This window comes from Hemiscyllium ocellatum, chromosome 43, assembly GCF_020745735.1.
Source record: "Hemiscyllium ocellatum isolate sHemOce1 chromosome 43, sHemOce1.pat.X.cur, whole genome shotgun sequence".
Lineage (NCBI taxonomy): Eukaryota > Metazoa > Chordata > Chondrichthyes > Orectolobiformes > Hemiscylliidae > Hemiscyllium > Hemiscyllium ocellatum.
The window spans coordinates 19,317,545-19,442,398 of NC_083443.1; the positions used below are offsets into that span (position 1 = coordinate 19,317,545).

General features: G+C 40.5%; 2 protein-coding genes across 2 annotated transcripts; both read left to right on the forward strand.

The window, feature by feature from the left end:
• Positions 1-707: 707 nt before the first annotated feature.
• On the forward strand, positions 708-43,827 carry adam8a (ADAM metallopeptidase domain 8a). Its single transcript, XM_060854026.1, has 24 exons — positions 708-789; positions 1,314-1,423; positions 5,797-5,873; positions 8,627-8,705; positions 8,795-8,871; positions 10,292-10,475; positions 10,616-10,681; positions 11,484-11,552; positions 12,183-12,352; positions 13,551-13,632; positions 14,691-14,845; positions 16,149-16,326; positions 18,650-18,739; positions 19,369-19,564; positions 21,397-21,499; positions 25,503-25,683; positions 26,243-26,320; positions 26,824-26,908; positions 27,900-28,017; positions 29,342-29,507; positions 32,072-32,131; positions 32,875-32,946; positions 37,592-37,669; positions 41,580-43,827. The coding sequence occupies exons 1-24, from the start codon at positions 738-740 to the stop codon at positions 41,628-41,630; spliced, it is 2,577 nt and encodes an 858-aa protein (XP_060710009.1). The 5' UTR covers positions 708-737; the 3' UTR covers positions 41,631-43,827.
• Positions 43,828-50,162: 6,335 nt separating this feature from the next.
• On the forward strand, positions 50,163-86,369 carry LOC132835046 (sperm flagellar protein 1-like). Its single transcript, XM_060854306.1, has 7 exons — positions 50,163-50,333; positions 55,555-55,666; positions 61,896-62,031; positions 66,361-66,403; positions 67,934-68,015; positions 75,087-75,183; positions 86,052-86,369. The coding sequence occupies exons 1-7, from the start codon at positions 50,225-50,227 to the stop codon at positions 86,163-86,165; spliced, it is 693 nt and encodes a 230-aa protein (XP_060710289.1). The 5' UTR covers positions 50,163-50,224; the 3' UTR covers positions 86,166-86,369.
• Positions 86,370-124,854: the final 38,485 nt, after the last annotated feature.

Genomic DNA, 124,854 nt, shown 5'->3' on the forward strand with positions numbered 1-124,854 from the left:
AGTCGCACCAGACAAATTCTCTGCATCTGAGGGAAAGCTGCTGTCCTCACTGTAATATGGGGCGTGATGTGTTATAAGGGTCCGCTGGCTTTCCTATTCTCAGCATCAGGAACGTTTTGTAACAACTTATGCTAAACGCTCTCACCAAGGGCTAAGTGCTGTTTACAAGTTGAAAAGCACTGAGGAGCGGAGTCCTTTGAAAATAAAACTCAATTGATCTGTAGCCTCTTCCTGAGTGTTTGATCAGCATTATGCTCAAAATATTTCTTAACTATTTTCAAACTGGAGCTGGAATGGGTGTGGATCTGGATCCCATTCTGTCTGTTTTATTTCTGACTTTTTTTTGTTTTATTTCTGACTTACCCTAACCTCAAAACTTCTTTCTTTAAAGAACCGTTCCCTCCCCTGGTGTCCACTCTCCACCTCCAAGCCCCTCTTTCCTCACAGTCAGAGCCACCCTTTCACACACCTTTTAGAACTACCGCCTCGCTAAAGAAAACGGTCAAGAAACAAATCTTACCCTTAAAAAAAGCGGTGAAACCTAAGTTTCACTCTAACCTCCACCCACTCATGACTAATTTGGGTCCTGTCGATTGATTGGATTAATGTTGAACATTCCTACAGCCAGGCGGGGCTTGTGTCAGTGAGTCAGTCTTAGTGTAACAGTGAGTGATCTACATTTAGGGATAGTTAACGGTGTACCCAGAAGGAGACAGAGAGCTGTGTTTTACAGCAGAATGCAGTGGGTTCTTCTTATTCACGTCTCATTGATCGTATGCTCAACATATGGTGAGTTTAAATTATTGTATTATTTGTGGATGTGCCATATTCAACAGAAGTAGAGTTTCGTTTAAAAAAAACTCGTTTAGTTGTTGTATTGAAATTTACTCTTGACTCCATCCCTCTAACCCGTTTGCTGATCCTATTATTAAAGCCAACTGTTAAAACTTTAAACAGTGAATACGTTCTTCGCAAACTATTTTGGAAACCATCTCCTAAGTAGATCTGCAATTGGCATATCTGCTTTTTCGTCAATGAAATGTGTTTAATATCACCAGATTTATTAGGGGAGATAAACCTACTTGATGTTTAGGACTTTACACTAGTGTTGTATTTTATAGGGTGTATATATCCGCAATCATCCGCACAAATCTTAAATGTTAAAGAAACACTGATGGTTGACAGATTTGCCATTAAATTATAATTTGTTTGTTATGCATTTCAATGAAACTTTTACTGCAGTGTTATTAATTAGTTACAGATACACAATGTGGTTGTCCCTAACCCGCTGAATTGCTATTTTCTTTCTGCAGCTGCTTGTTCTCCCGGGTCTGACCCGCTTCCGGGAGTGATGAAGTATGAAGTAGTGAAACCTCGTTTAGTGAACAGCATCCTGACGAAAAGGAACCTGTCCCCCTCAGAGGTGAGGATATAATACACCACACTTAAGGGCATGATTACAGTAAATGTGTGGAACTTCTGTAAGTGACTGGGGGAGTCAGGTTAGAGCAGTCAGAAACAGGACAATGTAAGTGAGACAGATGTAAAGCAAGAAGGAAGTATGGGGAAGCTAGTTAAGGTAATGAGCAGCCAAGGTATTCTGGCCAGGAAGGCCTCAACTTTGGTATATGATGTTGACTTAACTTAATATCTGTGGTCCAAAGAAACCTGAGCTTAGAACAGAGCAGTGAGTTAGTCAGAGTCTCCTTGCTCGATGATAAACTAGACATGGCAACTTTTTGGACCATTCAGTCTTGTACCATTCAATTCTGAGGGCCATCTAAAAGCAATTATAACAGTGTGTTTAAACAGAAGGTTTCCTACATGAAACTCAGCAAAGAATTCCTAGTGGTACGCAGCTGACCTTTGATTCCCTGATGGTAGAAAGAGAACTAGATCTTGTAGTCACGTGTACTCAAGTCCAGGAGTACAGTGAAAAGTGTACAAAGTTGCCATCTTAGAATATAAAACCAGAATTTTGTTAAAAAAAGAGAAGAAATAAAATAAATCAAACAAAAAGAAAAATGTCCAGTTCTGAAAATCCTTATCCAAAATAGAAGGAGAAAGTCCAGGTTTTAAAATCTGATCTCCCTGGGCCTAGCCTGGAGTTCTGGTCTGGCTCCTCGAGCATGCTCCACCAAATGCCAGGAGCAGCCAACTCATTTGTTACCACTGCTGCACGTGCTCAGGAGGCTGGGTCCACTATCACCTTGTCAAAGAAGCCAAAAAAAACTTTCTTTAAAGAAGAAAAAAAAAGAAAAAGAGCAAAAGTAAAAGAAAACAAATAGAAGCGGCGGGCGCCAGGCCAAGATCCACATACACCACTGCCGCTCCAGTGAAAGATAACGGGAGGGAAATTAGAATGTTGAGGTTTAGGTGGCAATCTTTCAAATAATGTTTGATATTGAAGTTTTGCCAGATGCTTGGAAAGTGACCTGTAGCATGGTCCTATAAACAAAGGGGTCCAATATGTAACTGTGGACGAGTGAGACAAACATCCACAATGGATCTGCTTCTGGAAGCAAGGCCAAGTGTATAGCTACCTGGAAAACCTAGTTAACTTAGGACAGCCAATGCAGATTTATAAAACTGGAGAAAGTGAGGACTGCAGATGGTGGAGAGTCAGCATTGAAAATGTGGTGCTGGAAAATCACGGCAGGTCAGGCAGCATCCGAGGAGCAGGAGGATCAATGTTTCGGGCATAATCAATTCATCAGGATGGACGTTGATCCTCTGGCTCCTCAGATGCTGCTTGACCTGTGCCTTTCCAGCACCACACTTCTTGACACAGATTGATAAAAGGCAAGGTGGTATTATGATAATGTCACTGGACTAGTAATCCAGAAACTCAGGCTAATGTTTTGGGAATGTGTGTTTGATTCTTCCCATCATGGGGGAGAATGAAATTTTAATGCTGACCTGAAAGTGACTGTGTACCAACTGTTGATGGTTCTCGAAGGTTCACTAAGGTCCCTTTAGGGAAGGAAATCTACTGTTCTTCCATGGTCTGGCCTACATGTGACTCCAAACCCACAGCAATGTGGTTGACTTTAACTGTCCTTTGGGCAATTAGGGATGGGTAATAAATACTGGTCTAGCCAGTGACACCTACATGCTATTAACAAATATAAAATAAAATCGGACACATTTTATAAAAAAAAGTAATTCAATACAGTACTGTTTGAGGTTTGCTAATTAAACAAAAGCAGGGTTATTAAAAGCACATTGGACCATTTATTACTGTATTAATAAAAGAGATACCTGAACTAATGATCTGGAGACTTATATTTGAATCTCACCATGGTAACTTGGGAAATTCAGTTAATTTTTTTTGTTAAAAATTTGGAATAGAAAGCCATTGTGACCATATAAAATGTTTCAGATTTACTAATAATGAAGGAAACCTCAGATCTTTATCCAGTCTGTCCTATGTGTGATTCCAGACCCTCAGCACAGTGGTTGACTTGTTACCACCCTCTGCAACCACCTCAGAAGCCATATTGTTGTATTAAACCACAACGAGAAAGTATCTTCATCACAAGGATTGCTCATCACTTTTTCCCATGGGCTATCAGGAGGGGGTAAAAACATTGTAGCTTTGCCAGCAATGTCCACAACTTGATTGGCTTTAAAAATATAAAGAATGCTGCTAGAAGGGACAAAACAACAGAATCGTGACTAATGGAAGTACTTTGTCTGAATGGCTGTAAGTAATGGTGTCTTACATCGGTGAATGCTGGAACCTTCAGTATCAATATATGAAACCTATCTGGATATGGATATCAAGAAGACAAGAAACTGCAAATGGCACTAAAACCAGGAGTGTGCTTTTCCTGTAAAGGGGGCTGTGAATCCTCAGAATGCAGACAAATTAAGAGACTAAGCCGATAAGTGTGAGATGAAATCTAAATATGAGAAAAATGGATTAGAATCTCATTACCTCCCTGCCCCAGTGTGTCTGATGAAGGATTATAGGTGCTAGGTTGGTGCCATTTGAGGACTGTGCCCCCACCCTCATCTTGCCATCTCCACTATGATTTAGCCCATTATGGGAAAGACTGTGGAAAGCCCACTTAAGGATCTGAATATAAATCCTGAGCACATGGGAGACTGGCCATGTAAGGAACATGAAAATTAAACCAGGGGAGGAGGGGGAAGCTTGCAGAGTTGGAAATCTTTGGGATGAGGTAGGTATATGTTTCTTATTTAAAAGTACTTGATGCTTAATTGAATGACACAGCGTTAGAAAGCAGCTGGGTGGAGGGACCCCACTGGGATTCAATCCTTCTTTCCTTCATCACACACCCATGGTCTTTGATCCAGCAACAAGCTATCTTAGTCTCTTACTGATTAGTGCCTCCTGTTGGTACTGCCATTTTATTGAGCTGCCAGTCTGCCCTAAGGGGCCCCGACTCCGGGGAAAGATCCCACTACTGTCCTCTCAAGTCCTTGGTGTTATGTAATGAGGAAGGAAAGGCCCACCCAAAGAGAAGCAACACCAAGCTCTCCCCAGACCAAGCTGGAGTTCCACGCTTCCATCACCTTCTCAAGAATCCAGCCGAGTGTGTTATTTTTTCATTAGAAATAGAAAGCTGTAACACAAGGATTAAACGTTCTAAAACTTGTAGTGGTGGAGAGGTGTAAGGGCTATATACACACTTTTTAAAAGCAGGAAGACAATTCAGTTGTTTTTTGTTCTAGAACAAGCAAATCAAATGTTCAGTTTTATAAATTAGGACAGGGAGGCAGGAAAGCAGAAACCAATACGGATGAGCAGTTGGCTTCAGGCTCCTCATAATTGGAGAAAAATGGGATTGGTTTTGTTGGAATACTGAAGGTTAGGAAGAACTTGATGAAATAACCAGGAATTGCTTGTTTCCAAGATTGGCGAGTTGGTAGGTAACAGTCATGGGGTAGATATTCCTCTTCAACCTTTAAGTGATAACTTGCTTTTTTTTATTAGCACCTGTGAGACAATTTGTACACAGCAAGACCACATAGGCATCAATGTGCTGAATGAATCTATTCTGGTGCTGGTTGAGTAATAAATATTGGCCAAGACACTGGGATAAATAGAAAAAGCAAGTAATGAAATTGCCCAGGAGCTCAAGGACCATCTGGAGTAATTCAGAGATGGCGCCTGCAATCCACAGAAAGCAAATAATTGCATATTGTATAGCACCTTTCACAATCCAAAGACATTCAAAAATGCTGTACAGCTAATTAAGTTCTATTGAAGTGTCAACACTTGCATTATGGGCAGAACAATATATGTACTCAAGGCTGAGTTACCCAGGTCTTTCTGATCTAAAAGGGTATTGGGGATTATGGAGAGGCAGCTCTTTAGAGTTCAAGGTGCAATCAGATCAGCCATGATCTTACTGGATGGTGGAGCAGGCCTACTCCTGCTATTTGTTATGGTCTTATGAAACATGACAGCCAATCTGCACAGAGAAAAACCTGATACATGACCAGCAGGATTAGGCCATTCCTCCTACTACAGAAAGATTTGTGGTACATAGTGTACCATTTATGGTACACTAAACAAAAGGACCAAAGAACTGTGGATGCTGGAAATCAGAAACAAATAGAATTAATGTTTCAAGACCAGTGAGTGAAGAACAGTTAACTTCGCTTTCTCTCCACAGATACTGCCAGGAGTTGAACAGAAGTAGCATATCATCAAGTTGCTGCTCCAGAGATTGTGATTGTTACCCGACTGTGCAACATTGCACAGCGAGAAATTATCTTGATTTTGAGAATGATGATGTTTCATTTCTTCCTCCATTTATTCAGATTATCCACCCTGAAAAAGTGACTTATTCTGTAAATCTGGAAGGAAAAGAAGTCTATGTTCATCTTGAGAAGAATGGGTAAGATTGACCTCTCCCTTTAACAATGTCCCATTATGGGCTGCTTTCTTTTAATCTATTTTCAGAGAGTAGGACTATTTTGAGATACTTGCATTGCTGTGTGAAAGTCTGTGCCATTGCTTTGTAAGCCTTGGATACTTATTTGTATTTGAGGTCACACTAGTTAATTCATCATTGTGACCTTTTCAGGCAAAATTGAGATGAGTGCACAGTGGTGTACGTCCACACGTTGGTGGTACTCAATTGCTTTATTTTGAGCAATCTAGATACAAGTTGATTCTAACGTTGCAAATAGTTGATATTTTGTTTTCAATGAAAGCAAAATGCTCGAAATCACTGGGTCAGAGAGCATTCGTGGGGAGAGAGCAACCTAACGTTTCGAGTCTAGATGGCTCTTAATAATTTTTTAATTTGTATTTTCTGTTAACTCTTGTCAACCAGCACAAATGAATTGCGCAGCCATTTAGTCACCAAAATGACGTGGCTCTGAGCAAGTTTGGGATGAAAATCAATTTAAAAATAAACTAGTCCCATTCTCATTCTAATAGTTTGAAGTAAGTTCTGCGTTGGAAACAAATATTGGTCAGGTGTAAACCACTGTTCTAACTCAAGGATATGTTGCATGAATGGAATAAACTTTATCTGGGTTATGTACAGATTAAAATAAAGTTCATTCTAAAGCATCAGGTGAACAGCTTATGCTTTCCCTGGGGGGGGGGGGGGGGGGGCAGAAAGGTGCAAAAGGAAAGAACAATGCTGATCATTCTAACTTGTGTGCCATATTAGTAATTCTGTGACCTTCTCCAATATGAGCATTTCTTGAAGTTTGTCAAAATATACACACTTTATAAGTGAGTGAAGGATGCAACAAGTTGGCTAACAGTTTGTCTGCATTGTCTTTCAGAGATAGCAGTATTGAAAAGGAAGGCTGTTTAAAATAAAACAGGAAATGTGGTCACAAACTTAATCTGGATGACAGAATGAAGTAGAGACTAGTGTACTGAAGCATTGACACAGTCACTTTAAACATGTAGACAGAGGAACTTAAGATAACTATAATAACTGTTTATATCTCGTGGGAAGGAATAAAATTCAGAGGAGTTGAAAATTATGGAGAACCATGACAGTAGAAGTTTGGGAAAATAGTACTGAGACAGAAGTGTAAAGAGACCTAACTGATATCAACAGAGTGGAGTGATTTGAATGGGCCATTTAAGCATAGTGGATGGGGTGTCACTGGAGGCTCACTGGGAGCATGGGAAGAAAAGATGACTGCCAGCACACCCTGCCCCTCTACACACTTTCTGTTCTGAGACTCAGCCATGGAGCGCCCGGAACTTTCTCCTGAATGCTGGGAAGACGAAACCTTTGGTTAGCATAAGTAGTACGGAAATTCCACACCATTGCTTCACACTTCCTCTCCCTAATTTAACCAGACTGTGTTCATAACCTCAGTGTCATATGTAATTCTGAGTTGAGGTTCCAATCCTGTAGCTGTCCATTACTAAGACCACCAAATTCCACCTTGGCCATATTTCTCACCTCTATCCATCCCATCAACCCATTTTGCAAAAATTTGTTAATTTCACAACCATTCAGAGCAGCTCCTAATCCTCAGCTCATGTAAAATTGTCCATCTCAACACTACCTCAGTTATTACCCTAGTCCTAATTCCTGATTGGCATTAACTTCTGATCCTCCAACTTCCAAATTTATAATACATTCAATGGCACTATTATTTGCTGATCCCGTTTCCACATCCAGTGTCACTGTCTGAACAGTGACAGTCTCTCTGAGTCTGGCCTCTCTCAAATCTCACACTCCTTCACCTCACCCCTGGTGAAGTGGTGCCAGGATGTGATCCATGATCTGGGCCATGCTTTCAGCTGCTGAGGCTCCACAATCTGGAAATCCCCACATCTCTCCACTTCCCTTTCATCCTTTTTAAGACATCATCAAAAACCCACTTCTTCACCCAAGCTTTTGTTCACGTCTCTTCTAGTTCAGTTTATTTTTTATGCCTCTGTGAAGCCACTTTGATCATTTCATTCCTAATGTTAAAGGTATTCTGTAGATTCAAGGGAAATACATATCTAGTTGTCAATAAATGTGTAAATGGAAGAGTGTTGGCCAAACATAACAAATATTCTTAAAAGTCGTATCTCAAAGTGTAAATATGATCTGTTCTGTGGACAGTTACTGATGTCAGTGATTGCTTAAGGCTACACTGCAACTTCTATGGCCCTCCTAATGAATTAGTAACCATTGCTTCTGCTAAACTGTTGGTGTTGAGTTACTATTTATTATAGTTCTTTGACCAGATCAGAGGCCAGCAGCTTTTATATTTAGAGGACAGTCCTAAGCACATTTCTATTCATATTCTGATGAACAATGAATGAAACCTTCAAAATTAGAATCAAAGACCTTTCATGCTTTTGGTATTGTCCACTTGTCTGTTAGGTTGATGGGCTTTCTTCATTTTAATATAACTAAATGAAGGGGCCAGCACTCATGTTGCAGTATACCACTAAGCTTGAAGCTGTTGTGGGAGTCAAAGGAGTAGATGAAGAGCTGATGATTAGGCAAAGCCAAGCAGGAAGGAAGTGGAATTTTACAGAATGACTACTAATCTAAATCAATCTAATGATGTTGATTTCAAAATGGTGAGGATGCTTGAATGTAGAGAGCTCCCGCAACACTCACTCTTATTGAAATTCCTTAAACTCCAACTTATTTATTTTGTGCTTTAACAGGGGTCTTCTGGTCGATCATTATTCTGAAACACATTACTTGGAAAATGGAACTGAAGTGGTAGCCACGCCACAATCTCTGGTATTCCTCTGCCATTTATTTAATTGCAGTGATCATTTGACATTAAAGTATGTAATATTTTATAATGCTGTTAATATTTTAATTTGCAGGATCATTGTAATTATCATGGTGTTATTGAAGGCATCAATGATTCCTCTGTCAGTATCAGCACCTGTACTGGACTCAGGTATAATGTAATGCTCTTACTACATAAAACTGCCTTTTTCATTGGTAATTATCCTACTGCTATTTCCTCTAAGAACCCAGAATATTTGTTCAGCACATCAACGGCTATCCTTATTGCTTTAAATGGAAAGCTCAGGTTTGGGCCCAAATGGTGTTCTCCCTTTCCAGATGAAAAAGTCCAAACACTCCGAAGCTCCACCTGTAAGCAGACCAAGTCCAATGAGATGCATCTCCAACAGTTGAAGCTGAATTTAATTAATAACTTTGTCTCCCAATTAAATTATAATCAGTGTAGCTCTACTGACACTTGCACATGATAGGGAAGCCTTGAGTTAAAGAATAAAGTGGCTTGCCTTTTTTAAAACTTTGGAAAATGCTGTAGTTTTGACAGCCTCTGAGTTACAGTAGTGACATGATGGGTGACTAGAAGGGAGTAATGGATCAGTCTGTACAAGGTACAGTACATTGGCACAAGGAAATGACTGCCAATTTATGGAGCTTTGCCAACATGGTTTCACAGTGAACAATAGAAATTGTCTTAAAAGAAGCATTCACAAAGCTGCAGATTGAACAATAAAACTGCTCAAGAAAGACTGAAATAATAATTCATTCATACCCACCAAAAATAAGAACTATAATTCATTTGGATTTAAGCTATGCTGAGGAGGATTTGCAAATGATCTTACATTAGCTAGCACAAGAGTTATTACTGTTCATTATAACTAGATGAGGGGAACCAGAAAATGGTTTTAAATAATTAATGTCTGTACAAAATGTTTTTGATTTTTTAAGTGTAATACACCAAATATAATTTTCATCAGAAAATTGTTCTCAAAACTAATGCAAATTTTAACATTTCAAGCTCAAACAGCAACAGAAGTCTTATTGAAGAAGCATTTATTGTGTCTCTGTTATGAAGAGAAATGGTATATTTCAAAGAATCGTGTTAAAGGAGGACATTCAGCTCATCATTGCAGGTCATCGTAAATTGTTGCATTAAGAATAATTCTCCTCGTCTCCCCTTGATTCTTTTGCCAGTCACCTTGAATCCTCTGGTTAACAACTGAGACCCAACTGAACTATGCAGTCATCTAATAATAAATTTCATGGTAATTGTAGGGCTTGGTCAAACCGAGCGAGAATAATCTTTTGGGGCAATTTTAAAGTTGTTTTCCTTGCTCCTTGCAGGGTGTAATTTCAGAATTGACATTCCCAATATGCCTTTTAGGTTGGCAAAATGAAGTACCTCAAATCCAGGAAAAAAATTCTAATTACAAAAAGGAGAGTGTTTTGAATAAAATGTGTTCCTTCTGGACCTTCTCTCCTCTGTCTAACTTTTGAAACCTTTAAATATTCTTTAATAAACTGAAGTAAGCGTTCATGGAGTTGGGATCAATATGCTTATTAATATTGCTTTCCAGGGGTGCGCTCATGGCTGGGAGTAATGTCTACCTCATTGAACCTTTGGAAGGAACTCAAACTGGGCAACATGCTTTGTACAGACAGGAGCATCTGAGAGTGAAACGGGGATCGTGCAGTACACGCAACTTGACACTTTATGACCATGGACCTAAAATGGCAGCACTTTATCAACCTCTTGGCAGGGTATATCATTCCTGTGAACTATATGCATGTTTGTGATACTTTTATGATGAGCAAAACATTTGGATATGTGAGAAATGGTGATTTTTTTTCATGTTATAAACTGCATTCAGATTGCCTAATTTTCCACTTTTTTTGTTTAGGGATCTGCAAAGGCTTCACAAAGCACCCTTTATGTGGAACTTTACTTAGTTATTGACAATGCTGAGGTAAATCTTAATCAAGATACTCTTTCACAAGTTGCCTTGAGTTTTATTAACTCGCAAAATCTTTCAGTATCGATTTCAAAGGATAGCTATGTTTCCAAATGATCATTCTGACATTATTTTTTGAAGTTTTACACATTGTATTATATTTCTCCAGGACCCATGTGATTCACATTCTTCAAAACTCCCCACGAGCTTGAAAGTTAGTGTAGTTATAAAATCTTTCAAGCTTTTTTGAAAACTATTAATAATTTTGTGATTTTACAAATCTCTGAAAAACATCATTTGAGTCGTAAGGTTGATTGTTTCCTACGGTCCTGTATTTGTGTGAAAAATCCTTGTCACTAATTATTGAGATATTTTCTGATCAACTTTTTCAGCAATGTTGTTACACACCCCTGGAGCAGGTAAGATTTGAATCCAGGCCTCCTGCCTCAGAGGCAAGGGCATTACTACTGCAGCACAAGAGCCCTGCTAGATTGTCGAAGAGTATAATTGTAATAAGTTAAACCTGTTCCTTTTAAGATGGGTTCGCTTTGTACTGTTTCCCCATCAGTGTAGAACTTGGTGTTGGCAGATATCATCCAAGTTTGAAGCCGCAGACACATCCATCATGTCAGTAAATGTTTGAATTAAATAGTGAGAGGAAACAATAATCATGTTGAGACAGTACAGTGCTTGCTAAATAAATGTAGTGATTTTTGTATCAAGGGAACGTGGCGAGATTTTTTTTTTCTTTTTAAGTAGGTTTCTGGAAAACATTTTGGTTGATGGTCTGTTGAGGTCACTTTTTACTTTATTTCAGTATAAAAAATTCAGAGACCTCGTCATGATTCGACAGCGTATGATGGAAGTAGTGAATCATGTAGACAAGGTAATAATCATTTTATTTTACGGGGTGTGGCAAGTTACATTCGCTTCAATTTTTCCTGCTGTTGCACAGATCTCTCATGTCCTTGTCCTACTTCAGCCTCTAGAACGAGAGGTCAATACATCCATGTGCTGATTGGCATACGTGGACGCTCCAAGTGACTGCACAGCTTGAAGAAAATGTTGATGGAAAGACAAATAAAAGATGCAGTTGATTTGTCTATCTGTCTATGTCTATGTGTTTCTCTGACTGTGTCTTTTAAAAAATAAGGAAATCATTACTATAAGTGGGACTTTTCACTGGAACTAACAAAACCATTTTAAATGTGACAAGAATATAGATTAATATCAAAAGGTCAAATATGCTAACAAATTTCACAAAGACAAACTATTCTTACAAATAGCAAAAGAAAAACTAGACAAATGTAATGTGGAGCATTTGATTTGACAAGGATTGAAAATGACCAATGAAATTATTTTCTTTTAGCTGCAAGAGTTTATATAATTAGATATCCTTTTCAACCCAGTAAAATGATTGCCACTCTAAATAATAGTAGAATATTTTTAATAAATATTTAATTCTTTGTATTGCAGTTTGTTATTCTGTTTTTTTTCTCACTTTGTTTTCCATTAGTTGTACAGATCATTGAATATCCGTGTAGCACTGGTCGGAATGGAAGTGTGGACCTATTCTGACAAAATTGCTGTCAGCTCAAATCCTGATATCACTCTTGACAACTTTCTCAAATGGCGTCGCAAGGAGCTCCTGTTAAAGAAGAGGCATGATAACGCACAGTTTGTCACGTATGTAGTTTTAAAAATAAACACCAAAATCAAAAAGCCATGGTTGTTAGTGTACTATGAACAGTCAATTGTGCATAAGAGCAATTTTACTATGTTTGGTCTAAAGATTAGATTAGTTTTTACAGAAGGGGCTATACTGAGATCCTTTCAGAAATTTATTGCATTTTTGATTATTTCCATGTGATTTAATAAGAGCCCACATTATAACTCTTTAAGCAATAGATGCTTTATCATGTCATACCTAAATAATATTATACAGGACTTGGGAAGTGTCTTCTGTCTAACTTTTGTTGATTGTTCATCAATGAATCCAACCCTCCTCCTGCCCCTGTCATGATGCCAGGAGCCCGTTCACTGATGAAAATTTCAAATATAATGGGATACCTCATGACTCTTCAAAGCCTACCACAGTCTAGAAGTTGACGTCAATGGAATAGGGAACACTTATTTGGATAAATGCAACTTCTCAACCATCAAAAATTTTGATGCATTCCAGGATAAGGCTGTTCTTTTCATTGACACCTCTGTCATCGGGTTCATTTTTATACACTCCTTCCATTACGTTTGATCTATGGGATTCAAGACAATAACTTAAATTAATTTCAACAGCACCTTCTTCACTGTTGAGAAGGAAAAGAACATCAATGTCATGGGAATATTATCACTACCATCTCCTCACCAAGACACACAGCACCCTGATTTGGACATACTTCTCCAACCCTTTTTCATTATTCTATAATTCCCTTACTAATATCATTGTAGGAACAGCATTACCACAAGCATTGCAACAGGAGAAAGGACAACAAGGGATGGGTAATGAGTGCAGTTTTGTCCACCTCCCAAAGACGTCATAATACAGTTATGGCCCTATATTGATTTAGCATGAACAATCTCTGGTTTCTAATTGTGTGTGTGTGTAGTGAGGGGCTCTGCAGCTTTAGTTATGTCAGTGCTGATTTAGCAGTTAGTCATGCAGCACGGAAATAGGCCCTTTGGCCCAACCTCACCATGCTGAAGAGATTTCCTAAACTAAAATATGCCTGCTTTTGGCCCCTATCCCTCCAAATCTTTTCTCTCCATGTTTCCAGGAATGTGTCTGAAGTTTCTTTTGTATGATCAAAATGACTGCCATTATCATAATGCCATTAATATTTGCAAGGGAAATTTGAAAGCTACCATTAAATATCTATCCTTTCAGTGGAAAAGGTTTTGAAGGAACAACTGTTGGACTGGCAACAAAATCTGCAATGTGCACCCTTCAGTCTGGTGGAGTGAATGAGGTAAGTTACCTTCATGGCACTTTCTACAATTACAAAAAATGAAAGCTCCCCCATTTTCAAAAATCATAATTTAAAAGCATAATTTATAGAATTACAAAATATTTGAATTTAATAAAAATCCTTCTAAAAATAAAAGCCTACAGCTTTCATTTTTAGTGGTAGTGTTATTGGTGCAAGCAACCAACAGGAAGATCATTCAAATCTCTTAAAATTGCAGATGCCAGTTTTTCACTTTCATCCTGTGGATCTCCTTATTTTCATTATTTTCCATTTAATTGTCCAACTGAAGAAATTAAACTCCAAGTGAATTTATATGACTGCCTGAGCAATAGAATTATGATTAAGGGTTAGTTAGCTCAGTTGGCTAGATTGTTGGTTTGTGATCTAGAGTAACACCAACAATGTAAGTTCAATTCTCATACTGGCTGAGGTCACCACGAAGGATTCTTCTCTCCACCTCCCTCCTAGTCTAAGGCGTGTGGTGACCCTTAGCTGAACCCACCACTGTCTCTCGCTCTCGCTGCAGCCTTATGATGCAATAGAACTAGGGCAACTTGTTTTTAAATCTTTTGTGTTTATCTTTACTGTGATAAAATGTCACAAGTTAGCTGATGGAATTACAGTGTCGGTTTTGTGGGAGACATAAATATATGATAGTCACAAATAAATTTGAAGAGCTTTTTGCAGTGAATGGTTGAAGTGTAGAATTTGCTACTACTTGGAGTGGTTACAGTGATTATCAAAGAAACATTGAAGAGCAAGTTTGGTAAGAAGGAGAGCAGAATAGAAGCCTCTGTTGATAATGGTAGAAGCAAGTTTGTACACAATACAAATATAAATAAACCTGTTGGGCCCAATTGCCTGTCTCTGTCCTATTCTTTCTTTTGGAGTTAAACAGTTTCAACTATGCCATCATTTTCAGTCATTGCTTTGTGTCCATGTATTTTCATAACAGAAGTTATTCAATGCCATAATGCTTCTAAGCCTAATCAAGAATCGTGGCTTGGACTTGTAGTTGTGATGATAAGAGTTGTAACAATTCTATTCATTATATGCAGGACCACAGTTCAAACCCATTAGGCTTGGCGTCCACAATTGCACATGAGATGGGTCACAATTTCGGCATGTCTCATGATGAAGACCACACATCATATTGTCGTTGCTCTGGCTCAAGGGAAAGCAGTGGTGGCTGTATTATGGCAGAGAAAACCGGGTATGACCAGAACTGTCTGCAACAAGCCCGAACAAGAACATTTGCTCCTGGCGTAATGTTATTTGATTAAATATTTAAAAGAAACTAAGTTTGATTTCAAGTTTTTAATTTTTCTGTGTGGTGAAAATGTTGGTAGAGTTTTGTGTTCTTCAATAGGATAATCCTTAAGTCCTTAAGCTGTAAGATCTGAAGTTGGCCATTTGGCACTTCAAATCTGCTCCACCATTCAATGCCCTATCCATGTTAATATTACTGCCTCCAACACCATCTACTCTTATTAATGTGTGGTGCCTTATTGAATGCCTTTTGGAAATCTAAGTATATTACAGCCACTGGTTTGCCTTTATGTATCCTGTGCTACCTCTTTAAAGAGCTGTAATAAACTTAACTAATTATTTCTATCACTATCATCAACCATGGGAGTGTTCCATTGTAATGATGATGTTTGACATATTTTCAAATTCTATGTAAACTATTTTTATTAGCTAAATTTAAATTGGATTTTGTTTTTGAACTGCAACCTTAACAAGGAGAGAGCCCCAATTATATTGGCATAATAGCACATTAATTAACAGCAACAGTATACTTTGGAGCAGGAGTCTGTGTTGTAGGCTGTGAGCATAGCATTACAGGAAACTTTTCCATTCATTGGCACCAATGTTTTAGAGACCTAGACATTTGAAGGGTAAGAATTGGCTATTTGTCCTTTTCAGCCTGCTGTGCCTTTCAGTAATGTTCTGGTTGACCCTTAACTCAAATTTTCCATCTGCATAGGCCTTGATCATCTTGTCTATCAAAAATCTACCTGACCCAGCCATGATTAAATTCAATGGCCTATCTTCCACTGCTTCCTGGGGAAGATAATTCAACAGATTAGAAACTCTCTGGTAGAAAACATTTCTCTCCATTTCAGTCTTCAAAGCAAAACCTCTTATTCTCAAACTCCTTGTTCTGATCCCTTCAACAAGAACAGACAAACATAATCTCGGAATCCACCCTGTCCAGTTGCGACATGATCTGACATCTTTCAATAAGATCACCACTTCTCCTTCTAAACTGAAATGGGTAAAACTGCTCTCTTTCAGTTAACTAAGTCTTTCATCCCATGGCAACCTTCTCTGAACCATTTCGAATGCAATTATATCCTTGGAAGCAAAAATCTCAACTGTTTTCACATGCCCAGTCTGAAAGCTCCAATTTTGTGACAATCCAAATTTTATCTAATGCCATTTTACATGTTTGCATGTAATGTGAATCTAGACTTGATCTCATTTGCCTGTTCTCATCTTTTATTTGTTTTCAGGCCAGTGTTGCCTGAAAGCTTCAGCAGTTGCAGCCGTCAGGAGCTGCAGCACTTCTTGGAGACTAGGATGACAGACTGCCTTTTGAACAGTCCCAGACCAGATGAATTGTATGGAAATCCAGCATGCGGGAACCAGTTCCTTGAGCATGGAGAGGAATGTGACTGTGGTACTGTTGAGGTAATAGGCAAATTCAGTACTTGTCTGGAAGATTTATGTAGTATAGTAAAATGACATTTAAACTATCCACTCTCTGTTTTATACAACGGTAGGTTAATGTTTCTGTGAACCAGGCTCCTGCAACCTAAAAGAGACAATGGCCCATCATTGGCAAGCCAACATAACACAATGGCATGTGAGGGGCAGTTTTGTTCATACAGTGCCTACCAGAAGTTTGGCACTCTGAGGGAACTCAAATTGGACAATGAGTCAAATTATGTTGCCAGTTTCAGAGCAGCATTGCTATAGAAGTAGGAGCAGGATATGAAACCATGCTCTCAATGAAGTGTCTCATATTATATAGATAAGAAATACAATTTTAAAGTGTGGTGAATGGTATTATGCTTTTATCAGAAGGGGAGAGCAGGTTTCTGCAACCAGTCTGTAGTGTGCTTAAGGACAGGAAGGACCATGTCAAGAATATACATGAGGCAAGAAGTTAAAAATTCACCCTGACCATCTGGACTACTGTGAGCGGTTCTGGTCACCCTGTTGTAGGAAGGGTATTATCAAGCTGGAGAGGATTCAGAAGATTTAACAGGATGTTCTCAGATACAGAAGATTTGATTTATAAAGAGAGATTGGGACTCTTTTTTTCACGAGAGCATAGAAAGTTAGGAGGTGACCATTGAGGTTTATAAAATCACAAAGGGTATAGCTAGGGTTAGTGGTAGGTGTCTTTTTCCAAGGATGGGGGACTTCAAGGCAAGGAGGCACATTTTTAAGGTGAGAGGAGAGAGATTTTAAAAAGACACAAGGGGCAAATTGTTTTACACAGCATGTAGCATAAGTAAGTCTCTGAGGAAGTGGTGGATGCACACACAGTTACAGCATTTTAAAATACACTTTGATAAGTATGTGAATAGGAAAGGTTTGGTGTGATATGGACCAAGTGCAGGCAGGTGGGATTAGTTTAGTTTGGGATTATGTTCAGCATGGACTGTTTGGACCAAAGGGTCTGTTTCCATGCCGTATGACTATGACTCTAGATAATGTCAAGTTACTGCTTCGTTTAATCGGAGAAGAGCTTTTGGTGTTCTTAATTAAGCTAAACTGAACAACTCCCAGAATAGAATATTAGCCCAACTACAGAGATCTGCAACTGCAGTTTCCTACAAGTTCCTACCAGTTACTTGGTAGTATGTAAGAATTGATAGAAAAACTGTGTAAAGGAGTATTTACTGCTGCTGTCAGGTTCCTGTTCAGTTTGAAATAATGGCATGTATGAACACATGTCCAATCCAAGTGCAAAATATACAGTCCCCTTAATGAATTTGCGGTTATCCTGAGCTAATTTTCTCTCACTGCCACCCACTTCCCCTGCTTAATGATTCATCATTTTCAAATTATTATTCTTGTCCGAGTGTCCCATATATCAACTACTGTACTATAGATTGAGAAATCTATTGAATATTGAGGGAATAAAGGGCTCATTTTCAGAGTGCATGCATCTGATCGGAAAACTGCTGTCAAGGAGTGCTGCTGAGGAAATCACGGGCTCTTATTCCCTACTTTCCATCCACTAATATTAAGAAACAAAGAAACCTGAGTTGAGTATTGGTAGACTTTCAATAGGTTGTTTGCTCCTGGTTGTTGAGATTCTGCAGTGGGAATATCCATCCAGAAGATTAGCCTTTATAAATCATATAATTATGTGTTTCAATGATACTTTGTATTTCTTTACTTTTTCAGTGAAAATAGATAGATAAATGTTGTAAGTACTGTGAAAGTGAATGCCAGCTGTATGAAGCTGTTACATTAGGAAATTAGCAGCCTGGTGTGTGTTTTGACTTGGAAACTATGTTAAAACTGTTGCAATATCAAAGTGAGATCAGGAAAACCATGTCGCCAAAATGAGTTTGACTTCTTTGTTACAAGGGCTTTGGTGGAAAGATAATCAGGCGCAGTAAAAGTAAGCTGTTGATTCATGACTAGCCTGTTTCCTGCTTTTTGTAAGATTGAAAGAATTAATCCCCTTGACAGAATGGCATGTGGCTCACAGAAATTTCAGATGGTATATTTTGATGCCTAAGTCTTTGAGTAATTGAGCCCCATATCGATGCCATTATGGTGATCATTTTACAATCCATTTGGAAGTACGGCTGAATTATTTCTTATTTACTCTTAAATTTTGCTCTACCTGTTGTTTTCCAATGATTTCTGATTTGAAGTGTCACATAGTAATAGTGTTCATTTTTGAAAGTACAGTAATAGTTTGAGGACTTGTTGAAATTTGTTAAAATTAATAATTGAAATTAATACTGATTGATGTTCGACCTTGTAGGAATGCACCAATCCTTGTTGTAATGCTACAACCTGCAAATTCAAGGAGGGAGCGGAGTGTGCTGCTGGAGCTTGCTGCCACAATTGCAAGGTACAAATGCCAGTGGCCACTATTTATGTTTTGTAAATCACAGTCCATGCATTTGGTGTTGTAATCCAGACTGGCTCTGCCACATTGAGAGAGTTGGGGAATCCTTGATCCTGATGAGCAGTTAACTCATGATTCCTTTTGCTTGGTCAGGTGGCTGTTAAAGATTGCATGGCACAATTGTATATCGTCTGTGTAGTTTAGATTTGACTCTTCAACCAATGTCGCTAAGAGTTTGCAATGGTATTCAGGGCACAAATGATGCAATTGTTAACAACTTTTTTTTAATGCTCATGTTTTTATTTATTTGTATATTGGCAAATGTAAAATATTTCATGAAACAGAAAAATCAGGCAATAAGGAATAAAAATGCGTTAAAGTTATTCTTTGATGTATGTAGAAGTGGTAACCTGGTGCAGTTTTGTTGTTATGAATGAAGATGCACTTTTGGTACAAAATAAACCACTTTACTCTCTTATCTGCTGGACCATGTTTATGTGAATCATTTGCAAGTCAGAGCTTTCAGGTTTTGTGATCTGTATTCTGTGCTGACCACACCTCATTTATCATCTTCAATTATTTTACTCATTTTGAGAATTGTTACTTCAGGTCATATGTTTTTTTTAATTCAGATTAAATCAGCAGGACAATTATGTAGGGCCGCACAAAATGACTGCGATCTACCTGACTACTGCAATGGTGAGAGTGCTGAATGTTCAGAGGATGCCTTCAAAATGAATGGTTCTCCCTGCAGCAATGGAAAAGGTTACTGCTACAATGGACAGTGCCCTACTCATGAGCAGCATTGCATTACTCTATGGGGAACAGGTACTTACTACAAAGAATTCACTCACTTAATCACCAAAATGTGAACTGTCTCATGTCTAGCATCTTCCAGTCCAATTGAAATTAACTCGTCTCTATTCCTATTATCATTTTCATGCTTTAGCTTTTGAAATAGATACATATTAAGTCATTTTTCAGACAGCTTCAGTTTGTGGAATGCCCTGTTCTGGATCTCAATAGCAGAGTCTTCAACTTGGCTGTTATAAACTTGAGGTGCATCAAGTCATGTGGTTGCACGTGTTCTTATTTTAAATCATCAAATTACAGATTCCAATAAGGAAATGATCAAGCCTTTAATATTTTTAAAGAGTATTTTTCATCATTTAGTATGGTTTTCTTATTTTATAATAACTTCTTCAGCTAAACACAGAATTAAATGCTGTGTGAGAAACCAATGCTTAATGAAGTTGGTACAATACAGTTCAACCCACTGCTTTTTAACATAATGGTGTAATTTATAATTCACTTGAGAATGCAATCTGCTTGTTTAAGGACAAGTTGAGGACTAAAATTAATGTGCGAAGGTTTTTTTTCCATTGTGAAGCTCCACAACCATGCTTTTCCTCTTGGCAGGTTTGCCATATTGCACCATATTATTGAGTACATCCCATTTGATATTAACATTTGTAATTTCCAAAGCAAATTATCAATGCTATATGATTGAATCATCATGTTAATAATTGTGAGAAGTGGGAAGATGACTACCTTCTGAAAACTGCAAAGACCAGTTCAAAAAGAAAGATGAATGCTCACAATTAATAAAACTGAAGGGCTTTGAATGTTGCTGAATAGAATTAAAAGGGATTACAAGGCATATACTGCAAAGGAACAAGCTATGTGATACACACCATTCCGTGTTTATTCTGGATTCAAACATCCTCCCATCTTCCCTCATTTAATTCATCCGTTGTAATAATCAATTCTCCCCCATTCCTCTCTGACATTTGTTTAATTACATTAATCTGTTTGCTTCAACCACTCCCCATTAGCAGATTCCAAATTCTTGCCACCTTCAGGTGATGTGGTTTCTTGTGAAATTCTGCTGGATTTCCTGGTGACTATCTTTATCTTTATTGATAAATTTTGTTTATGCTCTTCCCACAAAAGGAACCATTCTACCCCCTCTCTATCAAAACCTTTATTCATTTGACGGAGAATGTTCAGGGCATTCTCCTGACCATCTTTTTTGGACCAAATCAGTCCTTTCCTGATGAGTGCCCACTGATCACTGGAACTATTCTTTTTTCCTCATCTACATATCTGGGTGTCTCTGTTGTGACTGAATACAGTAAAACCTCTTAAGAGAATTCAAATGATGTCGTAGGAAAGTTGAAGTGATGAATTTGTTATATTGCTAAGTCACACTCTGCAGAAATATAGAACATCCTTCAATTTGCACCAGCTTTGTAGCTTCACTGGAAATGCTGAGGAAGCCCCATGCTTTCCCTACACTTTCCCTACAGCATTGGAATCCATTGGCTGTAGCCCTCACACATAATTAGTCTGCATCTGGACAAAGTATGGCATTGACATAAAATGGTGAGAAACCGATGCATCCCAATGTGAGCAGGATGCGTCCACCTCAGCAGCAACCTCAATTGAGGACACCATACAACCTTATGTCAATACTCTTAAAATGGAGATAATTCCCAAATTATATAATAGAATGTTACCTTTTATGCCTATCATTTTAATGTTCACGTATTTTCTGTTTTACACACACATCAGTAGGTACTATCTGTTATATTTATTTTCAGAGAGGCATTAATTAAAATCAGGAGAAAGTAATAGGTTATCTGATATTCTCTGTACAGGTGCTACGGTGGCACATGATGACTGCTTTCAACAGAATATGAGAGGAGACAAATACGTTCATTGCAAAGCATTTAGAAATGGTTATGATGCTTGCCGGAGCAAGTAAGTAAAAACAACTTTGTTTTTGGAGCCATTGATAGGTATGTTCTAGTTGCCTCCCCTCTGATATTTTAAATTGGTCACAGCAGATAGCCCTTTGACCAAGCTCTTGGCTACTTTACCTAAATGCTTTAAGGGATTCTGTTGAATTTTAACTGATAACACTACTCTGAAGTCCCTCAGGGCATTTTATTACACTATAGTCAACAATGCTGAGGGGCCTCAAACTGATTTAGACCTGAATTTTCTTAAAGACAATAGCTTTTCCATCCTTGCAGGAATGGCCTTGGTGGTGTACCTCAAACCCCCCCACTCCCTCCACAACCCTAGAACACAGCACCTGTTGTGGTGGTGTGAGAGAATGGGCGTCATTTCCAACAATAAGGTCTGGTGTCTATTTGTGGGATGTCCACAACATAATTTATGCACTAATGATTTACTAGAAACGTCTAAAGCTGCTAACTTCTTTTGGAGAGGTTAGGCACCCCTTTTGAGAAACAAAATACCATTTTGGAAGTCGACCACACATTTGGGATAGGTAAGGTGCCCTTTGGAATTATTTTAAAAATAGGTACAAATGTCTTTAAAAATCACATACTCATGGTGAACATAAAGCTCATTGGGTCTGTCAGAAAAAGAATGTCAACATATTTTAAACTTGTTTTATTTTAAGTGTTTTTGACAAAACCTTTTAATAAATATCAGTGCTTGCTGTTTCACTCTGTTAACATAAGTTTGAGAGTTATCATTTACAGAATTAATACTCCATGACTGATTTTACAACTTTTCATTCTCATCATGGGGCATATTTCATTTCATAGTCCCATTGATGGCTTCAAGTAGAACTTTGTTTAATCACAGCCAGAGTCCTGAGACCTGAATATGATGTATACTGAGCATTGTAGGTATCAGGGAAAAGGTAGCCTGTAGGTGCCATGAGTTGACATTAAGTTGACTTTGAAGCTATAAAAGCCATGAGGGTGGGCAGAGGGGTCACCCTCTGTTATGTCAAATTGTGAGAACACTAGTGTTCCTTTACTGTTTTCTTAGAAAATTTCTGTTATCTTCCCTTTATCAGTCCCCAAGGTTTGATTGCATTGTGACTACTAACAGCTTTTAGGCCAGCAGACTTTATAAGGTACCTCAAATTCTTGTTGAACTTTAATTATTTCAGGCTTCTTTTGAGATTCAACTTTGAGCTTTGTCAAGGTATTCTCCCTGTCTAAGAGCTCTATAGTTCACTCTGCTTTCTCTTTGCTGAAAGAAGCCTTAAGTATGACTATAATGAAACTCAATCTCAGCCGTTGGTTTGATTTTTCTGTTGATTAACAATTTCTGAACATTTAATAATGGGGATGATTCATTTTGGATCAAAATGGATCATTTTCTCTGGGATAGCATTTTATCTTTGTTAAAAAAAAATCTCCCAATAAGAATGCCTCTTGGTCCTCAGTGGCGGCTACTTCTTGGACAGTTGCAGTGTGTTTGGTCTCATTCCTGGCTGTGGATTGAAATCTCCTATTGTTGCTATGCCATTTTGAGGTAGCATGCCAATTTTCTGAATATGTGGCATTCAGCTGTGCTTGGAGTCAGACAAGAAGCAATGGCAAGAGCAGAGACCTCTCCTCTTGTGGTATTTGTCTTCCTTCGGGCATTAGTGCACTGGTTAACCGAGGCAGAGTCAGTGCACTGATGCAGGGAAACTCTGTCCCATCTGACAAGGAGTTTAGCCTATCTGGTGACCTGCACTGCCTGGGCTAAGGTCATCTTTAAGACTCTGTTTTTCCAAAAACAAAATCTACAAGGGCTTCACCCTATACCCTATAATGATGCAGGTCTGTATGAATTCTTCTTTCAAGTTTCATTTAAACATCAGGTATACATCATTTATAAAACATTTTAAAAAATGGTTTCCATTGACTCCTGGTTAAGCCAATTAATCTTTGCCTGGTCTGTAATGGTCTATATTTCTTCATAAACTGAAATAGGAGTCAAATATTTGTAATTAAAACATTGTTGTGGTTCCTTCTGATGACAGTAGCATCAATACTACCTTTGATCGAATACAACAATACATTGACCTGTTCTTTATCTGTTTGTCGATGCGTTAAGAATTACAATATCTGCTAAACTACTGATGCCAGTTTATCCAATGTATGGTCTGCTTAGGACCCAGTTGGTAAAGGCAAGGCTTTTTCTTGTACATTCTGTATGCTGCTTTAATATTAATATACTTGGGGAAGCAATGATATTGTATAGTAATTCAGAGAGCCAGTCTAATGCTCTAAGGACATGGGTTCAAATCTCATCAGGACAGAGGATGGAATTTGAATTCAATTAAATAAATCTAGATTTTTATTTTAAAACTGACTTTGAAACCATTGTCAATTGTCATAAAAATCCATTGGTTCACATGTGCCTTTTAGGGAAGGAAAATTTGCCATCCTTACCTGTATGGCCAAAATCTGGAATTAAAAGCCTAAAGGTGATCATGAAACCACCTTCATAAAAATGCATCTGGTTTGTTAATGCCCTTTGGGGAAGGAAATCTGATGGCCTTACCCAACCTGGCTACATGTGACTCCAGGTGCACCGAGTAATGTGGCTAACTTTTAACTGTCCCCTGAAAAGGCCAAGCAACTCAGAGAGGGGCAACAAAACGTGGAATTTGTGAACAATGTTCATACCCTATGAAAGAATAAAGAGTTCCTTAGCACTGTGCAGGTTTTCTCCCTCATGCCATCATCTCTCTCAGTAAAGACTTCTTACCTACAGGAATGTTTTTACTCACTGTGGCAGACTGATTTTTTTTCCTCTCTGCTTGGTGTATTCTTTGCTGTGGACTTGCTTTTTCAGCTTTGGTGTGGGCGTTCCCTCTGTAATATGCCGAGGAAAACCTTGAAGACCATCACCAGCTGCTTCCTGTCATCTGTCAGATATCACTCCCATTTCTGGGCTTGGATTGCTAGGCCAGCCTCATCCTCCTTCAGTAGCACTGTGCTGCTTCTGGCCTTCAGTGTAGTCCCTCATTGTGGCTTGCCTCTGTTTCTGTAGAGAGTGTGGTGCTGGAAAAGCACAGCAGGTTAGGCAGCATCCGAGGAGCAGGAAAATCCATGTTTCAGGCAAAAGCCCTTCATCTGTTTCTGTAGGTCACGTCACCATTGATCATGTAGTAAGGTAAGGTCTACACATTTGTAAGTGAACATTAATATGTTTTCTTTAAATTTGACCTATGAATTAGGGATGGTAAAAAAAAAAGACACCCTTCAGGAATCTTACAGACTCAGCCTCCGGTTCGTTATACCAGTGTATTTCAAATATTGTGACAAAGTGAGAAGTGTGCGTGAAATTTTTAGGAAGCAGCGACGCTTTATCTGAGCATCAAGATTGCATTCCTGCTTTGGATTTCCTCTGGACCCTCGGGACCTGTTATTGAAGGCAATATCTGTTGACCTCAAGCACCCCTTTGTACATATTCAAGTCCCCAGAGCGGCATGTGCATAGCCTCGCGCTACCGCATATATGGGTATTCAGCACCATTTGTGTATGAACATTGACATTAATTCAGCTGAATAAAAGTGGGTGTGCTGTTTCTTTTTGTGTCAGTGAAGGTGCCTTAATGCTGAAAAGGTTGGGAAGCACTTCAATATAATCTGATGTCGGTATGTCCTTACACACACACGTTCTGTAACTAATCTTAAATTAAGGATATAATTAACCCTCTACTTCACACTACTGAGACAGTCTTGTATCTATTGTAACCCAAAGAATTGAAGTATTTCAGTTACAGTCAGCAGATTGTACTACAAATCTGTTTAGGAATGTTTAGTTTCCAATGAAACATTGAGAAAATCATGATAAAGTTCTGTAAATTTTAAGAAATTACTCAAATTCTTGGAAACCACGTGGCTTCTGGGTATTGATCACTTGATCAGTTGGAGCTTGGTTTGGAGAATATCATCCTTTTCAATTCTCCATGATGGATTTATTGGGTTTTTTTTCGCAGAGATGTTAAATGTGGTAAAATACACTGCGTTGGAGGAAACAAATTTCCAATCACTCAAGCAACGTATGAAGTAAAACTACCCCGGAACAAATTGTGCAGGATTGCAACATTAAATGAAAAGAGTGATTCAAAGACTGATCCTGGGCTGGTGCCTTTAGGAACAAAATGTGGAGATGGGATGGTAAGAACTACCGTGGAAAATAGCGGGAACTACCGTGGAAAATCATTGAGTATTTTTTTTGGTAGAGATGGTATAGGACCAGTCTGCTGGTGAAAACTGACAGCAGGGCACAATCCTTGCACCTGAACAGACAGGGTCTATTGGAATTGGATTCCAACATTCTCATGAATTAGACTGACAAGCTAAGGATGGTCATTGCATTCCAACTTACTATCTTTCTGATAGTTTTTTTTAAACCAAGATCATCTCTGTCTGATTATGGACAATTTGAAGAAGAACAGAGTGCCTTAATCAAAATTCCTCTTTCATTCCAGCATTAGTGGAAGTAGTTTAACTAATTGACTGTTTATGAATTAGTTGGTTGCTGTTTTATGCCTTCGCAACAAGTGTAATTACAATTCAAGAGCAGTCCTTTGGAGAGTCCTGAGGAGATCATAAGTTTTACATAAGTGCAGATTCTTTATTTGTGATCCCTCTTGCAGAACGCATGTTTCAATAATCATTAGCCAAAATTTTGATGCACCCAATGATACATTTTATTTAACTTATATTTTTCCAGGTTTGCTACCATGGTATTTGCCAGAGTGTTGTACTTTATGGATCAAGAAACTGTTCTGGAAAATGTAATAATCATGGGGTATGGCTCATGCAAATTCTTTTTCTTTTCTTGATGCAAACTATTCAATGGCATTAATTGCATATGAGAGATTTAATGGAGATCTTAAAATTATGAAGGGTTTTGATATTTTAAGTAAGGGGAAGCCTGTTTCCAAGGCAGCGCTATTGGCAAACAGAAGGCACTAGTGCCAACACTTCAAGATAATTGTCAAAATATCCAAAAGGGAGACAGCAGACTATGGCAAAGGGCTGGGGACTGGGAATGGCTGCTCAGCACAGACATGACTGGGCTGAATTGCCACCTGTTGGTAATCACTCTGTGACAAGTTTCATTTTACATGAATTTTGAAGTAGAACTCAATGAGTGGAAGCAAATTTAATAATAATATTCAATCATACATTTGAAGGAGATGATCTGTAGAACATTTTAGGTAAAGGGCATTGAGAAGCTATATTTAACACTATGTAAATTTATTCCATTTTCTGGTGAGATTGTTGCTAATGTTCTGAATTTTTTTTTAGGTTTGTAATCACAAGAGAGAATGTCACTGTGATCCAGGTTGGGCACCACCGTATTGTCTTACACGAAATAGTAGCTTATCTACAGGTAAGAATCCAAGCAACCGCACAGAAATGAGATGATTCGTCATGTACATAAACCTTAATGTAGATCTTCTAGAAAGAATTTCCCATATCTACAAATGAGATATCCTTTTGGGATTTTTATTTTCTGCATTTACTGTCCCTTTCTGAAGTAAACAATAATTTTTGATTTTAAAAAGTTAAATCATAAAATGAGAGATTATTTGATTTCATTGGATTAGCAAACTCAGGATTGTATATAAATACTTTTGGTTACTTCAGAGTGCCAGAATGGATATGATGGGCTGAATTGTCCTCTTCTGTGATTCTATGATAATGATTTCACAATACACAATACGTTTCAGGCTGGAAAATTTCATTTTTCAAAAATGTTCATTTTCATCCAACTGAAAAAGCTTTATTTATTTAACCCGAAAAGATTGAGAAACTACATTTAGTTCCAAGTATGGGTTTCTTGGAATTTTGATGATTCACCATAATTATGTTCTGCTACTGACACAGATTTCTGCATAGCTAGCATTAATGCTATATTATAACAAGCCTGATAGGAACAGCCTCATTTCCGCTTGATGCCTTGTTCAGTACCCATAGCTGAGGCTCATGACTTTGATTCTGTGACAACTTCTATACATGAAGGCGTGACTGATCTTTGGGTGGGATCCAAGCTTCCTTGAACTAGTGGGCTATGAAGATAGTATGCTATTCTCCCTCTTGCCATGCCATATCCTCCCTGCTGCGTTCCCTTCCATATTTGTGAATGTGCTTGTCCCCCCCCTCATTTTGAGTATGATCAGAAGCACATTGTGAGAGTAAACTGGTGTTGTCGCAACTGATATGCGAAGAATTGGGCTAATGAATTCCAGTGATTTCAAGTATTTCCAGGTTTTGTGAGAAAGCTATTTTAAAGCTTTAGCTCTGCCTTCTATTTGTACAGCCCAAAGGGCAGAGTTATGTAGTTGCAGAAATGTGTTAATTTACACTATTCTTTTCAATAGGAAATGCTGCCACAATCATCATTCTCTCTGTGCTGCTCCCCTTCATCATTTTACTTATCCTAATAAGTGGTGCACTTCTATATTATAAAAAATGTTTGATGAACCATACAAGCAAAATGTAAGTATAGAATGAGAACCTATGTTTTAGTCACTGTTCCTAATATTGCACTTTAAAAAATGTGACAATATTGGTATGAACCAAAAGTTTTGTTTCAATAAAAAACGATGCTGGAGAAAGTCAGGAGGTCTGGCATTTCAGACTTAACACTAACTCTGTTTCTTTTTCTACAGATGTTGCTAGTCCAGTTGAATTTCTCCAGTATCTGCAGTGTTTTGCTTTTACTTGTAATTGTTACAAGTGCACATCTCTATATAGCTCTCAGTTTTAAGCTCAAGAGTTAGCTGAATGTGGAAATTTATACTACTTTCCCCTACATTTACCCCTTTACTTAACACTACGGGCAATTTAGCATGGCCAGTTCACCTGACCTGCACATCTTTGGACTGTGGGAGGAAACCGGAGCACCCAGAGGAAACCCACGCAGACACGGGGAGAACGTGCAAACTCCACACAATCAGCCGCCTGAGTCGGGAATTGAACCCGGGTCTCTGGCGCTGTGAGGTAGCAGTGCTAACAACTGTGCCGCCCAAATTACAAATGTGAATGAGTATTGAAAATGCTTGCCCAACAGTGTTTTCTATACTTCATTTTTTATCTACAAATTCTAAATACAGTCATATCTCATATAATCCGTACAGATTTGATGGCCCACAGAGTCTGTACTGACCCTCTAAAACAGCATCCTACCCAGCCCCACATTTACTGTGGCTAACTGACCCAGCTTGCACATTCCTGTGACACAACAGGACAATATAGCACGGCCAATCCACCAACCTGTACATCTTTGTGAATGTAGAAGGAAACTCTCTCAGGTGTGGGGAGAAAGTTCAAATTGCACACAGACACTCATCTAATCCTGGAAATGAATCCAGGTTCCTGGCACAGAGGCAGCAGTGCTAACCACTGAACTACTGTGCCACCCTAATTACTAATCACTTCTCAATTAACTGCCTGTTCAACATATTAAACAATATTGAATAGCAATATTATTCAAGTTGCAAAGATGTAATGGGGAGTTATTGAATCTGTAGTGTGTGATGTTAGCATGAAAGTAATTGGAATGGCCACTATTATTGCTTAAGACATTAAGTTCTATACATTGTATAAATAACACCTTTGCTAGAGATGAGCAGCCATTGGAATTGCATACCACATGCTGTTTGGCCCTATGAGAGTTGCAATGAAACTGTGAATATCTTTATACTGTCTATAAAGGTAAACAGTATCTTTATAGAGAAAGCCAAAATTAAAATTGGTGATTAATTTGGGTTCAAAGATTGTTCATTAATGTTCATCTCTTTCATATGCAAACAAAATCTAGCTCATGTGGTTTGTCAAATCCAACATTTGAACGAAAAGATCGAACCAAATCGAAAGCCACATATCCTAGCAACAGAAGTCCACGTGTAAAACATTCATTACTTGTTGCCTCAAGCAATGATCAGCGACCGCAGATTACGGTGATACCCAAACGTCCACCACCTCAGGTAAATCTGTCACCATGATAAATTCAACTGTTTCCTGTTAATTCTAGTAACACTTGTTTGTTTTATGTATCTAACTGTAGCCTGCTTCCATGACACTAGTGCAACATGTATTTAACACAATTGGGCAGTCTTCTATGTCTGCAACATTTTCAGCTGTCCTTTCAAAAAGTTCAATACTGCTAAATCTAATAATGTTTCTTAACAAAGAAAAGTAAACTTGTTTATTGCTGAGCAATATTTTTCTCACTTTGAAGGTAAATTCTCTCTAACATTTTCTAATTGTGGTAGCAATCATAGGAGGTAGTGACTAATGCACACCTCTGCAATGACTAGAGGTGCTTTGATTGCCTGTTACTCAGCTTGTTGAGTGAACAAGCAAGGGATGGTGTGTTTCTCACCTTATCACAGGCCTTGGCATTGGCAACCCAGGTCACGGTTCAGAGGCTGGCAGCTTTTAGATCCTCAAGTGTGCCAGTTAAGGCCTGCACTTTGGGGGATCCAAAAGCAAGAAGTCCTTTTTTCTTCTTCTTGCTAGGTGGGGATAGGTCAGCCCTAGGGGTGAGTGGGTAGGGTGCTAGTGACGATGGATGGAGGAAAGGGAGGAGTGCCTTTCAGGTGCCACACCCTTGTCACTGCAGTTCCGCCACAATTTTGGGGAACAGGAATTGAAGCTTTCCCCTTTCACAACACAGCAGACAGGTCACTCTGGTTTCCCTGTTGGAGACTAGCCATCTTTCTCTTGCTGGAGAGGCAGGATTGGGGAGGTTATGAGTTGAGGCCTCAAAGTTTCCATCAATTGATCATTTAAAGGCTTTTATTACTGTTAAGTTGGGAGACTCCCTGATGGACTTTTTCACCCAGCAGTCAGTTGTTGAGGTGGTGAGAAGGGGGTCAACTGATCCCATTATTTCCCCTTCTCACAGGGAGGGGAAACTGCACACTGTCTCTGTTCTCCATGCCTTCATTGTCTAGTCGTGTTTTATCAATTCAACCTTAGAATGCTTTTGTGAACTTCCTTCTCTTGTTCTTCAAGTTTCAAATTTGCTACTCTCATTTTCCCTCTATTGTAGAAATCAGTCTAATGTACTCAACAACTCGAACAACAACTTATAAACAGTAACTTTTAACATGGAACTAGCCAAGGCAATTTAAAGGAATGTTATCAGACAAAACTCTATTGAACCACAAGGGTGAGGAAGGAGTTGGGTTTTTAGAAGTGTTTAAGGAGGTGGTGAGGCCTGGGAGGAATTTCCAAAGTTTGAGGCCCAAATTATTTGGGCAAATATTGCAACTGAGACCTGAAAAAATTGCAAATGCAAAGGAGTCCAGAATTGGAGAACAGCAGAATCTAGGAAGGATTGGAGGATGTTGGGGATAAGGAAACATCAATGAATAGAGATTTCAATACAAGGATGCTGAGTTTAAATTCAGGTGTTGCTAAACTAGCAACTGATGTAAGTTGGTAAGCATATTTGAATTAATTAGATTTAGTACAAGTGAGGATGTAGATAGCCCAACTCTTGATAAGCTGAGCTTTATGAAGAGTGAAAAGTGAGAGTTCAGCCATGAGGGTTTGCACATGTTAAGAACTGACCAGAAAAGCATGCATGAAGTTTTCAGTGGTTGGATGAAGGATGAGTGGTGAGGGGGAGGTGACTGGAGTTTTGTGATAGTACAGAAATGATACGAGGCAGATTTGGTTTTGGATAGGAAGCAGGTTGAAAGCTCAGCAAACTACTTTTGTTCAGTCTTCCTCTTAAACTACAACTTTACAAGTTTTAAGCAAACTAAGCATAATCTGATTTCCCTCTTCAAACTTGCGGTCTTGAACTTTAAAGGCCATACATAGTGCTGTAATTGCAATTTTATAATAAGAAATAGAGTCTATGGAATGTTCAAATGTGATGGACTCCTACTTATTGATTTATTTTTAAAAAACACAAGTTACCTGCTGCATTGTAACATTGTTTCCTCCTCAAATCAAAAGTGAGGACTCAAAACATACAGTTTCTTCGTCTATTTACCTTAAAGGAAGTACTTGTGTACAAAGTGAAGTTTTGCAAGTTTAGACTTAGAAGTGCCTTGAGTTTCTATCATGCTTACTTTTATACCATTAACACATTGGATAATAAATAATATCAGTAGAAACAATTAACAAATAATGAGAGTAAGACGTTATAATGCAATAAAAACCCTTGTGAAAATCTTGATCAGAGAAAAATGTAGTTGCTTTGTAATTGTCATCCACTGATCATAGGGTTACGTAAAGTCTGTTCACTGGCACTTCTAGAACTGGTGAACAAATATTTGAACCTCAAAATTAAGCTTTTTTACTGCTCATTCTTATGAAAAATAGCAGCACAATGATTGATAGTTAATAATCTACATACTTAATGAGATGAAAAATATGTCCAGTAATATGATCAGTTAATTACTAGGGAAAAAATAGAATCACTATATGATGACATGTCAAATAAAATTGTAATGAGCAAAGGTTTTGATAGTACTGAAGATGATTATATTCAAAGTTTGATTTGTTCTTGTTCTGTTTTACTTCCTTTTAGCCCCCAAAACCAGCTCCTCTTAAGAGTTTTCCTACAACTGTTACAGCAAAACCTATGCAGGTATAATAATAATCTTTCTTGGAAATCTGATACAAAAACTGGCTATTTCTGGGTAATACTTTTATTGCTCAATAAACCTGTGCTTATTATTGCATCATAATTTTTATCACAACTAAACAAGAATATTTTCAGGTCAGGCAATATCTGTGAACAAAAAGACTCAATGAATCTGACCAATGGTCTTTCATCAGAGCTTCTCTTTCTAAGGTTTCAGCATTTTCACTATGCTAAAATCAAAAAGCCAAAATCCATTTTTTTTAGAAATTGCACAATATTATTTGAACAAAAAAAATAAACATTTCCTTTGGAGAATATCAAAACAGAAGTTTAATATTTTTGGCAATTAGTTATAAACTGCTTGTGTCTCATGCTCAGTTTATTATCTCCTTGTCAGATTATTGCTTGACAGCCAATTGGGTAACTATTATCATGCGCTTAAGTGAATATTTTCTTACATACTTTTAGTCTTTATGTCTCGAATCCTGGATTCAACAGTGGCTTAGATAGTTTCGAAAAAACTATGATTAAATAATCTTTCTTATTTATTCAAAGGGAGGGTGAGCATGAATTCTGTAGGTAAAGCACTTGAATCACGTTGGCTGTAGGTGAACTCCCCAGTCTAGCCAAGTTGTAAAAAAATCCTTGTTGCCATAGTTTTGTGCAAGTTTATCTGTCTGTCTTTGTGATTTCTTTTTGTCAAATAATAGCTTTTGAAAAAATAAGAACAAAATTTTTCTTTCTAGCAAAAAGTTGAAAAACTACATGCACCACCTGCAGTCCCACCATCCAAACAATATTCACCGAAACGTGCACCGGTGAGTTTTAAGAATATAGTTCATTTATTTGTCATAATTTTCCATTTTTTAAATGTATAATTGGGGGAAAATAATTATAACATTCAACAGGAAATGGTTAATGCATTGTACTTATGAAACATTTCACACCACATGAATGAGGTGTCACAGATTCAGTAAGCAGACAACGTTTTCAGGCTGGTGATGCAATTGCATCATTCTTTATATTTAAACACAATGTACTTGCATGGTAAGAAATAACTGCATAATTTTATGAACAAAATTTTGGCCTGTGATTTGTAAAAATAGCAGTGAACAGCACTGTGTATTATGTCAATCAAATGTTGCAGCAACTTCAGACAAGGGTAGATGTGTGGCTTCATGCAATATTTCTGTTGCAATTGTGTGACTCCAACTAAAATGGCACTTGTATATGCAGCACATCAATTAAATAAATGGGACAGGATAGGATTTGAATGATAGATATGAATGAAACCTGCCACGTAAAATTGAGTCCATTTCAAAATACACTTTTTAAATGATTTACTTATTTCTAACAATCAATCTCTCTGGCCTAGAAAATTAACTTTTAAATGTGAAGTCTCATTCCTTTACGTTCTACTTGTTGTTGAAAATGCTCATTTTCTCTATCTCGAGCTAATTTTTTTTGGCTTTCAGGTGTTCCATTGATTTTACCAATACTAACTGATACTTCATTTAGTCCTTTCATTAGAAATTCTAACGTTGCTATCACATTTATTCAGATTTAAGATCAACAGTCCATTTTCTGTCCTTGCTGTTGTACATTCATGTTTTAAAATTAATGTCTTGATCCTCCTTTGAAGTCTAAAATTTTCCCGATCCACAGACTTGCAATTTTCTTTGACAACATTATAAGCCACCTCCTTTGATCTAACATCATCTTTAAACTTTATTAGCTGTGGCGCAGATTTTTTCCTTTGGGTATTTTTACTTTAAAGGCATATATGCTTTTTAAAAGCTAGCAATAATTCTTTTATATGCTAGCCATTGCCTATTTAACATGCTTTTAGTGTATTATTCCAATCAACCACAGCCAACCTCATGCTCATACCTTCATAATTGTTCTTGTTTAAATTTGAGATCCTAGTTACAGTTTTAACTACTACTTTCCAATGGTCACTATTGCCCACAGTTTGTTAAAACTAAATACTTATGTACCCCTTTCTCATCGCATAATACTAGATCTAAGATGGACTGTTCCCCAGTTGGTTCAACATATTGCTCCAGAAAACTACCATAAACAGATTCCAGGAATTCTTCTGCCACAGCATTAGTATCCATTAGATTTGTCCATTAATATGTAAATTGATGTCTCCCATACTGACTGCATTCCCCTTGCTACATGCACCTCTATACCTTGCTAATTTTTATTGTATTCCACTGCCCTCCGCCATCACCATTACTCTAGCATGGTCTGTAAACTATTCTGAGTAGTGTTTGCTGCCTCTTGATATTTCTTCGCTCCATCTGATTCTATCCTATTCTTATGGCAGATCTTCTTTCATGAAAATACTGATCCTGCCTTTTATCAGCACTACTCTATCTTCCCTTCCTATTTGCATATCTCTCCTAAACATTGAATATGCTTTAATATTTAGTTCCCAGTCTTCATCACACTGCAGTCATATCTCCATGTTGGCAATTAAATCATATCCTTGCACTTGCCCTAGTGTTATCAATTCACCTATCTTGTTGTGAATGCTGCCTTTCTAACATCTCTATAATTGACTCTGGTTGATTCTTGGATTTGTTTCTGTTGCTTTTGACTTTCATTCACAGCTTACTCCTTGCCATAATCATCTTCATTTTTATTCAATTCTGAATTTCTTCTCTGGTTACCAACTCCTAAAAGCCTAGACTCAGCCTTCTCCCATGGCATTAGCATATTTCCCCACAAGGATATTTAAACATAATCCTGCTAAAGTGTAACTCTTGCACAGGTTTAACTGCCCCTTACCTGCTCCCCAGTGTCCCAGAAATCTAAAACCCTTCCTCCTGCATTATTTTCCCTACTGAGTGTTAATTCATTCAATGTTTTGATTTCTGTACTCACCAAACCTGTGATATTAGGAACAAAACTAAGATGATTGGCTTTGACTTTGGAGGTCCCTGCTTTTTAGTCTCTTCCTCGTTTCCCAAGTACTTTGGTAGCAAAAACAGGGTGGCAGATTATTTAAACTGTGATTGGGATTCAGTCTTTCCCCTTGCATCCGTTCTGCCATACTAGGAATAATTCTGGTTGACTTTGTTTGCACTCCCTTCGTAGTCAGAACGTTCTTTCTCAGATAAGAACAACACTGTACTTACCACTCCAGGTATGGTCTTATCACTGCCCTGTCCAGTTGTGGAAAGATGTCCCTGCTCCAGTACTCAGTACTCACATCAATGAAGGCTAACTTACTATTTGACTTCTTCACCAGCAGCACCTTCGTCACCTTCATCATGAAGGGCTTATGCCCAAAACATTGATTCTCCTGCTCCTCAGATCCTGCTTGACCTTCTGTGCTTTTCCAGCGCCACATTTTTCAACTTTGATCTCTAGTAAAATTGTGTTGCACCCCTCCCTTCTCAATTGATCCACAGTTCAGATAATACAGCCTGCATTTTTTTCTATTAAAGTGAATAACCCTCGCTTATCCACATTATATTCATTTACCATGTATTTGCCCAGTTATGCAACATGACCAAATCACACTGAAGTTTGTTTTGCATTCGACCAGCATACCTTCCCACCCTTGTATCATCTGCAAACTTGGAGATAATTACACACAATTTTCTCATTGCAATATATAGTGAATAGCTGCAATCCAAACACTGATCCCCACACTACTCCAATAGTCACTGCCTGCCATTTAGAAAAAGACCTGTTTATTCCTACTTTTTTTTGTTTCCTATTTGCCAAACCATTCTCAATCCACTTCAGTACACAACCACAAATCCCATGCACATTAACTTTTATTCCATTTTAATAGACATTGGGGGTATAACACAACTTTTAAAATATCTGGCTACATCTTTACTTTGGTGAGACACTGCTATTGTGGTGCATAGAGGATGAGAATTGATGTATGGCTATCATTAAGTTAAAACAGTGAATCAGAATGAAAACTCAAATCCATGTTCCTAATGACTTAGTTATGATATTATTCAATTATAAAACATTTATCATTATTTTCAGAATGCGTTTGCTCTAAATTTGAATATATTCAAGAAACACTTCAAAAGAAAATAAATTCTGTACATGTGCGGGCATTCACATGTGCTTTTTTGTGTGACTGTCCATGCATTACATACACTGTTGAATTAGACATCAATAGCCTGTCTTTAACATTTTAGCCAAGTTAGACACACTACATTCTTAAAATTATAACATGAAATGAAATTTAACTTCAAAATGCTCCTGTTTCAAACTTAATACCAAATTGATTTGTGACTTTTTTGGATAAATTGTTCAGTTAACTATCTATATTCATATTATGATTGAATTTGCTCTGCAATTTGAGAGGGAAAAGACAGAATCAGAGGTCACAATATTACAGCTGAATAAAGACAACTACAACGGCATGAGGGAGGAGCTGGGTAGAATTGACTGGGAGAGGACTCTAGCAGGAAAGACAGTGGAACAGCAATGGCAGGAGTTTCTGGGAGTAATTCAGGAGACAGCAGAGACTCATCCCAAGGGAAAAGAAGCATGATACAGGAAAGTTTGAGGCAACCGTGGCTGACGAGGGAAGTCAGAGATAACATAAAAGCAAAAGAGAAAGCATATAATGTTGTGAAAGGTAGTGAGAAACCAGAGGATTGGCAAGCTTACAAAGACTGACAGAGGACAACAACAAAAAAAATAAGGAGAGAGAAGACTAAATCTGAGGGTAAGCTAACCAGTAATATGAAGCAAGACTGTAAGGGTGTCTTTAGATATATAAAGAGCAAAAGTTAGGCAAAGGTGGACATTGGGCTGCTGGAGAGATAGTAGTAGTGAAACCTTGCTATTGTGGTGCATAGAAATGGCTGAGGAACTGAATAATTACTTTGTGTCTTCTACCGCAAAGACTGACAGGAGTAATATCCCAAAAATTCAAGAGTGAGGGGGCAGAGCTGAGTATGGTGGCTGTCACTAAGGAGAAGGTGCTAGAAAAACTGAATGGTCTGAAGGTGGATAAATCACCTAGACCAGATGGACTACACCCCAGAGTTTTAAGCTGAAGAGATAGTGGAGGCATTAGTGGTGATCTTTCAGGATCGCTAGAATCAGGGAGGGTTCCAGAGGACTAGAAAATCACTAAAGTGACACCTCTGTTTAAAAAGGGAGTAAGGCAAAAATGGAAAATTACAGACTGATTAGCCTGACCTTGGTCATGGGTAAGATCCTGGAATTCATTGTGATGGATGAGATTTCTGAGTACTTGGACGTGTATGGTAAAATAAGGCAAAGTCAGCATGGTTTCATCAAGGGGAGATCATGCCTGTCAAATTTGCTAGAATTCTTTGAGGAAGTAACGAGCAGGTTTGCCAAGGAGAGTCAATGGTCCTGTGTCTTATATGATCTAAATTGATGCAATTAGCAAAAAAGGAGGAAATTATTGGTTTCTACATGATGACAAAAATGAGCTTTTCCTTCTAGGTTGTGAAACCTACTATTCAGCCTCCATTACCACCTGTCAAACCATGCTTTCCATCTGCATCCTCCAAACACATCCAGGTAAATCTTCAATATTTCTTTTAAAAAATGTTGCTCCCACTGCTATAAACCAGGAGTGTTTTGCAAATCCAGGCCAGGGGGTGAATTAGGCTCACCTGGATATGAACAAGGAGAAAGTGAGGACTGCAGATGCTGGAGATCAGAGCTGAAAAATGTGTTGCTGGAAAAGCGCAGCAGGTCAGGCAGCATCAAACGAGCAGGAGAATCGACGTTTCGGGCATCAGCCCTTCTTCAGGAATGAGGAGGGTGTGCCAAGCAGGCTAAAATAAAGGGTAGGGAGGAGGGACTTGGGGAGGGGTGTTGGGAATGCGATAGGTGGATGGAGGTTAAGGTGAGGGTGATAGGCCAGAGAGGGGGTGGGGGCGGAGAGGTCAGGAAGAAGATTGCAGGTCAAGAAGGCGGTGCTGAGTCCGTGGGTTGGGACTGAGATAAGATGGGAGGAGGGGAAATGAGAAAGCTGGAGAAACCTGCATTCATCCCTTGTGGTTGGAGGGTTCCTAGGCAGAAGATGAGGCGCTCTTCCACCAGGCATCGTGTTGCCATGGTCTGGCGATGGAGGAGGCAAAGGACCTGCACGTCCTTGGCGGAGTGGGAAGGGGAGTTAAAGTGTTCAGCCACAGGGCGGTTGGGTTGGTTTGTGCAGGTGTCCCAGAGGTGTTCTCTGAAACATTCCGCAAGTAGGTGGCCTATCTCCCCCATGTATAGGAGGCCACATCGGGTGCAGCGGATGCAGTAAATCATGTGTTTGGAGGTACAGGTGAATTTGTGACGGATATGGAAGGATCCCTTGGGGGGGGGGGGGGGGGCCTTGGAGGGAAGTGAGGGGGGAGGTGTGGGCATTTCTTGCGGTTGCAGGGGAAGGTGCCGGGAGTGAAGGTTGTTTGGTGGGAGATGTGGACCTGACGAGGGAGTCGCAGAGGGAGTGGTCTTTCCAGAACGCTGATAGGGGAGGGGAGGGAAATATATCCTTGGTGGTGGGGTCTGTTTGGAGGTGGCGGAAATGATGGAGGATGATACATTGTATCTGGAGGTTGGTGGGGTGGTAGGTGAGGACCAGTGAGGTTCTGTCCTGGTGGCGATTGGAGGGGCAGGGTTCAAGGGCGGAGGAGCGAGAAGTGGAGGAGATGCAGTGGAGAGCTTCGTCAGCAACGTCTGAGGTGAAATTGTGGTCTTTGAAGAAGGAGGCCATCTGGGTTGTTCGGTATTGGAAATGGTCCTTCTCGGAGCAGATGCGGTGGAGGCAAAGGAATTGGGAATATGGGATGGCGTTTTTACAGGGGCAGGGTGGGAAGAGGTGTAATCTAGGTAGCTGTGCAAGTCAGTCAGTTTATAGTAAACGTCAGTGTTGAGTCGTGTATATGAACGATCCTAACTATTAAGTCTACCTGGTTCAAGTCCAATCTCGTGTGGAATAACATCTCTGAACAGATTGATCAGAAAATATCTAAGTCCTGTTCTAATCCTATGCTAAATGAGGGAATTCACTTTAGCTCTACTTTTATTTTAGTTATAAGTAGACAACATAGTCTGACTTTTATTTCATCTAGTTGGCATGATGGCTATTTAATTCCATATTCCTAGTTTAAATACTGCTCCACTTGATAGTTCATGTCTAAGGTAACTTCCTTAAAGAACAAAATCATATCATTCAAACATAAACAGTTCAGTTATAGATAATGATTGGTAAGTGTTGTTACTGATTTTGAATTATCAATGTTTTAAATCCAAAGAATTTTAAACTCATAAGTAAGATGAGTTGCTCAAATCAATGAGAATTGGTTTGCAACCTTCAAGGAACATCACTCTTCCCACACTGATGAAAATGTTGATGAACCAACTGTTGCCTTTATACAATTTCCATTCAAAAGAACAGTAATTAAAGAAAGTCAAAAATTAAATAGCATCTTTGATAAATACATGCTTTCTATTTACTTGTTTACAACATTGAAATTGCCCCTAAAAGTTTTAATTATCAAAAAACAGGACATGCCAATCATTCCAGCATTTCAATTTGAAAGCAATTTGTTATGCTCCCAGCGAGCTGTACACTCCAAATAAGTGCTCAGTGTGTGCCAGTTCAATATTGGGTTCTCCAGAGTCAACACAACTGACAGCATTGTGAATGGGTCAGAGAGAGAGAGAGAATTTGGGCTATTCTGCAATTTAAATAAGTTAGTAAAAAATCTTGACTTGTAGAGATGATGCACCGGGTCAACTTGTCATTTTGAAACATCTCAATAACAATATTGCTCTATATTGTAATGTAGGAGTTTTTGGGTGCAGTGGTAGCATTCTTGCTTCTTAGCCAAAGCTCCAGATTCAAATTTCACTTCAGAAAGAATATAAAAATTCAGATTCAGATTCCTTACAATGTGAAAACAGGCCCAACCAGTCCACACCGACCCCACGAAGAGTAACCCAGCCAGACCCATTTCCCTCCAACTAATGCACCTAACACTATAGGCAATTTAGCATGGCCAATTCAACTGGCCCATACATCTTTTGGACTGTGGACTGTGGAAGGAAACTGGAGCACCTGGAGGAAACCCACACAGGCATGGGGAGAGTGTGCAAATTCCACACAGACAAATTCCACCTGTGGCTGGAATCGAACCTGGGGAACCTGGGAACCCTGGTGGTGTGAGGCAGCAGTGCTAACCACTGTGCCGCCCTGTAAATCTTTCCAAGATAAAACAATACAGAGAAACTTTGATTATCTGAACGAGACGGGCGGGTACTATTTCGTTCGGATAATTGATTATTCAGTTAATCTATTCAATGCCTCTCCTCTGGGACTCAGTTTTCTGTTAAGTCTGCTCCCCATTCAAGAGACTAGGCAGTAGCACACCGCTCATGAGTCCCCGCCCAGTCCCCATTGCCGTCCAATACCGCCTGCCCCCAAACCTGTCCAACACCGCCTTCCCCCATCCTGTCTATACCCCCCACCCACCGTCCAACCTTCTGCTCCCCCCAATGCGCCCTGACCCCATCAGTTTTCCCTCTCCCTCAGGGGCAGCCAGAGAGAACACCAAATTAAGACCACTGCTGCCTTTGTGGGGTATGTCTCCAAATAGCATGCGCACACACACAGACATTAGAACATTACAGCACAGTACAAGCCCTTCGGCCCTCGATCTGTGGAACCAATCTGAACCCCATCTAACCTACACAATTCCATTCTCATCCATATGCCTATCCAGCAGACACAACTTTTTACTGCAACATTTTGACAAGTTCAAACTCAGCCCAATACAGAACAATGTTAGAGAGAATATCTGGGGAAGGAGGGTTTAGGGTTCACTCTTATGTAGAACTCCAGGGAAAGTGTGGGGAGAGGGAGAGAGAGGGCAGGAGGTCAGTCATTTGGAGATGGGAACCCAGGCACTATCAATGTCCAGGACTGTTCTTGGCAGCTTTTCAGTAAGCCAGGTTCACTTTTAATCACTGTAGACAAAGGACACGATCAGGGTTGAAATAGCTTTTTGATGTAATGTTTCTATCGGGACCTCGTGTCTCCTTCGGATGATTCAATATTTGGTTAACTGATATTCGAATAATCGGGGTTCTTCTGTAGTAGGTGGTAAAAGTGGAAGAGGTTCCAGATCAGAATGTAATGGAAAGGAATTGGAATCCCTATCAATACTGTTGTACAACATGCATCTAAAAATATGTTGTCACAGTATCTCTGACTCCTTGAGTGGCTTAGTTCGCCAGAGAATTGGTATGGATCAAATTGGTACTAATGGTTTGATCTCTGTTGATCTGGGGTGGATTTGGGAACTGCCTCATCTCCTACATATGAGATGCTGAGAGTTGGACCTCCCTTCAGGGACACAACAGAAGATGATTGTAATAGAAGTCAAATATGAAGTATTATTGTGACTAAACAATATAATGTTCTTCTTGCTAGGTTGGTTACAAGCCAAAAGTTGCTTTAAGGCCACCAAATCAGCCCAGATGAAGAGGAAATATGTCACAACATCATTGTATTTCAGACGCACAGCTATGGAGCTGGTAGACTCGTTGTCTTTTTCTGTCATGTCAGGGAAGAGGATAAAGCATTATCTTTGTTTCCTTGTCGTACAAGTTTGTACACTTTGGAAAAGAAAATTTAAACAGTACAAGACGGCTAGGTTAAAAAAGCAAAAGACTGAACATCTCTAATAATGGTGCTTTCACGGTACTGTTGCCTTGATATTATTAAAGATACTTTTTTAAAATTTTACTTATGTAAATTAAAATAATTCTCCTGCAAACTGTGATGATACAATTTGTGAAGTAATCCTTCTATTTAGAAAGAAGTGATTTTTGAAGAGAGGAAATCCAGTAAAATATTACATTTGCCTGCTTGATTTGGTCTCTCACAATGTTCTATGCATGGATGTGAATCAGCAGGATCATTTTCTAGCCCCCTTCCAGTATTTGTGAAGAAACAACTTTGCACTTCATTGTCCAGTTGAAGTATTTAGTCTGATTTGATCAAAATAAGGACTTTTACAAATTTTCTGTTTCCACTTTTTTTTTGGAAGTTTGCCTAAATTAGTTGGTTCATATGGAGAATAAAGTCTAGTATAGACTTAATTAGACAAGTTGCCTATACTATACCATATTAAGATTTGACAAAATTGGTCTTATAAAAGCTATATGTCATGGATAACCATTCCTCAAAAAGCTGAGGAGAGAATCAACAGGACACCCTGGTGAAAGGTCACTTACCCTAAACATTAACTTTTTTACACTCTGCCCAAAGACTGTCAAATCCAATGAATTTATCCAGCATTTTGTCGTCATTACAAATCTCTTTTCTGTCCAGCAATAAATTGTTTCATTTAGAACAATTGGGAATCAGCCTAAGTTGAGCTTCATGTTGGAACTCTTTTGTCTGTATGTCATGTGACCTTGCCCATGATTGAACAATCCTCCCAGTGCTAGTTGATTTATCCTTTGGTATACCATGTTCTCTCAATAATATTGTACCATTTCATTTATGCAAGTTTACAATTAAGGACAAAATACTTATTTTATTTATAAAGATGAATTAGCATTCATTGCACAGTCCTCTTTGGTACATTTGCAGGGATTTAATTACTGAAATTGGAAAGATAGCTGTAAGCCTACAGGTGACTCAAATAACCAAACTTAAATAAGTAAATCCCAATCCCAAAGATTTGGGTAGAAACAAATAAAAACAGAAAATGCTGGGGAAACTCAGCTGATCTGGTGATGGGTCACTTGGCTCAACGTTAACTCTGTCTTCTGTCCACAGATATTGTCAAATCAGCTGATGTTCTCCAGCAATTTCTGTATTTGTTTGTTTCAGATCTCCAGCATTCACAATTCTTTGTTTCAGATGTTAGATTTTAAAACTCATCATTAAATGTACATTATTTCCCCTCAAATTTGTGCCTTAACCCAGATTACTAGAAGCATGACACATGCTTGAAGAATATTAAAATAAATTTTGATGGAGACATATGTATTTACAATTTTACTTATTCTCGATCAATGCTTTTGTCTATTTTAATTCAAGGAAACTTTTTTAAAAATTCTGATTTTGTTTGTGTGCATTTTATTTTGGAATGTGTGAGAGAAATCAAACATTAGTGTCAAAGGTCTGATTTATAGGTTGGCATTCCTGATTAACACAGATTACAAAAACAATTTGTAAGCCAACAAAAAGACAATTCAGAGGGAAAATAAATCCTAGAATCAGGTGCATAATTCATTAACTGTATTGTCACCCGAATGACTCTTGTTACACTTTTTAAAAACATGAAGGTTAGCAGGAGAAAAAACTGCAAATTTCTGAATTGAACTAGCTTTTAGGTAGCTAATGAAGTACTTGGAAAACATGATTGGAACAATGGGAATTTTTTAAAAATACATTTCCATGGTATTTGTGGTGGCAAGAATGCTTTTGAGCATATCAAAGGTAGTAGTTGAAATGAGAGACCTCTCATTTCCACTAAATAAACAACTCTATTCAGAATTGCTAAAGTGCATTTTCTTATAAAAATGAATATGCTGAGATGAACAGGTTTTGATTGCCCAGTTGTGGAACCTATATTTTGCACTGATTTTGTTTAAAATCTTCTACACTATCATTTTAATCAGAGCAAAAAACTGTTTTGATTTAATGTTGTCAAAGGTTATTTAAATTTTCTCACTTTTAAAATCAAAAATTGGTGAATTATGATATCAATTGTTATCTAGTTTTAATATTTGAGTTTGCAGTTCCATTTTGTCAAATCCCACAAAAATGTTCATTCAATAAATTATTTGCACTTTTTCAGCTGGACTGAACAAATAATTGTCAGTGTGTAACCAGTTATTTATTTGCTAAGGAAAATAAATACTATACTTGTAATGATGCACTGCAACTGGCTTTGAGAAATTGATTATTTTATTGTGTCCCTGCCTCACAAGTAGACCTGAAATACAATTGAACCCATTTAACTGAGTGGCTATAGAAATAAGATTCTAAGTCCTAAGCAAAACCACACTAATTTATGCCATTAGTTTTATGCCTTTTATTCTTACCTTGATAAAAGTCAGAATAATGCAAGTTCCCCTTTCAGGATACCCTCCAATCCAAATGCAAGAGGTGTTGCTTATGATTTTAAATTGATAACTATTTCTTATAAAATACTGATCACACAGGATACGCTTCACACCAGGTTTGTGGACATCCAGATTTTTCTTGTGTACCCGAAACAAGCACCTTTTTCAGAGTTTTTTCTAATCTCACAAAAAAAAGTTTAAAACGTAGCTTTTTAAATCCTCTACTTCCTTCTTGCAAAGTTTAATGGAGTGGTGAGCCTGTCACAACTAAGCTACATTTTTCAAAATGCCAACCAGGTCCTATACACATCAAACCACCTCAGTTAGTATATATTACTGAGACTTCTGCTTGAGTCAGGTTTCATTCACTAGCAAAGCAGCAATATTCAAATTATTTGCTGCACCACTTCCATTACAGTGTAGAGTTGCTTGATTTTAAGTCTTCCTTTTGACTAATATTAGGCAAAATAAAACTGTCACTACTCTGTCCTAATTTCAGAAGATTACCCTCTGTGGCACGAGCAGCATTTTCCATTTCGCAATAATACTACTACAGCCCAATATAAATTCTACTGGAATTCCACAAATTCATTTCACACCCAACCTAACAGACAGCTGAAGGGATTTTCACTTTACTCATCTATGTTGGGTTTGAACCACCAATATCTATCTAACTATGGTGCCCAGATACCTATGGAAGAAATCTTTCATGTGTTAAGTTTATTTGGCAAACAATATTGTTTCTCTTTGAATTCAAGTGCAATAATGAACAAATGTTCCTTTGGTCTACAATGACATGTGATCTCTATCACAAGATGTGTGCAATTCAGATAACTATCTTAGCAGCACTTTTAAAAAAAACACTTATGACCAGACAACTGTTTCATAAAGACAGAACGTAGTACTAAAAGTGAAGCTGTGAATGTGTTGAAGAACTGTGAGCAAAATTGGCAGAGACTTAAGTATGTTCAGAGCCACTACAAGCAACTGAAAGAGCAAAAAAAAGACCATAGTTCAAAGAAGAGAAAATGGCTACAGCTTTTCCATTCCCAGCAAATCACGAGATAGTGATAGCTTTGTTTAACAAGCTAAAACAGATACCTGTCACAACACTTTGAACCAGTCTCTTCCCAATAGTGATAAGTGTATTCAACCGTGACTCTTCCTGAAGAACAAAAACAATTGCAGAAATTTCAAGCCTCAAAAGTGAGTTTTGAACTTCAAAGTAACAAATATTTAATATGTCCCATTCAGGAGTTGAGGTCCTAGGTTGAAAAAGAGTCCATTGATTTGCTCAGCTCAAAATTCTGTAAATTTGCCCAACTAAAAGATGGTCTCGTTAAAAACTGGATTGTATTAGATATGTGCTCTCAATGCAGGATCTCATCTGTTGAGAGAGAAGAAAATTACTCTCAGAAAAGCAATTATAAATAAGCAATTGTACAAATTAGAAGCAGTGAGAGACTATTCAACCCCTTGAGCCTGCTCTATCATTCAATAACATCATGGCTAATCTGATTGTAACCTCAATTCTGCATTCCCACCTATCCCTGATAACCTTGAAAGCTCCAGTTAAAGAAGAATCTATCAACCTCTAACTTTAGAATTCATTTTCTGAAAAAATATTTTTAAGAGTCTCATCCCCTCAAAGAGAATTTTGTCTAAAGGTCTATATTTTCGTAGAGAAAACATGACCCCTCAGAATCTTGTATATCATAGAATTCCTACAGTATGAAAGCAGGCCATTCAGCTATCAAGTCAACACTGACCCTCTGAAGCCCGAGCCACCTACCCTGCATTTCTCATGGCTATTCCGCCTAGGCTGTACGTCACTGGACACTATGGGCGATTTAGGATTAGCAATCCACCTAATTCACACCTGAAGAAAACCCACACAGACATGAGGAGAACATACAAACTATACACACACGCACGCACACACCCCTGAAGGTGGAATTGAACTAGGTTCCTGGTAGTGATGCAGCAATGCTGACCATTGAACCACCTTGTCACCCGGATATGTTTTGACTATATTTGAGATTTGCAGAAGAGCTGAATTGGTCAATTTGCAGCTAGGGCATATTTATGACAAAACAGAGCATGTTTTGTATTTAGATGATAAAGGCTCCAGCCCTAAACGGCATGTTACAAATTTTGCAGAGGTCATCTTGTGACAGGAGAAAGCAGCATGACTAACATGGGAAAAGCGGTTTTCATTTTAAGAAGCTGAATCCTTTTATACACGTGTGTGTGTGTGTGTGGCCTAAATGAAGCATAATAATGAAGTACAGATGGCTACTGGAGAGATATCAGCTGAAGATTCTGATGAATTATTCTACACCATATAGCAGGTTGGTTCAGTCAGGTCAACAGATGATATACAGTTCCAGACTATTGAAGTAAGGGTTGCAGTAAGAGAATATAAAGTGCCAGACAGACATTGTGTGTCATGCATTATTATGATCTTCATAGGTCTGTCCAAAATGGCTCAACATGTTGATCCAAAAACAAAAACCTTGAAAGTGAGGGTAAGGCTATATGATGGTGTACTCATGCTGAGAGAATGTATTCCTCTGACAGTCCAATGCAGTTTAAATCATAAATAGCAAGCAAAAGCCACTCATGTCAGCCAGGGCAAGTCTGAGCATTATCAGACTTGGTTCCTAATGAAGGGCTTTTGCCCGAGACATCGATTTTCCTGCTCCTCTGATGCTGCCTGACCAGCTGTGCTTTTCCAGTACACACACTTGGCTCTGAGCATTATCAGTCTAATCTCTAATGTGCAAAGAAATTTGCAATGTGTCGTGGCACAGTCTTGACCGTGGAGCAGATCCTACAAGAGTCCAATTGTGTTCACAGGGTTAAGTTGTCTTCCAGGAGAATATGATCTCAAAACATTGGTAAGACCAATTTTGTATCTACTGAGGAAAGTTCCAGCCGCCCTCAAGGCCAGCTTTAAAGACAAGTCAGAAGTACTGGAAAAGAAGGAAGTCATCAAGAAAATGATAACTCCTACAGAATGGATTAACAGCATGACAACAGTGGAAAGCTGAGAGTATATGTCGAACTAAATAATATAAGTAAAGCTTTGAAGATATCTCACTACTCCATGCCAACTAACAAAGGAATTGAGCCACAACTTGCAAAGGCAAAAATCTTGACTACCCTAGGAATCAAGAAGGGCAATTGATGAATGAAACTGGATGAAAGCAACAGCTTTCCATTGTGGATGCATTTAGGAGATAAGAATTGTGAATAGTTTGACATAGCTACTATTTGAAAGGAATGTCAATGCAGACATCATAATCTAGTTACTGATCTAGTGGGCGGCACGGTGGCACAGTGGTTAGCACTGCTGCCTCACAGCGCCCGGAGACCCGGGTTCAATTCCCGACTCAGGCGACTGACTGTGTGGAGTTTGCACGTTCTCCCCGTGTCTGCGTGGGTTTCCTCCGGGTGCTCCGGTTTCCTCCCACAGTCAGGTGAATTGGCCATTCTAAATTGCCCATAGTGGTAAGGGGTAAGGGATAATGTAGGGGTATGGTTGGGTTGCGCTTCGGCGGGTCGGTGTGGACTTGTTGGGCCGAAGGGCCTGTTTCCACACTGTAAGTAATCTAATCTAATCTAATCAATACCAGAGTAGAAGCTATATAAAATAATCTGCTAGTTTATGCATGCAGAAACACAATCTGATGAAACTCCTAGACTGAGCTTCAATAGACGAACCTAAAGCTGAACAAGAAAACAATTCAATTAAAGATGTCTGAAGTCAAGTGTGTATATGATGCAGTGACAACAAACAGTTCTTGTCTGAATCCCAAAAAGACAAGAGCTGTAAAAGTAGTGCAGCAATTTATTGGCCCACTATTTGGCAAAATTATTGCCCAATTCATTGCTGGTGAACCACAGTGCCAACTCATGGGCAGCACTCACTAAAATTAATTAACTGGTGACAGCAATACCAGTGCTGAAATACTATGATATAAATTATGAAGTGACCTGCAATGTAAAACCAGCAAAATAGGACTTCGAATAACCCACATTTAGCAAGGACAAGCAGTTACAATTCTATCCACATCATTAACAATAAACTGGACATATTCTCTTTTGATCTGAACATTCAAAACAGTGGCTGTTCTAGTGTGTGAATATTGTCACCAATACTTCAAGTAAAATCAAAGCATTTTCCTTAAGCTATCTGCTCCATTGCATCTTTAAAGAATATTACTCCAGTTACAGAGATGCTACAGGATGTGGTATATAAACCAGATAAGCAGATGTACACTACACATGTGCTGGTGAGAGCAGCACTTCCAATGAAGAAGAGGATGCTACAGAGTAGGAATGTTCCAGATGCGTAAGACATGGGGGCAAAACCAAACAGTTCAGCATATCAATTCTGCTCTGCCATTTAATGAGATCATAGCTGGTCTAATAATCTTCAACTCCACTTTACTGCCTTTTCCCCAGAACCCTTGACTCCCTTACTGATTTATAAACACACCTTAGTTTTGAATAATGGCCCACCTTTGACAGTCTTCTACAGTAAAGGATTGAACAGATTCACTACCCTCTGAGAGGAAATTCCTTTCTCAGATTAGGCCCTCTGCTCCCAGATTCTCCAATGAGAGAAAAAAAACTCTGCAAAAATTTCCTTCGAATCTTTTTTTCAGTGAGGTCGCCTCTTGTTCGCCTAACTTCCATATCCCGTGAACCTTTGGTACAATATGAAGCAGCAGCTCATTGTGTTCTGAAAGTCACCAGCCCAACAAGCATATTGAACTTAATAGACAAGCACTTTAATTAAATCAGACACCCAACAAGATACAAATCTCCAAGTGTTATAAGGCGTAGTGCTGAAATGTGGGACCAAAAGCATTATGGACCTACCTTTTGCTATAAGACTATACTAGACATACAGTGATGAATTGACAGACCAAGATAGTACAACACGTTGTACAAAAGAAATTGAGTCATTATCAAAATAATGTTTCTGAGACCGAAGTTGTGTTTCAGTGGGCAACAGGCATCTAATCTTTGAAAGCACCAGCATCAAAAAGCTGCAGAAAAACATGTTTTTAAAAAAAAGTGCATATGTCCCCAAATATGCACCTCTCAATAACCAGCAGGTGAGTGCGGGGACTCTGTGGCAGTAAATGAACCCAATTTGAATGCTAATAAGATTATTTTTGATAGAATATGCCTAAATACGGCTATGCCCAATTATCTGAAGGGAATGATGTTTAAGAAGAAAAAATAAGCGTGATGCCTATGGGCAGAGTCATTCAAATGTCATGGCATCAAGATAATAATTTTTAAGGTTAGAATGTGCTCTTAATGGTTTATAAGTGACAACATGACAGCCGGGGGCAAATATGGGTGAACTGGCACATTTTCACATTAAATCCAAGTTTAAATGACTAGCAGTGAACTGACTTCAGTCAAGATTTGGAGGAGCCGGTGTTGGACTGGGGTGGACAAAGTTAAAACTCACACAACACCAGGTTATAGTCCAACAGGTTTATTTGAAAGCACTAGCTTTTGGAGCGCTGCTCCTTCACCAGGTGATTGTGGTGGACATAATTGTAAGGCACAGAATTTATAGCAAAAAAGATTGCTATAACCTGGTGTGGTGTGACATTTGACTTCAGTCAATGCTGCAATAACTCAGCAGGTCTGGCAGCATGGACTCGAGCATTAACTGTTTCTCTCTCTGTAGACACGCTGCCAGTCTTACAGAACATTGTGATTTTGTTTCAGATTTCCAGCTCCCGCAGTTCTTTGTTTTATTTGATTGTCTGTTTATTTTTGACTGGGCTTATCCCGCGCCGTAAACCTCCTGTCCCTCTTCCTGCACCGTACCCGGGAACCTGCCTCCCCGCCCCCACGGTGTAACCAAGGCAACGGGCCGTAAACACACGCCCTCCCGCCACCGCTAACGGCAGAAAAGAGCGAGAACTCCGCGGTGCCAAGAGCCCGGACAGGGTGCTCACCATGACCCGGGAGCTCAGCAAGGAGGCCTTGCAGGAGCTGTACGCCTGGATTGACGGAATCCCGCTGTCCAGGCCGAAACGGAACATCGCCCGGGATTTCAGCGACGGAGGTATAGGGGGAGGGAGAGGAATGGGGGAGGGGCGGCCGCGCAGACTGAGCTGAGCTTTCTTCCCCCTCGCGCCCACTGCCACGGACCTTGAGCCGTTAACGGTCACCCATGGAACGCACGAGGCGCTGGGGGCTCGAGCGCGCCTTCGGGGCGGGGTCCAGTGTCCGGGTGGGTGGGGCCCATGGCTGAAGGGGCGGGGTCTAGGTACCGAGCGGGCGGGGTTATGGTCGAAGAGGCGGAGTTCAGGGCTCTTGGGGGGCGCGGTCACGGATGAGGGGGCGGGGTTCAGAGCCTGCATAAATGGGCGGAAGTCATGGTTGAAGTGTCCAGGGTATGGGTGGGCGGTGCCATTATTAAAGGGGGCGGGGTCTAAGGGCTGGTTGGGTGGGTCATGGCTAAGGAGTCCCAGGGTCTATGAGGGTGGGGCTGTGGACAATGGGATGCGGTCCAGGGCCCATGTGGGAGGAGCAATGATCAATGATCAGCCCTGGGTCAGGAGAGCTATGGCTGCAGTTTTTGGGATCACCTCCCATGGAGGTGACCCATGGCCGGGGTCATAGGTACCTGTGCTCTCCTCTGCTGCAATACACACAAGGGTAAGAGATGCTCGGATTTCCCTGGACTGATATGCTTTTGGGGGTAGATTGGTGCTTACAGAGACATTGATTATTTGCAACCCTCAGTTGGTTCACCTTCTCCCCCCCGATTGTTGCAAAACTGATCAATCTAGTGCAGTACTGAGGGAGTGCCGCTCTGTTATAGGTACTGCCTTGCAGATCTAATGTTAAACTGACATTTTTCTTGGGCAGCTCTAAAAGATCCCGTGTAATTAAACGTTTTAATGACAGGGAATGTCTCCAAGGTTCGCCAGCCAATGTTTAACTAACATCACTAAAAGTTAGATTATCGGCTGCTTATCATGTTGCTTATTGTGGGAGTTGCCTTATGCAAATTGTCATTGAATTTCCTACATTATAACCCTTCAAATATTGTGGTTATAAAGCATAGTTGTGGACCTCTTATCCAAGGAAAGATATATTAACATTTGAGACAGGCTGGAAAATGCTCGCTAAGCTGTTTACAAGGAGAGGTTGGGCCTGCATACTTCGGCGTTTAGAAGAAATAGAGATGATCTTATTGAAATATATAACATTCTTAGGGGCCTTGACAAGGAAGATGCAGAAAGGTTGTTTCCATTGTGGGAGAGTCTCAGACCACAGGGCATAATCTCAGAGTAAGGAGTCATCCACTTAAAACAGATTTTGGAAAAAACCTCTTTTGAGGCTAGTGAATCCGTGGAATTCTTTGCAACAGAGAGCTGTTGAGGCTGAGTCATTAAATATATTGAAAGGTATGAAAGACATATTTCCAGTCAGCCAGTTTTATGGGGTTAAGATAGGAAAATGGAGTTGAGGATAATCAAATCAGCCATGACCTCATTGAATGATGGAGCAAACACAGTAGACCAACTAGTCTTCTTCTGCTCCTATGTTTTATGGTCTTAGAAATAAAATCATTTTTTATGTAGCGCAATAGTTTGGTTCCTGTATGACCCCACACTATACAACAATCACGCAGTACAGAAGTAATCCCCATCATTTACAAATGTATTTTTTGCTATCCACTTTAATCTTATGGATCTTGGAACAAAGTAGAGGTAAGTCAAAATGTTTGTATGAACTCACAAAAATTTTGAAAAAAACTTTTACTTCAGCAGCAATTGTACCTATGTGTCCAATGCGTGTTTCATAAAACACTTGGGAGCTGCTTTAGTTGTTATGATTCCTTGTGTCTATGGTTGAATTTCAAATTCAGGATGAGAGAGAGTCCTTTGGTTGTCCAGTTTCCTTTACTCCAGTAAAGTTGAACTGACATTTCAATTCCTGCCCTTGTGCATTCTTCAAAAGAAAACACAAACTATGCCTGCAGTTTTGGATGCAATCCGCAGCAGCTAGCTTGTTATCGAACAGTAGTCACAAGAGGTCACAGTCCAGTCAAGTTTTACATGGCCCTGCATCCCTTGTAAGGTTGTTATTTGAAGTTCCCCTCACATTTCTAGGTGTGAAGTGGGTCTCTCTTTCCAGACAGCCATATAATCAAATCAAAAGCTATTCTTCACTGTATCAGCTCTTTTTTAAAAAATATATTTTGGAATTACAAGTTAAAAATGCCCATAGCAGGTTGACAATCTGACTTATGCTCATGACAGAGGACATAGTGGTATTGACCCATAAGCTTCAAACGGTAGACAAACCCCAGGTGGACAGAGGAAGCGCTTCAGGGATGCCCTCGAGGCCTCACTGGTGAATTGTGGCATTCCCACAGACACCTGGGAATCACTGGCCCAAGACTGTCAAAGTGGAGGAGAAGCATCCAGGAAGGCATCAAGCACCTCGAGACTGGCCGTTGAGGAAAAAATTGAAGCCAGGCAGAAACAGCAATGCCCCAACCATCCCTTCCTGTGACCACCAACTGCCCCAGAGGAATGAAACTGCACAAACCACCTGACATCAACCTAGGCACTGGAAATGACAATTTGTCTTGTCCCATCAGCAGAGATGGTAGCCCATTATTATACAGTTGAAAGGGAGTTGCTCTAAGAGACAAGGAAACATTCTGCTGATTACCTTATATTGCACCCTACTCCATCCCCTCAATAGATGAGTCCTCCACATTGAAAGACGTTGGAAGAAGCACTGAGGGTGGAAAGGGCACAGCATGTACAGTCAATGTCGACAATGACTGTAGTATCACTACTAATCAAGCTGGTCAGGCCCTACAATACATAGCTACAGAATGGTCTGGAGAAAGTGGTGAGGGAAACAACAAGAGGGCAAAAATCCTGTCCAACATGCCTACTGCAGATGTATCTGCCCATGGCAGAATCATAGGAGTGAACACTACACATTCCTTGTGGAAACGGAGTCCTATCTACATGTTAAAGAAACACTCAATCATGTTTGTGGCACTACTGTTCTGCTAAATGGGATAGATTTCAAAAAGATTAAACATCTCAAGACTTCGCATCCATGAGACACGACAGCCATCAGCAGCAGCCGTAGAATTGAACTTGCAATACAGTCTTTAATATAATAATCCTTCCTCTATCAATATTATCAAGCTGGAAGAAGCAGCCCTGGATCAATGAAGAGTGTAGGAGACATGCCAAAAGCAGCTAAAAATAATCTGAAGCTATAACAAAGGATTACTTGCATGCCAACCAGCATAACGAGCAAGTAATAGATTGAGCTAAGAAATTGGTCAGCCAACAGATCATATCTAAGTTGTTCAGTCCTACCACATCCAGGCATGAATTGTAATGAAAAACTAAACAGCTCTCTAGAGAAATAAGCTCCACAAATATCCCCGTCGTCAATGATGGAGAAGACCAGAATATCAATGCAAAATGTAAGGTTGAAGCAATTGTGTCAGTCTTCAGCCAGAGTGAATGATCCATCCCGGCCTTGTCCACAGGTCCCCAGCATCACAGATGCCAATTCAGTTCACTCCATGTGATATCAAGCAACTGCTAAAAGCATTGAATAATGCAATGTTTATGGGTTCTGACAATATTCCAGTAATTGCACCGAAGGTTTGTTCTACAGAGCTTGCTGTATCTGTAGCTAAACTGTTCCAGTGCAGTCACAACACTAGCATCTACCAGTAATGTGGAAAATTGTCTAGGTATGTTATATATAAGAAAATCAGGACAAATTCAATTTGGCAAATTACCACACCATCAATCTACTCTCGATCATCAATAAAGTGATGTAGAGGGTCACCAATAGTGCTATTGAGCATTACTTGCTTCACAACAAAGGAAGGTGGTTGTTGCAGGTTAGTCATTTCAGCTCCAGCATCTCTCTCCAAGGCAGTTCCTCAGGGCAATGTCCTTGGTCCAGCCATCTTCAGTGCTTCATTCATGACCTATCCTCCATCATAAGGTCAGAAGTGAACATGTTCAGTGATGATTGCACAGTGTTCACCACTATTTGCAACTCCTCAGATATTGACACCATCAATGTTCAGGTGCAATAAAATCTGGATAATATCCAACCTCAGGGTGACAAGTGGCAAGAAACAGTCGCACCACAGAAATGCCAGACAAAGACTGTCTACAACAAGAGAGAATTAACCATTGCCCTCAATATTCAATGACATTGCCATTGCTGAATTCCCCATTATCAACATACTGGGGAATGCCATTCACCAGAACTTCAACTGGATGAGCCATATAAATTCTGTGGGCACAAGATCAGGTCAGATACTAGGAATCCTGCATCTAGTACTCACCTCCTGACTCCCCAGAATCTGTCCACCATCTGCAAGGCACAAGTCATGAATGTGATTGGTGCTCCCTGTGTGTCTGAGTGAGTGTAACTCCAACAACACTCAAGAAGATTGACACCATCTGGGACTAGGTTTCCATTGTCATTGGCATCACAGCCACAAACATTTACTTCCTCTGCCACATGTGCCCCATTGATTGCAGCATTGTGTACCATCTACAAGACGCACTACAAAAATTCACTAAAGCTCCTTACACAGTGCTTTACAAACCTATGACCAGTATCGAAAAGTGTGGCACTACAAATGCACAGCAGGTCAGGCAGCATCCAAAGAGCAGGAGAATCGACGTTTCGGGCATAAGCCCTTCATCAAGAATGTGGAGGCGAAAGGGAGCTGAGAGATAAATAGTGGGATGGGGGTTACATCTAGAAGGACAAGGACAACAAGTATAAGGGAACATCACCACCTGCAAGTTCCTCTCCAGGTTCCTCACTATCTTGACTTGGAAAATATATCAGTGTTCCTCCACTTTTGCTGAGTCAAAATCTGGAATCTCCCTGCCTAACAGTCCTCCCCATGCTGACACCAAATAGATAGCAGAAATTCAAGAATGCAGCTCACCTCCAATTTCTCAAGGGCACTTGATCAGTATTAAAGCTAGCCCCTCTAGTAATAACCACATCCTCTAATTGAAACCAATGAAAGATAACATCGTTGTTTTTCAATATATAGTTGGAAAATTAACCCTATTAACTTTATTCAATGAAATAAGTTGTTATATATATTTTGAAATTGTCAAAAATGAACATGTAATGATTTGATAACTTTACATAACTAATTCTGATAGAAAATTGTGAATTGTTTTAATAGCCTTAATGATAAGTTGCTAACCAAAAAAATCTCAAAACAGCTTTTATTCATTTCTTTCCAGTATTGGTTGCTGAAGTGGTGAAGCACTTTTTGCCAAAAATGGTAGAAATACATAACTATATTCCAGCAAACTCTACCCAGCAAAAACTGAGCAACTGGCAGATATTAGACAGGCAAGTGCTTTGATATTTAATATTTTAGGGTTTGCTATGAATAGTTTTGCTTCACAGTGAAGCACCCTCAGGAATTGTCTCGAGTAAAATGACTGAAATTTGTCCTCGTATCATGTGAAGTTGGTGCTGCTCAACTCTATTTGGATTGACACCCCCTTGGTTCTCTTTATGCTGTCTCATAAAGTTCTTCGAATTCCCTCAAATTTCAGAAGAAACCAACAGGAAATAACTTTTTCCGCCCTTGTCTCACTTAAGTTTGCTTTATGCAGTTTAACGTTCTGCGGCATGATGCCTGTCACTATTCTGATAAAAACTCTGAAACATTTGGGTGGTCAGCAATCTTTTTTTGAAATGCTAACCCATGGGTCCTTCTCCTGGGATGATTTTCATTGGCCACCATTGACTGTTGTGCTTGCAGCAGTCTGGGCACAGGGTCATAGGAAAAGTCCCTTCAGCTCTTTGTGTATATGTCATGCATTATATCTATTCTAATCCCATTTTCCAGCACTTGGCCTATTATCTTGTCTGCTATGGCATTTCGAGTGCTCATTGAAATACCTCTTTTGAGGCTTCCCACCCATACTATTCTTTTAGGCAATAAGCTGAGATACCCACCACCCTCTGAGTGGAAACAATTTCCTCAAATCTACACCGAACCTTTGGTTTATGTCCCCATGTTGTTGACTCCTCTACTATGGGAAGGAAAACATTTCTCCTAACCTATACGCCTCATAGTTTTGCAGTCCTCAACCGGGTCTCCCTCAGCCTTCTCTACTCTATGGAGAACAACCATAGCTTTTCTAGTATCCCTTCAGAACTGAATCGCTGTAGCCCAGGCAACATCTGGTCAATCTGAAAGCTGAAAGAAATGCGGATGCTGTAAATCAGAAACAAAACAGAAATTGCTAGGAAAGCTTAGCAGGTTTAGCAGCATCGGTGAAGAGGAATTGGAGTTAATGCTTCAGGTGGTGAATCTCCTCTGCACTCTCTCTCATGGAACCACATTCTTCCAAGGCATAAGCCTAGGCATGAACTCTCGAATTTTTTCCTTAATCTTCTTTCTGTCTCTCTCTCTCTCTCTCTCTCTCTCTCTCTCTCTGTCTCTCTCTCTCACTTTCCCTTCTTTAGAACATTCCTTAAATCCTACTTATTTGACTAAACTTTTGGTCACACAGAACAAAGATCAAAGGAAATTTACAGCCCAGGAACAGGCCCTTCAGCCCTCCATGCCTGAGCCGATCCAAATCTACTGTCTAAACCTGTTACCCAATTCCTAAGCATCTGTATCCCTCTGCTCCCCACCTACTCATGCATCTGTTCAGATGCATCTTAAATGCATCTACCATGCCTGCCTCTACTACCTCTGCTGGCAACGTGTTCCAGCCACCCTCCGCCCTCTGTTCACCTGTCCGGTGAATGGATTTTAGAACAGCAATGTTGTCAGAAAAAAAAGGCCTGTCCAATCCTGGTTATACAGCAGCAAGTTTGAAAGGGTGAAAGGTGATTGGGGGTGTGTGTGTGAATGTAGATTTGAGGTCTCAGTCAAATCCACCACAGTTGAATGGCAGAGCATATAGTTTCCTTGAAATCATTGGGGTGTGCCGTATGATTAGATCATGCCTCAGTCAGGACAGAACTGTGTTATACTCTTTCTTGGTGCCAGACCTGAAGCCAATGGACAATATAAACATCGTGCTGGCAGTAACAATGAAAGCAACACTCCTTAGCTGCACAGTCCTTCCTAGCAACAGCTGCGAGTTGACAGGAAATAACCAAGTTTGAAGTCAACTATTGCAAAACTAAATTTGTAATTGCGCCATTGTGACATACTGATGATGCTGACTTCAACTCATAGATCTAAATTTTTAAAAAATTAAACATTAGATTTAGTGTTATCCTGAAGCACCCAAGTTCTGACTCAGAAAACAGCTGCCCTGATTGTATAATTAAAATGGCGGTTAAGAGTGAGGAGTTGCCTGGATACTCCCAAAACATGCCTCACATTCAAGTCAAGTGTCACGTTCAAGTGAAGTGATCCTTATTGGATGCAAGCATCTATGAAGTCCTAATCTTCTGAATGAACTTTCAATTTTTTAGGTACTTTTTGGGCAATTAGGAATTTAAATGAAGAGGAGTAACTGGAGCTAAAACATTAACTCTGCTTTCTCTTCACAGATGCTGCCAGACCTCCTGAATTACCCCAGCAATTTGTTTTGTTTCAGATTTCTAGCATCCACAGTTCTTTTCTTTATATTACAATGTTTGAGGACTCAATTTATATAATTACAAAATGTTCATTTGATCAACTGCTTCATCTTCCATTTGATCTTTCTACCTTATTCCCAAACTGTTCTTTCCTTAATCACATTGTCACAAGAATCTCTGTTTTTCTCCCCTGATCCCATCTCCACTGGATTAGCTCTTTCATATGATTGTCTTTCTCACAGAGCAGCTTCTCGAAGGAACTACAACTTGGCTTTTACAACAAGTATCCTATGGTCTCCATTGATTAGACTCTTTGTAATCACTAGACTCCCCTGCCCTACACCTTTTGGTCCTTGGCTTCCCAATTATTTAATTGTACTCCTGGCCATTATATATTTGCAACTGGAATAATGATCTTCTGGTGAACTTCAACTTTGACCACTGCTACTTCCTACTGCCACTATGAGGTTCCAAATGTTCTTTTCATGTTGTATATGATTCCACTGAGGCAATACATATTCTTGCCTGCTCCAGACAATCAGGTAATCATGTATGACTCCAAAATATATCTACTTTCCACATATATGTTGATTTGCTTTCCTTCCCCTTTAGGGGTTTGGCTAGCGCTAAAGGTCTGCACTTCAGACTTCTGAATTTTCTCCCCATTTAGAAAATAGTCCATAGCTATTCTTCCTACCAAAGTGCATGACCTCACACTTTCCCACATTGTACTCCATCTGCCACTTCTTTGCCCACTCTCCTAACCTGTCCAAATCCTTGTGCAGCCTTCCCACCTCGTCAATGCTACCTGATCCTCTATCTACCTTTGTGTTGACGAGAGAGTTGCATTGCTCTTGTCCTTGTGCCTGTTTCCCAAATCCTATGTCTAGTTCCTTGGAAATGAATGTGATTTCAAATTCCTTTTCTAACCCTGTTGCCTGTTCTGGGTTCAGAGGCCTTCCTTTAATTGGTTACCAAGCACAAATGATCCCTAATTTTTACTGTAACTTGCCTTTGAAATTAACATAATTCATGGTTTTCCCTGGTCTCGTATTCTTCCTGCAATACCTGGTGGCCTTAATATCATCTCTTTCTCTCTCCTGCTCAGCTTCACTATTGCTGTCCTTCAATTATTTCTGATCTGTCTGCCTCTTTTCCTCTAACCTTGATATATCCACACAACATGCCTTCATGAACTCCACTTTCTCCACCCATCAACCTGTTGTGTCTTCATGTTTATACTTTCCAGCCCTCATTTACTCCTCCCTTTCTATGATAGACTCTGTCCTGTCAAGTACGGCACACATATCTTCCTTCCTTTCTGTTCCTTGTTTTCTTCAATATTAAGGCAGCATCCAAGGAGCAGGAGTTCCTGAAGAAGGGCTTATGCCCGAAACGTCGATATTCTCTGCTCCTTGGATGCTGCCTGACCTGCTGTGCTTTTCCAGCAACACATTTTTCAACTCTGATCTCCAGCATCTGCAGTCTTCACTTTCTCCTTCTTCTTAACTCTAACTGGCTCCAGTTATTCTACTGCTTCTCATATTTGGCTAGCAGGCAGACTGATTCCATTTTCTTGTCGTATGTGTGGACTCCTCATCTGCTGTTCTGCCTCACTGACAAACCCATCCAGCATCTGTACTAGCCAGACCCATCCCAGAAATTCCACTACCATCAAACAAACCAAACTGGAAAGCAATGCTTTGCTTTTCAAGAACTTAAACCCTTGTTTATATCATCGCTTCTTCTGGCTGCTGCTTTTATTTACATCAATTTAACGTAACTTTGTTCAGACACACTTCCGCTCATTCACATTTACCATTTATCAATTTCTGAATGCATAAAAAGACTAAACACAGACTTACACAGACAAGATTTTTTTTAATCTCGTTTGTTTTTCAATAGTCTTCCAGACTATTGTTGTACTTCCACTGAAAATTTTACTAACTTTTCTTGACTCATGTCCTAGTGTGTTTTGACACTGATTCTGTTAGTTGTCTGGCATTGTTTTTGGATTTGTATGCTTAGTCTTAAGAACAAATAACAATTATAATCCCCTTCCCTACCTTGTCTCTTTACTGGGTACACCAGCAGATATTTTGCACCCCTAGAGTGACTCTGGGCTTTCAATCCTTTTTCTTCATCCTATCTATTCATTTCTCTCTCTTATCCATCAGAAATTTAACTATTGACTCCTCAGGACCCAAACTAAAGGTGTTGTTTTCTGACATTTCACTATGTTCCCACTGACCATTGCCTTGCAGGACATCACACTATCCCTATAGCCATACTTTGCCCCAGCCCCTGCCCTATAATGATTCTCACCCCTGACGCACGCAATGGTTCTTGATCTATCACCAGATGTGTGATGGTTCGAATCCAGCGGGTAGCTCATGTTTCTACCCTATTCTTACCAATGCTTTTTATCTCTGGCCCCTGCCTTATGATGATTCTGACCTCTATTGCATAATAGCTCAGATACACGTCCTTGTCATTCTGGCTTTCCTGTCATGCCACAATTCTGATCTATCTGGCTGCTCTTCTCTTCCCCTAGCTCACTTTGTTGTCTTGACACATGAGGCAGTGATTTATTGACACCCACTTAAATGACCAGTCCAGTTACTGTAACGTAGATTTTTCCTAATGACAGATGGTAAAAATAAAGATATTCAATTCATGATCTGTCTCCTCACTACCACGGTCCCAATGTAGCACATCTGCTCCTTGTCATCATGTACAAAGGGTGAGCGCTTGTCCAGGTACCCAAACAAGCCTTGAGAATTAGATGTTTTGTTCAACTCGAGCCATCTTTATTAGATACAAGCAAGCAAGGAGAAGATTTACTCTCTTGAATGATCAAGGGATTCTACCAGTACAATATTTGAGCAGTCAGTTTGTACAAATAACTTGACCAAGTCTTTAATTGGATCTTTCCACCTTATTCCCCAATCTCATCTTTTCTTGATCATATTGACATTGACTTTCTTTCTCTCTCCCTGTTCTTGTCTCTCTTTGATTAGCTCTTTCATATGAATTTCTCCCTCTCACTCCCTTATCCTGTCCACATTTGATTAAATCTTTCATGTGACTCTTTCTCACAGATCAGCTTCTCTCAACATTTTTCTACTCGACTTTTACACCAAGTACCTCATTCATGATGCTTATTTGTCAATCTCTCCAAATATGGACAATAGTTATTTTCCTATTTACTGCATTGTTAATGTGTTTAAAATGTTTCACCTTCTATCTATAGGTGAGGAATTTACCTTTGCTTTTATTTTTTTCATTGTAAAAGAGTTGCTCATGGAAACCACTTTGTTCTCTGCATACCATCCAAAATTAGTATTATTCTCCCATATTTTCGACAATGTAGTCTTTTACAATTTTTTTCCATGTAGAATATCCTGCACTAACTATTGAATAGAAGACAGTTTTATATTAAAATACAATTAAAACTTGCAAATAAAGCTAATTATTTATATATGAAATTTTTAGTAACTGGAAATCAAGTAGAAATCTATGACAGATAATATTTATCATTGACTTCCTAAAGCAGTCATAGAATCCCTACAGTGTGGAAACAGGCCATTCAGCGCAACAAGTCCACACTGACCCTCCAAAGAGTAACCCACCCTGACCCAATCCCTACTGTATTGCTCTACATTTCCCCTAATGCAGCTAACCTACACATCCGTGAACGCTATGGCAATTTAGCACAGCCAATTCACCTGACTGGCACATCTTTGGACTGTGGTAGGAAACCAGAGCACCGAAAGGAAACCCACGTAGACATGGGGGGAATGTGCAAACTCCACCCAGTCACCCGAGGCTGGAATCAAACCTGGGTCCCTAGCGCTGTAATGCAGTAGTGCTAACCACTGAGCTATCATGCTGCCCAAAATCTGCTACACTTCCTTCAGAAAATATTCATTTTTGTAAGACCTGTACAGAGTCTTACGTTGATGAAAAGTATGATATTTGAATTGTATTTCAATTAAATTTCTTTCACAATTCTTTTACGCAGGAAAGTATTTTCCAAATTACATTTTCATATTTCCGAAGACATGTTAACAAAGTTGGTTAAGAGCTCTCCTGGAATTATTGAAACAGTTTTATACATGTTAAGACAGAAGATTGAGGAAGAACTCAATTGCACACAAGTAAGAAACAGAAACCTTTTTCATATGCAGGTACATTTTAATACTGTATAATGTTCAGATGTCTTTATTTTTGATGGAGTTCTGTACCTAACTATTCACCAACAATGCACTGTGAGGTGATAAATTGAATCTTCATTTAAGTGTACCACTAAACTAGTGATAGCAAGCATGCAAGCTTTGCTTTGTTCTTAGCTCATGGTACTGGCCTGCTCAGAAAACCTTTTTTGAGAATTGCATCAAAGACTACCAATCGTCATTTTAAAAACAGGCCTCTCAGTTGGTTACTAATTGAATACTTTGTTCAGTAGCCAGCTTAGTAATACATTTCATGCATACAATGCCCCACATTGTGATCTCAGTTTACTGACAGTGAAACACAGAGCAGAAGCCTCTGTCTGTTTATCTTCAAAGGACTCATGAAGCTACCCAGTTACAACGTGTCTGTCCTGGCTGATGGTGCACTATTGTCAATGATCATTGATGCAGTTCTTCTACACACAATTGTGCCTGGAAAGGCAGTCATGACATCAAATTTCAAACAGCATGAGGAAGTTCATAACTGCAGTTATTTTTGTGTTGTCACCCGAATCGTACAAATACGCAGTACTCCTCATGAAGAGTTCAAGCTCAAAACATCGAATCTCCTGTTCCTCAGACGCTGCCTGATTGGTTGTGCTTTTCCAGCACCACATTTTTTTGACCCCACTTTCTCCTAGTAGTCCACAGTACTAGAAGTACATGACAGAAGGATTTCAAGTAAATATGGGTCTTTAATGTAAACTTGAGCTTGCTTCACAGGAGGCTCCCAAGCACTGAGGATGTCACCTAGACAGGGGACGAAACGTCTGCAACACAAATTCCCAGCTCGGCGAACAGAACCACAACAACGAGCACCCAAGCTACAAATCTTCTTGCAAACTTTGATTACCTCTCCAGTGAGTGAATTAAGGCTCTGGATTAGAGGTGCTGGAAAAGCACAGCAATTCAGGCAGCATCCGAGGAGCAGTAAAATCAACATTTCGGGTAAAAGCCCTTCATCAAGAATACAGTGCCTGAAGGGTGGAGAGATAAATGCTGTCTAGATATCTGCCGATCCAGAAATGTAGGTAAAATTAACACCAATAATTAGAAAGAAATGCTTGTATTTATTAGAGCCTTTTACAATATCTCAGGCAACACCTTTTTTGACTGTCTAAAAGGGAATGCCAATAACAGTCCTGCACACCTTCAGTATTTCACTGAATACATGCTGAAGCCTCTGAAGTGGAATTTAAATCTACAACTTTCTGACACACAGAGGTGATGTGTTATCACTGAGCCACATAAGCAACTCAAATCCTTAATTTCAGTTACAGTTCAAACAATTAATTTCAAGCAGTTCACTTAATTGCTACTCAGATGGTAAGTGTTTACCTTGTTACCCTGCTAAATTTCCACAGTGGTTTTTACATTACAGTGTATTTATTTTACTTTGATGCTATTGGTGATAGACTCCCGACAGCAACATTGTCAATTTAAATGAAGCATTGCTACTGACATTAGAGGTATCAAGATTCTCTTTAAATGATTTTCCTTGCTCCACTTGCAATTATACCTTTGGCTGCCTAGGTCCTCAACTTTGGAATTCTTTCTTGAAGTCTTTCTATTCTAAACCTTCTCTCCTCTTTTAAGATGTTCCTTTAAACCATATTTATTTTGGTTACCTATCTTCATGTCTCCTTATATGACTCCGTGTCAAATTTTGTTTGTTAATAGTGTCCAAAAGCAGTTGGGATGTTCCGTTACATGAGAGGTGCCATATAAATTTAAGGTGATATTCTTGTTGAAGAGGTAACCATCCATCACTCGAGGTAGTAGCAGCGGACCAGCAATATAGGTGTGTTTAATATAGCAGCAATTATTCTGAGCATGAGCCATCTGAGTGCTCAACCTGCTTAGCCCAGCAGCAATACAATTTCCCAGTTGCTGATAGTGTCAATAAAGTAAATTACATTTTTGTGACTCTTCAACAATTGTGCTCACACATACAACTGGTTATCTGACCCTGCCTGGGTTCTGGCAGCTACCCACACTACAGCTGGACTTCACAGTCTCAGTGTAGACCCTTTCTGGTAGTTTTGTAACAGAAACCTGGAGAAAATGTGGACTGCAGATGCTGGAGATCAGAGTCAAAAACTGCCAGTCAGGCAGCATCTAAGGAGCAGGAGAGTCGAGAATTCACGCATAAGCTGTCATCCTGATGAAGACTTTATGCTTGAAACATTGACTCTCCTGCTCCTCGGATGCTGCTTGACCGGCTATGCTTTTCCAGCACCACACTTTTTGACTTACAACATAAATCTGACATTCACCGAGAATCCTTTTGTCAGTGTTTGTTGCCTTCATCTTTATTCTGCTCGTATAAGTCCACAGGATGGAATTTGCAACCAGCAAACTACATAAGTGCCTAAATTGCTTTGAATACATTCCAATATTTTTGCTTAAAATCATGCAAATTGGGTAATTTCTGTATGAAAAATAAAGTGCATATAAATGTGTATTCATATTAAACATTTGAGCATGAAGTTGATAATTGGAATTTATGTTTTCAAATGTTAGAATCATTGAAATCCTACAGGCGGTTTGGCCCATTGGGTCCACACCAATCCTCCAAAGAGCATGCCACTGACTCATCCCATCCCTATGACATGGAAATCCATTGATCCTACACTTTGCTGGACTGTGAGGAAACTGGAGCACCCGGAGGAAACCAATGCAGACGAGGGGAGAATGTGCAAACTCCACAGTCACCTGAGGGTGGAATTGAATCCAACCTTATAATCCAGCATTTCCCATGGCTGACCCAGCTAATTTACACATCCCTGGGCACTATGGGCAATTTAGCATGACCAATGCGCCTAACCTGCACATATTTCGACTGTGCGAGGAAACCAGAGCAAACACACGCAGACACAGAGAGAATGTGCAAACTCCACACAGACAGTCACCCAAGGCTGGGATTGAACCTGGGTCCCTGGTGCTGTGAGGCAGCAATGCTAACCACTGTGCCACCCCATCCTGAAATTGCCCAGAGGGTAGTTAAGAGTCAGCTACATTTCTGTGTGTCTGGAGTCAAATATAGTCCAAACCAGATACGGATCATTAATGTCCCTAAAGGACTTTAGTGAACCAGATGAATTTCTCTGACAGCTGATGGGATTTGAACCCAGGTCCCAGAACATTACTCGGGTGCCTGGATAAACAATGTAGCGAAAATACTTCTACACTATCGCTTATTAAGGCATTTTTTTTGTGCTAATCATAAAAATCACCCTCATCCAGGAACTGGTCATAACAGAACACACCTGAAAGACGGTCTTGTCTTTTCTCCTTCACAGGTTGATTGATGTGCCGTGTACCCTGAGTATTTTCTGCTTCATTGCCACTAAGGCTTCAGAGTCTTATTACTCCAAGATATGGTAAAATCCTGAATTCCTATCAATTACCCAACATATATTGATCCCTACATTATGTTTGCAAATTGCTGCTGACAACACCTGAAATCAGCAGCAGTTGTACACTGTGAGCACAGCTGTAACAAATGGGATACACAATGCCAAAGAATGTAGTTAACATCCATACCTTCAGTTGCAGAGGCACCTCTGTGTCTATGTAAGTATTGACATTGGACTTAATGAAAGGGATATTCTATTAACTTCATAAAGCAATTTTGCAACCACTTTCTGAAAAAGTCTGGCACAGCCACTTAACAAGGTATCAGCCAAAATATATGAGTAATAAATTGTGAAAAATTGCATTTGCACTGTTATGAAGTTTATATATTTGTTGCAAAAACTGTATTCAATAAAACAAGGGTGATTTCGATGGAAATATATATGGGAGATTGCATTGAACATTAAAGAAGTTATTCTCTAATATTAAATATTGTTAGTTATCCCATGTAAATAAAGATAAATTGCCAAAAGTCTTATCAGACTGTAGGGAAGCTCTTTCATTACAGAGAGTCAACTGGTGATAGTTTAACCTGAGGACCACCATTTTCCTGATGAGAATGAGATAATCATCTTTGCATTATTCAGTATGGAGTATAAGTGTAAATCAAAATGCCGTTAATTTCAATGTAAGCTCTCTTGACTGTCTACCATAACTTCAGCAGAAGATCCACACGAACTCTGAAGAGATGGCATAATATTTACGACAGATGATCCCATCCAAATTCTTCCCTATAATGGGAATGGCAACCTGAAGCAAATATTTGTGGAGTCATTAAAAATAATCGAATACACATTTATTTCACAAATTCGTAAGTAGATTCCTTTATTTTGGCAGGAGGTGGAAAATTACAGTACTTATGCTGACAAAAACATTTCAGGTAAGCTGCTTTCTTGCACTTAATAATTATTTGGTTACAGAGCCAGTAGAAAGAGAGTATACTGACTCATATTATTTAAGATATGTTGGCAATAAGCATAAATGAAGCATTTTATGATAATGAATTTTTTTTTGAAAACTACATTTGTTTTTTGTTTAAAAAAAGTTGTGAGCCAACAATATTGTGTTGGAAAGGAACTTCTTGGTCCACTGAATAATCAATCAAGTTGTTGATTTCTTGTTCTTGGGATGTGGATGAGATACCGATAAGAATTCATTTATTACTCCTATGAAATCGCATTGGTTCATCTCCTTGAAGAGTTGGACTTCTTGTGATGGTACTGTTGAGTAAGGTAGAGAACTTCATGATGTTTGTACCAACAGCAAAGGAATGGCAGTTAATATTCAAGTCAGGAAGACTTTACTGCCATTAACCTTCTTGAGAGTAGAGTTGGAATTGGATGGGCTTGCTGTCAAAGCTAATTTGGTAAGTTGCTTATATTAAATAAAATGAATGCCATCAGAAAATGCATTGATGCCCCGTTTTAGAAGAGATTAGCTGAACCTTAATGAAAGTTAAAATATTTCCTTGAGAGCACCAATTAGGGATAAAAGTTCAGTGAAAGTTATGGCAGAGTTTCCATTAATATCTTCTAGGAGAAAGTGAGGACTGCAGATGCTGGAGATCAGAGCTGAAAATGTGTTGCTGGAAAAGCGCAGCAGGTCAGGCAGCATCCAAGGAGCAGGAGACTCGACGTTTCGGGCATGCCCGAAACATCGATTCTCCTGCTCCTTGGATGCTGCCTGACCTGCTGCACTTTTCCAGCAACACATTTTTAGTATCCATTAATATCTACATATTATACTCCATCATGTCATCAAGAGTAAATCTTCAGCAATGTCAAAAGCACTGGAGTTTGATCCAAACAGAAATAGATCTTTAAAACATGTTAGTGGTTCTAAAATTTGAATCATGACTGTTTAATATGGCCCATCATTTTGCAATTGAGATGTTTACAGTACTGCGTTGTCTTATTTTTTAATATTGCATAACTTGATGTAACGGAAATGTGGCAAGTTCATCAGCTGTGAAAGTTGCAAAATGTTCCTTTCTGCCTTTGACTCCATCCTTGGCTATATAAAACCTTTTCAGAACATAATGTTCGCTTCTAATTCCTCTGCCATTGCACTGACAAATGAAACACAAATGAACAGGATTTCCTTTAATATTAATTAATAGATCTAAATCTTCCAGAAGTAAGAAAGTAATTAAGTTGAAACCAGAGTGATATACGACTGACTCATTTGAACTTATCCTGCTGTGATGGTTCAACAATAAATGTATTTTTAAAAATGTAGGTACAATGCTCTCTGCACAACTAAAACTACATTGGAGGTAACCAGAAATAGTTGCTGTAAGGACATAAAATGATGCTGCTTTATCTTCCTATGTGTGAGTGTAATAACTTGTTACAACTCAAGCAAAATATAATACACATTCTGCACAAAGTTATCCTATTTTGTTTTCTAGATTACGTACCACCCAACATGCATTTATTTACAAAGGAATGCCAATCCCAACCTGAAATGTGGAGCAACAGTCAGAAGCAGAGGTAATTTAGAATACTTATTTCAGATCATAATGATAAAATATTACCTGCCATCTATTTGTAGTTACCTGTGCATATTTTATTTGAATCTAGCACAAACCATGTATGTCTAACGTATGAAAGCCCTCAAATATATTTTAGCAGTTTTAGTCCAGTTCTAAGTTAAGAATAAATTGATCTGATTTGCAACTTATCATTATTAAGTTGTCAATCCTGTGAATAATGATTGTGGAATAGAGGAATATTGTAAAAGTTCAGTGGAGTCCTCATGTGAGGCAATATTTTTGTGGATCTATATGAAATTGTATCTGACCTAGTAGTATAAAATGATCCATTTCTAATGATTTGCATTTTTACCTGTGAACCATTAAAATACTCACAAAAAATACTCACAACATAGCATGCCAAAGATGTATTTACATAGCGTCTCTCTGAGCCAAAAGACAAATACCTGGAGGCAGGCAATGCTCTGACCCAGTACCTGTCTGATCCCTGCAACATCCTTCAAATATTGTGATGCGTAAACAAACAAAAGCAGCAGCCTGTTTATCTGCCCCAGGACAATCAATGGAAATTGGCATGATGCAACTCAAAGTAGTGCTACATTAGCAAACGTATCCCTGACAGGTTATCTAAATTGTCAAAATTATGTAAGCACTACAACCTTCCAAATACATCTATTGAATTTAGTTTGTAGAAGACACTACCTTTGAAATTATGATGGCAATTCCAATTTCAAACAATTTCATGCTGGAATCATTAGATATTTTTGGTTACTGCTGAACCTGTTGATGTTTGGAGGAATAACTGCTCTCTGGTAGCACTTTAAATAAGAGGAAGGTGTTCTCTCAGTTTTCCAGCTAATATTCATTCCTCAACCAATAGCATGGAAGCACATTAACTGGTCATTTTTCTCATTGTTTTGGAGAGCTTCCAGTCTATAGATTGACTCCTGGCATACAACAGTAATTACATTTCAAATGTAATTCGTAGGATCTAAAAGATGTCCCGAAAGACAACTTATGCTATGTATTTAGAATATATAATATTATATAATATAAATGTAGATAGTATAACGGTATGTTCTTTCTTATATATTTTGGATAGACTCAAGTAAGTCACAGATGCATCTGTGCTTATACAGTGGTTGTCTTTTATGTTTTTAACAATATGACCATGTGAGATATTAATATTTAATTGCTGCAACTGAGGAAGGAAATGACTTGGCCTTCTTGCCAGCTGGTTCTGATACTATTACTGCCAACAATACTTGATCTTCCTCCCTTTTCACAGTGAAACTTGTTGTTCTCTTCTGCTGTGAGTGTACCTTGCTGGCATTTGCAACAGCAGTATAAATGATGAGACATGTACACTTTGCAAAGTGCTAGATTACTCAGGCCCATCTGCAACATTGGGTCATCTACTTCCTTATGCATAAAACATAGACAATGTCACCATGCTCCAAGAGATACCTTAATTGTGCAATTGCATTTTATGAGGTGATTTTGTGCTGATCAATGTCCCTTTGTGAAAGATCTAATAAAAAGAGGATAGCGATTGTTTTGATGTTTAGAACTTCACCTACCTGTTTTATCTCTGTGTTCTTGCAACCTAAAATGTTCAAAGTAGCTTTTTCATAGAGTGAATTTTCAGGGCTTTTTTTCATATTTGTTCTGTTCTTTACTACCTTGATTTTCGAGCAAAGAGGGAATCTTAGGGTGTGGAACAATCTTAGGGTGTGGAACATATGGAACAGACTAGTATTCGGAATGTAGTTCATTCTGTGTAATGAATAGACATGCATCACACACGGTGAACACAATTTCATCCATCCTAACTCATCCATGCCAAAAATCCCCTATTCTAGTATCCTCAATGGTTCTAGATATTTTGCCTAGTATATATGAAACTCCGTTCTTTGGAGTGAGTATTCAAAAAATTCAGTTTTACTATTTTGAACTAGTTCATTGTCCTCAGACAAACATTTGAAAGTTAATTTAAAATAATATTTCATTTGCGCTCTGATGATGTCTTACACTTTCTGAAGGATTGAAAAGTCCAACTTTTTCTTTGTAATTGAGTCCTATAACATAGAAATTGAACATATGGCTCTTCTGTGCACAACCTCTAATGTTTGGTTTAACTAAACATTAAGTCAAGATGGGAACTGACCTAAACATTATACAGTGGATTACAAGTTCTGACTTGTACAGTTTAGCTGTTTAACTGCTATGCTGATAGCTTTGTTGATTGCTGCACTATATTGTCTAGATTAATAAGTCTGCTAAATCTCCTTCAACTTCTTCCTGAGCTAATTTAATACCATTCAGGAGCTACTTGTGCCACCCATTTGGTTTTCATCTTAAGTGCAATGCGTTACACATACATACTTATCACTTAATTTGATCTGTCTGATCTTCTTTCATACATATTTGCTCTCAAGTCATCTGAAGTGCTGTTCAGCAGTAACGCTGGTATTGTGTCATTTTCAAACAATTACAAGTTCAGAAATTCTTAGTTTGCATTATGCATCAGTAGAAGATTGTATAACATATGGGTTATCCCATTTTGTACGTAATACACCACAACATAGTACAATCTACAATGCCCTGCACCTGTGGGAAGCCAGATATATTGGCAAAACCTACAGCATGGGCCACAGCGCTGATCTCTTCACAGGGAAACAAGGTGAAGCACTGTGATATGTACAAGTTGCGTCAGTAACAGCCTTAGTACGTTTGTGGATTGAAGATTAAAAGATCAGTAAAAATTTAGCGCATCTTTCTTCTTGATAGCAACCAGGATTGACCCCCACTTCTTCAAGTTACAGGTCCTGCTTCAGCTGATGACATAGTTCTGTAACAGTGTCCTGAGATATTCTCTGTGACAGAAATGCATCTTGCTGTTCTGAAGGAAATAGTAATAGAGGACAATAGACTCTGGATTTCCTCCACCTCCCATGCATTCCAAATGGATCTTCAGCTGTGACTTCTTCTGTGCTTTTGTTGCATCATAGCAACAGTAACAATGATGCTTGGTGTAACTTGATCCATTGGTTCCTGTTCCACTGAACCTGTAAGGGGAATATTAGAAACAGAACAGCTCATTGGTAATGTGAGCAGTCAAGATTCACATCACATCAAAATGAGGGTTTAATGTAGTCCCTGATACACTGTAATGTAGAGGATTCTAAAATGGAATGCTAGAGACAGACCTTTGACATAGTTAGCATAACTCCAATATATGCAGCACAAGCCAGAGGAGATTCTAAGTGCGGTAGGATTATTGAAACCTTTGCACAACCCTAGTCTAGATTAGAGTGGTGCTTGAAAAGCACAGCAGGTCAGGTAGCATCCGAGGAGCAGGAAAATTGATGTTTTGGGCAAAAGCCCTTCACCAGGAACCACACACACAATACACAGAGACCATACACACACAGACACACAAACAGACACTCACACACAGACATAGACACACACCCCACCCCCTTTTCTGCATTCCTTTTTTCCTCTTTAGTTCTGAGCTCCATTTCTTTCAGTTACATCTTCATCTTCCAAAATTGCCCCTTGAATCCCAGCTGTACAGCTTAGCCGTGCCAGCCTTTCATAGTCGTGGTGACTATTGAAGAACCCCTCTCCTTCAGTGACTCGTGTCCTCATTTTATAATGAATTGCCTCCCTTCCCAATTATTATCCCTTCTGCATCCCCCACATGCTCCTTCCTCTCCCCACTATTAATTTCCACAACTTCCCTATCATAGCATCCAAACTCTGATACTTCCCCTGCCTTTATTTTCATTGAGCAAGCCCCAGGAACTCATTGTGGCCAATTCCCCTAACCAACTTGGAAGAAATGTGCAGACTGATAGATGACTAAATCTCTGACTGATATCTGAACAGCTCCCTGACTGATTCACCACTAATTCTTGGACTTGTTGCACTGGACCTGCAGGAGTGACTGTGGTCCACTCCCCAGACTGTGTATGTACAAAATCCCTAAACTGACTGTCCCAAATGGATGACTAACTGTGTCTAAGATGTTGGACTGAGATCAGATGCTGCTCTTAATTGACTGTGATGATATCCCTAATTGACAACATTCTGCCTTGACTTGACTGGGGACTACTCCCCTTTTGGGACATGGAAGACCTTTAGACATGGCCACCTGATGGAAGTGTATGTATTGTGTAAGTTTCTGGCATGTGCAGCAGGTGTGACATTGATGTGGCGTGATGTGCATACCCTTCATTGATAAGTACTGACAACCAGGGCAAGCCACCTGACTTTGTGTCTCCGTTAAAATATAACAAACAACAGAAATACAGTGAGCCTTTAAATTCTAAGTGAGGCCACTTAGGACAAAGGTAAGGTGGGGATGCTGTAAGCATCCATGTTGATATGAAGTAAGTGAGCACGAAGAAAGGTAGTGAAGAACCCTGAGGTTCACCATGGTCTGATGCATGAGGTGACTTCTTGTCCCTATTCATAGCGCAGCATGGCAGGAGCATTGCAATGTAAAGTGTTGGTGTGTTCCAAAGTACAGTATTGTGGTGGAGAACTCTGTCCTAAGTCAGTCTGAAATGTGCAATAGTGATGTGGTGAGGCTGGTGCAAGTCTGATGCCATCCTCTGTGGGCAAGAGTGCAGATGGTTGCTACCCTTGAGCATACTTGGAAATGCTGGCCAAAAGGAAGGCCCAAAGAAGCATTTAGCAATTTGGAACCACCAGGTACCTGCTCTGACTATCATGTTGGAAATTGGTCCTGTCTTGTTTCTGTCTGGCCTATGGGAGAATAGGAAGTTGCTTATAAATGAGGGGACAAGAGACACTTACAGAATACAAACAGACATTTCACTTCTCACTAGCAAGATTCTCATCTCTCCATCCAAACCATGGGTAGAAAATCAGATAATTTATTCTTGGCACCAAGAATATAATTTGCTTGAACTTAGCATATTTTCTTCCCTGACTCGTGACCGCCTCTCGTTCAGAGACTGGGAAAATTCATCTCATTGTTTTTGCTTAACACATAGACGAGCCAGATTTTGCTATAAAAAAACTTTAAATTTCAGGTCAGATGAACATATATAAGCCTCTTCCAGTAACACCAATACTTCAATATTTAGTGTGTGATATAGTATAAAATACTACTCACTGTTAGAAGGAAGTAGAGAAATATTTAGCATATATTTTATCTGTGGCCTGTAGATTCCTGTTTTTATGACTTTGCGGTTTTTACTTTTTCGGAGACACCCAGATGTAATTTACGATAACAAGTTTTGTTTTTGCACTATAGTACAAACAAGCTTTATATAGTTTATAGTGAAAGATTTTAAGAGTCCAATTGCAGTCTCACACCACAAAAGCTGGGTAATTGACTGTTTTGAGGTTGATGTTCATAATATGTGAAACTAATTTGCATTGGGCAAGTATCCCATGTCAAAAACACTTTTATGAGCAGAAGTCAAGGTAGCAACAATATCACATGGTGATGGCAGACAACAAATAGATTAGCAGTTCAATCATTTTGCAATGACCATAATGTCCTGAACTCTACTTTTGCTACATGATGTTCACTCAGCAATACAATGGTATATTCATAGTCTTATCCACTCTAATTTACTTTTTATGTTATGTATTTTAACGGATCTGCAATACATCACATTCATACATGAAAAATGTCAATCTGTGCGAAGGATGTAGGTGGCATGGTCCACGGAACCAGTGGCTTGAAGAGATAAAGAGTAAGTGAAGGATAAAATAATGTAAGTTTAATAATGAAAGTATAATAGGGACTATCAGGACCTACAATTAATATAAAGTAACTGAACAGAATAAACTGTAATTGGCCTCAGTGTCCTTGTGCTAAGAAAGTGAAGATTGGCCAAGTTCCCATCTACAGTCCAACTGAAATTACACATTGCTGTAATAGTTCAGCTCACAATATGAATAATAATCTCTTGGTTAATGTACCACAGGGAGAAGTTGGAAGTAGGTAAAGGGAAGAAATCAGGAGAAAGTAACTAATTACATTTAAGAGCAGAATATATTCATTCAGGCGCTTTTAAAGTGCCATTAAATGGGACAATTTAGTGAAATAATCAGCCCACTCATTTGTGCACAATGGTCCAATATGCAATTTATTTTGAGCAAAGTTTTGTTAAATGCAGTAATTACTGCAGTTACTTGCTATAATTTATCACAGCCTATTACAACTTGTTTTAGAAATAGAAGTCATAGATATACACACACTGTTCATTCCTGAAGAAGGGCTCATGCCCGAATCGTCGATTCTCCTGCTCCTTGGATGCTGCCTGACCTGCGCTTTTCCAGCAACACATTTTCAACTCATAGATATACACACACAATTACGTAGAGAGATGAATAAGTGGCTGAAGTAAAATTTTAGATTCAGTCAATCTGCAACCAGAATGATTAAAACTAATTAATATCAAAGAATGTTTGATTGGAGAAGACAAGTCAACTGGAAAATAAACTGACAATGGAGAAGAATTTAGGTTTTGCTTATAACTAAAAATCTAGTAATAAGTTCTAATATTAACCATCAACATCATTCAATATCACTGTCAAACATATGGCATCACCAAATATATTATTTGTATTTGTGTTGTAAAATGAATACTTGAAACTTATTTTAAAAGTATATGTTGTCTTTGAGATGCTTGAAAACAATCTAGTCCAGAGCATCTTTATGCTGAAAAGTATTGTCTGTACCACAGAAACACAAGAAGATGGTTTTTGTACAAGATTGACCTGCCTAACATCCACATCCAATTTTCCATTAATGTTGGCTGTATTGTGATCAAAAAGCTCTTGTTCTGGACAGCAAACACACTAGGGTCTGTGAACAGAGTGCATTGTTTTTATTTCAATACAAATTCACTGGACTTTCCTTCAATTAGCATTGACTTTCATAGTAGCTTCAGGCTGGTGAACATTCTTTGTAATGGTTTAGCTTTGTAATGCATGGTGTTTTGTACAGATTCTTCATTAATGTATTATAATCGTTTTGTGTTTCCTTTTGAATGACCCACCATTATTTTATCTATCTTAGGGCATTTTATGACCAGTTTTCCCATCTGAATCCTGAAATTCGTCTCTTATTAGAGGAGAAAGATCAAGCTCTGTTAGCTCTTCGTGAAACTGTGGAGGTAGGTAGAGTAATAGAAATAGTTTTGGCTTAAACTATATAATGTTAGGAACAGTTACAATGGAATCTGCCCTCTAAATTATGGAACTCCGTAGGAATTCTCAAAGGAAATCCTAAACTGAGAATTGCTGGAGGCACAACGCAACAGTAAGCAAAGCCAAATGTTTTGTAATGAAAAGAAAGAACTCAGATATATAATTAAGTTAAGATAGCTATGTTAAATAAAGCACAAGGAAAAATGTAGAAAGATTAGTTGGCTGCCTGTCGCTTATATAAATAGATTTAGAACAAAAGAAAGAATTGTAACACTCAACATTCAAAGCTGCAGCACAGCTTTAAGAAGACAATCTCCGTAAACCAGCCAAACACTTATAGGCCTGAATATAGGCTCGCTTGCTGAGACGGTTTCAGACGTTTCAACACCATACTAGGTAACATCAGTGAGCCTCCGAATGAAGTACAGGTGGTATGACCCGCTTTTTATTTATGTGTTTAGGCTTCCTTGGGTTGGTGATGCCATTTCCTGTGGTGACATCATTTCCTGTTCTTTTTCTTAGGGGGTGGTAAATGGGATCCAAGTCAATGTGTTTGATGATAGATTTCCGGTTGGAATGCCACGCTTCTTGGAATTCTCGTGCATGTCTCAGTATAATTGTCCTAGGATGGATGTGTTGTCCCCGTTGAGGTGGTGTCCTTCCTCATCTGTATGTAAAGATACTAGTGAGAGTGGGTCATGTCTTTTTGTGGCTAGCCGATGTTCATGTATCCTGCTGGCTTGTTTTCTACCTGCTTGTCCAATATAGTGTTTGTTACAGTTTTTGCATGGTATTTTGTAAATGGCATAGTCTCACTACCTGGAACACCAACTTACAGATTGGCCAAGGTGCTACACTAAAGACTAAAACACTTGTTAGAAGACTCACGCCACTCCATCCACTCCACCCAAGAATTCATGAAGATCACCAAGGACAACAGGATAGAAGAGGATGAAATAATGGTCTCCTTTGACTTAGCATGCCTGTTCACATCCATCAACATTAACCTGGCCAAGGAAACATTGTCTACCCCATTAGAAGAACCAAAGACACATCCACCAAACCCCGCTAACTTCATCAGCAAAGACAATGTCATCAAGCTAGTGGACCTATGCCTTACCACCCACTTCATTTTCAACAACAAAAGCTACAGACAAACCAACTGAACGCCCATGGGATTTCTGATATCAGGGTTCTTAGCAGAGGCAGTAATGCAGAGACTTGAACAAACAGCTCTGCCAAACATCCAACCCAAACTTTGGGTTCGCTACGTGGATGACATCTTTGTCATCACTAAACAAAACAAGTTAAAGGAAACCTTCAAGACCATCAATAATCCCCTTACTGGTATAAAATTCACTAAAGAGGAGGAAAACAACAACAAACTGTCATTCCCAGATGCCACAGTAGAACGAACAGCGAATGGGAACTTCAAACCAGCTTCTACAGGAAAATAACGCATACAGACCAAATACTGAACTACAGAAGCAATCATCCACAAACGAAGCTGCATTAGAACATGATTTCAATGAGCCACCACACACTGTAGCACAGAGAAACTATGCAGAGCATAGGAAAATCACCTATACGGTGTATTCAAAAAGAACTGGTACCCAATGAACACAGTCTGACAATTTTTTTTAGATTAGATTAGATTACTTACAGTGTGGAAACAGGCCCTTCGGCCCAACAAGTCCACACCGACCCGCCAAAGCACAACCCACCCATACCCCTTACCTAACACTACGGGCAATTTAGCCTGGCCAATTCACCTGACCCGCACATCTTTGGACTATGGGAGGAAACTGGAGCACCCGGAGGAAACCCACGCAGACATGGGGAAAATGTGCAAACTCCACACAGTCAGTCGCCTGAGTCGGGAATTGAACCCCGGTCTCAGGCGCTGTGAGACAGCAGTGCTAACCACTGTGCCACCGTGCCGCCCAGAACAACAACAAATCTAAACAAGTGACAAAACATGTCCAGAAACCCTAGCCACTCTCCCCTACATCAAAGACATCTCGGAAATGACTGCAAGACTACTCATACCTGTTGGCATTATCGTAGCTAATGAACTTGAAGGACCCTGTACAGACAACAAGTAAAACTAATGTCATTTACAAAATACCTTGCAAGGACTGTAACAAACACTACATTGGACAAACAGGCAGGAAACTAGCCACCAGGATACATGAACATCAGCTAGCCACAAAAAGACATGACCCACTCTCACTAGTATCTTTACATACAGATGAGGAAGGACACCATTTCGACTGGGACAACACATCCATCCTAGAACAAGCCAAATAGAGACAGATGCGAAAATTCCTAGAAGCATGGCATTCCAACTGGAACTCTATCAACAAACACATCGATTTGGATTCCATTTACCACTCCCTGAGAAAATGAACAGGAAATGATGTCACCACAGGAAATGGTGTCACCAACCCAAGGAAACCTAAACACATAAATAGAAATCAAGCCACCAGTGCTTCATCTGGAGGCTCACTGATGATGTTACCTACTATGGTGTCGAAATGTCTGAAACTGAACCTTGCAGCTCAGCGAGTAAGCCTACATCCAGAACCTCAACCTGAGCTACAAATCTCCTCAAACCTCGCTAACTTGTAGGCCTGTTTTATAAAGGCAAATAGCACTACGAGAGCATCGAACTATACATAAAGTGAAATTCTGCATCAGAATCATTATTGTACAATACAATGGTCTGTGGAATCTTGTACTGTCCAGTATCACGACCTAAAAAAGTAACCCCATTTCTTCACTATGAAATGCAAATTACTCTGTACTGATCATGTGAACATCAAATTCTTGTAAACGCTGAAACAGTGGGTGACAGCCAGGAATGGAAAAATCAAATGCAGGCAGCAATGGACTTTATTTATTACTTAAATCTCATGTGTATTATTGCAACTTGTCCAACCAGCTAGTAATGATCTATCTCATTCAAGTATAGAATCAATCTGGTTGAATGCATTGTTTAAAAACAGAACTGCTGCTATCTGACTACTAATGGTCCAATGATAATTTTTTGTTGTTGGTTTCCTGTGTTGAGCCCTACAGAGGAAGGGCTGGACTAGAACTACTCACTATGTTGGTCTTTAGATTTGACAAGGCAGTGATAAGGGAGGCATGGAGAAGGACAGGCTGCCCTAGTTCACAAAGAGTCATATCCCTTTTACCTAACTTGACTTCTGCATATAACACATAACATGGTGACAGTGAGTAGGAGGATAAACCATAAGCGTAATGTGCTGAAAAAGAGGCTGACACTTCCTGTCCGGAAACAAAGCTGTGCTTCATTCATCAGTCATCATCTTGTGGAAAAGATTACTGGCAAATCACTTTTCAGTTATATTGATCTGACTCACTTTAAAACAGATTGTCAGATCACCTGCACTTTACAAATGAATGCAAGATTCATCAAACTATTTGCTTATCCCACACAAAAAATGCTTTGCCAATTGTTTTTTTCATTATTGCACTGCTTCTTCTACCTTTTTTTTAGGATGACAAGAGAATTTCTCATGCATGAACAAGATCACATACCCAAAAATTGCATTATTAAATACCACAATATGTTTGCTTAACACTTTTCCTGAATTCTAAACATTTCACATAATAGAAATAACAGCTGAACCAAGTTGCAAAAGGAAGACTTTCAGGTTAAATATTCAGGGGTCAGTATCCTATAGTACAACTTCTTTCTGGGGGACAAAATTAGGCATTGACTCTGTTTTATTATATTGATGTAATCTGCTTATTTCAAATTGTCAAATGTTTACACATATCATGTGGATACTTTGAACAGCAGACAGCACTGAGCTTCCCTCAGCACTGCCGAGGACTGTGAGCCCAGGTTATGATCCACAGTTTTTGCCAAGTTGGGCCAACTTGGGAGATCTTTGAAAAGGCAGGAAGATTCCCACTCTCATTTTTATTTCCAGAAATTTGTGTAAGTAATGGTGCATATAGCTCAACCCCATCCTTTCCAGATTCATTACAGGAGTAGGCAATTGAAAACTCCCATCCACCTTTGAAATGTTGTGGAGTCATGTTACTTCAGATGTCAACATGTTTCATGCCACCTCAGAAGAATGGACAACCCCATTTAAAAGTGGGGAACCAAAAAGGAAGTCACCTGATTCTAGATTTCTTTGATTGACAGACCACTTGCTTTGAAATAGAGAGTAAAGTCTATTCTTTGTGTTTTAATAGGCTGTACTGAAGCAGTGGTGGTTCAGTTTGACAGCTGAGACCATTATGAATGCTGCTTGGCTGAGTTTAAAAATCTGAGGAATTTGTCACAGTTTATGTGAACAGTTGACTGTTTTATGAGCTTATTAAAGGATTATCTATCTTTAATGTGGTCACTGATTTTTTTTCAACCAAATGATCACTTAAAGGTATTTATATTTTTCATTGGGTCTGGAGTGTTTCTTAGTGTGAAGTGTAAATACCAACTCCGTTAGATCATTAGAAGTTTGTTTCCCATGTCCATTTTTATGTTCCAAATTCCACATTCCATTCCCACAACTTCTCATTTCCTTGCGTTGTAAGCAACCATCTACCTCTGCTTTAAAAAATTAAATGACCACTGCCTTCTAAGGAAGAGAGTTCCAAGATTGCACAGGCCTTTCAGAAAAATAACTCATCCGTCCTAAAAGGGTGCCCCATTATTTTAAAACAGTGTCCCACAGTTCACTTGTATCATCACCAAGACCACCTACTTCCACCTCAGTGACATTGCTTCACACTGTCAGCATACCTCCTGTCAAAACATTCACTCAAATCTCTAGATCAAATTATCCTAATGCAGTCCCTATAGGCCTCCCAAACTCAAACACCCCATAATTCATTTCACCCAACATACTGCTGGCCAAAGTCTGACCCATATCAACTCTTGTTCAGCCGTCACCTCAATGTTGGTCATAACATTACCTCACCCTGTTCCCAGTCACAGGATCACCAAGAATGCGTTCTGCTGCACCTTGGACCTATAAAGATAAAGCCATTAATGCTGAAATCCCACTTAATCTCTGTTCTGTCAGCAAGATGCCTACTAACCTGGGCTTCTTCCCTGATAAAGTCTCAGATCTCCAAATACAGGACCCAGAGGGTTTGAATTGGGGCTTGTGGCCTACACAAGGCATGGGAGGGTATAGGGGGCTGATGAGGAAACAGGTTGGCCATGTGGGATAAGTAAGGGTTTAAGTACCTGGCATTCATCATTACAACTGGGACAATGTTTCAGTAAACAGCACAGACAAAGCTGGCCTGGCGATCATCCAACCTCTGTTTTCACCTCAGGCTTGTTACTGGAGGACTTCCCCACTTTCCAGGATGGAAATATGGCTTCTGGGCTTTTTAATAAAGAGACTGATCTGCCGAGTTGGAAAATTTTTCACCTTCTCCATGACTAGTGATCAAATCTTAAAGTAGGACATAAACCCACAGTCTGTATCCAAAGGTGAAACTTTAAACCAAGTTCCTGTCTCCATATTGATTAATCTAGTTGCATGTTTCAAATCCCATTGTAGTCCTTAAAGTCAAATAGTGAACTACTAAATAGTGTGAGTAAAAAATGAGGTCTGCAGATGCTGGAGATCACAGCTGAAAATGTGTTGCTGGTCAAAGCACAGCAGGCCAGGCAGCATCTTCATCAGGAAAGGGCTTATGCTCGAAACGTCGAATTCCCTATTCCTGAGATGCTGCCTGGTCTGCTGTGCTTTGACCAGCAACACATTTTCAGCTACTAAATAGTGTGTGACCACTGTCACTTGCTTATGAGATTGTACCATATACAAAATAGTTACATACATCGAGTCATAGAGTTATACAGCATGGAAACAGACCCTTCGGTCCAAGCGGTCCACGCCGACCATGTTCCCAAACTAAACTAGTTCCACCTGCCTGCTTTTGGCCCATATCCTTCCAAACTTTTCTTATTCATGAACTTATCCAAATGTATTTTAAACGTTGTAACTGTACCTGCATCCACCACTTTCTCTGGCAGTTCATTTCACACACAAACCATTCTCTCTGTAAAAACATTGCCTTTTTAAATCGTTTTCCTTTCACCTTACATACAAACACATCAATTAAGAGCACGGCTGATCTGATTGTAATCTCAAATCTGCATTCCCATCTACCCCAATAATCTTTTGGCTAACAAGATTCTATCCATCTCTGTCTTATGAATATCCACATAGTCTACTGTTGCCATTGTTTCAGGAAGAGAGTTCCGAAGGTTCTGAGCCCTCAGAGAGAAAATCTCCCGTCATCTCTGTTTTAAATGGGTAACCACTGATTTTTAAAATGATCCCTCATTCTAGATTCTCCGATAAGAGGAAACATCTTCTCTACATCTTTCCTATCAAGATTCCTGCTTCCCTACATAACAACTATCACCACCTCACTTCAAAGAAGCTCACAATGCAACAACATGACAGCAAGATGGCAGGTCACGGAAAAATATGTTAATACTGGACAGTCAACATGGTTTTGTCAAGGGCAGTTCATGTCTGACAAATTTAATTGAGTTTAACAGGCAATGGATGAAGGTAGTGCTGGAGATGTTGTATATTTGGGCTTTGAAAAAGCATTTGATAAGGTGCGACATTGGCAAGTTGGTTTGCAAATTGAAAATGTTTGGGATTGATGGGTCTTTGACAGCATGGATTAGAAATTTGCTAAAGGTTAGGAAACAGAGGATAAGTATAGGTGGGAACAAGGATCGGTGTTGGGACCCTTTTTCCAATTTAGATACATGATTTGGGATGAATGTTGAGGGCAAAATCTCAAAATTTGCAGATGATACTAAGCTAGGAAGAATAGTGAATTGAGAGGATGATGCTGAGCAATTTCAAAGAGACTTTGACAAGTTGACTAAATGGCCAGATACCTGGCAGATGAATATCAATGCAGAGAAATGTGAGATAATGCTTGTCAGAAGAATGCTTGTGGGCGGCACGGTGGCACAGTGGTTAGCACTGTTGCCTCACAGCGCCTGAGACCCGGGTTCAAGTCCCGCCTCAGGCGACTGACTGTGTGGAGTTTGCACGTTCTCCCCGTGTCTGCGTGGGTTTCCTCCGGGTGCTCCGGTTTCCTCCCACAGTCCAAAGATGTGAGGGTCAGGTGAATTGGCCATGCTAAATTGCCCGTAGTGTTAGGTAAGGGGTAAATGTAGGGGTAGGGGCATGGGAGGTTTGCGCTTCGGCGGGTCGGTTGTTGGGCCGAAGGGCCTGTTTCCACACTGTAAGTAATCTAAAAAAAAGAAACATGGTGCAACCTTCGGGGTGTACAGGAGCCGAGGGACCTGAGGCTTTACGTGCATTATTCTTTGAAGGTGATCAGGTAAGTTGATACAATTGTTAAGAAGGTTTATAGGATCCTTGAGTTTAGAAAATAGAAGTAAAGAGTATAAAACCAGGGAAGTGATGTTCCACTTCTATAAATTATTGGTTAGACAACTTTTGGAGAATTGTTTTCAATTCTGGGCACCTTATTGAAGGAAGGATGTTGAAGCCCTGGAGAGAGTTCAAAGGAGATTTATTAGAATTGTGCTTGGAATGAGGGATTTTTAGATACAGGGACAGATTAGAGAAATTAGGCTTACTCTCTTTGGAGCAGAGAAAATTAAAAGGTGACCTTATTGAGGTTTTCAAAATGATGAACAATTTTAACAGAGTGGAAAAGGATATTCTGTTTCATTAGTTGGTATTTCAGTAAGTTGGGGGGGGGGGGGGGGGTTAGGGGGTCACAATTTCAAGCTTGTCAGCAAGAAAGCTCAAAGTGAGATGAGGAGAAACATCTCTACTCAGAGAGTTGTTAGGATTTGGAATGCATGACCTGGGAGAGTGGTGGAGGCGGGTTCCATAGGAGGTTTCAAGAGACAGCTGGGTATATATTTGAAAGTGTTGAATTTGGAAGGCTATGGCTATAGAGCTGGAGAACGGCTCTGGCTAGGTAGTTCTGTAGGGAGCTGGATGGGTCAAATAGACTCTTTCAATACTGTAAAATTTGATGATTCTGTTCTATGAAAAGACCTTATGACATGACATTAAACGTGAAGCAACATTAAATAGGGACTTTTTATTGTCTCTTTGTAAATTATCCTTTTTGCAAGCAAGTATTTCCTGGCATCGTGTTTGTAGTTTAGACAGTAAAGCAAAACCTTAAGTTCTTAGCACTTTATCAGTGAAAACCTCTGGTATTTGTCTATACACAACTTACATTCCTTTTGTTTGACTCTTTTACTAACGCATCAGGATATTTGAAGAGTCAGTGTTTCAGGCAGCCTTAACCTATTATCTTATTTATTCTATTTAATGGATGAAATTGGCAAAGTACTTTAAGCAAATCCAACCTGCAGTTAACAGACAAAGGCAATATTCAATGAAAACGTCACAACAAAGTGAAAACAGAACCATGCAAAGAGCTGTGTCATCAATCAGGGTGGTTCGGGGAAGATTAATCTTTCCACTCACTAGTCTGATGTTACACAGGAACGGCCATTTGTAAGGGAGTTATGTATAGAAGCAAAATGAGAATCTCTGTTTTGTTGTGAGTATCATCAAAGCTGAAGTCTTAAGTTAGTAACTGGGATTGCTCAATGACTGCGGTAATGTAATTATTATCACAAAAGGAATTGAATACAAAAATAGGGAGGTTATGTTTCAATTATACAGAGCACTGGAGAGCCCAAAATTTGGAGCACTGTGCACAATATTGATTCTCTTATTTAAGAAAGTATATCAGAGGCAGTTCAGAGAAGATTTACTAAACTAATAATTGAAATGGTCAGTTTGTTTTATGAAGAAGGGTTGAACAGGCTAAGCTCATATCCACTGGAGGTTTGGAACAATAACAACTTGATTGCAGCATATAAAATCCCGAGAGGTCTTGTCAGTGTAGGTGTGGAGAGGATAGTTCCCCTTATGGGAAATCTAGAACTAAAGGTCACTGATTGAATGTCAGGGGTCACCCATTTCAAACAGACAATTACTTTTCTCACAGAGGGTAGTGAGTCTTTGGAACACTCGAACTGAAAAGGAGACGGAAACAGATTACCTAAAAATTTTTAAGGTACAGTTAGATAGATTCTTGATGTCAAGGATTCGAAAGTCATTATGCTAGGCAGGAACTGGAATTTGAGGTTACAACCAAATCAACTGCGATCTGATTGAATGGCAGATCAGGCTTGAGGGGCTGAATGGTCTACGCCTGCTCATAATTTGTATGTTTGTGTATTGCTTGAGAATGAGCTGAAGCTTTCTCTAATATGTCAGTGACGTGGATGGACACTGTTGAACTCTTCAGCTGAGCTGCATAAGCATACTACTCCCTTATCATATCTTTATACAGTATAGGTCTTGTACCTCTCACTCTGACCCAAGCCCAACTCTGCATCTTCTGCAAAGTACGTTGTATCATTACTTCTGACAGTAAAATATGCCGCAGATTTTGCTTGGTGTTATACTGTATTTGTGCTGCAGACCATGCACCAATGTACTCATTGCTGACATAATGTTAATGAGATGTAACTTGACCAACATAACAAAACTCTGGTACTGACTTCATAAATGTATTTAAACTTCCAGTGTTCAAAAGCTAACCTCACAAAGCAGTAAATGGGTTCAAGGTAATCATTTTTATTTGACTGTGGGTGTTGGAGCCTTCCTCCTTAACAATCCTCGATAGGTCTGTGTTCTATAACAAACATTGAAGTGAAAAGCTGAAACAGCTATAGAGCTTATGAACTGGGAGTAGATGTAGGCCGTTCGGACCTTCAAGCTTGCTACACCATCCAATAAGATCATAGCTAATTAGTTTGTGTTCCGAATTCTACATTCCCATTTATCCACAACAACCTTTGATTCCATTGCTAAACAAGAAACTATATGCCTCCGCTTTAAAAATATTCAATGACCCCAATTACACTGCCTGCTGAGGCAGAGTTTCAAAGCCACGCAATTCTCTAAGAGGTAAAAAATTCCCTTTGTCTCTGTTTTAAAAAGGTAACTCCTTATTTCATAAAGATGGGGGCAAGTTTGGAACTAGGAGACCAAAGTAATCATCCTTTCCACGTCCACCTTGTCAGCACTATTCTAGATCATATATATACTCCAACCAAATCACCTCTTGTTCTCCTGAGCTGTAGTGAAAACATGCCTAGTCTCTCCTCATAAGCCAATCAACTCTTTCCAGATATTAATCTAGAAAACATTCTCTGAACCACTTCCAAAGCATTTTTTTTTTAAACGAGGCAGCCCAAACTGCATACTGTATTTAGAGATATGGCTTCACCAATGCCTTGTGTAACTGAAGAATAACATCCTTACTTCCGTGTTCAATCCCTTTGATAACGAAGGGCACCTTTCCATTATAAAAACAAAAAGCATTGGACAAACTCAACAGTCTGGCCCCATCTGTGCAAAGACAAATTAACTTAATGTGTTCAAGTCCAATATGAGTCTGGATTCTGCATTCCATCATCTTTCATAATCACTTGCTGTAACCTGCTGTAACTTTTTGTAACTCATGCACTGGAACATCTAGGTCTTTTGCACATCAGAATTCTGCAGTTATTCACCATTTTTAAATTATGCTTTCTCTTTATTCTTCCTGCCAAAGTGAACCACTTCATATTTTTCCTCATTATGATCCATCTAGCAGGTTTTGTTCCAGTCACTTAACCTACTTGTAACAGTCTGCAGCCTTGTTATGTTCTCTTCATAACATACTTTCCTGCCTATCTTTGTGTTAACTGCAAATGTAGCCAGACATGCTGAAATGCTCTTCTTCATTTTGTCAGATACTGCAGATGAAAGTACAGCGACTTGAACATCTGGTTCAGTTGAAAGATCTCCGAATTGAAGATTTGACAAGACATTTGAATAAGCATAAATCACAGAGGACAATGAAGTGACAGCAAGTAAAGAAAAAAAAAGGAATAATTAAAATCTCAACAGAAGAATTTGTTTTCAAACACCTGCTGAAATGGGATGAAAGTGATACTTGGTGTTTTCACTCTCTTAAAAACCAATTGGCAACACATGTTTCACAGGATTGGAGCAGTCTTAGATTACATTGTCTTTTAGAATGTTGGCAGAACTATGATGTAACACTACTCATCTGATATACCTTGTTGCAATTTTAGGAACTCATACAGAATTAGAATATAGTTTATTTTTAGATCTTAGTATTTAATTGTATTTAAAATGGTTTGTCGTGCAAGGTTATCTTCTCGATAAAGATTGTGCTCCTCATAGGTCTTAGTACTGCTAGATAGGTAATATGTAAAAGTGTTATTTAACATAACAAAATACATATTGTGAATAAATCATATATTGTCTAGATATACATTTCCCACATTAGTGGAAAACACAATCTGTTTTAGTAACTTTTATTTCAAATTCCATGATTTTAAGACTGACAGTGATGGAACATTCAGAATGCAGTCTCGGTGATGTTTCATGTAATTTTCAGAATTCTATCTTTTGCTGATTGATATAAGCTAAGATAAGGTAGACAAAAGGAAAACCTACAGATTTGAAATTTATTGCCCTGTTATTGAGATGTAACCATGCTGTCTTACAGAAAATGGAGATCTCGTAGGTATTCCTATCTGCCTGAGAAATGTCAAAGTTAATACTGATGGAATTACGAAGTTAGTGACGATGACATGAGCCACATCTCAAACAGAAGGTGCACAGCACTAGTCATGAAGACCTGTTCACACAAACGGTTGTGATTCTTATAGGGACAGTTGCAGTTGCTGCATTATTGAATACGTTTAAGGCAGGAATATTCAGATTTTTGGGAATCAAAGGGGACCAGGCAGGAAAATGAATTTAAAACCCAATGAGGAACAGCAAGCTCAACCACATGGATAAAGCAACACAGCAACAGCACGGACACATCAGCGGAGAAATGGGAAAGATTGAGACTAGCAGCAGGGATAAACCAGTACAGAGGCATCAAGAACACAGTGGGGTAGAATTGGGTAAGAGTGAGAGCAGCCACAGGAATAAAAGCAAAGCAGAGGCAGCAAAAACACAGTGGGGAAGAAACAGTAAAGATTGATATCAACAGCAGGAATAAAGGCAGTAAAGCAGCAGCATGAAAACAGGAAGGGACAGCAGCAGGAAAAGTAAGAAGAGCAGTGGGGGGGAAAAACACAGAGGGAGTGAGAACATGGTGAGGGAACAATATGAAACAGTGAGACAGCAGGAGATAAAGGCAGAGCTGAAACAGCAAGAACCTTCCAGAAGAAAATGTAGTCACCACCTTCTCCTTTCCACTGTGTCACACCTAGGGCAGTATTGGCAATACCACAGCTTCAGAGTTCCTGGGTTAGGGTAATGGTGTAATGTTCAGGTTTCTCTCTGCTGGGGTGATGAGGATCCTGATGTTCCAGGTCACACTTCATTTGAGGGGGTGGGATGATGACAGTTCTTTTAACATGGTCCAAATGGCAGTCATGTTACTGGCCCCTCTGTAAGCGTCGGAGACATGGGCAAAGTGTAACTGATGCCTTCAATCTAATTACAGGAAAGGCCTCCAAAATCAGTGCCCTCTCTCGGGCTGACATCCCCAACATCGAGGTACTGGTTACAATCAGTCATCTGCATTGGACAGACCACAGAATCTCCATGCCTGTCACAAGACTCCCAAATCAAACTCTTTCCTCTCAACTTCATCACAGCAAGCAGGTACCAGGAGGGCAGAGGAAACATTTCAAGAGCATCATCAAAACCTCCATGAAAAGTGGAACATCCCCACCTTCACAGGTAGATAAGATAGTGAAGAAAGCATTTGGTATGCTTTCCTTTATTGGTCAGAGTATTGAGTACAGCATGTTGCAAGGTCATGTTGTGGCTGTACAGGACATTGGTTAAGCCACTGTTCAAATATTGCGTGCAATTCTTGTCTCCTTCCTATCGGAAAGATGTTGTGAAACTTGAAGGGTTCAGAAAAGACTTACAAGGATGTTGCCAGGGTTGGAGGATTTAAATTATAGGCGAAGATTGAATAGGCTAGGGCTGTTTTCCCTGGAGCATTGGAGGCTGAGGGATGACCTTATAAAGGTTTATAAAATCATGAAAGGCATGGATAGGGTAAGTAGGCAAAGTCTTTTCCCTGGGGTGGGGGTGGGGGGTCCAAAACTAGAGGGCATAGGTTTAGGGTGAGAGGGGGAACACATAAAAGAGACCCAAGGGGTAATGTTTTCACACAGAGGGTGGTATATGTATGGAATGAGCTGTCAGAGGAAGTGGTGGAGGCTAATACAATTGCAACATTTAAAAGGCATCTGGATGGATATATGAATAGAAAGGGTTTAGAGGAATATGGGACTAGATTGGGTTTGGATATCTGGTCAGCATGGACAAGTTGGACTGAAGGGTCTGTTCCGTGCTGTACATCTCTATAGAACTGTATGACTCCATGATGGAGAATCTCTTGCTCTGGACCTCTCAGAGTAGAGAAGGAGCATTCATGAAGGAGCCAACCATTTTGCGCATCTCCAACAGACCCAGCTGAAGGTCAAGTGCAAACAATAAGCAGAGTGTGTGAAAACCCAAGCATTCCATTCATCTACCTCTTCAGACACAACCTGGCCTTCCTAATGGTAGAGTGTGTGGATCCAACACTGGACCCACAGTCACCAAGTGGAAGAAAGTCACCTTTGGTTATGAGGGGCTGTGTAAGAAGGAGGAGGACCTGAAACAGAAGTTCAGCCCGGATCAGATTGATTGGGAGACCAGGCCCAACAGGCTGAATGGACTGGTCCTGCTCCTATCTCTTGTGTTCTTTGATGATTTCTCTTTGCTGTAACAGGAGAAGCCCAGTGATGAAGCAAAGTGTTACTCAAAAAGTTAAGCTTGTAGGATAAAGCCTATAACACACACATCTGGCAGACTGAGGATTTGTATGCATTCCTGTGATTTTTCTACCAGGTATAGCACATTGAAGAGCAAGTCCTCTCATTTTTCTTTCTTTCTGAGGTCTATGTGCAGCAGTGACCTCTGGAAGTGGTCGATTGTCATGTGCAGAACGCCAAATTGACTATGTGCTTATACTGCCACACAGCTTACAGGAGTTACTGCTCGCAGTGGAAAGGGTCCAGCGACACACTGTATCCCTGATGTCTCACCCTAATGTCCTGTCCAGTGGAATGCTACCGTGCTGTACCTAGTCTTGTATTCATTCAAGGAATGAAAGTCTCACTGTACTCTAATTGCCCTTGAGAGGGTGAACGTGAGAACCACTGCACTCTGTGTTGTAGTGAAGGTACTTTGACAATACTGTTAAGGATTTTGAACCAGAAATGAGGAGAAATATGTTTCCAAATTAGAATGGTGTGTGACTTGGAAGGAAATTCGGAAGTGATGGTGTCCCCAGACATCCATGGCCTTTGTTTTCTAAGATAGTGGAAATTGTTGGTTTGGTGGGTGCCTTATTATCAGAGATGCCTTGGTGAGTTGCTGCACTGCATCTTTTAAATGGTACACACAGCAGCCACATTGCACTGCTGGTTGATATTGTATCAGTCAAGTGGGTTGCTTTATCCTGCATGGTGTTGAGTTTGTTTTAAATACCTTCAAGTTTTATGTGAGCAAGCAGAGAGTATTCTATTACAATCCTGATTTGTGTCTTCTAGGTGGTGGAAATCTTAGAGTAGTGAGGAAGTGAGTCACTTGCTGCAGAATTCCCAGCTTCTGGCCTGTTTGTGTAGCTGTTGTATTTATGCAGCTGTTCCAGTTAAATTTCTGGTCGATGGATTATGATCATGGAGGATTCTAGGATTCAACGGTGGTAATATCACAAAGAGTTGAGTCGACCCTGTCATCTAGAAGATGGCCATTGCCTGGCAATTGTTACTTATCACGTACTAATACTTGATTGTTATTCAGGTCTTATTGCGTTTGGACACAGACTGCATCAGTATACAAGAAACTGTAAATAATACTGAACACTTTGTAATCTTCAACAAACATACTCACTTCTGAACAATAGTCTTTCATAACTGTACCTCTTCTGTGTAACGCATTTCATAACATACAGTTTATCCATACGGATTGATCGGATCCTATGCCTCATCCAAAGATTTGGTTAAATTTAACCTAATCTGTAACTAGCACTTTACAGGAAGTGGTGTCAGCAATAGAAAGGCACAATACAGTAAACTAAACTATGCTTCCATTATTCAGCACTCTCCTGACACACAGTCAGTATCCCGAAGGAAATGTTTTGTCTGATGAATTGGTTAGTTTTCCAGGTCTCCAGCTGTCCATAGGAATGTGAGAAACCAGTAGCTCAAGCTTTCAAGTCTCATGGAAAACTGGAATGTTAGAACATTGTTAATGACCTGGCTGTTAGTATGATTGCTACAAGTGACTCCAATTAAATCTGGAACTAAAACATGCAATCATGCTTCTCTCTGTATGAAGAGATGTTGAGCATTTTGTGTGAACTGTTTCCATGCGTCAGAAGTTAATAAAGCTAGAATTTCATATGATAAGCAGCAGCTCCACTGAATCCTGAAATAAATAGTTCATTGTTAGTATCTTTTTTAAGCCAGTCTCCAGTGTGAAGGTACTGATGCGGCTTACTTCATTTATTATTAATCAGGGCACTCCTTAACTTGGCAGCCCATCATGTAGTTGTTGGCAGTTACTTGGATAGATTTAAAAAGGATTTGCAAGTTCATTTCTAATAGGTATGACCTGACTATGCACTTATATACTTCGTCACTTTGGCTACATAACCGATTCTGTCAATTCAAGTCGCTTATGCTCAGGAAAACTGAAAATGAGTGTGCTGCAAGTGGTTGACGTTCCTTCACGCAAGCTAAGATAGGCTCCCAAAATTTGCTTAACCTGTAAGTTAATAAAGGGGACTGAATTTGGTGCAATTGTAAGGAATTCATATCCAATTTTCCTGAACATTTGCAGTGGAGAGCAGTTGAAGATATACTATTGAGATCTTCATCATTGTTCTGCTCTGGAGTCTACAAAGTTGAGATTCCATGCTCCAGGTTTATGGCTTTACACTGGAGCGCCTTTGCTGTACTGCTGAGCCCAGAGTGACTTGTTAATAAACATTACCATATGACATGAGTTTGTCTCCAACAAGGTGTTTTACCCTGAGGTAACCAAATTCACCATTCTTACCTCCTATGACATAAGAAATCTGATGTGGACATAATGTTTTTAAAAATCCAACAGAAAATGGATTACACTTTATTTTCCATTCGTTTATGGGATGTAGGCATCACTGGCCAGACCAGCACTTAAAGTCAATTCCAACTTGCCCTTGAGAAAGTAATGATGAGCTGCCTCCTTGAACCGCTGCAGTCCATTATTATACATAGAAATTACATTCCTCAGGCACATAAGTGGACGTCTCTCCTCTCCAACATGTCTGGGGCAATTGATAAGACCTGCACAGGCCAGCTCTGGATTGCCAGCATGAGACTGGGTGAACATTTGGACTTCAAGGATGACACTGGCACATGAATCCTGGTGTCTCCTGCCAGTGATCAGCACTCCTGCTTACACCTCCTGGTGGGACAACTCTGATGAGTGGAATGGCATAGGCATCAATAATGTGCTCCATAGGCAATGAGTTTGGGAAGAGAACATGAGAAAACTTGCTAGGTCTTGTGGAGAAAAACCTAGCACAAAACCCACCAAAATTGACACCTAGTTGATTTCTGCTAACACTCAGCCCAAGGAGACATCAGTCCACGATTGTTTAAAAAGAAGTACAATTCCTGTCTCCTGTTCTATCAAAGGAGAAAGAAAATGCACATAATTCCAGAGATATAGAATCAATAATCAGTTGTAGTTAACAAGTACTGCACAAGTGTTGCTTTCTGGCAAAAAGTAAGGGAGGAAAGAAAAGCAATGAAGTATATCTTTGAAGTGTATTCACCTGTGGAAATAAATAATCACTTACCAATTGAGACTGGTCAGAGACAACATCCTGTAGGTAGATTCTTTGGTGAACAACGCTGAATTCCACAAAAGCACAAGGTGCCAAGTTATTGTCTTTATTTCCATTAGCATCACGGACTGAGTTCTCGTTAGTGTAGACACTATTGTTGGTAATATTAACTCACTGCAATGGAGTGGCATTGATCTCAATGCTAAGCTCATTTATAATAAATAAGTTAGTTAAGCCCAAAAACAGCCAGAGAGAGAATGTGATAAATGTTTGTCAAATATTATCACTATCTGTAATTTCTATATCATTATCTTCTTAACTTCTAGTCATATTTAAATGGTGTATAACATTTGAAATTTGGGTTATAACATTTGAAATTGCTGCCAAGATAGTTTATGGTGAACAAGAGGTTCTGTCTTTTCAAGATGAAGGAAAGCTTTTTTTTCTGCTTAAGGTAGTGATTTGTTGTGTTCGGTATGTGATGTCGTAAACCGAGGTCTTAAACAGCAGCCTCAAACACGCAGTTTTGACCATAAATGTTTTATTGTGCATTGTAACTCCTATAATTGGGAGGAAAAGCAATTTTTCAAACCAATGGAAAATTAAGTCAGAGCAGATGAAAACTATTGACCTTTACATAGGAGGGTGGACAATACTCAATTTGGCTCTGAAACATTTCATCAGATTACTAACCATAATTTTTATGTAAAAGACAAATTCAAAGGACTTCAAAATAATTTTCTCCTTCTCTTTCACTGACAATGTTATAGATTTAATTTAATTTAATTCACTCTGTATTTTATGATGGATATCCTTGAAGTAGAATCAGTACAGTGAAGATCCATTAGAGTGACCCCTGGGAAGAAATGGTTGCCCTTTGATGAGAGATTGAGTAATTTGGGCCTCTATTCTCTGGAGTTGACATGAATGAGCAGTGATTTCATTGAAATGTACAAGATTTGAAAGGGGCTTTGCAGGGTTAAACACCGAGACATTTTCTGTGGGAATCTCAAGCACTGAGACACAGTCATGGGATAAAGGGACACTATCATTTAGGATACTAGGTTCCCTATCATTGAATCGATTTAAGGCTTAAATGAGTAGATTTTTGCTCTCTTGGGAATCATGAATGTGGGAAGCCAGCAGGAAAATTGAGTTGAAGGAATGATTCATAGATTCATAGAGTCAAACGGCATGGCAACAGACCCTTCAGTCCAACTAATCCACACAGACCATGTTCCCAAACTAAACTAGTCCCACCTGCCCGTGCTTGGCCCATATTCCTCCAAAGTTTTTCTATTCATGAACTTATCCAAATGCCTTTTAAATGTTGTAATTGCCTACCACTTCCTCTGGCAGTTCATTCCACACAGAAACCATGTTCCATGTAAAAAAAGTTGTCCCTTATGTCCTTTTTAAATCTTTGTCCTCACACCTTAAAATCCTGCGCTCTAGTTTGACCTCGTCCACTCTCAACAAAAGACCCTTGTCATTCACTTTATTGATGCGCCTCATGATTTTGTAAACCAGACTAAGACCCCCCCCTCAGTTGAAAAGTGTAGTGCTGGAAAAACACAGTAGGCCAGGCAGCATCCGAGGAGCAGGAGAATCGACGTTTTGGGCATAAGCCCTTCTCCTGAAGAAGGGCTTATGCCCGAAACGTCGATTCTTCAGCTCCTCGGATGCTGCCTGGCCTGCTGTGTTTTCCAGCACCACACTTTTCAACTCTGGTCTTCAGCATCTGCAGTCCTCACTTTCTCCTAGGATCCCCCCTCAACCTTCTACTCTCAAGTAAAAGAAGTCCCAGACTTTCCAGTGTATTTTTATATCTCAAACCCTCCATTCCTGACAATGTTCTAGTAAACCTTTTCTGAACCCTCTCCAGTTTCATTCTATTCTTCCTATAACAGGGTGACCAGAACTGCAAACAGTACTTCAGAAGAGTCCTCACCATTGTCCTGTACAACCTCAAAATGGCATCCCAACTTCTATACTCAAATGTCTGAGCAATGAAGGCAACTTATTGACCAACACACTAATATCAATCGAGATCCTTCATTTTTGCCTGTTGTTCTCCCTTCTTTCTTTTGTGAAGTTGTAGAGAAAGAAAGTAAATGAGGACACATTTTCTGAGGAGAGGAAATCTCATGTGGATTTCCATGTGGCTTTGTTTTTTTCTGAAAGAAGGGAGCTCCGCATTTTTGAGAAGAGGTTCCAATCAGGGCTCGATCAGAAAGGTGGAGTTCTAACTACATTCTGACAGTTCTTTCATGGCTCAGCGCTGTCAGAGGAAGGCAAACCGTGACCCCTCTCCACAGCAGTCAGCTTATGTACTCTTTAAAGGTCCTGACAGTCACTTTGACAGCTGCTGTCAGATTGTATGTCCATAATGGTAAGTGTGATGTTAGGCCGCTGTGCGGGAAGAGTGTCAGATGAGTAGGAGAGACAAGGTGCCAAGTAAGTAGATTACTTACAGTGTGGAAACAGGCCCTTTGGCCCAACAAGTCCATACTGACCCACAAAGCGCACCCACCCAGACCCATTCCCCTATAGTTACCCCTTCACCTAACACTATGGGCAATTTAACATGGCCAATTCACCTAACCTGCACATTTTTGGACTGTGGGAGGAAACCAGAGCACTTGGAGGAAACCCATGCAGTCATGGGGAGAATGTGCAAACTCCACACAGTGGCACAGTGGTGCCTCACAGTGCCAGAGACCCAGGTTCAATTCCCACCTCAGATGACTGACTGTGTGGAGTTTGCACACCGAAGGGCCTGTTTCCACACTGTAAGCAATCTAATATAAGTAGAGTGCCAGTGGATAGGGTGCAAAGGTACCAGTTATGTAGGATGACAGCTGGGAAGGGTGCCAGTTAGGGAGGGAGTTTGGAACCAGGGGTAGAATGTTGGATGGGGAAGGGGGAATAATGCCAAGTAGATAGGGTGTCAGAGCGCCATGTTTGTAGAGTGTAGCTATGAGGGTATCAACTGGGGAGCGGTTAGGATGCTAGCGACCGGATGCCAGATGAGAAGGAGTCAGGGTGCCAGGGAAGTAGCTTACCAGCAGAATAGGGTGCCCAATGAAAGATAGCAAGATAAGTGCTGCAGCAATTAGGTTGGAGAAATTGGGTCTGATAGGGAAAGCTGACAGGATGGGTGTTGGGCCTGGGGTGTCAGACCCAGCAGGTGGGATGAATCAGGACAGATCCAGCAGAGATGGGCCTCAGGGGGTGTCAGGTCTGGTCCACAGCAGAATGGGGGTGTCAATTTTGGACTGGCATGCAGAGTGGGGGAGTGTCTGGTGAGGTGTTGTGCCCCACAGGTGTCAGTGTTGGATCCATTGGAAAGGGGTAAGTATGTTGTGTTAGGGTCGAGGGGTGTAAGGGACTGTGAGTTAAATATGGAGTCAGTTGAATATTGCAAAACAGGCTTAAGAGGTCATCTATTCTTGGTCTTATTTCTTATGTAGTAGTATGGATTTAGAAAGAAAGATATGCACTTGCATACTCCTTTACACAACACCAGAGCATGGAAAAATGCTTTAAATTCATGAAATGCTTTTTGAAGTGTGTTCAGTTTAGAGCTGTGAGTTTAATTATATTTCCATCTTCAATGTCACTTCACCTATATAAATACAATGGCTATGGAATCTAATTTTGAATAAGGCTCCAGTTAGGAACATTTGGAATTTATTGTCCTGCAGTCCTGTATACTTCAGTACAAAGAGCTGGTAGAAGCACAGGTAAAATTCAGCATAGATTCACAAGAATTGAATTGTATGATTTATTGTCACTTGCATTTTACAGTGAATATTCAGCAAGATACAATAAAAAGCTTCAACTTCACCACAATCTGGTGCCATTTTGAATAGTTTAAGAATAAAAAGATATAACTGAATGAATGTCTATCGTCGATACCTGCGCCTCCCCCATCTTGCCATCTTCTGCATGGGACCCATCAGTGCAGCGGTTGCCACTCTATAGTTGCCATCTCTTCACTGCTGACCCCACCTTACCACTGCCGATGCTGGGTTCTGTCCTGTACCAGCAGTTACCTCACAACCTGGAGTCCCCAGCCCTACTGCCCCTGCTGCCTTGCTGATAACCAGGAGTCCCCCGCCCTGGGCCTACTGCAACCAGGAACCCCTGGCTCTGCTGCTAGGCCAGGCTTCTGGCACCATCTGGCCAGGAGTCTCACTCCAGCTGACCTCCTCAGAGGTATCACCTTGTCGCGCTGCCATCTTGAAAGGTCCGCTGCCATCTCTGACCACAAGCCGCCATTCCATGTACTCCCACTCTCGCTGCTATGCCGATGCTGCTAATCAACCTGCCATAAAAGCTTTAAAGAAAAGAAAAACCAATGAAAAGTCTAAAGATAATAAAATAGAAGGAGCAGAAGTAAAAGCCCCAGGCTCAAGAGCCCACAGGTAGTCCCCTGACTTTGCCACCATCTTAATATAATTGATAGTACTGGAGTTGGGAACACATTTTAATGTCAGAGAAGAGAAATTTAAAAATGACATGAGCAATTTTTTTACCTAGAGGGTGGTTCATGTATGGAATGAACTTCCTGAGGAAGTGGTGGATGTGGTTGCAGTTAAATCATTTAAAAGACATTTGGATAATTATGTGAATAGGAAAGGTTTGGAGGGATATGGACCAGGAGCAGTAGGTAGGACCAGTTTAGGTTGGGATTATATTGGGACCGAATGATCTGTTTCTCGCTGTATGATTCTATGAGGGGTTTTGTTTACTAAGAGACTTGAACTATTGTGATTTTTTTTTCCACTAGATCTATAGGGATCTAACAGAGCTTTTAAATTTTGAGGGGGTCATTCAAGGATAATTTCAAGGTAGATTGTTGCAACTGATTATTGAAGCAGTAAGGAGAGTGGAAATTTTTAACATAATTAAAGACACTTCAGGGGAAAGTTGGAAAATTATTCTTAATGTAAAAAATGAGGTCTGCAGATGCTGGAGATCACAGCTGCAAATGTGTTGCTGGTCAAAGCACAGCAGGTTAGGCAGCATCTCAGGAATAGAGAATTCGACGTTTCGAGCATAAGCCCTTCATCAGGAATAAGAGAGAGAGAGCCAAGCCGGCTGAGATAAAAGGTAGGGAGGAGGGACTAGGGGGAGGGGCGATGGAGGTGGGATAGGTGGAAGGAGGTCAAGGTGAGGGTGATAGGCCGGAGTGGGGTGGGGGCGGAGAGGTCAGGAAGAGGATTGCAGGTTAGGAGGGCGGTGCTGAGTTGAGGGAACCGACTGAGACAAGGTGGGGGGAGGGGAAATGAGGAAGCTGGAGAAATCTGAATTCATACCTTGTGGTTGGAGGGTTCCCAGGCGGAAGATGAGGCGCTCCTCCTCCAGCCGTCGTGTAGTTGTGTTCTGCCGGTGGAGGAGTCCAAGGACCTGCATGTCCTCGGTGGAGTGGGAGGGGGAGTTAAAGTGTTGAGCCACGGGGTGATTGGGTTGGTTGGTTCGGGCGGCCCAGAGGTGTTCTCTGAAGCGTTCCGCAAGTAAGCGGCCTGTCTCACCAATATAGAGGAGGCCACATCGGGTGCAGCGGATGCAATAGATGATGTGTGTGGAGGTACAGGTGAACTTGTGGCGGATATGGAAGGATCCCTTGGGGCCTTGGAGGGAAGTGAGTGTGGAGGTGTGGGCGCAAGTTTTACATTTCCTGCGGTTGCAGGGGAAGGTGCCGGGGGTGGAGGTTGGGTTGGTGGGGGGTGTGGATCTGACAAGGGAGTCACGAAGGGAGTGGTCCTTGCGGAACGCTGATAGGGGAGGGGAGGGAAATATATCCTTGGTGGTGGGGTCCGTTTGGAGGTGGCGGAAATGGCGGCGGATAATACGTTGTATGCGCAGGTTGGTGGGGTGGTAGGTGAGAACCAGTGGGGTTCTGTCTTGGTGGCGGTTGGAGGAGCGGGGCTCAAGGGCGGAGGAGCGGGAAGTGGAGGAGATGCGGTGGAGGGCATCGTCGATCACGTCTGGGGGGAATCTGCGGTCCTTGAAGAAGGAGGCCATCTGGGTTGTGCGGTGTTGGAATTGGTCCTCCTGGGAGCAGATGCGGCGGAGACGAAGGAATTGGGAATATGGGATGGCGTTTTTACAGGGGGCAGGGTGGGAGGAGGTGTAGTCCAGGTAGCTGTGGGAGTCAGTCGGTTTATAATAGATGTCTGTGTTGAGTCGGTCGCCCGAGATAGAAATGGAAAGGTCTAGGAAGGGGAGGGAGGAGTCTGAGACAGTCCAGGTGAATTTCAGGTCGGGATGGAAGGTGTTAGTAAAGTTGATGAACTGTTCAACCTCCTCGTGGGAGCACGAGGCAGCGCCGATACAGTCATCGATGTAGCGGAGGAAAAGGTGGGGGGTGGTGCCAGTGTAGTTGCGGAAGATGGACTGTTCCACATATCCTACGAAGAGGCAGGCATAGCTGGGGCCCATGCGGGTGCCCATGGCAACTCCTTTAGTTTGGAGGAAGTGGGAGGATTGAAAAGAGAAGTTATTCAGGGTGAGGACCAGTTCAGTCAGTCGAAGGAGGGTGTCAGTGGAAGGGTACTGGTTAGTGCGGCGGGAAAGGAAGAAGCGGAGGGCTTTGAGTCCTTCGTGATGGGGGATGGAGGTGTACAGGGACTGGATGTCCATAGTGAAAATAAGGCGTTGGGGACCGGGGAAGCGAAAATCCTGGAGGAGGTGGAGGGCGTGGGTGGTGTCCCGAACGTAGGTGGGGAGTTCTTGGACTAAAGGGGACAGGACCGTGTCGAGGTATTGGGAGATGAGTTCGGTGGGGCAGGAGCAGGCTGAGACAATGGGTCGGCCGGGGCAGGCAGGTTTGTGGATTTTGGGCAGGAGGTAGAAACGGGCGGTGCGGGGTTGTGGGACTATGAGGTTGGAGGCGGTGGATGGGAGATCCCCTGAGGTGATGAGGTCCTGGATGGTCTGGGAGATGATGGTTTGGTGGTGGGAGGTGGGGTCGTGGTCAAGGGGGCGATAAGAGGAGGCGTCCGCGAGCTGGCGTTTGGCTTCAGCGGTGTACAGGTCAGTGCGCCAAACTACCACCGCGCCTCCCTTGTCTGCGGGTTTGATGGTGAGGTTGGGATTGGAGCGGAGGGAGTGGAGGGCTGCACGTTCTGAGGGTGAGAGGTTGGAGTGGGTGAGAGGGGTGGACAGGTTGAGTCGGTTGATGTCACGGCGGCAGTTGGCTATAAAGAGGTCGAGGGCGGGTAGGAGGCCTGCACGGGGTGTCCAGGTGGATGGGGTGTGTTGGAGGCGGGAGAAGGGGTCGTCAGAGGGTGGGCGGGAGTCTTGGTTGTGAAAGTAGGCACGGAGGCGAAGGCGGCGGAAGAATTGTTCAATATCTCGCCGCGTGTTGAACTCATTAATCCGAGGGCGTAGGGGAACGAAGGTGAGGCCCCTGCTGAGGACTGATCTCTCATCCTCAGAGAGGGGGAGATCTGGAGGGATGGTGAAAATCCGGCAAGGCTGGGAGCTAGGACCTGGTGTGGGACTGGAGCTGGAGCTGGAGCTGGGGGCGGGGTTAGGGGCGGGGACAGAGATCGAAGTAGGGGCGGAGTTAGACGTGGTGACGTTGCTCGACGTGGGGGCGGGGTGACGTGGTGACGTTGCTCGACGTGGGGGCGGGGTGACGTGGTGACGTTGCTCGACGTGGGTGACGTGGTGACGTTGCTCGACGTGGGTGACGTGGTGACGTTGCTCGACGTGGATAGCATTTACTGTTACAAACCATTGGTAAAAGAGAGTCTGTAAGTTCTTTAACAAAAAGATAAAATTGCCATAATTCTACTACGCCATACAGCTGCTCCCTCATTAGAGAAAGATGACTGGTAGTTGTTTAACTTGAGGATTCTGGATCAGTGGTGCTGGAAGAGCACAGCAGTTCAGGCAGCATCCAATGAGCAGCGAAATCGACGTTTCGGCCAAAAGCCCTTCATTAGGAATAAAGGCAGTGAGCTGGAAGCATGGAGAGATAAGCTACAGGAGGGTGGGGTGGGGAGAGAGTAGCATAGAATACAATGGGTGAGTGGGGGAGGAGAGGAAGGTGATAGGTCAGGGAGGAGAGGGTGGAGTGGATAGGTGGAAAAGAAGATAGGCAGATTGGACCAGTCCGGACAAGTCATGGTGACAGTGCTGAGCTGGAAATTTGAAACTAGGATGAGGTGGGGGAAGGGGAAATGAGGAAGCTGTTGAAGTCCACATTGATGCCCTGGGGTTGAAGTGTTCCGAGGCGGAAGATGAGGCGTTCTTTCTCCAGGTATCTGGTGGTGAGGGAGCGGTAGTGAAGGAGGCCCAGGACCTCCATGTCCTCGGCAGAGTGGGAGGGGGTGTTGAAATGTTGGGCCACGGGGTGGTGTGGTTGATTGGTGCGGGTATCTCGGAGATGTTCCCTAAAGCGTTCTGCTAGGAGGCGCCCAGTCTTGAAGTCAAGGTTGAGAAGGTGGGACCTTTATGGTAACCTCAGCTGATGCAGGAATTGAACCCACACTGCTGGTACTATACTGCATACAAATCAGCTGGCCAGCCAATGACCAACCCCTAAACATTAATAAAGATTAATGTTAAAAGGTAAGAGAACCATGCAGAGGAATTAGACTAGCAATGATACTGGAAACTTTTCAGCCCTGTTAACATAGCAAAATGCTCCAAGGCATTTAATTATTAAGGCCTGACCTACCATTGAGACAAATTAGAAGGTATTAAGTCAGGTGGTTCAACCCTGCTCATAGCTGAGTTTTGAGGAGTGTTTTGAAAGACTAGTGGGAGATAGAGAAACATTTGAGAAACTTTAGGGAGGGAATTCTATAGCTTAACATCAAGATGGTCTTGAAAGAAAAAAACACCAATGATGGAACAGTGTGAAAATCAGCAAAGTGCAAGAGATCAGAGGCTGATTTTTGTTGAAAAAGATACAAGCATGGATTGTTGGCATGTCTGTGCACTCGTATTTATTCTAGACCCTTGTAAATCCCCTTATGATGACAGCCTGAAGTGAAAGAACCAAAATGGTGTTCCACTGCTGAAATTGGATTTTGGAAAACATTTTGCAGCTTTTATTGGACATGAGTTTCATGCAATCGTTTGATTTTTATTGATTATTTTTCAACTTAATTGCACATCATTTGGATACATCATGCATTTAATGTAACAGAACTTTATGACCATTTTGGAGAGCCCCTAATGGAAAGAGTTTCAGCAACTTGATGAAAAATACACCATGATAAGGAGATTTCAAAGAACACCACACACCACTGTACAGAGTCCTTCATAGGTAAATTTGAGGTTATATCCTATTACAGTAAATAGTGTTTCTAACTCTAAACGTCACTTCATAGGATGTGGTTATGGGATGACTGTATAGTTGCTTTTAGAATATGATGTTATTAATATACAAAAGTGTTCAAATCATTCATAATTTCTGGAAGTAATAAGATGAATCCACATTTTTTTCTCAGCCCTTCTGCCATTCTTAATAATTGACTAACTCTAAGCTTAACTCATTTAAATGTTACATTATAAAACAATCACCACAGTTCACTAAACTGGACAACTCGCACAGCTCCTAGCTTATTTGTTTCATAAGTAAGATTGCAGATGAAAAAAAGCAGCAATTTAATCTTATTTACTTTGGCTGTTCTCTTAACTGTCGTCTGACTCATCCATACCATCATTCTCTATTGCAATTCCTGGTCAAATATCTAAATGCCACTGTCCTAACTTTGTTCCTTACTTCTGCCACTTGCTCTCTGACAGCAATCAGCTATCCTTTAAAAACTGTTGGTAGCAGATTTCCATTCTGCAGTTGACTTTCCTCGCATCAGTTCTGTGATGCATTATCCAATTAAAACTATAGTATTGTTGCTGAATTAGTAATCCAGAGACCACGTGATGACCCATCACCTCACCTTTAATCCTGCATATCTCATGACTAACCTACATAGCCTACATGTCCCTGGACAATATGGGCAATTTAGCATGGCTATTCCACCTAATCTGCACCTCTTTGGACTATGGGAGGAAACACACACAGATGCAGGGAGAATGTGCAAGTTCTACACAGACAGTCGTCCAAGACTGGAATCAAACCCAGGTCCCTGGTGCTGTGAGGTAGCATTGCTAACCATTGAACTACTATATCACCCTTGTCTGACATTTGACAATGAGGAAGAGGAAAGTGTGAATGGTGAATCATCAGAAATTGCTGGATAATTGACATTGCTCTATCATTAACCTCATACATATTGGAGTTAATCCTTAACCATCCTACAACTTTCAAGAACTTGCTGCATTTGAACTGATGAAATAAATCTGCCAGAGGATGTTTAGGCTAGTTCTTGACACCATAAGGGCCTACTACTGAGAGATATATGTAGCTGCAGGCCAGTAAAGACATACTGGGCCTATAACCAAGAGGTCAATGAATCGAAACCATCCTCTATTGGGAGCCCTTGTGGTGCAGTGGTAGTGTCTCTACTTCTGAGCTAGTAAGCCTGTGTTCAAGACCCACCTGGCTCAGAGGTGTGTCATAACTGGTTGATTACAAATTCTTTATGTTTCTACAATGACACTCAACCTCTTTGACCCAGAAAGGGAACAATTGCCATCTCATTTCTGCAGGTATTAATTGCACTTAGAGATTTCTAGACTTGAAAATGTTCACAAAAACTTACTTCATCTTCTATCTTATGCTTTGTTCTTGCTGTTTCTCCTGATATGATTCTAAATAACCTATTTTGTTCTCCACTGTTTCTTTCTCACTCCTTAAATGTTATTGCTTATGGATTTAGATAGTTAGTCCCTTCACTCACCAAGATTCCAAGTGATCCTGCAACTTGAGGCAAAAATAAATCAGATCTGAAGTCTAAGGGGAAATGACATAACAGGATGTGACATGAAATGCCCCACTCCAGTAATTTCTAGACCGAAGTTTGAAAGAGCTGTCAGCATTTAAAGAGTTAAGTTATTCCACACATTAAAAAAGAAAGAAAGAGCCATGCTTATAAATTCTGAGTGTTAGGAGATTGGATTTAAAACATTCTTCTCACACACGTTGGGTCAGGTTCTCTGAAAGACCTTCCTTTATAATTTCAGCCACTGATTACAGTCATTCATTTGTCATAGAGCTTCAAAAGAGAAAGATTCTCAGCTTCCCGTTGCTAGGCTCTTACCACAGAAATTATGATTCAGGATCCTGATTGTGACTCATTACAGAATCACTGTTGGTCAATACTCTCCCTTTTTGCTGCTGGCTAGGAGATGAACTGACAGAGAGAAACCAAACCAAGGCATTTTCTTTGTCCAAGTAAAACTGCCACCTGGCAACCACCCTCTGAGCATTTCTCTAGCTTTCACAACCAACAACAGGCAGTATCCTGACATTTACAAAACTTCCACCTCTACCTCCCACATTTTTTTCAGCCCTTGAAGCTGTTTATAAGCTAACAAAGCAGATCAACAGAGGCACAAAACCACTGAAGGTGATGAAGTGTGCAGGGTGGTACCTAACTAAGTCACTGAGTCCATGCTGTGATTTCAGCTGTGGGGAGCGGGTCACACACAGGCTTCAGCTTGTCATTGCATTGAAGGGATTGATGTAGTCAGCCACCTATAGCCAGATGGGCAATTAAAATAACAAAGCATGTGTCGGAACGTTTATCTGTTACCACAGGAATGAAAATTCGAATTGCAACTTTGAAAACACAGGGCACAGAGAAGCAAATGATCTGTAAAGGACAAAATGCTGTTATAACCGACTGAATGTGGCTGTTCAGATGTCAGCGGTGACCTCTGCAGCAATGCTAATCGAAGGCAATCTATGTGACGGTGTGGGATGACAATATGCTACAGGCCTGGAAGCAAAGAAACTCTCCAGAACTAATGGAGAACAAATGTAGTAACTGCTACGTCTCTCATTTTGAGAGTTATTGTTGGGCAAGGCTACAATAATATGGTACACATCATGACCTAGTAAGTTGTGACCTCTGAAGCCACCAAGTTACTGATCTTGCAAACGGTATCAAATTTAATGATGACCAAGAGCCATGCAAAAGTTACTGATTGAAACAGATGTTGCACAGATTCACAAGCATAGTTAATGTCATGTATTGGGTTACAAGTCATCTTAGGCATCTTTACAAATTGTCATAATGACTGGTGAGAATAATAAGGTATGGGCGTTATTGCATTAGAAATGGGGTTAAGAGGAGGAACCTTTGATGTTCAATCAAAGTTGAACATCTCCCAGAGAGAAAACAGAAGAATCTCAAGTGTTGAAAAGAATAGGCATTTGTTAATTGGGATACTCAAGAAACACAATTATGGCTGAAAAATAGTAAAGGAATTTCCATCATTTCAGCCCATAACCAAATCAGATAATATCTTGGATGACTAACTCACAATGCACTTGTTTTAGAGACATGGAAGGTAATGACTGCTTTGCTCAGTGTTTAAGAATGTAAGAGATCAAGGTAACATAGACAACAGCAAATTGCTTTATGCTTGGCCAAGCAAGAAGCAGTTAGAAAATGTACATTGATGATACTACAGATACAACTGATATTGAAGTCTCTCAATGTCTTGACTTGATGTCATAGTCTAGGGCCTCGTGTTGGTTGAGTTTTACCAGAAAATGGTTTCTTATTCTCTTCAATTGTCCTTGAATCAAACTGCAGACTGGCACCATTGGATGGAGTACTCAATGGGCTGAAGGATCGCACCTGTGCTCTGTGACTCTATGACTCTTCAGGCAAATGCCTTCTGACAATGCATAGTCAGGGAAATGGTCTAGAAAGACGATAAGCTCAATTTTCCATCATGAATAGAAGTGGAAGAAAAATAAGATGAGTTCCGTTGCTGCATGTGATCACTTCAGTAGGTTTCCTTCCAGGATCCACCAAGATGATAAAGATGGAAGGCCAGTGTCTTACATTCCTAGGTTTCTGACAACATAAACAGGCTCCCAGGAAGGGTACAACAATGATGGTAGTAGACTTTTCCTGTGAATTCACCTCCTTCTGTTTGAAGATATTTTTCAGTTGTGTGGTGTGTTTTCTGACTAAGATGAAAAAAAATCACAATTTATACTTATACACCTCCATACAGAGGTGGGAGAGGATCAAAGGAGAAGAGGTTGTTTAGAAACAACATGATAAACCCATTTCTCAATACCTTTCAATTCCGAAGAAGATTCATACCAGACTCAAAAGGTTAAGTGTGTTTCTCCCTCCACAGATGTTTCCAGACCTGCTTCAGAATTCTGTGTTTGTTTCAGATTTCTAGCATTCACCGTATTTTGCTTTTATTGGAGTGCTTTGCCACATGTTAGACTTTAGCTGATAAAATACTGATAAATTAACCTTGAAATTCAATGCAATAAAAGAGATTCATAGATGGACTGCAGCACATCACACGGGTCTATTGACCATCAGTTGGCTTATTAGGCATAGAAACCAATCTTTGAACATTGGTAAGGACCACAGATCACATCAAGTAATACAGTACAAAACCATAACTTCTTGTTTTCTGATATACACAAAGAATTTTGCATTAACTGACTTAGAAGAATGCATTGGGATCATGCCACATCAAACAGGCCATGAGAGCAGACAGATGAGCAAGCAGTTTGCAATGGAGAACAATGTCAGATAACATCAGACATCCAGCAGTAACCACAAGCCTATACATTAGAAAGAGTACAATACTGTTGTTTAGTATCATCCAGAACATACAGAGATTAAAAGCTGCAAGTTTGAAATAAAACAGAAGGTGCTGAAATATACAAAGATGAAAATCATAGATTAACATTTTGAGAAATGACTGTCCAATTGTACAGAATACATACAAGAATATTTCCAAAGTGTTAACATTTCTCTTTCAGATACAGTTGAATCTAACCCACATATCCAGCAAAGTAATACTCTTGAAACAATGTTTTACTCGAAGTCAAATTGGCACAAACATGCTTTAGTTTTAATAATATTAATGATTAAAAATCCCAAATGATTAAAAACTCAAATCTTTCTTGAGAAAGATTTTCCAGCAGTAATGACAAGAATGCAGTTTTATTAATGAATTCATTTCTGGCCCATTTTTGAAGAAAGTAGCATCTTTGTTAAAAGTAGAAGAATGAGAATTTTAATGTGACAGCATCATTTCAAATCACACAAAGATAAATGATGATAGCATGTTTCTCAACCTCATTATTTTCAAATTATAAAACTTTGCATCAGAATTTTGAGAAATCCTTCCTGTCTATTCCAAGAACTAAACCTGCGCAATGTCTCGGGTTACATCCTTACCATTTCTTTCAGTGTATTTTGAAAGTATGAAAGCAGGCATACTAATGATCATAATCTTAACACTTATAAGAAATTGCAGAGAAATACAGAAAAAAAGACAAAGATAACATCTCTGTTTAGCTGACAATGTGGGCTTCCTGATTATTAACAAATCGTATGTCTTTGGAACCTAGGGACAGGAGTAGGCCATTCTACCCCTCCCCCCAGATACACCATTGTATTAAACCTTTGCTAATCTGCATTTATTACCATCATTTCCCTTGGTGCCTTTTTCATTGCAAGTTTCAGTTAATTTTTGTGTGACAAGGTTATCGCTGACTGAACTTCTAAATAATCTAACAGTATTGTTGGGATTAAGTTGGTTTGGGTTTTTTCCCCAGTCAAAAGGAATCTCTCTCTCTCTTTCTGTCTACCCTCTCAAATTATTTTAACCACAATCTTCATTACTCAAGGGTAATCAAGTAAAAATTTTATCTCGAAGAGTTCCAATTCTGAAAGTTAAGTTTTTTTCAGGAATTTCTTTCAGTTCAGTCCCATTAAAATAAAGGAAAACATGTATCAAACAGAAACAATTTGCTGAACACTGTAACCATAACTTAAAGAATAGCCAAACATGTACCTGGAGGATTAGGGTTAGACAAGTGGAACTAAAGTGTAGGAGGTTGTTATGTTCAAGGTCAAGTCACCATAGTCTAACCAGACCGTAGGGCTGCTGTTTCTTTACAGAGAGAGAGAGAGACAACTGGTGGTGATTTAACTTGATGGCCACTATACCACAGGCAAGGGGAGAGGTTGAGAAGGAGAGTCCTTCATGGTAACCTGAGCTGGTGTGGGGATTGAATACTGTTGGCATCAGACAAAACACCCAACCAGCCCACTGAGCTTAACCAATCTCCAAGGGGGAAATGGTCCAGCATTTGATCTTATTTTTACTCTCATCCTGATTCTCCCTGGTGCCCAGAATACTACGTTTTCCAGATGAGTCCTGCCACAATTAATATAAAGACACTTCAGAGAATTTCTTTCAATGTTCTCTTGCCTTTCACTTTCCACACAGCTTGGATGGAAGCTGGCTGGAGGCCAATGATGTGCAGGTTAGGGTGGATTGACCATGCTAAATTGTCCCATAGTGTTCAGGGATGTGCAGGCCAAAGGGATTAACCATGAGAAATATGGGTTTGCAGAGTTATGAAGATTGGGTGGGATGCTCTCTGAAGGGCTAGTTCAGACTCAATGGGCCGAACAGCCTCTATCTGCTCTGTAGGAATTCTATGGCTCAATGTTCCAAACTATTGGAAGGGTTTAGAGAGACAGTGAAGATGTTGAAAAATCACAGAGGACAAAAGGAGGCCACTTGCCCTATGCCCATCCACTAGCTCTTTGGACAACCTAGACAATCAGTGCCACATTCCTTATTCTTTCTGTATATTGTTACAAATTTCTCCTTTTCAAGAGTGTCTATGATTCCCATTGCTATTGGATGGTACATGATTGCTTGACATTTCCTCTGATTTTCATGGCAATTACCATTGATCTGTCCTCTGGTTACCACCAGTCCTGCCCCAACTCATTCTTATCTACTCTTCACCATCATGAATGTCTCGATTAAATCAGTTCTTCACACTCACTGATGTGATAATAAGTGCCTTTAAGGGGGATTTATTCTGTCCTGGAGTGTTGTAAACCTGGTGCCTAAATGTCTCATCCATGGAACACATAGTAAATAGCTTTGGGTTTTTAAAAGTTAGACAAAAGAAGAATGAGTTGGGTCGGGTCAGGCTCACACAAACCCAAGGGATTTAGTTTTGCTTTCAATTATTGAAATTGGGGTTAAGGAATTGAAGCTGCTAGATGAATCTCTCTCTCCATCGCTAGGTTCATTTTTTCAGCATTTCTTTCTCCTGGACTGGAGGAGATAGCAAGTGAGTAAAAAATGAGGTCTGCAGATGCTGGAGATCACAGCTGCAAATGTGTTGCTGGTCAAAGCACAGCAGGCCAGGCAGCATCTCAGGAATAGAGAATTCGACGTTTCGAGCATAAGCCCTTCATCAGGAATAAGAGAGAGAGAGCCAAGCAGGCTAAGATAAAAGGTAGGGAGGAGGGACTAGGGGGAGGGGCGATGGAGGTGGGATGGGTGGAAGGAGGTCAAGGTGAGGGTGATAGGCCGGAGTGGGGTGGGGGCGGAGAGGTCAGGAAGAGGATTGCAGGTTAGGAGGGTGGTGCTGAGTTGAGGGAACCGACTGAGACAAGGTGGGGGGAGGGGAAATGAGGAAACTGGAGAAATCTGAATTCATACCTTGTGGTTGGAGGGTTCCCAGGCGGAAGATGAGGCGCTCCTCCTCCAGCCGTCGTGTAGTTGTGTTCTGCCGGTGGAGGAGTCCAAGGACCTGCATGTCCTCGGTGGAGTGGGAGGGGGAGTTAAAGTGTTGAGCCACGGGGTGATTGGGTTGGTTGGTTCGGGCGGCCCGGAGGTGTTCTCTGAAGCGTTCCGCAAGTAAGCGGCCTGTCTCACCAATATAGAGGAGGCCACATCGGGTGCAGCGGATGCAATAGATGATGTGTGTGGAGGTACAGGTGAACTTGTGGCGGATATGGAAGGATCCCTTGGGGCCTTGGAGGGAAGTGAGTGTGGAGGTGTGGGCGCAAGTTTTACATTTCCTGCGGTTGCAGGGGAAGGTGCCGGGGGTGGAGGTTGGGTTGGTGGGGGGTGTGGATCTGACGAGGGAGTCACGAAGGGAGTGGTCCTTGCGGAACGCTGATAGGGGAGGGGAGGGAAATATATCCTTGGTGGTGGGGTCCGTTTGGAGGTGGCGGAAATGGCGGCGGATGATACGTTGTATGCGGAGGTTGGTGGGGTAGTAGGTGAGAACCAGTGGGGTTCTGTCTTGGTGGCGGTTGGAGGAGCGGGGCTCAAGGGCGGAGGAGCGGGAAGTGGAGGAGATGCGGTGGAGGGCATCATCGATCACGTCTGGGGGGAATCTGCGGTCCTTGAAGAAGGAGGCCATCTGGGCTGTGCGGTGTTGGAATTGATCCTCCTGGGAGCAGATGCGGCGGAGACAAAGGAATTGGGAATATGGGATGGCGTTTTTACAGGGGGCAGGGTGGGAGGAGGTGTAGTCCAGGTAGCTGTGGGAGTCAGTCGGTTTATAGCAAGTGAGCCAATCTGTTTTGCTAAACTTGCTTTTGCCAAGGATGTGTTTATGGGATGCTGCTATATTGGATCAGTTGATGAGTAATAATTAAAATATATTTTTTGTTAAGTATTTCAATCGAGTTAAAGTTATGCCAATATTTTTAAATGTGTTGTAAGAATAAAGTGAGTTTTGTTTAAAGCTTAGTAGAGTGACCAATCAAATCACATGGAATCCAGCCACTCAATCTTGCCTTTAAATAAGATAAACGTTGGGGTCTGGGTGATATTCTTGATATGTTTTGAAGGGGGTCTGGTTTGGTCCATAACACTAAATAGTGGACATCATGTCTGGCTCCTATAATCTCTCAAATTCATCGGAATCCCTCATCATTCTCTGAGTAAAAACAGAAGTTAAGGTTTCCCAAATGGAAGCTCTCTCCCAAATCCTTATAAATGACAATGAATACCAGGTGCATGCGCTACTATTAATGTCAAAACTACTTAGGGCTTATGGGGCAGAATCATCTGCTGTCATTGAAGCATAGCTCAGAGGCAGGAAGGACATTTAATTCGGTAAGGTGGCACCGTACCTGAGCCCACTGACTTCCCATCACTGGCAGAATTAAGCTCAGGGTGGGAGGCCAATGTTCAATCTTCCTGCCTGCTCACTGCTGATGGAGGTCCTTACATAGCCATAGACCACAGAAAGGCCTGATCCCACCACCACTGGGATTAGTCCAGCTGCAAGTGAGCCTCTTACCAGGTGGTCTGCAAACCGGTCAAACTGTATGGGAAGCTTGTCACTTCAGGTCCTCAATCAAAAGTACTCAAAGGGACTGGACATTGGAAGTAGGGTGGGGGGAGTGGACCAACTCCCTGCCCTTCAAGCCAACACTTGCCAATCCACAGCCACCAGCCCATTAGCCTCCCCCTGTCTTCAAGTGCATGTCCTGCCAAGTGGAGCTGCTGAGCTCAAGAGCTGCTGCCATCCTCTGATTGGTTGGACGCTCTGAGTGGGCAGGGTTCCTGACCCCTACTCTTGCTTCCAAGGCAAAGGCCCCTGTGCTGGACTCTGCAGTGCCTGATTGACATATGGGCTTTTCCAAAAAGTGACACCTTGGGTCTCTCACTGACAAGTGAGAACCCTGACTCCAGAAGATGACTCCAGCCATTTTTTTTTTCAACATGAAGGACAAACTCCAAAATGTTGCAAGCCTCCAACATTAGGGGACAGACGTTAGGGGTAGATTCTTTACTCAGCGAGTCGTGAGTTCATGGAATGCCCTGCCAGTAACAGTGGTGGACTCTCCCTCTTTATGGGCATTTAAATGGGCATTGGATAGGCATATGAAGGAAAGTGGGCTAGTGTAGGTTAGGTGGGCTTGGATCAGCGCAACATCGAGGGCCAAAGGGCCTGTACTACGCTGTATTTTTCTATGTTCTATGTCTATTAAACATGTTGTGGTTCAGTGATCAACACTCTCTCTTGAATCAGAAGTTTGTGGGCTCAGGTCCTAAAAGCAGAGGCTTGAAATTGATGTTGCAGTGCAGTACGTTGGAAGTGTTGCAGTGCTGGAGATGCTGTCATCAGATGAGACATTAAACTAAGACCCTACCTGCTCTCTCCTATAAATGACCCTATGGATCCACATTAAAGAAGAGCAGATAAGCTATCCTCAGCATCCTGGCCTCAAATACAATATATATTCACTGACTCCATTCCTGCTCAGTCAGCAGCATCCTCACCCTCTGAATTCCAAGATTGTTGGTGTCAAACCCCAGGCCAGAAATTTGTGCATAAAAAAATCAAAACAGGCTTTCTAGATCTGTGCTAAGTTGGGAACATCGATACGATTTTTAAAATGTACCTGCTTAAACTAATAAAATCATATTGGTTCACCATTTAAATGTTAACAGGTGTGTTGACTAAAAATAAAATGCCAATACATTTTTGTCAGCTATGTGGGTTAAATTGGCAAATTTATGGGAAAAACTGTAGCAACATCTTGCATAGTAAACGTACTAAACGTTACTATATCCTTCCACAAAAAAACATACTTTTCTGCAGCATTTGTTTGAAATCTGATTTCAACATATTAAAGGCAAGACCAACACTTATCAATTAACTGCTTAAGTTTTTACTATTTTACACCCTTAGTGCAAGGGAGCACTGCATTGTCGGAACCACTATCCTTCGGATAAGACATAAAACTGAGGATCATTCTGCCCCTCCAAAGTGAACTTAAAGGATTGGCCTTCAAAGAAGAGTAGGGGAGCTCTCCCGAAATACGCTGATCAATAATTACCTCTCAATCAACATCACTAAAACACATTATCGCTCCATTGTTGAATACCTGTTTGGCATGGACGAGTTGGACCGAAGGGGCTGTTTCCATGTTGTATGTCTCTTTGACTCTATCATCACAAATATTGTATTCTGTTTGTGGGAGTTTCCTGTGCACAAATTGGCTGCCTGTTCCACACATCACAACTGTGGCCATTCTGAAAAAAAATGTCTGTCACTGGCTTCAAAGTACTTCAGGATGCCGTGAGGTTGTGGAAGGCACTATGTGAATGTATTCACTTTGTGAATCTGAATGTGTAGCTGCATTAGTACCATCAGCAGCCGAAATCAATCATCCTCTGACATGGTTACATTATAATCTGCCACAGAAAAATTAGAGGTGAGAGAAATTAGAGGTAAAAGCAGAACATATTTACAAGATGTGAACTGATGAAGTGATACAGACTTACAGACGGGAATTGGCTGGTGTAGAGATCATTAACAGTAACTGTGATAGTAAGTGGTTACTCACCACTGGGGTGTCAAACATGTGCTGACAGTGTTCACCACATGGATAGGCTTTGCAAAGCCGTGACTGAGCAAAAATAAAATCAAGCTCAGGTACAAAATGGGAGTACAACCCGTAATCCCAGCACTGTCCAAAAAATTCCCAGGAGAACCATATCTAGTATACACATCCCCAGTGAAATATCCAGTTGGTTGTAATAAAACCATCTGGTTCATTGAGGGAGAGAAAACTGCTGTCTCTAACCTGTCAGCTGTGTGACTCCAAGCCCATACATTGTGGTTGGCCTTTAGCTATCCTCTGGAATAGACCAGCATGTCACTCAATTGGAACAAACCTCAATGAGAAAGTGAATTCAGAACAAAACAAAATATATTCATTGACATCAGAATCAGAAATTGCAAAGTCACCACCCACGGCTCGCTCAAAGACCTCATCGTCAACATCTGGAGACTGGTGGAAATATTGGGAGGCTGTTCCATGGATTAGTCACTGCTTTAGTCATTCTCACTTAATCCAATGCTCCAAATTCCTCCTTCCTCAGTTGGATACGTCCTGCTCATTTGGAATGAGTTACCATCAAGAACAACTGGGCTTCCTGGCTTGCTATGGTCATGTGACTTCTACCAGCAGGCTCTCATTGTGCCAGCTGCCCCATGACCAGCTCTAATAGGTAGAGACTGCCAGTCACTGTGTACCCATTGAATATATAACACTGCCGATTACCAGAGCAGAGCCCCAGTGGAGTGCAGCACAGTGGTCACATTTGGGTGGGAGTGGGCACCAGACAATTCATGGGCATTAGCTGTGTTCCCTCTAATCTTCACGCCAGTTTTGCGGGCTTTCAAGATCCATATGTGCAGCGACTTGTAGAACCAGAAATCAATGTGTGTCAATGCTAAGGTGGAACCTCAGAGCAGTTGTGCAAGCACAACTTAGGGAAAACATTGGGCGTCAGGTTAAACCCAGACAAGGGATCTTCCTATTGATTACCATTAGGAAGGCTCCTTGAGTTGCTGACTCAGTGATCCCTCATGTTGAACCATGTATAACAAGAGTGCGGCATTTTCTCTGATAGCTGCTGTTGACATCTTGTGGGTATGGCCCTATGTGTGGATTGTTTGAGGTACTTCAATGCCACTAATCTCCCTTTGTCTTGGTTCCATGTGGTGATTACTATTCAATGAGACAACACCACAGACCATCTGAGGAAGGGACACTGTTCTTAGATAGCAATGAAGTTCACTGCATGACTTGTTACAATTTATATCAATGACTTACACGAAGCGAGTGAAGACAGGATGGTTAAAATTATAGATGGCCCAGAGATAGGTGGGAAAGTATTTTGTGAAGAAGACATTAAGAACTTGTAGACTGATATGGATATTTTGCGAGAATTGTACAAAGAAAAAGTGAATAGATTATAATGTGGGAAAAGTGAAATTGTTCACTTTGGCAGGAAGAATAGAAAAGCAACATAAAACAGAAAAAGACCGAGGAATTCCAAGGTACAGAGAATGTAGATGGTGCATGGGTCACAACAAGTTATTATACAGGTGCAGCAATTAATTAAGAAGGCTCATGGAATGCTCTCCTGTATAATGAGTGGAATTGAACCTAACAGGAAGGATGTTATCCTTCAGTTATCACAGAGAACCCCTACAGTGTGGGGGAGAGGTCATTTGGCCAATTGAGTCCACACCAACCCTCAGAGCATCCCACCCCACCTCTGTAACTCTGCATTTCCCATGGTTAATCCACCTAGCCTGCACACTTCAGACACTTGGGGCAATTTAACATGGTGAATCCACCTAATTTGCACATCTTTGTACTGTGGGAGGAAAGCCACATAGACATGGGTAGAACACACAAACTCCACACGGAGAGTCACCTGAGGGTGGAATCGAACCTGGGCCCATAAGATCATAGGAACAGAAATTAGGCCATTCAGCCCATTGAGTCTGCTCCGCCATTCAATCATGGCAGAGAAGTTTCTCATCCCCATTCTTCCGCTTTCTCCCTGTAACCCTTGATTCCCTTTATAATCAAGAACCAATCTATCTCAGTCTTAAATATATGCAATGACCTGGCCTCCACAGCCTTCTGTGGCAATGAATTCTATAGATCCACCACTCTCTGGCTGAAGAAGACAATAGACAATAGGCAATAAGCAAAAGGAGCAGGAGTAGGCCATTCTGCCCTTTGAGCCTGCACCACCATTCAATATGATCATGGCTGATCATCCTTAATCAGTATCCTGTTCCTGCCTTATCTCCATAACCCTTGATTCCACTATCCTTGAGAGCTCTATCCAACTCTTTCTTAAATGAATTCAAAGGCTGGGCCTCCACTGCCCACACAGCCACCACTCTCTGAGTGAAGAAGTTTTTCCTCATCTCTGTCCTAAATAGTCTATCCCATATTTTTAAGCTGTATCCTTTGGTTCGGCACTCACCCATCAGCGGAAACATGTTTCCTGCCTCCAGAGTGTCCAATCCTTTAATAATCTTATATGTCTCAATCAGATCCCCTCTCAGTCTTCTAAACTCAAGGGTATACAAGCCCAGTCGTTCCAGTCTTTCAGCGTAAGGTAGTCCCGCCATTCCAGGAATTGACCTCGTGAACCTACGCTGCACTCCCTCAATAGCCAGAATGTCTTTCCTCAAATTTGGAGACCAAAACTGCACATAATACTCCAGCTGTGGTCTCACCAGGGCCCTATACAGCTGCAGAAGAACCTCTTTGCTTCTATACTCAATCCCTCTTGTTATGAAGGCCATCATGCTATTAGCCTTCTTCACTACCTGCTGTACCTGCATGCTTACCTTCATTGTTGGTTAAAGCGCAGCAGGTCAGGCAGCATCCAAAGAACAGGAAATTCGATGTTTCGGGCCAGAGTCCTTCATCAGGAATGATTAATCCTCTTGCAAGGATGCCTTCCTTGAAGAAGTTCTCCGAAGATTTTAACCTACTGCGAATCCTCTTGCAAGGATGCCTTCCTTGAAGAAGTTCTCTCTCCAGCATCTGCAGACCTCACTTTTTACTCGAAGATGCTTACCTTCATTGACTGGTGTACAAGAACACTCAGATGTCTTTGTACTGCCCCTTTACCTAAATTGATTCCATTTAGGTAGTAATCTGCCTTCCTGTTCTTGCCACCAAAGTGGATAACCATACATTTATCCACATTAAATTGCATCTGCCATGTATCTGACCACTCACCTAAACTGTCCAGATCACTCTGTAATTTCCTAACATCCTCCTCACATTTCACTCTGCCACCCAGCTTAGTATCATCAGCAAATTTGCTAATGTTATTACTAATACCATCTTCTATATCATTAATATATATTGTAAAAAGCTGCAGTCCCAGCACTGATCCCTGCGGTACCCCATTGGTCACTGCCTGCCATTCTGAAATGGAGCCGTTTATCACTACTCTTTGTTTCCTGTCAGCCAACCAACTTTCAATCCAAGTTAGTACTTTGCCCCCAATACCATGTGCCCTAATTTTGCTCACGAACCTCCTATGTGGGACTTTATCAAAAGCTTTCTGAAAGTCCAGGTACACTACATCTACTGGATCTCCCTCTTCCATCTTCAGAGTTACATCCTCAAAAAATTCCAGAAGATTAGTCAAGCATGATTTCCTCTTCATAAATCCATGCTAACTCTGTCCTATCCTGTTACTACTATCCAGATGTGTCATAATTTCATCCTTTATAATAGACTCCAGCATCTTTCCCACCACTGAAATCAGACTAACTGGTCTATAATTTCCTGCTTTCTCTCTCCCACCTTTCTTAAAAAGTGGTACAACATTAGCCACCCTCCAATCCGCAGGAACTGATCCCGAATCTATCGAACTCTGGAAAATAATCACCAACGCATCCATGATTTCTTGAGCCACCTCTTTCAATACCCTGGGATGTAGACCATCAGGCCCCGGGGACTTATCAACCTTCAGACCTAACAGTCTCTCCAACACCAAATCCTGGCAAATATAAATTCCCTTAAGTTCAGGTCCTTCAGCCACTGTTACCTCTGGTAGATTGCTTGTGTCTTTCCCAGTGAACACAAATCTGAAGTACCAATTCAATTCTTCTGCCATTTCATTGCTCCCTGTAATATATTCCCCTGTTTCTGTCTTCAAGGGCCCAATTTTAGTCTTTTTGAAGGATGGAGCAGACTCGAGTGACTGAATGGTCTTCTTTTGCTCCTAATTCATATGTTTGTATGATAGCAATAAGTACAACAACATTTGATTAGGTATAATTACTCACACTTTAGGGAGCTGGTTCAGATACATCTACTCCCTCTCAAAGCTCAAGCCAAACTCCTCACCTCCACCCAGAGATTGTGTGTGGCATCAGGAGAATGAGTGAAACCTATATACCATGAACATTAAACCTTTCCGAAGAGTTATCTTACACAATAAAGGACATAGAATGCTAACTTCTTTGGGATTTCATTGCCCATTGACACTAGTTACCAAACCATCCTGGTCAAAATGACATACCTGTCCGACTGTGGTTTGAAGAAAATGTCTATTGACTTCACATTCTCAGACAGCACCTTCCAAACCCACAACCACTTCCATCTAGAAGGACAAGAGCAGCAGATAGATAGGAACGTGAGCACCTTCAAGTTCCCCTCCAAGCTACTTACCATCCTAATTTGGCAATCTATCGCCTTTCCTTCAGTGTTGCTGAGTCACAATCCTGGAATTTCCTCCCTAATTCCATTGTGTGGTCAACCCACACCAGGTGAACTTCAGTGGTTCAAGGAGGCAGCTCACCCCCCACCTTCTCAAGGGCAACTATGGACGAGCAATAAATACTGGCCAACCAGGGACACCCACATCCCATGAATGAATATGTTTTAAAAAAAAACACTCACTAATCTACTGGTATCAGAACAGGTAGGAGTGACAACTGCAGAGAACATGAGGAGACCAAATGCCAGTCTCATGATGATGCCACCTTCATCATGTTATATGATAATTCAAGCATGCTATATTGCTCAGATATAGGATCTCAAAACTGAGCATGTATAAGACATCATGGGACATCAATAGTAGCAGAATTATGTTCACCCACAACTGAGGTGCAGAACTTCAAAGACTGCATACCTATCTCTTCTACTAATATCATCAAACCATGAAAGAAAGCCTGATTTGATTCCGAATGTAGGGGAACATTTCAGGGGCGGCATCAGGCGTATCAAGATGCCAAGCTGGTGAAGTGATTGCATTTAGAACTCAAAGTGCATCAAACTATTTACAGAGTTAAGCATTCCCACAACTGTCAACATCCCAAGATTGACCAGATATCTAATTGGTCCAATTAGACAAATAGTCAGCCTTCAATAGTAGTTCAGAAGCCATTTTGGGGTACCTAACATCTCTCATTTGTATTTAAAATTTCTTTTAGAAGAGAAATATATATTTTGCAAAGCCTTATCAAGCTTTGTTCTTGTTTTTTTTGGTAAACTGGCTTTTCATTGTGGTCAGACATGGAGGACAAAATTACATTGCTAAATCCTTATCAAAGTCAGTGCTTGTAAAGGGTAGTGTACAAAATTCTAATTCCAATCTACATGTCCCAGTTGTGTCTCATCTTCCAACTTAGTCGTTACCAACTGAAATTGGAGAACAGGTCACAATGGAATGACCTGCACATATTTAAGTAAATACATTACACAAACTCTGTCAGACTGTCCCAATTAAATTATTTCCCAAGGCAATGGAATGTCATAAAAACATTGTAAGAAATCAATACAAGTAGGTTCTTACAAGAAGTTCCAACTAATCCAATTTCCCAAGTTATGAGAAAATTAAGACAGCCTGTGTGATTAATGGTGTGTTGACCATTCAGTTGGATCTGTAATTGTCTACACGCAACGTTCAATACATGTTGCTTCTTGTTCAGTGACAAATGTTTTTTTTGTCACAGAGCAAATTTGTAAAATCACGCACATTGCTCTCGGGTTTGTCTCATGAGTTAAGCTCAACACTTTTTTTTAAACTGCAATTTGCTGGAGTTTCAAGCTGATAGGAATCTTGTCAATAAAGGGTTCCTTGTGTTGTTCATTACTGTCTTAACTTCCTGCTGTGGGTTTCACACATAATTGATGCATAAAGTAGTCATATCTTAGAACTAAAAGGACTTCAATGGGGAGCTTCTGTTTCTGTACGTCAAAGAGCAGAGAGTCAAGAATTGTGGGGATGGAGTAATAAGTTACAGGATTAGTAATCCAGAAGCACAGGCCAATGTTCTGGGGCTGTGGTTTCAAATCACACTCAGACAGGTGATAAAATTTGAATTCAACAAATTTCCAGCCAAACGGAACCATCATTGATTGTCATCAAATTCCATCTGGTTCATGAGTATCCTTCAGGGAAATCTGTCCTGACCTGGTTTACCCCACAATGACACCAGACCCACAACAAACGTGGCCCACACTTAACTGGCTTCTAGGCGATAAATATAAATACACTAAAAACAAAATTACCCAGAGATTTGTGATTCACAGAGTTTCTCTTCCTTTTCACAGGGTTCCTCTTCCTCTTCACGGTTTGTTAAATTGTTTGCACACCTCTTTTCATGCCATATTTTCACAAACACTTTGCCCTTCTGCTTAATTGTAGGGAAGTAGTGGGAGGACTTACAGGTTGAAAAAAACAGCCTATTGAACAGTGCCATGAACAACTCACAACCCAAAACTGGCAGCAATAGAAACAGAAGATGCTGGAGAAACTCAGCAGGTCTGGCAGCATCTATGGAGAGATGAATTAAGCTTTTATGTAGTGATTTGAGTCTTGTGTTCCTGGCCCAAAAATAGGGGATGATAACATATAGAGTTATAGGGTCATACAGCCCTTTGGTCCAACCAGTCCATGCCAACCATAATCCCAAACTAATCTAGTCCCACCTGCCCTGCTCCTGGCCCATATCCCTCCCAATCTTTCCTATTCATGTACTTATCCAAATGTCTTTTCAACATTGTAACTGTACCTACATCTACCACTTCCTCTGAAAGTTCGTTCCACACATGAACCACCCTCTGTGTAAAATATTTGACCCTCATGTTTTTTTCGATATTTCTCTCCTCTCACCTTAAAAATGTCCCCCCAATCTTGAAACTCCCCATTCTAGGGAAAAGACAATTACCATCAACCCTATCTATACATCTGATTATTTTATAAACATCTATATGGTCGCCTCTCAACCTCCTACACTCCAGTGAAAAACGTCCCAGCCTTTCTTTATAACTCAAACCTTCAATACCCAACAAAATCCTGGCAAATCTCTTATGAACCCACTCCAGCTTAATCAATTCTAACTGTGCAACCAGAAGTGGACACAGTGCTCCAAAACAGGCCTTACGAATGTCCTGTACAACCTAAACATGACTTCCCAATTCCTACACTCAACGAACTGAGCAATGAAGACAAGTGTGCCAAACACCTTTTTAATCTCCCTGTCTATATGTGATGCAAACTTCAAAGAATTATGTACCTGAACTATCTGCACCACTCATACCAGAATCCAAATTGAATTCACTCATAATTCCCAGCAAAGACTACAGACTTTTAAGCACCACTCCCCCCAGCTTTCCGCTCCCTGTTTCCACCTTCCTCCCATCTCCCCCTCCCCCCAGCTCTCCAATTTCCAGTTGCCTCTCCCAAACTTCAATGGAAAATATCGTCCCTCCAGTATTCCCACATGACCAGCGGTAAAGTTCACCCCTGAGGCCGGAGAGGGCCAATGTCATTAATAACTGAGATAAAAACGAAATTTCCATTATTTTAGCCAGCAATCAGTTCAGGAATCAAAATTCGTCAGGGTGGGAGGAAGCTGGCCTTTTATCATTACCTCACATCTCAAGACCAGCAACTGGTTAAATTTTGTGCACAAGGCTTAAAGCAGTTCAGATACAGCTGCTGTTAGGATGCAGTGACTCAGAACTTGACTCAGGGCACTTCAGACCAAAGCGGCTTAACCCTTCCTGCTTTTTTTTCTCTTTGTTTCACCAGTTAATAAGTGCTTGTAAAACAGGAAATGCAAACAAATGGAACCCATCACTGGTTTATTTTTACATATCGGAAGCTTGCCAGAAATGTCAACGAGCGCATCGAGTGGGGCCACAGATTGTGGGAAAGGTGGTTGGGGTCACACAAGAGGGTAGTCAGACTATAAATTCACGCTGGGGGAGCAGACGGGCAGGCAGACTGTTGCTTCACTGTAATAACTGCAAAGAGAAAGAAGCAGTTTGTTGGACAGTTTTACACAGAATTATAGACACATGGAAAGCTGCAATCTGATCATGCCATTAGTCATGTGAGTAAGGCTGACATGGAATGTGAATGTCATCCGAATCCCATGGTTGATTCTAAACATCGATATTAATCTCTCCTCCTTCCCACCAGCGACAGGCAGAACAGGGTCAGGGCAGGGTTAAAATGAGAAGTCCCCAAATCCATTGAATATGCTCCACTTGCCATTACTTAGGCAGCCCAATATTGAGGTATCAATGGGTCTGGAGAGGAGATGGCTAGTTATAGAGTCATAGACTCATAATCCATGTCGACCATAATCCCAAACTAAACTAGTCCTAACCTATTGGTTAGGACCTGTTGGTGCCTGGTCAGATGACGTGGAAGCCCTTATAGAAAAACTGTACTGTCTATCTTTTTAGCTTTAATTCACATTTTGATAACTTGTACTATGTATATCTGTAAAATAATGAAACATTTTTTCTAATTTTTGCACATACTTAGGTACTTTGTACCTAAGATGACACCGGAGTTGGCTACATTGTACACTTTTCATTGTACTCCTGCTCATTTGACAATAAACCTGGTTCTAAATTCACTGTGGGCAGGCTGAATAATATATTAAAATCATGCTTCAAACAGCTGGTGCCCAGGGTTGTTGAGGGTGGGGTTTGAAGACTGGGGGAGTCATCCTTCCTAACACCCACCCACTCAAAGAAGCTTTGGAATTCTGCTTTCCCCCAGTCGTCAGCCTTAACACAGTATCACCCACCTCCCCACACAAGCTCATCTGTCCAGTTAGATAGCTGCAGGGTAGCTTCAAGATACAACCAGACCCCTGCTTTATCAGTGGAAAGCCTCTGTCTCTGCTCTAGCCCTTCGTGTGTGATTCTTAATCTCACCGTCACCCTCAACCTCTCGTAAATCTTCAGGTCAAAGCTTTCAATCCTTACCATCTGTGACCTCAGATCATAAGCATGGCTCTTCTTTTTTAATTTCATAAAAAAAACCATGACATTAACTTGCTGTCAGTGTCTGGCTGACGTCAACTCTCTGGTATCCGTGTGAATGATAGAAAACCATTGCAGACTTGTTGGCAGTGAATTACAGCAAGGATTCACTGTAAGATGAAAACTGATGCTGTGCAGAATATCAACATTAGAGTCCATTTCAAGTCTGCAACACGATCAAAGCATTCAAAGAAACAGCAATTTGAAGCTAGAGCAATTTGTAAAGATCCTTGAATCACAGGATTTTGAAGTGTTTCTTAATGATCTCAGTAAATTAACTATTTCACAGTTTAAAGTTTTACTTTTCTTGCTATGGTACAACAATCTTTCATCAACACTATCATGCACCCTTGAGAATTCTTCTCTTCAAGGGCAGCTAGGGATGGGCAATAAGTGCTGGGCAGACCAATAAATGCTGTACAGGGCAGGGTAATAAATACTTTAAAGGGCAGGGCAATAATTACTGGGCAGGTCAGGGTGATAAATGCTGGGCAGAGCAATAAATGCAGTACAGGGCAGGGCAATAAATACTGGGCAGGTCAGGGCAATAAATGCTGGGCAGAGCAACAAATGCTGCACAGGGCAGGGCAATAAATGCTGGCCTTTCCAGTGATGCGAGGGGTCGAGAGGGTGGAGATTAGAGCGGTGCTGGAAAAACACAGCAGGTCAGGCAGCATCCGAGGACCAGGAAAATCGAGCCCTTCATCAGGAATGAATAATCTTGACTCTGATCCCCAGCATCTGCAGTCCTCACTTTCACCTGTCTGAGAGGATAGTTGAGGCTTGTAACCTCAAAACCTTTGGATAAGCTTTTGAAATGTTCTAACATTCAAGACAATGGGCCTAGTGCTGAAAAGTGGGACTGGTAGTTGGGCATTTTTGGGCAGTTGGGCAGACTCTCAGGACCGAATGGCCTCCTCGTACTGACTGATTCCATGATTCTCTTAAACACAACACAATCCACTGCTCTTCACAGCAGCTCATGGTAATATTAACTGTGGATATTGCCCCACCTAGTGGGCAGATGATGAATACTTCAAACAGGATGTTCATTAAAGAGACTTCATTTAAAATAGAAAACCAGAATGTGCCGGAGAACTCAGCAGGTCTGGCATCATTTGTGGAAAGAGAAACAAAGTTAACATTCTGAGTCGAATGTAACTAGTTTGGAACTGAACTTGCGCTGGGAAAATTATGGTTTCTATTCAACCTCTTCAAAGATGTTACCTCTGGAGCAAGTGAAACGTGAATCCAGGTCTCCTGCCTCAGGGATGGGGGCATTACCATGTGGGGAGAAAGTGGAACAGCTGATAAGGGTGCCCATAACAAAAGGCAAAAGAAATGCTAATGATACTAAGAAAGAGATATAGATGAACATTAAGGTTATAGTGAGGATGCTTAGATGAATAGTAAATGTAAATGTTAGTAGGGAGGATGTATAGATGAACAGTAAGTATCAATAATCATAGGGAGGACATATAAATGATCAGTAAGTGTTAATGATCATAGGGAGGATATATAGATGATCACTAAGTGTTAATGATCGTTGGAAGGATATTCAGATGAACATAGGGAGGGTATACAAATGAACAGTAAGGGTTAATGATCGAAGGGAGGGTATACAAATGAACAGTAAGGGTTAATGATAGGTGTTAAGAACAGAAAACAGATCAGCTATCATAAATCCATGCAAACAAGAAAACAGATTGGTGGGGCTGGGGGGGATGTTGTGGTAATCAAGATGGAAAATAATGTTCATTCTCTGAAATTGTTGAACTGAACGTTGAGTACTAAATGCTGTGAAGTGCCTGTGTGGAAAATGAGGTGTTGTTCCTCCAGCTTGTGTAGATTTGTGGGACACTGCAGCAAACCCAGGAATGGAAATATTAGTACGGGAGCAAGATGGCCAGTTGGAATCATTGCATTCATCCAATGTTTTTCACAACCACTGAATGTCGCGAAGCCTTTTATGGCAATGAAGCACTTTCAAAGTGTAGTGTTTATTGTAATGAGATAAACACAGCAACCAACTTGCACACAGCAAGTTCCCACAATGGGTAATGTGATAATCAGTAGGTTTTTTGATATCGATTGAAGGATAGCTGTTGGTCAGGTTGGCAGGGACAACTTGCCTGCTCTTCTTCAAAATAGAGCCTTTGGAATATTTAACATCTAACCAATCAGATGGTCACTATCTCTCATCTTTCATCTCTCCTAATACTTCCTCTCATTGTCAACCTTTGTCAGTTACACTCCTGTGACTGGCCTTGAGAATATTGCACTCTAATAAAGATCAGATAGGAATGCAAATTGTTGCGGTTGAAGTCCATCTCTAAGTTCTTTGCCTCACAAAGTGATGGCTGCTGAGTGTGAGGATTTGACCTGTGCCACTGCAATGGCGGTTTTTACTGGTTTCATGGAGACCTGGTGGTTTCAAACCAGCAAGTTTTCTCATTAGTTTTCAAGGCTGCCACCAGAGGGCTCTCCAAGCCCCTGTATGTCAGTCCTGCATTTAAGTCAAACCAGCCCAAGAGAGATAATGTTTGGGCAAAACTGGAGGACCTGTTGATGCAGGGAGAAATGACTGCGGCTGTCTTTATTATTTGCTCTTTTTTTTGCGTGGCCTTTGATTCTCACTGAGCAATAACATCCAGACTCCTGCAATACCATTCCAGCATGCCCTGCCCCACTGACAGAATAGAGGTGGCAATACTTTGTCAAGAAGCTGTGTCTGAGAGAGGCTGGACCAATGAAGTTCCATGGCATCAGGTAAAACATGGGAGAGGATATTTCCTGCTGATTGTCACTTGCTGCCCTCCCCCAAGCAATGAACGCAGGGCTCATCCATGTTGAACATAATTTCAAATAAGCTTTGGTGACGGCAGGGACACAGAATGTACTTTGGGTGGGGAAACTGTATCAGAACGTTGAAATTATCTAAGGGGTTCTTTAGGATATGATCAAAATGATTACAAGAAGACACATGCACTTCAATATGAAGTAATTTATTGGATTAAAACATTTAACACATAAGAATCAATAATTGTTCAGATATTACTGACACATATCTACATTATTAAGTTAAACAACTCAGATGAACAAATGACTCTCACAGCC

Coding starts and splice junctions, on each gene's coding strand:
- LOC132835046 (XM_060854306.1), top strand. CDS start 50,225: ATGACCCGGGAGCTCAGCAAGGAGGCCTTGCAGGAGCTGTACGCCTGG. Junction 62,032..66,360: donor AAGAACTCAATTGCACACAA/GTAAGAAACAGA, acceptor TTATTTTGGCAG/GAGGTGGAAAATTACAGTAC. Junction 66,404..67,933: donor TGCTGACAAAAACATTTCAG/GTAAGCTGCTTT, acceptor TTTGTTTTCTAG/ATTACGTACCACCCAACATG.
- adam8a (XM_060854026.1), top strand. CDS start 738: ATGCAGTGGGTTCTTCTTATTCACGTCTCATTGATCGTATGCTCAACA. Junction 790..1,313: donor GATCGTATGCTCAACATATG/GTGAGTTTAAAT, acceptor TTCTTTCTGCAG/CTGCTTGTTCTCCCGGGTCT. Junction 14,846..16,148: donor ATTATGGCAGAGAAAACCGG/GTATGACCAGAA, acceptor ATTTGTTTTCAG/GCCAGTGTTGCCTGAAAGCT.